The sequence below is a fragment of the Pteronotus mesoamericanus genome, unplaced genomic scaffold (assembly GCF_021234165.1).
Source record: "Pteronotus mesoamericanus isolate MK-2021 breed Mesoamerican mustached bat unplaced genomic scaffold, CSHL_Meso_final contig_309, whole genome shotgun sequence".
In the NCBI taxonomy this organism is placed as follows: Eukaryota; Metazoa; Chordata; class Mammalia; order Chiroptera; family Mormoopidae; genus Pteronotus; species Pteronotus mesoamericanus.
In genome coordinates this window covers 24,716-163,831 of record NW_026555131.1, presented here as the reverse complement: position 1 = coordinate 163,831, position 139,116 = coordinate 24,716, and the positions used below count along the sequence as shown (strand labels likewise).

General features: G+C 52.8%; 4 protein-coding genes, 1 non-coding gene and 1 pseudogene across 9 annotated transcripts; 1 reads left to right on the top strand and 5 right to left on the bottom strand.

Annotated features, from left to right (window-relative positions):
* Positions 1-9,387: 9,387 nt before the first annotated feature.
* Positions 9,388-10,488, bottom strand: LOC129072113 (heterogeneous nuclear ribonucleoprotein A1-like; annotated as a pseudogene).
* A 12,292-nt stretch (positions 10,489-22,780) lies between these two features.
* On the top strand, positions 22,781-32,526 carry GPAT2 (glycerol-3-phosphate acyltransferase 2, mitochondrial). 3 transcript variants are annotated; one of them, XM_054575519.1, is made up of 21 exons: positions 22,781-22,843; positions 22,975-23,088; positions 23,758-23,831; positions 24,224-24,328; positions 24,571-24,699; positions 26,870-26,969; positions 27,318-27,451; positions 27,768-27,867; positions 27,976-28,171; positions 28,505-28,641; positions 28,804-28,886; positions 29,190-29,308; positions 30,025-30,095; positions 30,176-30,434; positions 30,515-30,663; positions 30,795-30,872; positions 31,315-31,446; positions 31,525-31,645; positions 31,742-31,807; positions 32,039-32,094; positions 32,410-32,526. In XM_054575519.1, exons 1-21 carry the CDS (start codon positions 22,781-22,783, stop codon positions 32,524-32,526), a joined length of 2,403 nt encoding a protein of 800 aa, XP_054431494.1. The 3 variants fall into 3 exon arrangements, with proteins under 3 accessions (XP_054431494.1, XP_054431495.1, XP_054431496.1); XM_054575520.1 differs by lacking the exons at positions 31,315-31,446; positions 31,525-31,645; positions 32,410-32,526 and having other exon boundaries at positions 30,194-30,434; positions 32,039-32,199; XM_054575521.1 differs by lacking the exons at positions 30,795-30,872; positions 31,315-31,446; positions 31,525-31,645; positions 32,410-32,526 and having other exon boundaries at positions 32,039-32,199.
* A 316-nt stretch (positions 32,527-32,842) lies between these two features.
* LOC129072115 (fumarylacetoacetate hydrolase domain-containing protein 2A) lies at positions 32,843-41,745 on the bottom strand. 2 transcript variants are annotated; one of them, XM_054575522.1, is made up of 8 exons: positions 41,581-41,745; positions 38,647-38,897; positions 37,311-37,527; positions 34,708-34,767; positions 34,353-34,515; positions 33,406-33,514; positions 33,209-33,296; positions 32,843-33,068 (listed from the first exon to the last, which is right to left on the bottom strand). In XM_054575522.1, exons 2-8 carry the CDS (start codon positions 38,889-38,891, stop codon positions 33,006-33,008), a joined length of 945 nt encoding a protein of 314 aa, XP_054431497.1. In that variant the 5' UTR covers positions 38,892-38,897; positions 41,581-41,745; the 3' UTR covers positions 32,843-33,005. The 2 variants fall into 2 exon arrangements, with proteins under 2 accessions (XP_054431497.1, XP_054431498.1); XM_054575523.1 differs by lacking the exon at positions 41,581-41,745 and adding an exon at positions 41,202-41,332.
* A 300-nt stretch (positions 41,746-42,045) lies between these two features.
* Positions 42,046-42,151, bottom strand: LOC129072117 (U6 spliceosomal RNA). The gene has a single exon (XR_008529339.1). It is a non-coding gene; the product is annotated as a U6 spliceosomal RNA (small nuclear RNA).
* A 5,907-nt stretch (positions 42,152-48,058) lies between these two features.
* KCNIP3 (potassium voltage-gated channel interacting protein 3) lies at positions 48,059-110,744 on the bottom strand. 2 transcript variants are annotated; one of them, XM_054575517.1, is made up of 9 exons: positions 110,687-110,744; positions 96,380-96,545; positions 57,846-57,970; positions 57,336-57,405; positions 56,974-57,044; positions 51,983-52,090; positions 51,324-51,428; positions 50,647-50,709; positions 48,059-50,048 (listed from the first exon to the last, which is right to left on the bottom strand). In XM_054575517.1, exons 1-9 carry the CDS (start codon positions 110,699-110,701, stop codon positions 50,001-50,003), a joined length of 771 nt encoding a protein of 256 aa, XP_054431492.1. In that variant the 5' UTR covers positions 110,702-110,744; the 3' UTR covers positions 48,059-50,000. The 2 variants fall into 2 exon arrangements, with proteins under 2 accessions (XP_054431492.1, XP_054431493.1); XM_054575518.1 differs by lacking the exons at positions 96,380-96,545; positions 110,687-110,744 and adding an exon at positions 67,894-68,098.
* Positions 110,745-118,171: 7,427 nt separating this feature from the next.
* On the bottom strand, positions 118,172-130,936 carry PROM2 (prominin 2). Its single transcript, XM_054575512.1, has 23 exons — positions 130,687-130,936; positions 129,991-130,040; positions 129,383-129,588; positions 129,169-129,289; positions 128,877-128,940; positions 128,543-128,632; positions 128,051-128,250; positions 127,624-127,698; positions 126,742-126,805; positions 126,371-126,530; positions 125,909-126,061; positions 124,779-124,902; positions 124,208-124,299; positions 123,997-124,081; positions 121,822-121,968; positions 121,280-121,351; positions 120,452-120,544; positions 120,275-120,328; positions 119,893-119,973; positions 119,602-119,670; positions 118,900-118,989; positions 118,588-118,694; positions 118,172-118,235 (listed from the first exon to the last, which is right to left on the bottom strand). The coding sequence occupies exons 1-23, from the start codon at positions 130,934-130,936 to the stop codon at positions 118,172-118,174; spliced, it is 2,511 nt and encodes an 836-aa protein (XP_054431487.1).
* Between the last annotated feature and the right edge of the window lie 8,180 nt (positions 130,937-139,116).

Genomic DNA, 139,116 nt, shown 5'->3' with positions numbered 1-139,116 from the left:
TCTCATTCCTCCTGGAGTTTCTGATACTCAGTGTCCAAAGCCCGAGCAACAGTTTCTGTCCACTTTCCAAATGAGAAGCCCTGCCATGCTCTCTCTGTACTGGCTTCTGTTCCAAGCTCACCCAGTTTTTCAGAGGCAGGATGCTCCAGGCACAGGCTTTAACATTTCCTTCTTAGCCTGAGCACAGCCACTGGAACTCTTTTCCTCTCAACCCAAGAAGCCGCCGTGTCTTCCCAAAGCCGGCAGCCACAGACCCTCTTCTCTCGTGTCCTCCTGCCCACCACGACTGTGCCCACAGTTCTGGGCCCTGAGATGCAAACACAATCAGGTGACCCCATATCCATTGAGGATGCCCAGCTGGGGAGGAACTGGACTCTCACGTGTCCTTTACATAGCCACAGGCCTTCAGGGACTGGTGGGTCCCTTGTCTCTGTCACAAATGAATCCCTGTTGTGGCTAATGTCGGTTGCTACCACCCTGACAACCAGAGATACAGCCAGTAGGCCTGGGCTGTCCAACACAGTAGCTGTGGAGCCCTTGAAGTATGGGCAGGAAAATTGAGATGTACGGCAAGTGCAAAATATGCAAGGACCCTGAAGAGTCAGGATTGAAAAAGGAAGTAAAATATCTCACTAATATCTAACTACTACCATAAATTATCTCATTTATTAATATCATAAAAATCTCACTAATTTATATTGATTACATGTTAAATGATAATGTTTTGACTGGTTTGACTATCTTTGGGTTAAATTATATTATTGAAACTAATTCTACCTGTTCTTTGTACTTTTTTAACATGGCTGCTGGCAAATCTGAAATTACATATGGGGCACTGCGCTAAAATTCTAGAAGGGTCCCCTCGTCACAGAGGATGAGAGCCCAGGGTGGGTGGCCATCCTCGGAGGCATTCATTTCACTCCACTGACGAAGAAATTGGGTTCTGTGTCAGTTAGGGGATGTTTGGCTACAAGCAAAGGAAATACAACAAATGGGGTTTTAGTTGAACAGGAGTTTATCTTACTCACATATCAAATGTATGTGGTTCCAAGGTTGCCTCACAGCCCAATAGTCAAAGCATGAGCTTAGCACATCTGAGATTTTCCTGGTCTTTTCCCCATTGTTGCAAGATGGGTGCTCTAGCTACAAACATAACATCCTCACTTAATGGTCACCAAACTGGAAAGAAGGGAGAAGGACAGAGGGAACAGGCGGCTTTCATTACAGAAGGAAATCTTTCGTGGAAAGACCCCAGAAGGGTCCTCCTTCCTTCTCATTGCCTGGGAATAGGTCATATGGTTACCCCGAGTTGCAGTGGAGGCTGCCCAGGCAGCTGTTTAACAAAGGGTAGAGGTGCTGCCACAACTGCTTACACAGTCGTGATCCATCCCGTCTGGGCAGATTGCTACCAAGCCAAATCAGGGTGTGAAGAGAGAACGCCTGCCAGCTGGGCGACTAACAGGGGACCTGACGTGTCCAGGGTCAGGCAGTGACTGCTGGAGAAGGCAGGACTAGGGCCTCAAGTCCCCCTCCACCAATCTCTGAGTGGGAAGAACCTCTGCATCCTGGTGCAGCAGATGCTGCCAGACACATGCTAGAAGTATATGCCGGGCATGTGCTGTTGAGGTCGTGCATGGCCTTTAAGTCAGTCATGGTTTTCCTGCCCTTTGCTGGAGGCTGACCAAGAATGGGTATGGGGTGCAATTCTGGCCAGCACAATACAACAGGAGCTGCTAGGGGCATTCTGGGAAAAGTTCCATCACTCTTATAAAGTCATATCCAGGAAGAGGTAGTCCCCTCTGCTGGGTGTTGTCATGTCTGAATGTGAGGCCTGGAACAGTGGCAACCATCTTGTGTTCATGAGGGAGACCAGCCTGAGAACAGAGCTGGCTCACTGAGGAAGGCAGCATGGAAATGCAGATGAAACCTGGATCTCTGGTGATGTAACTACAACACTGAGCTAACTAGCCCTGGACTGCTGTATCTTGGTGCTTTTTTGTGCAGGAGGCATATCTCCTCTATTATTTAAGCTCCTTTCAGTTGAGCTTCCTACTCCTTGGAGCTGAAAGCACTCTAACTAATCCCCAGGTTTCCCTCCGCTCCAGAGGCCGGAGCAGACCAGAACCAAGCAGCTCCACTCTGGGAAAAGCAGCACTAGCCATTCGTTGCCCACATGTGGAGTAGAGCCTTGTGAGGTTGGCTGCTCAGTATGTAACCATACTGCCCATCACGGCCAGAAAGAGGACGAGAACTGTGTTCAAAACTCCAGGCAATGGGGAGGAGTGGCTTGGGTGGGAATGTAACAGACTGCTGAGCTAGAGATCCTGCAAAATCCCAAAGGCCCCACAGTTATTGCTTGGGGGATGCGGGAAGCAGAGAAAGGCCATTGAGAGCTACTTTGCCTATCTGAAGAACTGGGCCAGTGTTTTAGTAATGCTAAAAGTTGTGCCTGCTCAGAGCCAGGGAGATGGGCGACTCTAACCTGTGATGCGATGTAGCTGGAGGGGCTTCCCCTGCCTGTAAGAGCAGCTTGGAGGTGGCTTCCACATCTAGGGGCCATGCCTGCCCAGACTACCAATGGCAGCTAGGAAAGGCAGAAGAAACCAGACTACTGGCAGGTGTAACTCAGTGTGGGAGGAGTTGGAAATGGGGTAATGGAGGAAAATCCACACCAGAATTTAAACCCAGGTGCAGCAGCCACATGGGGCTGAATCATGTGGTTTGGGAGTGGAGAGAGGGCTCTTGCGCGCTCTCTCTCTTAACCACACTCTGTCTTAGCCATTCTTGAGTTTTGGACCTTGTGGAAAGGAGGGTAGGAGAGTCATGAGAGGCTCTCTCTTGTTCTTGACCATGCAGCTGGAGAAGGAGAAGCCTTTTGACTAAGTAGCAACAGTGCAGGGTCTTGGCCATGCAATTTGAAAGAATGCCGACAGACCCCCACCAGCCCGCCATGAGGAAGTGCCGACCTGGTTTTGGAATAAGAACAGGAGTCTAGCCAAGCTATGGATTTCTATTTTCTTTTCCTGAGATACTGTACCCCTGACCGTCCTGGTTTGGCAAGGGGAGTCAGGACTGTGTGGATGTGTTTGTGGGTGTTCTAAGGGGACTTTGGGATTTAACAGTGACATTCTGCCATTATTCTGAACCTATATAACCTTTGTACAAGGAGACAGATTTGTACAATCTGAAGAGAAACCACAGTATGAACCTGTATAACTTTTGAATTACTAGTTCCTTTCCTTTTTACCAAACTCTGGCATTGAGAGCCACAGTTCTTATCAGCAGCAGGCAAAAGAACCCAGAGCAAAAGACCCACAGTTGGGTTTCTCTTACAGGGAGGTGTTGTGGAGGCCACATAAAGAATGGCCATTCCTGACCCTGAGGAACCCTGTGTGGCCCCCAACTATGGCCCTGCCCAGCCCCGCATCACCCCCAGTGCCCCAGAGACAAAGCCAGCAGCCACCTACTAGCAGAAAGACTGGTGGTTAAGTGCTAGAGAAGCCAGATCCTGGGCCTGGTCCAAACGGGTTATTGTTGAGGGAGTACGACCATTCTTTCTCTGAGGCCACCTGGTGCAGGATGAATACAGGACAGTTAAGTACTTTTCTGGCAACTGATTATATAGATTTGCTTCCACATGAGCTCTCTCTTAATGACCCAGGACACCTGGAGGGCCCTCCCCCAGATGTTTGTGTTGAAAACATTCTGAACATACTAGTCTCTTTGCTCTCAGGGAAAGAGGCTCTTCTACAGGGAGCAGGACCTCGAGGGAGGCACTTCATGAGGCATTTTCTTTCTGGGAAGACATGCTAGAGGGCCTGAATGTCACCACTCCCATCAGGCCACCCACCGCTGGCAGCCAAGTGAAGCCTGCAAATTGCAGATCCCATCTTGCTGCCTGCTGCCCAGGGATTCTGATGGTGCCTGCGGCCCCTGAATTGCCATGCCTGGCCCGGGCAGCCAGCTGTTCTGCTGTTCCTGCGTCATGGTGCTAAGTGTTTGCTCGTGCCATTCCCTGTGCCAGAATTCCCTTATTGTCCCAAGTGGCCATCCCAGCCTGGTGTGACCATGGGTCACAGTGATTGGCTCAGGCAGGAGCCTGTGACTCCTTACAGGCCAAAGAGGGTCAACCCTGAGGCCCTGGGGGAACCTCTTGAAAGGTACTCCACATCTCTGGGTTTGTTAGCTGAAGAGCATACGGATAGCATTGCTGGGATGATGTCTGTCCCCCCGTGGGATCAGCTTAAGAATGAAACCAACCCAGGCCTGGCTGGTTGGGGTGTCATCCTGAACTGGAGTGTCAAATGTTTGATTTCCAGTCAGGGCACATACCGGGGTTACAGGATGGTCTCTGGTTGGGGATGCATACAAGAGGGAACTAATCGATGTTTCTTTCACATTGATGTCTCCCTCTCTGTCTCTGTCTCTGTCTCTGTCTCTGTCTCTGTCTCTGTCTTTCTCCCTCTTTTTACACACACATACCCCACCCTGGAATCAATAAATATATACTGGATGAAGATTTTTTAGAAATCACATATATATATATAAAGAATGAAACCAACCCAGAAAAAAAGCATATCAGAAAGGCATCAAGGGACATCCTGATGACATTATTTGACCACCTGAATCCACCTATACTTCTGTACTTTCCAGCCATTTGAGTAAGTTCCCTTAAAAAACAAACAAACAAAAAAACAAAACAAAACAGTTCAAGCTGGCCTGTCACTCATATTGAAAGTCATTAATAACACAAAGGCATGACTCCCTACCAGGCTGACTCAGCCTGTCCACTGTTGCTCTCACAGCACTTTCCCCCCTTAGCAGCTTTCGCCATTTCTTTTTTCCTTTGTATATTTTTTCCATTACCATTTATCCCTTTTTTCCCCTCTTACATCTCCACTCTCCCCCTCAGCAATCACCACATTGTTGTCTATGTCCATGAGTCCTTTTTCCTTTTCGCTCATTCCCTCCACCCCCTAAATGCTCCCCTACCACTAGAGCCGTCAGCCTGCTCTCTATCTATGGATCTGTCTTTAATTTTCCTGTTAGTTCAGTTTGTTCATCAGATTCCATATGAGTGAGATCATATGGTATTTGTCTTTTTCTGACTGGCTCATTTCACTTAGCGTAATGTTCTCCAGGATCCATCCAATACTGTTGCAAAGGGTAAAGTTTTCTTCTTTTTTACAGAGCACCATACTGCTTTCTGCAGTAGCTGTACCCATCTGCATTGCCACCAACAGTGCAAAAGTGTTCCACATCTTCACCAGCACTTGTTATTTGTGGATTTATTGATGATGGCCATTCTGACCGGTGTGAGGTAATACCTTGTTGTGGTTTTAATTTGTATTTCTCTGATGATTAGTAACATTGAGCATCTTTTCATATGTCTATTGAAAATAGACACATTTCCCACCTGTATGTCCTATTTGAAGAACTGTCTATTCAGGTCCTTTGCCCATTTTTTAATTGGACTGTTTGGTTTTTTGGTGTTGATTTTTATAAGTTCTTTATAAATTTCAGATATTAACCCCTTATCAGATGTATGGGCAAATATGTTCTCCCTCTGAGTGGGTTGTCTTTTTATTTTGTTGATAGTCTCCTTTGCTGTGCAAAAATATTTTTAGTTTGACTTAGTCCCATTTGTTTATTTTTTCTTTTTTTTTCCTTGCCTGAGGAATATATATATATATATATATATATATATATATATATGTAAAAAAATATTGCTACAAGCAATGTCTTAGTTTTTTCTGCCTATGTTTTCTTCTAATATTTTATAATATTTAAGTTTTTAATCCACTTTGAATTTATTCTTATACATGGCATAAGAAGGTGGTCTAGTTTCATTTTTCTACATGTATCTGTCCAATTTTTCCAACACCATTTACTGAACAGACTGTCTTTAGCCCATTGTATGTGTTTGCATCCTCTGTAATATATTAATTAACTATAAAGTCTTAGGTTTATTTCTGGGCTTTCTATTCTGTTCCACTGATCTATATGTCTGTTTTTATGCGAGTACCATGTGCTATTTTGATTGGTATGGCCTTATAGTATGGTTTGATTTACGTAGCATGATTCCTCCAACTTTGTTCTTCTTTCTCAAGATCACTATTGCTATTTGGGGTTTTTTTGTGGTTCCATGTAAATTTACAAAATATTTGTTCTAGTTCTGTGAAATACGTCACTGATATCTTGATAGGAATTGTGTTGAATCTATAGCTTGCTTTGCGCAGTATGGACATTTTAATGATGTTAATTCTTCCTATCTATGAATGGTATGTGCTTCCACTTATCTGTATCTTCTTCAGTTTCTTTGTTCGGTGTTTTATAATTTTCCAAGTACAGATCTTTTACATTCTTGGTTATATTTATTCCTAGATATTTTATTATTTTTGGAGGATCTGTGAATGGGATTGTTTTCTATTATTGGCATATAAAAATGCAACTGATTTCTGGATATTAATTTTGTATCCTGCTACTTAACTGAATTCATTGATCAGTTCTTGTAGTTTCTTGGTGGAGTCTTTAGGGTTCTCTATGTCCAGTATCATGTCATCTGCAAGTGACAGTTTTACTTCTTCCTTTCCAATCTGGGTGCCTTTTTCCCTTTTTCGTCTGATCGCTATGACTAGAACTTCCAGTACTATGTGGAATAAGAGGTGAAAGTGGACATCCCTGTCTTGTTCCTGATCTTAAAGGGAACACTTGTAGTTTATGCCATTGAGTATGATGCTGGCACTGGATTTGTCATATATGGCATTTATTATGTTTAGGTATGTTCCCTCTATACCCACTCTGCTAAGAGTATTTATTATAAGTGAGTGCTGGATTTAATCAAATGTTGTTTCTGCATCTATTGATATGATCATGTGGTTTTTATTTTTCATTTTGTTTATGTGGTGAATCACATTTACTGATTTGCAAGTGTTGTACCAACCTTTCATCCCCGGAATAATTCCACTTGATCATGGTTTATGATCTTTTTTGCTATATTGCTGTATTAGGTTTGCTAATATTTTTTTGAGGATTTAAGCATCTGTGTTCATCAGGGATATTGACTTATAATTTCTTTTTGTAGTGTCTTTATCCGGTTTTGGAATTAGGATAATGCTGGCCTCATAAAATGAGCTTGAGAGTCTTCTCTCCTCTTGAATTTTTGGGAATAGTTTGAGAAGGAGAGGTGTTAGTTCTTCTCAGAATGTTTGGTAAAGTCCAGGGCTTTTGTTTGTTGGGAGTTTTCTTTTAAAATATTTTATTGATTATGCTATCACCATTGTCCCATTTTTTCCCTTCCACCCTACACCCGCCCTCCCACCAGCATTCCCTCTCCCCAACCCTTAGTTCATATCCATGGGTCGTACATATAAGTTCTTTGGCTTCTCCATTTCCTATACTGTTCTTAATATCCCCTCTGTCTATTTTGTACCTACTATTTATGCTTCCTATTCCCTGTACCTTTTTCCCCATTCTCACTCTTCCCCTCTGATCTCCATTTTTGTGATTCTGTTCCTGTTCTAGTTGTTTGCTTAGTTTGTTTATGTTTTTGTTTTTTTTAAGGTTCAGTTGTTGATAGTCGTTTGTTGTCATTTTACTGTTCATAGTTTTTGATCTTCTTTTTCTTAGATAAGCCCCTTTACCATTTCATATAATAAGGGCCTGGTGATGATGAACTCCTTTAACTTTACCTTATCTGGGAAGCACTTTATCTGCCCTTCCATTCTAAGTGATAGTTTTGCTGCATAGAATAATTTTGTATGTATGTCTTTGCCTTTCATGGTTTGAATATTTCTTTCCAGCCCCTTCTTGTCTGCAAGGTTTCTTTTGAGAAATCAGCTGATACTCTTATGGGAACACCTTTGTAGGTCACTGTCTCCTTTTCTCTTGCTGCTTTTAAGATTCCCTCCTTATCTTTAATCTTGGGTAATGTAATTGTGATGTGCCTTGGTGTGTGCTTCCTTGGGTCTAACTTCTTTGGGACTCTCTGAGCTTCCTGGAACTCCTGGGAGTCTACTTCCTTCACCAGGTTGGGGAAATTCTCCTTCATTATTTTTTCAAGTAAGTTTTCAATTTCTTGCTCTTCCTCTTTTCTAGTACCCCTACGATTCAGGTGTTGGAACATTTAAAGTTGTCTCAGAGTTTCCTAAACCGCTTCTCATTTTTTTGAATTCTTGTTTCTTCATTTTGTTCTGGTTGAATGTTTCTCTTCCTTCTGCTTCAAATCATTGATTTGAGTCCCGGTTCCCTTTCCTTTAATGCTGGTTCCATGCATATTTTCTTTATTTCACTTTGCATAGCCTTCACTTTTTCCTCCATTTTGTGACCACACTCCACCATTTCTGTGAGCATCCTGATTACCAATGTTTTGAACTGTGCATCTGATAGATTGGCTATCTGCTCATCGCTTAGTTCTATTTTTCGGAGCTTTGATCTGTTCTTTCATTTGGGCCATATTTCTTTGTCTCGGCACTCCTGTTACGTTGGAAGGGGCAGAGCCTTAGGTATTTGCAGGGCAGGGGGAGGAGGGCAACCCAGGTCACTGTATTGTGACACTGTAGGTTGGGAAGGGGTCTGAGAGGGAACAATGTCTCTTGCTTGGCTCTCTGCTGGCTTTCAGTCACTTCCCTTGGTACCCACAAGCAAATTGGACCCTTCTAGAGCTGATTTTCAGGTGGGTGGGTTTGTGTATGTTTTAAGACCCAGCAAACTCTCCTGTGAGGTTGGAAGTTTTTCCAGCTGCTGCATCCCCCGCAGGTTTTACAGCCAGAGGTTTTGAGACTTTCTTTTCCTGCACTGGAACCATGGGTTGCACGATGTGTCTCGTTTCCCAGCTGTTCCTCAGGGTTTATCCTCATGCAAATGTGGGATGGCCTGGTCCGCTAGCTGCCGCCTTGCCTGCCCAGTCCTCCAGCCACTGCCTTGCCGTGCGTCCTCCCTGCCCAGGCTGCCCATCTCTGCCCCTCCTACCAGTCTGGATGAATGTTTCTTCTTTAACTCGTTGGTTGTCAGGCTTCCATACAGTTCAGTTTTCTGGTAGTTCTGATTATTTTTTGTTTTTAAATTTGTTGTTCTCCTTCTTTCGGTTGTGTGAGGAAGCAAAGTGTATCTACCTATACCTCCATCTTGGCCAGAAGTCTCTGGAGTTTTTTGGTTTTTTTTAAAGACACAGTTATTCAGTGTCATGATTAGACTATTACATTTAGCAATCAACAGCATGGGTGCAAAAAAAAAAAAAGAAGAAAAAATTAAAAAGAGAAACTACATTAAAAGCCCTTTGTTGGAATGCTTTACACTTTCCACAGAACAGAAACTAAAATAACCTGTTATACAATTAGTCACAAATACAGTTCTCGAGTTTTTTGTCCATTCACATGAGTATTGTCTAAAACATGTCTTCTTTGTGGCAGCTAGGCCCTGCCACCACTGTGCTTGGCTGAGTTCACAAATCTGTTGTAACCTGTAGCTTCCCTGTCACTTCTCTGGCTCTCCTCTCCTGCTAAGCTTTGTTTCCTGGCAGCAATTAAAACCTTCTGCCACTGCCATAGCTACTGCTACTGCTGGAACCGCCATAGCCATCTTGATTTTGTGGTTTGAAAAAGTATTGGCCTCCACCACCATAGGGGCCAGAGCTTCTGCCTCCAGAGTTTCCTCCTTTCATGGGTCCAAAATTTTAAGACTGATTATTGTAATTGCCAAAATCACTGTAGCTTCCACCACCTCCATAATTGCTTCCATTATTACCAAATCCATTATAGCCATCCCCACTGCCACCATACCTACCACCACCATGGCTACCACCAAAGCCACCTTGACTGCACAAGTTTCCTACATGACCAAAGTTGTCATTCCCACCAAAACCACCTCCATGACCACCTCCAAAGTTTCCAGAACCACTTAGACCTCTTTGGCTGGATGAAGCACTAGCCATCTCTTGCTTAGATAGGGCTTTCCTTACTTCACAGCTGTGGCCATTTACAGTATGGTATTTCTGAATGACAATCTCGCCTACAGATTCATGGTCATCAAAGGTTACAAAAACGAAGCCACTCTTTTTGTCACTGCCTCGATTGGTCGTGATTTCAATCACTTCAATTTTCCCATACTGTTCAAAATAATCTCTTATGTGATATTCTTCAGTGTCTTCTTTAATACCACTGACAAAAATCTATTTCACAGTTAAATAGACACCTGGTCTTTGGGAATCTTCTCTTGAGACATCCCTCTTTGGTTCCACAACTCTTCCATCCACTTTGTGTGGTCTTGCATTCATGGCTGCATGCACCTCCTCCACAGTGACATATGTAACAAACCCAAATCTTCTGGAGCACTTGGCATTTTGATCTCTCATCACCACACAGTCTGTGAGAATTCCCCATTGCTCAAAATGGCTCCTCAGACTCTCATCTGTTGTTTCAAAGCTCAAACCTCTGATAAAGAGCTTCCATAGCTGTTCCAGCTCTTTGGGGGATACTCTGACTTAGACATGACGACTACAGGAGAGGAGACTTCAATGATGCTTACTCAGAGGCATCCACCAGCAGAAAGCAGGAGTTTTTTGATTACTGCTTCAATGTCACCTGTTGCAATCCACATATTTAGAGTCCCTGATTCTTCCTAATTCATTTTTGGAAGGTTGCATGTTTCTAGGAATTTATCCATTTCATCCAGGTTATCCAATTTGTTGGTATATAGTTGTTTGTAATGTTTTCTTACAATACTTTTTATTTCTCTGGAGTTAGCTGTTACTTCTCTTTTATATCTGATTTTATTTACCTGAGTCCTTTATCTTTTTTTCTTGATAAGTCTGGTTAAAAGTTTGTCGATCTTGTTTATCTTTTCAAAGAACCAGCTCTTGGATTCATTGATCTTTTGTGGGTTTTTTTTTTTTTTTTACTTTATTTCATTCTTTCTATTCACTTTGAGCTTTGTTTGTTGTTCTTTTTCAAGTTCCTTTAAGTAAATTTAGACTGTTTATTTGAGCTTTGTCTTTTTTTTTTTTTTTTTGGAGATAGGCCTATAATGCCATGAATTTCCCTCTCAGGATTGCTTTCTCTGTGTCCCACAGGTTTTGGATTGTTTTGTTCTCATTTTCATTTGTTTCAAGGTATCTTTTGATTTTCCCCCTTGATCTCATTGTTGATCTATTCATTGTTTAATAACATTTTATTTAGTTTCTATGTCTTTGTGTATCTTTCAGTTTTCTCTTTGTGATAGGTATCTAGTTTCATAGCATTATGGTAAGAGAAGATGCCTTATATAATTTCAATCTCCTTAAATTTATTGAGACTTGTTTTGTTTCCTAACATGTGATTATCCTAGAAAACACTCCATGTGCACTTGAAAAGAATGTATATTCTGCTGCTTTGGGATGAAATTCTCTACAGATATCAATTAAATCAATTCGATCATTTAAGGCTGCTGTCTCCTTGTTTATTTTCTGTCTGGAAGATTATCTACTGAAGTCAATGGGGTGTTAAAATCCCCTACTATAACTATATTTCTGCCAATCTTTCCCTTTTTGTCCATCAAGATTTGCTTTACATATTTAGCTGCTCCTATACTTGGTGCATAAATGTGTACTAGGGTTAGGTCCTCTTGTTGGATTGTTCCCTTTATTATTATGTAGTGTCCTTCTCTGTCTCTTACTATAGTCTTGGTTTTAAAGTCTACTTTGTTGGATTTAAGTATTGCTATCCCAATTATTTTTCCTTTCCATTTGCATGAAATATCTTTTTCCATCCCTTTACTTTTTTGTCTGTGTGTATCTTTCATTCTGAGGTGGGTCTCCAGGAGACAGCATATAAAATATGGGTCATATTTTCTTATCCATTCTGCTACCCCATGTCTTTTGATTGGAGCATTTAAGCCATTTACATTTAAAGTGATTATTGATAGATATGTATTTATTGCCATTTTATTTTTTAACTATTTTCCTCTGTTTTTCTTTTCTTTTTTCCCTTCTAAAGCAAGCCCTTTAACATTTGTGACAATACTAGTTTGGTGGTAACAAATTCATTTAGCCTTTTCTTGTCTGGGAATCTCTTTATTTCTCCTTCAATTTTAAAAGATAGCTTTTGTTGGGTAAACTAGCCTTGGTTGTAAGTGCTTCCTTCTTACCACCTTGAATATTTCATACCAGTCCTTTCTGGCCTGAAATGTTTCTGTTGAGAAATCAGATGACAATTTAATGGTAGCGCCCTTGTAGGTAACTAACTGCTTTTCTCTTGTGGCTTTTAAGGTTCTCACCTTCTCTCTAAGCTTCACCATTTTTATTATGATATGTCTTGGTGTGGACCTCCTTAGATCTGTCTTCTTTGGGACTCTCTGTGTTTCCTGGAATTGTGTGTCTTTTTCCTTCACCAGGTTAGGGAAGTTTTTGGTCATTATTTCTTCAAATAGGTTCTTGATCCCTTGCTGTTTCTCTTCTCCTTCTGGTATCCCCATAGTACAGATATTGTTATGCTTCATGTTGTCCAAAAGTTTTCTTAAACTCTCCTCATTTTTTTAAATTATTTTTTCTTTTTGTTGCTCTGCTCGTGCATTTTCATTTCTCCTTGTCTTCCAAATTGTTGATTCAGTCATCTGCCTCATCTAATCAACTGTTTATTCCCTCCAGTGTATTATTTATTTCAGATATTGCATTCCTTATTTCTGATTGGTTCTTTTTATGATTTATATGTCTATCTTCATGCTGTTGAGCATCCTTATAACCATTACTCTAAACTCTAGATCTGATCAATTGCTTGCCTCCATTTCATTTAGTTCTTCCTTTGGAGAATTCTCCTGTTCTTTCATTTAGGGCCTATGTCTTTGTCTTCCCATTTTGGCCACCTCTTTTTGTTTGCTTCTACATATTAGGTAGATCTGCAGAGACTCTGGTTCAACCCCATATTCAACACTGCCTGTGACAGGCGCTGGGCAACCTTTTGGAGCTATCAGCCATCCACAGCTTGAGGCTCCCTCTGTTAGGCTTGAGTGTGTGAAGAAAGAGCCAAGCTGTCCACAAAGGCTGGCTTTTACCAGAACCCTCATCATTTCTTTCTCTACCCACCCAAATGAACTGTTTCCTTCAGGAGAAGTGGACAGTACTGCACTTCGGCTTCCCCTGGACCTCAGGTAGGTTTATTTTCTTCTTCACTCTGCACATGCCTTTGGTTCATATAACACTATTCCCTTGTTTTATTTATTCTTTTATCTATAGACCCACTCCCATGGAATGTGGGACTCCCTCTCCATAAGCAATGTGCTAACAAGTCTTTTTTTTTTTTTCTCTTACATGTGCTCTTGCAAAATGAATATTGTCTTTATGTATTTTTTTATTTCTGCAAATGGTAGTGTTTTGGTTCTCCTGTTGTTTCTTACTTAAAAAAAAAAAGCAAACAAAACTCGGCAGCATCTTAAGGCTCAACCCTATTTCTATGTGAGCATCCAATCTCTCCTAGCTGTTACATTATTCTCCATGCTGTACATCATTCTCATTTTTCTCCCCATTATCCCCGACTGGACCCTTAGGTTGTCTCCAACAACCCCTGCCCCCATATCACCACAAAAAATTCGGCAGTGACCATAGTGATATGCATGTTCTATGAATCTGTGTCAATATTGTTTGCATCTCTACCTGGAAATGGAATTGCAGGGGTGTAGGAGATGTGCACTATTGACTAACTCCCCCCACAGTGACTCACTGCTATACCCCCCCCATAAGCACTGCTGTCACCAAAATCTCCAAATCTTTACCCAACACCAACACTTGTCTTTATCCAGCTAAGTTTGGCTTGCCTAAAAGATTTCATTTGTTCTCTACTGCTGGGTACAGGTTACCACAAACCTAGTAGCTTAAAATAACACCCATTTATTTGGTCTCCTGTTTTTGGGGGGAGCCATGAAACTCGGCACAGTGTAGCTGGGTCCTCTGCTCAAGCTGCAATCAAGGTATTGGCCAGGCTGCTTGTCATCAGAGACTCAATTAGAGAAAGAGCTGCTTCCAGGCTGCCTCAGGTTGTGGCAGAATTTGTCTCCCTGTGGTTGTAAAACTCAAGGTTACTTGCTTCTTCAAGGTCAGCAGGAGAGACCTCTACCTCCTTTTTAAAAATTTTTTTTAAGGGCTCACCTGATTAGGTGAGACCCTATTAGGTTAATCTCCATTTTGATTAATTTCAAGTCAACCATTAGGGCCTTTAATTATATCAGCAAATTCCTTTGTCTCCTTTTCCATATAGTGTAACATAATCAGGGGTGATACCCCATAGTCTTTGTTATATTCTATTGGTTGGAAGTGAGTTACCAGCCCTGCCCATACTCAAGGGAGATAAGGGCTTGGGCACTTGGGCTCTTCTTAGAATTCTGCCTATTACATGGGTATAATGCAATATTTTATTATTGTTTTTAATATTTTAGTAAAACATATATAACATAAAACTTTCCATCTTACCAATTTTCAAGTGCACAGTTCAGTGATATTAAGTACTTTCACACTGTTGTGCAGCTATAACCACCATTCATCTCCAGAACTTTTTTCCTCTTGGGAAACTAAAACTTTGTACCCATTAAACACTAATTTTTCATTTCTCTGACTCTCTCAGCCCCTGGTAACCACCATTCAACTTTCTTTTATTTTATGGATTGAAATACCCTAGGTATCTCATGTAAGTAGAAACATACTACTGTGACTGGATTACTTCACTTAGAGCAATGTCCTCAAGGCTCATCCTTGTTGTAGTTTGTGTCAGAATTTCCTTCCTTCTTAAGGCTGAATAATATTCCATTGTATGTATCTACCACATTTTGTTTACCCATTCATCATCCAGTGGACACGTGTTGCTTCCATTTTTTGGCTATTGTGAATAGTGCTGCTATGAACACGGGAATAAAAATATTTCTTTGAGATCTGGCTTCCCATCCTTTTTGGGTGTATACTCAGAAAAGGAATTTCTGAATCATGTGGTAATTCTATTCTTAAATTTTTGAGGAACTGTCATATAGTTTTTCTAGCAGCTGCACTATTTTACATTCCTACCAGCAGTGCACAAGGGTTCAAATTTCTCCATATCCTCATCAATACTTGTTATTTTCTGTTTTCTTGATAGTAGACATCCCAATGGGTATGAGTTGGTATCTCACTGTGGTTTTTAATTTTCATTTCCTTAATGACTAGTGATGTTGAGCACTTTTTCATGAGTTTATTGGCCATTTGTATGTCTTCTTTGGAAAAAATTCTGTTCATATTTCTTCCTATTACAATCTGCATTTCTCTACTAATGATTTTAGCCATCTCCTTATATATTTCTAAGCTTTTGTGGTTTCCCTTTCCAAAACTTGCCTACTCATAATCTTTGTTCATTTATTTCTCTTGTTTATTTGTAGGAGGTCCTTGCATATTGAGGCTGTACTAATTTTGTAAATTTTAGACTATGCATGTATCTTCTCTCATTTTGTCACATGTCATTTGGAACAAATAACTTTAATTTTGACATAACGAAGTCCCTTTTCTTTGCTTTATGAATCATGCTTTGCTATTTCATCTAAGAACTCCTTTCTTCCCTCTAGGTCTCAAAGATGTTCCCCTTCATGCTTTTTTTTTTTTTTTTTCTAGCAATGTTGCAATTTGGCTGTTTACATTGCCTTTTTTTGACTCTTTTTTTAAAATCCTCACCCAAGGATATATTTTCATTGATTTCAGTGAGAGGAAGGGGGAAAGACTGAGGGCGAGGGAGAGGGAAAGAAAGAGAGAAGTCAATGTAAGAGAGAAACATCAGTCAGTTGCCTCCCATATGCACCCGATCAGGGATCAAACCTGAAACCTAGGACTGGGGATTGAACACACAACTTTTTGGTGTATGAGATGATGCTCCAACCAACTGAACCACCCAGCTAGAGCCACATTAACTTTTTAAATATACGTACACTTTTTAAAGATTTCATTTATTTATTTTTAGAGGGAGAAGGGAGGGGGAGAGAAAAAGAAACATCAACATATGGTTGCCTCTCATGTGCCCCCTACTGGGGACCTGGCCTGCAACCCAGGCGTGTTCCCTGACTGGGAATTGAACTGGCGACCCTTTGCTTCTCAGTTCAGCGCTCAATCCACTGAGCCACACCAGCCAGGGCATCAACTTTTATTGTACCTTAAGCTCCTCTATAACCAGGATCCATCTCTGAACTCTCCATACTGTCCCAATGGGTTGTCCAATTTTCCACTAACACCATACTGGTTTAAAAAAATATCATTGTATGTCTGAATCTCTGTGGGAGCAAGTTTCCTGCACCCCTTCTTTTACTTAGGCATCTGTAGATGTTTCTCCCTTCTCACACATCTCAGAGTAAGTTCATATAGCTGGAATTTTTATTAGGATTACAGTGAAATAAATAAATTTAGGGATAAATAAGGGAGATAAATTTATATTTATAAATATATATTTATATATATATTTATATAGATAAATTTAGGGAGAACTGACATCATCATATATTAAGCTACCCCTCCCAAGAGAATAAGACTACTCTACTTGGGGAATACAATTCCACTTTGCAATTAGCAGGGAATAGATGGAGTTTGTTAAATTAATGCTGAAGGAGACATCTCCAAGAGGAAGAAAGAGTGGGCCTGGAACATTCCCCAGCACAACTCCATTCCCAGCAAGTTGGGCAATGGGGAGGAAACACACTGTTAAAGAACTTACATGTTCTGAATAGAAAAAACCCAAGTAATACAGAGGAAATTCACATACTTGCAAGGCCCCCTCTCCACCCCCGACCCAGGTAGGGGCAAGATCACAGAGCAACAGAAAAACTTCTGATTTTCTCTAGGGTGGCCCAACCCTCTTGGTCAGTATCACTTTGTGGCACTGGCTGGCTCACCATCATCCCTGATCAGTGTACAAGATCAGTCATGCTTGTTAAGCCCATGCACTCCATAATCTTACTGAGCCACACCCCAACAGGCCAAGTAAGTAGACAGATTATCATTCCCATTCAATAGAAGAACTAAGATCCATTCATGACTCAACAAATATTTATCAAGTCCACAGTGCTGGGTCCTGGGACATAGCAGAGGCCACACAAATGTCCCAGCCTAGTGTTGGAAAGTCAGCAGTAGACACCATGGTGGACATGCTGCTTTTGTCAGTCACATCCTTTCCCTGAGGGAACCAATCCCTCCACACTCCATTCCTGCTTGAGTGGTCAATCACAGTATCCCCCTCACTGTGTACAATTATGGAACGGGTGGAACCAATACAGCACCACACCTCCTAGACTCACTGGCTGAAAGAGTGGCAGGTGATCCTAGCAAGACAGAGTCTCCCTTGGGGTTTTCATATGTATGTTGAGAGAGAGACATTTTTTTTTCTACTAAGGTTGCTAAGGAAGGTGGGTGAGTCTTGGGTAATCATTTGGTACAGGAGAGAACCTTCAGAAAGAACAAAATCTAAGCAGAGACAAGTAGCACAGACATATGACAGAGAATCAGAGGCCTGAGAATATTGTTTTGATCACTGGATCTGGCCATGCCTAAAGCTAACATGACTATACTTTCTAGTTATGTGAATCAACCCATTATCTTTTGGCTTAAGTATGTTTGAGTTGGAATCGGTGGAAAGGAAGAGTCCCATTGGACCAAAAGCCCAACAATGAGTCCAGCTTTCTGCCCACTCTACTGAGCTGTCATCCCTTAAGTATCACCAGGCTCTTTTAGGTTGGGGCTCATTTGGTCATAATTTCCCTCTCCTCAAAATCTCTTTGAATCCTAAATCTTTTGGCAAATACCCATTATTCCTTTTTATTTTATGGCAACTGCTAGAAGGCTAAGCTAAACCTGCCTTCTGGGACATCATCCAAGTGGTTGTGGTGGAGGACAGAGCCCTGTAGCATGAAACACCCTTTCCCTCAGGCCATCAGCCCGTTAACTTTTCATATCATCTCTGGCCTTCATAGAATCCCAGATTCCAATTATTACAAAGAACTTTACACCCCTCTCACCCCCAAGCCTCTTGGCTCAAGTTTTTGTCCATAGAGCAGTTCACCTTGGCCCTGGAGAAAGTGGTCTGTGGGGTTAGCATCTGTTGGTAGCTGTCTAGCATCTATTTTCCCACTGTTCTGCCACCAGCTCCCAGACTCCACTTATCCATTCTCAGCTGTCTGGTTTGCTGCCATGTTTAACAAGACTTTATGGAAGGTTCTGGAATAATTATGGGAACTACAACACAGAGCACAACCAGTTACCTCTAAAGGTGACTGTGCTGAGCTCATGGACCTGGGGGGATATCCCAGAAAGGGGCCTTTTCTCCAATCCCCTGGTGAGCCCAGAGGCAGGGGCTAGGCAACCTGTGCCCAATGATGTACGACAGAAATACTCATCGCATTCAGGGGGCACACGCCCCCAACCACAGGCAGGGCCTTTATCCCTCTGGGTCCAAGGTGTCAGTTGCATGTGCCAGGACATTCTGGGTGACGTGGTCTGGCCTGAGCCAGGTTGTCCCGAAGTCCACTCCAGGTTGAGTGGGACCAGGCCCAAATGAGTTTCTGTTTCTCCCAGGGTCAGTCAGCCACAGTCAATCGTGTAGATTTTGCTACATTGAAGTTCAAATTTTTTGCAAATGACTTGAAGAGGAGCACACTGACTCCTTGGTACCTCCGTCAAAATCCAGGTCTGAGAGGTGATGCTTTTTTTTGAAATATCTGAATTGCAGCAAAACAAAATAAAACATATTTCGTCCAAAGAAACAACATAACAGAAGACAGAACTCTACTAGATGAAAGATGGGTCTCTGCCATCACAATATGTCCAACTTCCAAGTTTGAAGCCTCTGTCTTCAGATGACCTCTCAGCATCAAATCTCCCTACTGACAACTGCCTACATAGATGGAGTTCCCAGAACAAAGAGGCATAGGGTAAATTCAAATCTGTGCTCTTAGGAGGCAACTTACAACTTCAAAATAAAGGTGTTTTTGTTTTATTTTGTTTTTCAGCTTCAGAATCTCAGGGTCAAGCTGTGGCTAATGCACTCTGATATCAAAGGAGAGAGGGGACATAATGGATACTGCAAGTGCTAAAAGGACATTGCAAATCTGGGTTAAAGTGGGTGGGCACAGACATCCAGCCTGGGTTGATAAGACACAAAGTGGCACCAAAAAAAGGGAGATATGGCTACACCCTGAAGGGGAAGGGTGGAGGCAGTCACATCAGAGGTGTAACTGCCTACCGCAGATGCCAGGTCTCAGGGTTTTTTCCCTTCAACCGCAGAGGTGCAGACAAGAGGGAGTAATGTGAACCAGCCTTGCGCTCTCGGGCCCAGCCAGGCTCCAATGTGGTTTTGCTCATGCAGTGTCATAGTGTTCAAAACTGTGGAATTTTCTGTCATTTCAAGTGGGCTCCTTACATAGGTGGCTGTGTGGGAACAAACCAGTCATTCCCTCTTTCTTGTAGTCTACGTAGCTTGCTTACTACTTGCTGGTCCCCTGCTGGGTGCTGCACGAGCCCATTCACTAGGAGCTTAGGGCCAAGAAAGGAGTCAGGTATTAACCAGATAACAACATAAATAAACACTGGTCAGAGCACAAGCTGAAGCCTCAGGCACCTCCTGACTGTAGCACGTCCCTAACTAATCTGGAGTCCTAATCAACAAAGAAAATGACACTGGGGAGTCTTTGTTTTTCATGACCCAAAACTGGCTTCAGGTGATCCTCTGCCATTTCTAAGTGTCCCCAGCTCAGAATTTTGCTAGAGCCTAAACTCTGGTGGCGTGTGTAGCCTGGGAACTTTTTTCATTAGAACCTGGCTGTTCTCGAGTCCTTGTCTAACCTTCAAGCACCCGGGGTCTCGCGGACATCTCCAAGGATCCCCAGACACCAGGGGAAGCCTGCTTGGGAAACACAGCAGGGCCCAGCACTCACTAACGCCTCAAACCCACCAACAGCAGTCTGCACCACTGGGCCACACTGCCAGCCCCACGAACCTTCCCAGGGCACTGGGTCACATCCGAGGGAGCGAGGGAGCGAGCAGCACGCCGCCGAGTGCGTGGATTGGGGCTATGGGGCGGGGCTTCAGGCCCAGCGTGCATTTCCATTGGTTCTCAGGGCTGCCTTCATGACGGGCACGCAGAGCCTCCCATCCGGGCAGTTGGCCTACTGCTAGGCTGCAGCTTTGACGGGAGTTCGTAGTGGGTGTGAGGTGAGACCCACAGAGTCGCTGCGGGGCCGGGCAGGACTGGACTGGTCCCAGGATCGTCCAGAGCTCTTCCCGCTTCAGGAGCCACTTGGGTGACCTTCCTGGGGATGGACAGGTGTGGAGACGCGGTGGCCCCGAGGGCCTGCTGCGCAGTGATTCCTTGCCAGCAGTGGTGTGAGGGCCTCAGTGGCAACACCGCTGCGCTGGGGCCTCACCTGGGGTCACCCTAGATGTGCGTGTGCGTGTGTGCCTGCGACCAAGTCAGGCACTTGACCCTGCTCCTGGGGCGGGTGCCCTTTCCTCATTCTCGGGCAGTGCAGGGAGCACGCGCCATGGGCCTGGTGTCGGGCGAAGTTCTGAGGACCGCTGGGCTGGGGCCTCGGGGGAGAGAGCTCACGTTCAAGCTGTGCTTCTCTGGAGGGAACAGATTGGGATGTCATCCTTTGATGGAGGGCTTCAAACTTACATTTGAACGGGGTCTAGGCAAAAGGTAGACTGATGAGGTGGCCAGTGTGGAGGTGCCTGCTGCCGGGCTAAAGGGACAGTGGTTCCCGGGCCCCGTCAGCCGAAGTTCTGTGGACTGCCTACCGCAGATGCCAGGTCTCAGGGTTTTTGCCTTTTAACCGCAGCAGCTGAAAACCATGATTTTTAACCTAACAAGCGCTCTGGTTTTAAACGTTGATGCTAATTTATCAAGTTTCAGAATATTGTGTGTCAGAAAGCAAGTATGTGAACAGCATTTGGCTCTCAGGATGCCAGCTTGCCACCTGGGTGGGGGGTGCTCAGGTGGGAGCTACAGACTGACACATATCCCCATTTGGGGGACCCGGGTGCTGAAAGATATATCTCAGAACTGACCTCTGAATTGTGTGAGGCAAGTAGTTGACATAATTGGCAAATGGAAGTTACCCCTAGCCCTGTCTTTTACTGTTTCTGGGCCCTTTAGGGTTAGTGCAAATCTAGTGCGGTTAGATTTTGAGAGTGGGGTGGTCTGAGGCTGACCATTCATGCTCCTTGCAAGGCAAGCAGGACTCCCCAGATGGCGGGAGAGCTCCCTGCGCCAAGTGTTTGTGAATGGGACTGTAAGAACATCTTCAAGGTAGGAAGTGCATTTGGGATGAATCTACCAGAGCTCAGGCACTGCAGGGATTGTGATCCTGGTACCACTTGGCTTTATGGTTTTAAATAGTGCTAATTAGGGAGAGGAGGAGAGATGCAGAGGAATTCTGGGAGGGGAAATTATAGTCAGTCATCTAGCACGTCCTGGGTCCCTCATCTGTGCAGGGCAGACTGGTGGTCAGAGACGAGTGACTTGCAGCCCTGGCCCTCAGGACACTTTCAGATGACGTGAGGAAGTAAAACCTCAGCTCTGGGGGAGGCTCCTAGCCCAGCAAGCTTGGGCTGGGGCAACCAAGGAGGAGGGGAAAACCCTAGAGGATGATCCAGAGGCATCATGGACTTAGAGCCATGGGCAGAATTTGGTAGGAAGGGAGAAGGCATGCCCACATGGGCACGTGCAATGTGTGGTGGGGACAGGGATAATGTAAATAACTAGACCAGCCTACCTGTCAGGGGCATAGTGAGAGATCAGGGTAGAGGGGTTTTTAGGACCTAATTTCTGGGCCAGGAGGCCTGGCTGGTGTGGCTGAGTGGATTGAGCACCGGCCTGCAAACCAGAAGGTCGCCAGTTCGATTCCCAGTCAGAGCACAGGCCTGGGTTGCTCGCCAGGTCCCCAGCAGGGGGTACATGGGAGGCAACCACACATGGATGTCTCTCTCCCTCTCTTTCTCCCTCCCTCCCCCTCTCTGAAAATAAATAAATATTTTCAAAATAATTTCTGGGCCAGGAGGAGTTCAGTGCTGCTAAATGGGATAGACGTTTGTTAGTTCAGAGGAATATTATGAGAAAGAGGGGCTGAGGAGATACCCAGTGAGATCTTCTGCTGAGAGTGCTGTGTGAGGGGGGATGTATTGTGGAAAAGTTTGTCTTGTCTCCAACCATAAGAGCATTCCTTGGGGACAAATCGATGTGGTATATCTTTGTGTCCTGACTCCGCAGCTGTTCCCCACCTAGTACCTGGCCCACATTCCTGTAATGGTTGAGTAGGTGAAGAGCCGTCCTCTGGTGTGGAGAAGAGCAGCTGAACAGGACTTGATGGCCTTGTGGAAATAGTCCTGTTCCTCTTTGGCAGTCACATGCCTCTTTCCTGCCAACCCAGCCTTGTTCTTTCCCTCTGCGCAGAAGGGGTCTGAATCTCCAGCATAGCCTTTGTCTGTGCTGGGACATGGCAGGGTTGGTATTGATGGTAAGACAACTGATTTCGTTTATGTTGGCCCTCAGGTTGCCCCTGATCTGGACACTGAGACTTTCTGAGGACAGTTGGCTCCTTGGTGTGACCAGTTGAGTAGGGGGCATGGCTTTGATCTAAGCCAGCTTCCAGCCCAGTTTCTCAACCACTGCTGGCCTGGATGTTGTCTATCTGTCTCACAGGAACTCCAGGTTGTGGCTCAGATTTCAATACCCCCTCCATCCTTCCATCTCTACCCAGGTCAGGTTCTTGTGGTGAGAGGAAGAGAGGCAGAGGTGGCCATTCTCGGATCCTACAGGCCCCCATGGGCGCCATGTTGGGAGCTAGACTCCAAACTCAGCAGAGGAGCAGCCAGAATGGCCAGGAGGTAGTATGGCCCCATCCATTCCCAGACATCCTGCCCTCCCACCTCCCCTCCTGAGCACCTCACTCTTGGAGCCCCCCTCCCTCTACCAAGGACCTTGAGTCTTCCCATCTCTCCCTGTGGCCACTTTCCAGACCAGCCTGTGGTCCTCAGGCTTGGGGATGAAGCTAGAGGCTATCACCCCATTCCTCGGGAAATATCGCCCCTTTGTGGGTCGCTGCTGCCAGACCTGCACCCCCAAGAGCTGGGTGAGTAATGTAGGGCTGGGCCCCACCCCGGGGAGCTTGGGGGAGCTTGGTTGTGGGAGCCACAGCTTCCCTTTTGTCCTTCCAGTCTTGGCCCTCCATGTCCACACCTTTGCTTTTGTCTTTCAGGGGAATGGAGGCACTGGTACTAGTGCAGTTGGCCTGGGGCTGGCTCACAGCCCTAGGAGAGATGGGTGGGGAAGTGCAGAAGCATCTGAGAAGACAGGGTGTGGCCAGAGAGCTGGGATCTGGGCCTGCTTGCACAGTCCTTTTGTTCATTTTGGGGGACCCTGAGTCACCCAACACTCAGCACAGGCTTGAGATCTTTCTGTGTGTCCATGCCTCATGTGCTGGTACCAATGAGACCCACAGTTCTGGTGGACACCAGGCTACGTGTATGTTCTCTGTGGTAGACAAGAGACCTCAGAGACTCTAACATGCCACTCTCCAAGAGGATGGTGCTGTAGAGAAGGCAGCCCTTCCGTTTTGACCACAGAACACTGTTTCCTGAGTAAGCCTCAGGATCTTTTGGGAAATGCTGTGCTACAGTCCTGTTTCCTGGTAGGCACAATAGTCCATCAGGCAGAGACCGTGAAGACAGAGCAGGGGCTTTCCTTTGCTGGAGTGCAAAGGCCCCCCAAAGTCATGCTGCCCCTGCCCCTTCTTGGGCAGGAGTCCCTTTTCCACAGAAGCATAATGGATCTGGGCTTCTGCAATGTGATCCTGGTAAAGGAGGAGAACACCAGGTAGTCAAAGGCAGGGGTGAGCAGGGCCCTGAGGTATGGGGCTGCTAGGACCCTGCTTTGCGGTGTCAATTTCTTCCTCCAATGGGAAAGAAGTCCCCTGCCCTTTGCTGCATGCCCACAGGCAGGAGAGGCAGGGAAGTGCTGAAACTTTCCTGTAGTTCCTTCTGTTAGCATTTATAGGCTGCCCATTGTGTGTCAGTAGCCCACTCAGCAGGGAGGGGGTGGGAATGGGGCAGGTGCTTCCTCATCCCGCTCTGTGATAAGCTAAGCTCATGTTTTCCCGGGTTATGGGACTGGGGTGTGGCCCCTTCCTCATGAACTACCCTCTGTGGGTCCTAGTGGGAGGTGGACCCTCTAAAAGATCTTCCCCCTACTTATGGGGCTATGCTCAGGTTTCGGGGCTGGCTGGTTCGGAGGCTCTGCTATTTCTTGTGGTCCCTGGAGCAGCATATACCCCCCTGCGGGGATGAGCTACAGAAGGTCATGGAAAGCGCTGGGTGAGGAGGCAGAGACTGGGTTTGGGCTGGCACTTCTGGGATCCCTGAAGGGATGACAGAGGCTCTTGGCAGGGGTGGTTGAGGGGGCTGGCTTCTAGAATGTTCGCTTTGCCTAGGTCCCCACCTTAGAAAAGGAGGGTAAAGACTGGAAGCTGTGCCCTGGGAAGGCTGTGGTGCTGAGGGAAGTGACCTGAGGAAACTGAGGCATGCCCCGGCCTGACACCACTTCCCCTACACCGTAGCATACAGAATGTCATCTCAAGAGGGGCCCCAGGAGGGGCTGGGGAAAGCCAGGTGCCCGGCCTTGTGAAGAAAGAGGTGCAGCGCATCCTGAGTCACATCCAGGCCCCACCCCGTCCCTTCCTGATCAGGTAACTTTGTGTTAAGGGACACCTGTCCCTAGAGCCTTTGCCTTTCTAAGTATTGTCTGGGCTTGGGAGAGGACTAGACTCCCCCCACTGGAGAGCCAGGTGTGTTTACCAGAGGGCCTGCGGGAGCGCCCCTGATCTGGACACTGAGACCTTTTGAGAACAACTGGCTCCTCGGTGGGACCAGTTGGATATGGTCCCACCACCGCTGGCCTGGGTGTTGACTGTCCTGGGGCTGGGAACTTCGGGGTTGTGGCCCAGACTCCAGTACCACCCTCCGTCTTTTCATCTCTCCTCAAGCCAGGTTCCTGTGGAGAGACTGGGTCCCTGATCACATAGGCCCCCCACGGTCCCTCCCGCATCCATCCTGGGGTCATCACCCGTTCCCTCTCGCAGTCATCTGTACAGTCGGAGCTCTTTTTAGATTCAGGAATGAATGGGTACACAGGTCAGAGCAAACATATGCCAATGGCTGCAAGAACAGAATAGGGCTGGGACTGTGAATACCTGGAGGGGAGGAAGAGACTTGGAAAACAGGGATGAAAGGCAGGAAAGGAGCCAGCCTTGGGGGAAGGGGTGCGCGGACAGACAGAGCAGTCGCACTAGAGTGAAGAGCATGAGCTATGGCCGCAGGAAAGGGCCGGCTTGCTCGTGGGGCTGAGGTGGCTGGAAGCTGGCCAGTGGGCTGTTGGAGAAGAAATGAGAGGCAGAAGGGACCAGGTACACAGGGCCACACAGGAAGTCTGGATTTTGATTTCTAAGTGTGGTAACAACTAATGGAAAAGTTTTAACTAGGGAATGACAACAAATTAATTAGGATCAAGAGCAGAGAACAGAAGACCATCTGGAAAGCTGTTTTGTTAGTCCAGGAGAGACATGGTGATGGCCTGGATGGGAGGCGACAGTACAGGTGGGAAAAATGGATTGAGAGACCAATGTGAAATTAACAGGGGTCACCGATGGAATGGAGGTCAGGGCAGGGCAGTGGGGGAAAAGGGAGAACTCACAGGAGAGCTGGTTTCTGGCCAAGCACCTGGTGGTGTGGATGAGAAGTGCTGGTTTGGGAGGAGTGAGTTTGTCCCAGAGAGGATGTTTCGGATATAGTTTCAGATACCTGATGTGCTGCTTGAGGCATTTGTTTATGTGAGTCTGGAACTCAGAAGAGAGGCTGGGGCAAGGGATGCACACTTGCAAAACTTTAGCGCAGGGATGATGGTTAAAGTCAAGGTACAGGTGAGTTATGGAGGGGAAAAGGCACAGGGCAGCACATGTCGGGCTCAGCTGTCCTGACGGAGCTGAGAATTTACCAAGGAAGGGTGGAGAGTAGAGGAGGCTGGTAACTTTGACCATCTCTCCACACAAAAATTCTTTTGACTTTTTTGAGACTTCCAATCCCCTGACCTGGTGACCTTTATACTGGGCATCAGTCCCTCCAGGTGCAGCTTCAATTCCGGGGCTCATCATGATAATAATGCCTCTTTGAAGGAGTCACAATCCGTTCTTTTTGGACCCAGCAACCTGCCTTCCCTGTATGTGAGCAGCCAAACATTGCTAGAGAAGAAAACACCATATGGACCTGCTTCCTTCTGAGTGCAGTTCTCCAAAGGGGAACAGGCTCCTGTCCAGACTGCCCCTTCTCAGCCTTACCCACTGTCAGCTGATGCCCTGTCTCTTGCCATCAGATGAGGGCCTGCTGCTTGTCCACCACATCATTATGCTACCTACATTTATGCTTCTGCTCTCATTTAAAGCCAGTCTCTTTCGATTATTCTCTTCCCTTCTTGTATCACAAAATTCTCCCTTTTTATTTCACCTTTCCCAGCAGTTTGCAAGAGCAGGCCAGGTTATGCCTGGAGAGTCTTAGTCCTCTAATCTCCTTTGGGGCAAACTGGGGCAGGGAGATGTTCTGAAGCTAATGGGAAGCAGCTGTACCAGCAGGTCTTCCTGGGGGTGTACCAGCATCGCACAGGCATGAGCTCTGGTGTCAGGCCTGCCTGCCAGTCCTAGTACTTCTTAGCTTTCTCTACCAGTCAGCAGTTTCTATAAACTCTCTGAGCCTCACTTTCCTCTTCTGTAAAGTAGGGACAATATTGGAGGCCGTCTGAGATGCTGGGGGGCCTTGCCTTGTGGGCAGTGCCCGCCACACCTCAGACTGGTTCTTGCTGCTCTCCAGGCTGTTCAGCTGGGTGGTCCTACGGTTCCTGAACTGCTTCTTCCTGAATGTCCAGCTCCACAAGGGCCACATGAAGATGGTCCGCCAGGCTGCCCAGGCGGTAAGCCTGCCGTCCAGGGGGATGGGATAGCAGGAGCAGCCCCATCCCCTGGTGGGAAAACTCCACTGCTCTTTGACGACCTTCTCTTTGTCTCTCACCGCTCCATTCCAACGGGGCTTCCTCTAATGTCTTTTCCTCGTGGTCTTAACAACCCTTATATCAGTGCATTATCTTAAAAGCTGTCAACAGAGCTCCTCTCCTTTTGGGAAATGTGCTCCAAGGAAGACCTGCATGGCTAAACCTGTCGTCCCTTGGCGGCTGCCCTGGGTCTGGAAGCACAGGGTTTCAGCTCACTGCACCTTCAGGGTGGAGACAGGCTGGCACTTCCCTCTGGCTTTCCCCAAGCAGGGCTCGCCGCTCATCCTCCTCTCTACCCACAAGTCACTCCTGGATGGGATCCTGCTGCCCTTTGTGCTGCTCTCCCAGGGCTTGGGTGTGCTCCGTGTGGCTTGGGACCCCTGTACCTGCTCCTCCATTCTCAGGTAAAAGCCATGTGACGCTAGACAAACATGGCAGTCCTCGGGCTGGGGGAGGGGTATGTGGGGATGTGGGTGGGGTGTGCTGGCAGGAGCTCCCCAAAGGCCTTCTTCCTGGCCTCTTAGCGCCCACCCTTCTACCAGTCCATCCTGTGGTCTCTCAGATGGTCAACTATGGTTTCTGGGGCCATGCCTGGCCTCAGCCTGTTCAGGCAGGTCCCAGGCTGGCCCTGGGTGGGCCGAGGCTCTCACTAACCTCCTGCTTGATCCCATCTCCTGAGCCCCTTCCCTCATCAGGCTTTGTCTGCCCTGTGCCCCACAGAACTTTGCTGAGGAAGCTTGGGGGGCTTTTCCTGCCCCCAGAGGCCAACCTCTCCCTGGACAGCTCTGAGGGGATTCTTGCAAGGGCTGTGGTCCATGCGGTGAGTGCCCCCAGTGATGTTTGTATGGGGCCAAGCCAGGGTATAGGTGCCTATTGCTGCTCCGACCTTGATACCTGCCTCTGCCACTATCTCCCCACCCCCGTCCAGGTCGTGGAACAGCTGCTGGTCAGCAGGCAGCCCCTGCTTATCTTCCTGGAAGAGCCCCCTGGAACCAAGGGCCCTTGGCTGTCAGCCCTGGGCCAGGCCTGGCTGGGATTGGTGGTCCAGGCGGTCCAGGTGGGCACTGTCCCAGATGCTATGCTGGTGCCAGTGGCCGTCACCTATGACCTGGTTCCAGATGCACGTGATGCATACCATGTGAGACCCTGCTGCCCCTTGGGACCCCAAGTGGACACCATCTCCAGAGAAGCGACACAATATATCGTGTCCTGTGGCTGAGGGCCCCTCAGGGCTAGGGTCAGGGTGGTGCAAAGGAATTCTACCCCTATTGTCATCCTGTGGTGCCTGCCCACGCTGATGCTGTCATCTTCCGTTTCATCCTTAAAAGACCCCACTAGGGAGGGATTTCTCCTGTTTCACGGACGAGAAAATGAGGTTGGAGAGGTCATGGTCATGTACCAGTTTGCAAGATAAAGTTGAGCAGAGGGCAGTGCTCCAGGCGAGCCAGCTCCCTCAGCCCCTTCCTCCCTGCAGGCCACAGCCCCAGTGGGGCTGGGGACAGTGGCTCTGGCTGTCCTGCGGAGCCTGCGAGGCTGGTGCTGCAGCCCCCGAACCTGCGTCCGTGTGCACCTGTCCCAGCCCTTCTCCCTGCAGGTATGGAGTCTGTTGGGGAAAGCTGGCAGGACCTGAGGTCTGTTCTGGGGCTTCTGGCAGCCTGGCCCTCACAGCCACTGCAGGGATAGCGCACCTACCTCTGAGCTGTGGGCACGTTTCCTGGTGGGCAAGCTGGCTACCTGAGAGTTTTGTCCTGGGCAGGAATACACTCTCAATGCCAGAAGCTGTTGGGGCAGCAGGCAGACCCTGGAGCGGCTGCTGCAGCCCATTGTGCTGGGCCAAAGGTAGGGGAGGACGTGGGCCTCCAGGGCACAGCGAGCAGTCGTCTTTCATTCAGCGCATACCCACAGACATCACAAGCTCCAGCCTCCCCTCTACTCTGGGTCAGCTAGAACAGTGCCTGGGACCCCCTCCTTGCCTCTGAGTGTGGGAAATGGCAGAGACTGAAAGGAGCTGGGGTTACAGGGCCAACCCTGCGCTGGGGCTAGGCTGGCCCGGGGAAACAGCCTTTTCTGAGAAAGCTCTAAGCTGCCCCAAGACTGCGTTTAGGTTGGCTCCTCCCATCCTGCGATCTGTCTCTATCCCAGCACTGTCATCCCAGACACTGAGAAGGAGCAGGAGTGGACCCCAGTAACTGGGCCCCTTCTGGCCCTCAAGGAAGAGGACCAGCTCCTGGTCAGGAGGCTCAGCTGTCACATCCGGAATGGTGAGGGAAACTAGGTCTGGGCATTTGGGGACAGTCCTGAGCTGTTTCTTCTCTCTGGGTCAGCGGGTTGTCAGAGCCCTCCGTTCCCAGCGGGTCTCTGCACCTGACCCTCCCTCCTGTGTGACCATTTGCGATGTGTGGCAACCAGGGAGAACTATAGGGGGCTTCTAATGTGCACACAAATGGCTGCCTGAGCCACACAGGATGGGGTGTACAAAGGACAGATGCCTGGACCTAGGCCACCTACCCAAGTGCCCCCGCCCTTGCCTTGGCTCCCCACTTCACCTCTCTGAGCCCAGTCTCCTGAGCTGTAAATGGGGTGCCACTGACTGAATGGAATAAGGCATGTGAGGGACTTAACACCGTACCTATCACAGAGGGGACTCGTAACAGAATGAACATTGCAACTGTCTTCTCAGGCCCCCTTCTGTGGCAGAGACTGTGGGTTGGTGGGTAGGCCTATGAGGCAGGGAAGGTCCCTGAACTCCCTGCCTGTCTCCACACTCACCTGATAAATGCCCGTTCTCCACTGGGAGGGGCAGCCCCCAAGGACCAGGCAGGCCTGCTCTCCCCTTCCCTGGGGTGGAGTTGCTGGGGGAAGTGGGAGGGTTGCTGCCAGGGAGGCAGAGGAGGACTGTCCTTGGCCCAAACTCTGGGTGATGGAACCAGCTGCTGGGCCCAGGCTCCTGACCAGCATGCCCCTACCCCGGCTGTAGCCAGCGTGGCAAGCTCTGCGGTCATGAGCACAGCCATTATGGCGACGCTCCTGCTGTTTAAGCACCGGAAGGTAGGCACAGTGTGGCAGGGGAAGGAGGGGTTGGGGGAGTGGTATGGCCCTGCTGCTCAGCCCTGGCACTACCCACCCAGGGTGTGTTCCTGTCCAAGCTCCTGGGAGAGTTTGCCTGGCTGACAGAGGAAATACTGCTGCGTGGCTTTGACGTGGGCTTCTCAGGTCAGCTGCGCTGCCTGGTACAGCACACACTGAAACTGCTGCGGGCACATGTGACTCTGCTGCGCATTCGCCAGGGGGACCTGCTGGTGGTGCCTCAGTCCAGCCCGGGCCTCGTGCACTTGGCACGCCTGAGCTCTGAGCTGCTGCCTGCCTTCTTGAGTGAGGCCATGGGCGGTGAGTCCTGAGGGCTCAGCGGCGGGTAGGGTGTCGGGTTAGGGAATGGCTTTCTTCCTCACACCTGGCCCCCTCCCCAGCCTGTGCAGTTCGGGCGCTGCTGGCAGGCAGAGTGCCGCCAGAGGGGCCCTGGGAGCTGCAGGGCATCGAGCTGCTGAGCCAGAAGGAGCTGTACCACCAGGTCCTGCTGCTGCTGCATTTGCTGCCACAGGACCTGCTCCTGCTGCAGGTCAGGCCTCCCATCAGCCCCTTCCGACCTGGGCGCCCCTGGGTTGTAGGAGGGGCTGTGCCTGCCCTGCCCCTAAGAGCCCTGCCCAGGGCCTGGCTCTTCTGAGGCCACAGAGATGCCTTTCTCCCCAGCCCTGCCAGTCTTCCTACTGCTACTGTCAGGAGGTGCTGGACCGTCTCATCCAGTGTGGGCTCCTGGTTGCTGAGGAGGTAGGCAGAGCCACTGGAGACAAAGCCCCTGCCTGGTTCTGGCCTCCCTCAGCCTCACACCAAGTGACAGCTGCCCCATGTGTGCTGTGGGGGTGAGCAGCCCCTGGCCAAGCAAACAGGGGAGCCTGGGTCCTGCCTCTGCAACTCTGTGCCTTAGGACTTATGTGTCTACCAGCCCAGGGCCCATGTGTGTCTATCATGGCAGGACTGTACAATTATACCTCTGAGGTTCTCTGCACACCTCCTGCCCCATTTCTTGTCCATAGGGCCGTGGCCCTTGAGGGTGGGTGCCTACTTCTTCTCACCCTACAGGTGGGCTCCCTAGGTCTGCTTTTACTGGTTGTATCTCTATACGCCTGGCCTGCCATGTACCTGATCTGGGGGGACTCAGGACTGAACCTTGGCCGGCCTGGCAGGGACCAATGGCTCCTCTGGCCCCCAGACCCCAGGCTCCCAGAAGGCCTGCGACACAGGGAGACAGCATTTGAGCACCAAGCTGATGTGGAAACCGAGTGGGGACTTTACTGATAGTGACAGTGATGACTTCGAGGAGGCTGAGGGCCGGTACTTCAGGGTGCGTTGGGAGAAGCCACCAGGGAAGGAAGCAGTAGGGAGACTGGGAGCTGCCCTGACCTGGCCTGTCCCCATCCAGCTCAGTCAGCAGTCTCGCTGCCCCGACTTTTTCCTCTTCCTGTGCCGCCTGCTCAGCCCGCTGCTCAAGGCCTTCGCACAGGCTGCTGCCTTCCTCCAGCAGGGCCAGCTGCCTGACGCTGGTGAGGCCCGCATTCCCCTGGCTGTCCTCAGAGGCGGGCTGGGAGCTCAGGGCAGGGCTCTGCCTGTGCTCGGCCTAAGTCTCCTCTGCTCCACAGAGTCAGGCTACGTGGAGCAGCTGTTGCAGTTCTTGCAGGCCACTGCCCAGGAGGATGGCTTCTTCGGTGAGTCCCAAGCAGCCGGGCGGCACCCAGGAGGCAGGGGCTTGCTGGTGGTTGCTGCCCTCTGCTGGGCAGTGCCAGCCCCACTCCAGGACAGGGCTGCAGAGTAGAGAGGGCCACTGGGTGTAGTCTGAGCCCTGCCTTGGGTGGTTCCTTCTTTTAGAGAGATGGAGAGAGGCCTGTGCCAGCGGCTGTCTGCACCCACTAGAGCTTCATTCTCTCTCTCTCATTCAGAGTGTGCGGACCCAAGTCTTGCCACCAGGGCTGTCTGGACCTTCAGGGACTTGGGGGTGAGAGGCCAGTCTCACCCTCCTCCTGTCCCCCCCGCTTCCTCCCTGATAGAGCTGCTCAGAGAAGCCCACCTGTGCCCGCCCCGGGTTTTCTCCAGTGTCTCCCAAGAACAGATGTGGTAACAGGAGTTGGAGAAGATGGGATGGTTTCCCTGCCCCTCTTGGTCTCCCAAACCACTGCCTCATTCTACTCCCAGGTGGGGTACTGGGGATGGTTTGAGGCAGCCCTGTCCAAACCCTGAGGCCTAAGGGGCCAGAGGTCTCACTGCAGGTATGCCCCATGGGGAGTGCTCGCAGCCCTTCTCCATGGCACAGGTGCTGCAACAGACACCCGGCCCAGCAGGCCCCATGCTCCACCTGTCCCCTGCCTTCGCCAGCCGAGACAATCAGGAAAAGCTGGAACAGTTCATCCGGCAATTCATTTGTGGCTAGAACTCTGTGAGGAGGAGCCTGTGCCGAGACTTCTCAGTCCCAGGATATAGCTGAGCCCTGAAGCCAGAAGCCAGAGGCTGCTGCAAACCCTTAGTTGGCCTATAAAATTGTTGAGGTTTGATTGTCTTTTACCGTCTCTTGCTTTCTCCATCCTTTGGTGTGATAAATGAGGGGACTAACCTGGACAAGTCCTCTCTCCCAGCTCAGCAGCGTATTTGGTGTAGGTACACAGTGTCTGCTCTCCTTCCCCAACCTGTGACAATGCCCTATCTTGCTCCCTGAAACAAACTTAAGACAGGCAGAAGCCAAGCTGCTGCTTTAGCCTGAGAAGTTTATTGAAGAAGAGAGTCCCACTTATTCCTCCTCTACCTAGATGACGAGCCTTGAGGGGGCTGGGACTGGGCCTCACCCTGCACAGGGCTGAGCGGGAACCGGTGCCCCTCCTCTTGTCTTAAGTCCAGGGCCTGCGGCAGGAGCCATCACACCACCTTGTTGATAATGACACCCAATTCTTCAATCTCACAGTGCACTTCATCGCCCTTCTGCAATGGAGTGGCCACAGGTGGTCAGTCCTCAGCCTGACACACACATCTGTACATACACAGGCCTGGATTTCTCAGGTCTGAGCCAAGCCTGCCAGGCCTCTGGGTCCCTCTCCCTTTCCTCATTTTTGCCAACCTACCTTGAGAAAGACTGGAGGTTTCCTGAATACACCAACACCTGGGGGGGTCCCCGTCAGGATGATGTCCCCGGGGTAAAGAGTGACAAACCTGGGGCAAAAGGGCCAGGTGAGACCAGGGGCCGAGGTGCCACAGCCAGGGATGGAGGGCTCAGCTGAGCTGCAGGTGGCCGTGTAGGTCAGAGCTTCACTCCACTTACTGAGAGACCCAGGCTATCAGCTCCTCTGTCTTAAACACCATCTGACTGGTGTTGCTGCTCTGGACCACTTCCCCATTCACCCGGCAGCAGATCTTTAAGTTGTGTGGATCTGAAATGCAGAAATACCACTTCGGCACTCCCCTCCAGGGAGAGGAAACATGGCAGTTTTTTGCCTTAAAAAAGGACGTCTATCCACAGCAAAGGCCGACAATTGCAGATATAAAGAGTCGGCGTGTGTAATGCAGCAGGGGAAGAGCATAAGCAGGGCAGCGAACCTCCTGCGCCTGACTCTGGCAGGGGGCGGCTCACCAGTAACCACGCTTTCATCTTAACTTTTGTTTTACACACTCACAAACACACCCTCTTAGAGCAGCTGAAACACAATCTAACTTTGCTGTTGACTGACTGAACACGGTGGTGCAAGAATAACCCCCCCAACACACCCCCGACCTAAATGGCCCTGCCCTGCCTGTGCACCACCCTCTTCCCTCCTGGCTCCTGGTGCCCTTGCTGGCAGCCTGTGCTGCCCTAGTCACAGTGGCTGGCAAGATCCTGTTGGTCCTCGCCATCTCCCTGACTGAAGAAGATGCATGGGCTTTGTGACAGTCTCGGTGATGCCCAAGGGCCAGCTTTGCTTCCTTCCGACCTAAAGACTCTCCCAGATGGTGGCAGCTAGAGGAAGCCTGGCCACCCATTGGGGGAGTACTGTTCTTGTAATTCACTCGATGAATACAGAGCCACCACCTCTGCAGCTGTGGTTTCTAGCTGGTGAGGGGATGTGCTCGTGGCCCGGTTGAGACTTGCTCTCTAAGGAATCAGTGAAAGGCAGCTGGGGAGGGAGCTCCACATTGAGCCATCCCCACACTCCCACTCCCTGAGTGCTGCTATTTCTTTGACATCCTGGAGCAGAGCACGAAGAGTCATTGTGGGCGCTGTCAGAGACCTACCTGCTACACTGTCCTTAGTCACCAAGGCAGGGCCCAGGGGGCAGAAGGTGTCAAAGGTTTTTCCCAGCAGCCACTGCTTTCCATTGCGTTTCATTTGCCAGTCACGAGCACTTACGTCATGTGCCACAGTGAAGCCAGCCACATAAGCCATGGCATCTGTGGCCTGGGGGGGGGAGGGGGCGGGATTTGGCCAGATTGGAGGTTAGATCATAGTGACACCAATCCCTGTAACAAAGCCTTTATCCCACACTAGTAGCCAGAGCTCACCAAGGGTGCTAGGCGAGTGACAGGGCAGGTGCTACGGCTGACCACTTCCCAAGGCCAGGGACAGTGGGTACCACCCCTTCAACCTCACCTTGATGTGCTTGCCTTTCTTTCCAATGACCACGGCTAGCTCCACTTCCCAGTCCACCTCCTATAAGGCAGGAAAGGAGCAGTGAATCGCCTGGCCCTGGGGCCTGCTCAGTGCTGAGGGGATGCACACCACGTCTTCGGGCCTGGGCCGCTAACAGCGGGGTCAGCTGCTGGCCCAGAGTCATAATCAAAACGGCCCAGAGTGGAGGGGGAGGTGTGACTTGTAGACCCATAAACCCCGGGCAATGGCAGGCAGCACCACGGGATGCAGGCACGGTTCCCATGGTGACTAGAGGATCAACACTGGTCTGGGGACTGAACTTTAAAGTCACTCTTGATACTTCCAAAAAATGATGGATACCAAATGATAGTAGCTAACCCTACTGTGTGCCAGGCACCATTCTAGTGCTTTAATGCATTAACTCACTTAAGTGATAAAAAGACCAACATGCCAAAATAAATTTGGGCAAAAGGCATGATAAGCAATTCACAAAAAATATACAGGGCTGCAGAAAATGAAAATATACTCAGCCTTTCCCATATCAGCCAAGTGCTACAAAATAGACACAACCTAACCCTTCAAACTGGCTGCTCTTTTGAAGGATCCAGGGCTGCTATGAACACACCTGACGCCAACCATGGTCTCTAGTATTGCTCCCCACTAGAAAGAATCAGGTTCACTCAGGTAGACAACTAATTCCAGATCCAACACAGTGCAAGATAAGCCTGTGCTACCTTGGACAGAAAGCAAGAAAGTGCTCAAAAAGTGATGGGGTCATCTTGAAGCCCCTACTGGCCAACAGATCATTTGCATATCAGAAAGACTACAAATGATGGATTACAACATGTTGGATAAAAATAAAAATCAAGTCCTGGCTGGTGTGGCTCAGTGGACTGAGTGCCGGCCTGCAAACCAAAAGGTTGCTGGTTCAGTTGCCAGTCAGGGCACATGCCTGGATTGCGGGCCAGGTCCCTGGTAGGGGGAGCATGAGAGGCAACCGCACGTTGAAGTTTCTCTCTCTCTTTATCTCCCTCCTTTCCTTTCTCTCTAAAAATAAATAAAAAAAATTTTTTTAAAAATCAAGAATTCACAGCGATAATAAAGGAATGGAGAAAAGAAAAACCAAAAAGGCAGCCTTTGTTCACAAAATGTCAGCTAATAAAGAGTAGGAGGCATGATAGAAAAATCACATTTTCCTAACCCCCAGTGCAATAATGGGGTCAGGTAAGGATGACCAGGGAATCCCTGGGTGAAGACTGTGGGGCAGTAAGACAGTACCATGGTCTCGAACAACCGCAGATTGGTTACTACCAGAGAACTGCCCTTTCACAATGGAGAGGTCTAGAGAATGGCAAGTAAACCAAATGATCGGACTTTGGGCACCTGACAGGAGCCTCCCAATAGGATGCAGTGTGAAGATAAAATATCTATGTTATATAGACTGAATGTCTGTGTCCCTCCAAATTCCTATGTTGAAACCTACCCCCTCAATGGGATAGTATTAGGAGGTGAGACCTTTAGGAGGTGATTGTCATGAGGGCAGAAACCCCATGAATAGGGTGATAAGAGACCCCAGGGAGCTCCATGGACCCTTCCACCACATGAGAACAGGGAAAGACCTCATTTAGGAACCCAGAAGTGGCCTTCCCAGGCACCAAATTTATCACCACCTTGATCTCGCACTTTCAGCCTCCAGAACTGTGGAAAATAAATGTCTGTTGTTTATAAGTCACCCAGTCTACTTTGTTATAGCAGCCCAAAGGGACTGAGACACCTGTGTAGAAAACTTGATAAAATGTTTAACCTGAATCTAATCATAAGGACACAATCAGACAAATCCAGACCATGGGACATGCTATGAGACAACTTGCCTGGACTCTCCAAATAGTGCCATGATGGACAGAAAAGGGCAGCCGGCCACTGGTCAGAGACCAGAAGTCGGCAAAGTATAGCCTGTGGGTGAATCCAGCTTGCTGCCTGTTTCTATAGATAAAGCTTTCCTGGAACACAGCCAAGTTCATTCATTTATATGTCAGCCATGGCTGCTTTCACACTACGGTGGCAAAGTTGAACTGTTGCAACACACATCATCTGGCATTGCAAGTTTAATGTTTACTAGCTGCCCCTTTTTGAGAAAAAGTCCATGGATGCCTATGGACCTGTAGATTACAGGCCCTAAAGAGACATAACCAAATACAATGTGTGTCCTTGTTTGATCCTGTGTCAACAAAGAAGCAGCAGAACCCAGATTGAAAGTCATCTACCAGTTGGACTATATATTAGAGATTATTCATGTTAATTGGCTTGGTTGTGAATAATGGCACTACGGTCACGTAGGACATTGTCCTTATTCTTAGAAGGTGCATGCTAAATTTTATAATTGTCTACAGTGAAGGTATATTACTTTTGTAATCCAAATGGGCATAATTGGAAAGGTCCCTCTTCTGTTAATATTTTTTTCCTGGGGCCAGTCTTATTACTGTATAACTTCCCATGGTTTCTGTTTAATGCACTTCTAAGCAACAAGTGGCTCCTGTAAGCTCGATGCTGCGCACCCTTGTGATGGCCCCAGTGACGCAAGAGGGCAGTGGGAAGGCACCGACCTGGCTCTCAGGTGGGAGGATGATCTCATCATAGGGCCCCACAATGGAGCTGGCAAACTTGCTGAAGATGATGGGCTCCTTTGGCACAGGCACGTTCTGTTCCTTGCAGTGGTCCACGTAATTCATGCCCACACACACCACCTTGTCTGGCCGTGTGACTGGAGCCAGGAAGGTTACCTCTGACCGCGGAAGGACTGGCAGCTGGGCAGCCAAGGCTCTGCAGAGACCAGAGCAGGAGAGGGGGGCTGGCTGGGAGCAGGCCAGCAGTTCTGGGGCACACTGGGGAGATCCTACAGCGGCCGCAAATTTTGCTGTTTAAAATACATTTGTTAATCAGAATTAGTGTGAAAATCAAAGCCAGCTATTGTCATTTGACATCAGAGCACTGTTTAATATTTATCCCCAGTATGGATCTCCTTTCCCCCACTGGGTAACACACATCCATGTAAGGGAATTCGGAAGGTGCAGGTGGAAGTAATTGGGAAGGTCCTTCTTCTACCCTTTCTCCCAGTCACCCTGCTCCGGCCTTGGAGACACACTGTGTCTTGTGCAGCTCTTTACAGCTACTCTATTCTTTTCCTCTCCTTACTTCATATGCATGATAGCACACTACATACACCTTATTGAAAATGTACTGTGTGTGTGTGTGTGTGTGTGTGTATTTCAAAGATCTCACCTTAACAATATGTGATGGCTGCATATTACTGCACTGTAGAGATATGAAAGCAGGCTCCAATCTTGGGAGAATATGAAGTTTAGGAAACATACTCTTACCCACACTGTGTGCTGTCCAACATTTGTGATTTTGCCAGTTGAAAAGGTACAGACAATATCTCAAAGTGGTCTTTACTGTTCATCAGTGCCTGTAGAACAGATGCCATAGGGCTCCTGGCTTCAAAGAAGTCCCTATCTAATCTAGCCCAAACCCAAGAATCATCTTTAAGAAAACCTCTTTGCAGTCCTCTCCCCCCTAAGAAGCCAAGCGTTCAATCAGTACCCTAGCTTCCCAAGATGCCACCTGGGGACTGCAGGTACCAGACCCCTCCAGCAAGCAGCAGCTTCACCCCTTGGAAAGGCAGTATGATGAAATGGAGTTTTGTGGCTTTGGAATATCACTCTCTCTGGGCCTCAGTTTCCCCCTCTATAAACCGAGGCTGCTGTCATATAAGATTTCTAAGGCTCTTCACTAAGAGAAAAGGTGAGAAAGGAAAGCTGAGGCTCCCCTGCGCCCTTGCAAAAGAGCTACCTACTGGATGTGTCTCCTGGGGCAAGGAGGGGGTGGGAGGAAGTGGGGGGGAAACAGAGCACCACAGGTTGATGCTCCCTGCTGATTTACCTTCTCGCCACTGAGAGGGTAGACTCTCCCTGCTCCAGGAACTCCACCATCGTCTTGGGCAGTGTGGGGTCAAAAGCGTTGAGGTTGATGACCCCCCCATTATTCCCTGACTCCAGGCCCAGGTGAGATCCCATCAGGTGGGGTGCCTGGAACTGCACCAGTCTCATGTCTCTGGAGGGTTGGAAGGGCCACCGCTGAGCCTGCAGCAGAGCTGTGAGCAACCTTTTTCTAACAGGGAACAGCATCAGAGTCTATGGAGAAAAAAAGCGGGTCACAGAGTACAGAGGAAGCTGGCAACCATCATCAGGATCCCCAAGCTCCTTGAGCTGCAGCCCCAGTCCCTTCGAGTTCCAGCCCAAGTTCCTAGCACACCACGTGGAAGTGGCCTGGATTTATAAGTTATTTTGCCCTCTTGCATTTCATAAGGTGGTTTTTTGCTCAGTTCAATGCACATAATGAAACCTTTCTAGAGAAGCAACTATTTCATGTCAGGCCCTACGCTAGGTGCTAGTGGCAATGGTGCCACTGCCTGGCACCATTGTGGCACTCGGGTAAACAGTGTAGCTCAGACATACTCAGCCCAGCCATCCTGCTCACAAGGAAGACTGATGTTAACAACTGATGCCGTAAGATTCAGCAATGGGACTTCTGCTGGGACAATCAAGGGTCCTCAAGTGTGATCAAGGCAGTGTGATGAAATGGAGTTTTGTGGCCTTGGGATAATCACCCTCCCTGAGCCTCAGTTTCCCCCTCTATAAACGGAGGCTGCTGTCATATAAGATTTCTAAGGCTCTTCACTATGAGAATAGGTGAGAAAGGAGAGCTGAGGCTCCCCTGCTCCCTGGCAGAAGAGCTACCTGCTGGTTTGATTTCCCAGGATGAAGACTTGCCTAGTTTCTTAAGGTAGTGCTGCTAAGTTGGACTGGGCTAAGATAAGCAGGACTAGGAATTAGATAAGGTGGGGCACATCATAGGCAAATAACCACTGGGAAACTGGCTTCACACCTGCCACAAACACGTCTTTAAATGCCAATTTGATCCTGTTACCCTCCTACTTAAAATGCTTTCCAGTGCTCACATAATCAAACTGTAATCCTACTGTTCCACCTTCTAGGAGAAGCCCCCACCTACTGCTCTGGAGAGTAAATATTTAGTTTTTCGAGGAGCACAGGCTGCCTGGGGGAGGCTGCAGACAAAGGGCAGGGCCTCGGTCTGACAGGCATCAACGGGCTGTCTCCTCTCTGGGTTCTGGGGCCTCGTCTGTCTCTTTCACTGCGGAGTTCACTGTGCCTGGCTCTTAGTAGAGGCTCTTAGCCACTACTCCCTGTGGAAGCAGGGGCTTGGGAAAGCTTGGTGACTGCCAAGCTCAGGAAGTGTGGCTGTGCCCTCCCTCTTCAAATCACCTAGAAAGTAACAGCAGGGCTCAGACCTTGTTTCAAGTTCCAAGCTCCACTCAAGGACAAATCCGTTTCTCTTGTTTTGCAGTCCCTCCTGTACCTGGTTCCTTGCTTTAAAAAACAAACCTTTCAGCTCAGGCATGTGGAGGTAGTCCCAGACCACTGGTCCTCACACCAATGATTCAATGTGCCTTGTTCAACTAGAGATGCATTAGACCCAGGTAACCAATCTAACCACTGTGCTGGCTGATGAATTTGACCAGAAAATGAGGACTTGAAGCCTCTTGCCCTCCTGTCTTACACAGGTCCAACCATGCCACTGATAAAGTCTGTTGTAGCCAAAGTGCATACGCTCAGACACTGCCCACTAAAATAAACGATCCGGCACAAGTAACGCCCCTTTTCCATTACAAAATCTTTTACTACAAAATCATAAGCATGTAATTCTGTAACATAACAATATCCCAAGCACAGCACATGACATTTTAGATGAGATGTTCAAGGTGCTGTCCATCTTGTGCGAGACAGTCTCGGACCCTACCATCCACACTCAAGCACGCGTTACTTCTGCCGGACCCTGTATATACAACAGCAACTGCTCCCACTGAATGCCAGGTCTCATTGAAGTGCTATATCGACAACATCTGATTTATTTTGATAACAGTGGAAGGTAGGCATTGTTAGTCTCATTTTACAGATGAAAAAACCAAAGTTTAGAGAAGTTAAGGGATTCTCCCATGTTTCCAAGGATGGGAAAAAGCTGGGGTTTGAATTCAAGCCCAGGTGGTGTGCAAGTAAGACAATCCAGCTTTAGCGTCTCCCCTCCTCTCCCTCCCCCCGCCCCCGCCCCTCACTCCCTAGGGCACTTCAGCCCAGAAGACTGTGGTGAGAGGCAGGGATCTCCAAGAGGAGATCCTCGAGAGGCCCAGACACCCTGCCTGCTCTCAGCCACACTCAGGGAAACTTGGTTAACTGCTGGCTGCTGCCTCAGGGACAAGACTGGTCACCTGCTCTCCAAGACAGCCGGAGGCCACACTGACTGTGCCCTTCCCATGTGAATGGCATATGCAGCTTCTCACTAGGCCCTACCACAATCCCCTCGGGCAGTGCGCCCCATTTTACAGGAAGCGGCACTGAGACCTGAAAAGGAGCCGTCACCTGCCAAAGCACCAGTTCAGAAAGTGGCGCCAGCGCTTCCGCGGTTACCACTCTGCAGCAGAGCCCGAGCTCGATCCCACTCTGCCAAAGGGCCCTTAGGCAAAGACGCAGTGACGTGAGGCGGAAACAGCACACAAGCGTCGCAGATTGGCGACGTGTGTCTATCTGGGACTGCGCGTCCCACCGTCCGTCCACACGCAAGGGACCCTGGTCCAGCCCTTCGGTTTCCCTACATGCTTAGCTTGGTCCCCTGCATTCAGTGGGCGCTCACGAAGGCCCGTCCGTGTGGGCCGAGCGGCCGGGGTCCGAGGTCCAGTCCTGCCCTTGGCGAGGCGCGTCTCGCGGGGGTTGTCCCCAGGCCGGCCGGAACCCGACCTACCTGGGCCGCGGCAGCCGGTCTGTAGAGCGCCCCACGCTACCGGCTATCTGACCACGCTCGCGGGGCCAGGGTCTGGGGTTGGCTGGCGCCGAGACTGGTGTCCAGTCGCGATTCCGCGACCTGTCCCGGGAACCCCCGCTGCGGCGAAGGGGGCGGCTTCTCCAATAAGATGTTGGCAGAGGCGGCGCTCCTTGGTGACACCCAGTACGACGGCCAATAACAGGGCGCTTCGTCCTGTCCCGGAAGTCACGTAGCGGCGGGGGGAGGGAGCCCAGCGCTGGAAGGCAAGCGGTCTCTCCCGGTGACGTTCCCGTCTCAGGGCTGGACACCCTTCTGCTTGTCCACACTTCACCCACAGCTGCCAGACAAGGAGCACTTTTTGTCGCTTTGCGCCCTGGGGGCCGCGCTCCACTTCCCCGTGTCGGATCCCTGCCTCTGAGCAGGACACCGTTTTTGTTTTTGTTTTTTAATATGAAACGCCTCACGACTTTGCGTGTCATCTTTCTGCAGGGGCCATGCTAATCTTCTCTGTAGGGATCCAGTTTTAGTATATATGCTGCCAAGCAAGCACACAGGCACCGTTTTGATGTTGGGCAAACGCAGTAGAAGAAACCAAATTGTATAGCGCGCTGGTTAACAAAGACAAATCTCTGGCATATTACAGAGGAAAGGGGGGATGATTGCACCCACTTTACACGTGGGGCGCCTGGGGCTGGAAGTGCTTTGAGCAAGATGACGCAGGCAGTGAGGAGGGGAACCACCGTTTTTGACCCCAGGTACAGCATTTTACACCCATCTGCACCAGCCCTATCTTCACGTGCACCGTGTTGGGGGCTCAGGGCAGGATAGTGGGAGGCATAACCTCCAGCGAAAGAGGCCAGGCATTTTCCTGGAGAGGTGGTTTAATTAATCAGGTAGTTACAACCCAAGCTTTCCAGGCCTCTGGCAGATGACGACCTATAAGGGGGCTGTGGGCAAGAGGCCCAAGATTTAAATCAAGGACTAGATGATCAAAGGCTCTACTTGTCCCAGAAAGGAGTCTGAGCCTTACCTAGCACACAGGAGCCACGGGAAGGTCCTCACAGGGAATGCCATGGTTAGACTTGCATTTGAGTAGTTTCACTCTGGTCATGCTTCTAAGAAAAGGTGTCGGTGAGAGTGGGGCAGGCGAGAGCAAAGGTGGCTTGGTGTGCATTGGAGATGGAGGTAGAAATGACAGTCCCAGATGAGGACATGAGGTGGGAGAGGGGGAAGGAGGGGCAAGGCTGCCTCCTGGCTTCTAGCCTGGTAGATGGTAGTACCATTCATGGAAACAGGTTCTTGAGGGACAGCAGTTCTGGGGAGAGGGTGGTGACCTCAGTTTTGGATGGGGTGTGTTTAATGAGCACGTGGGACATTCAAGGAGCCACTGCAGAGTGGGCAGTTGGAGTGTGGGGCTCTAGTCTGTCTTCAAGATAGAGGTCAGTACAGAGGTAGAAATGAAGCCTGTGGAGGGTGAGTGTTAACAGGGGAAATGTACTAGAGAACCTGGCATAAACCCCAGTCGGGAGACCCACCCCGTAAAGGTGGACAGCACCAGAGGAGCCGTCAGAAAAACAGGGAGACGGGGGAACACGTAACCTGGGCAGAGATCAGAGGGCCATGCCTTCCAAAAGCCAAGGAGAGGACTTCTGTTTCTAAACAAGATGGAGTAAAGGACAGGATTTATCCTTGTAGGAAGCAACCAAAAACACTCAAAATACCAAAAGCTATGGTTTTCAAGAAATTGGACCTTACGTAATGAAGAACAGTGATGACAGATGGACAGGAAACAAATGAGGCCCCTGTTTAATGCTTTGAGAGTTTCCAGGCTGTGGCAAAAGAAAGGGGGATGGAGGTGGAGCCAGCATCTCCCATGAGTTGCAGACGGGGATCTGAGGGCCCAGTAAGACATAGGTAGCTAGAGTTTGCAGGACAGTACTGGAGAGAAGACACTTGGGAAGAAAGAGAACCTGGCGTTCTGTGGAGGTTCATCCTCAAGTGTTCAGCAGAGTCCTGAGCAGTGCATGCCTGTGAAGCAGCTACCTGAGACTAGGGAGCGCGTCTTCAAGAAGAATCAGAGGGAACAGTGCCAAGAGATTGCACAAGGCCTGGAACAGTGCCTCTTCCCACTAATCAGATTGGAACAACGGAAATCATGGGACACTGGGGAGGGTGCTTATGAAGGTCTTGCCTCCATAGGGAATAATAAGTTCTAGACCTGACTGACAGATTATAAAATCAAGACCCCAAAGGATCAAACTGTTTCCAGGTACCTTAACTGCATCACAGGCCAAGCTCAATGGTGTTTATAGAAATTACAAAATATCCAGTAGCCAACAAGGTGAAGTTCACAGAATCTGATATCTAATCAAAGATAACCCAGATTTGGAAAGAAGCAGGAAAATATGATCCATGGTGAGAAGAATCAAGCATTTTAATGCAACTCAGAACTGACAGATGTTAGAATTAACAGACAAGAACATAACAGTTACTATAACTATATTCCGTCTGTTCAAAGTTAGAGACATGAAAGATACGTTTTAAAAGGACCCAAATCAAACTTCCATTGATGTAAACTGCAATGTCTGAGATGAAAAATGCACTAGGTGGATTAATGGCAGATTCAACATTGCAGAAGAAAACGTTAGTGACTTTGAAAACATAACACTAACCTGTTGGAGCCGAAATGACGAACACAAAGGGAAAGAGAGGCACCCATTCTATGCTCACTAGGTCTTTGAGAGACACGGAGTTTGTTCTTTGGCCACGAATATGTGTGCCTACAAGAAAGGTGGTACTGTAGATATCAGGGAATGGGGACTGTTCAAAAAGGAGTGTCCACAGGTGTTCCCATGGCAAAACTGGAAGAGTCTGCAGTGTCACCCAGCCTGCTGTTGGCATTGTTGCAAACAAATAAGTTAAGGGCAAGATTCTTGCCAAGGCAATTAATGTACATATTGAGCATATAAGCCCTCTAAGAGCTGAAATAACTTCCTGAAACTTGTGGAGGAAATCACCAGGAAAAGAAGGAGGCCAAAGAGAACAGTGTTAGGTTTCACTGAAGCACTAGCCTATCCACCAAGAAAAACAAAATGGACAAATGGTTCTTCACTCGTGAGAACTGATGCCAAGGGGCCTTGAGGATGTCACAGTCTTAGTTGGCTGGCACTTGGCAGTCCAGGGCTGACTGACAACCTGCTCTGAGAGGCCTTGCTTTTAGTTTCTGATGTTTTACTGTATTTGGTTTTTCAAACGAGTGGACAAGCAGCCCCTGGCTTCATTAGCTAAGCTCCAGGGAACAGGATACAGCCAGGATTGCTCAGCAAAGGAAAGTGGGTGGAAGAGGACTATGCTGGGGTGAGGCGGGGGTGGGTGTTGAGAAGGGTGTGCTCTACAGTGCAGGCCACATGTTTCCAACAGACTTTGCCTCTGGTGCCTCCCGAGCTGGCCTGGGGCCCAGCGGGCTCACTCCGGGCTGTCTGCTCCACAGCAGTGGCTCCTTCCCTACAACCTTCGGTTCAGCAGCATCACTGACCACTCCCTCCCTGACGTGCCAGCTGTAGGGCCGTCCTGGGGCTGCAGGGGTGAACACCGTCGCTCCTGCTGCTGGCAAGAGGCCCACAGTGTGGCGGGGGAGACAGCGCTGGGCATCTTGGCCATGGCTCCCGCTTCCCTCGAGTGTCACTTCTGGGAAGCATGTTCCACCTCATAGCTGATCTTGACATTAAGGGCTGTAGCAGCTGAGCGTTTTTCAGCTGAAAGTTCCAGACAGCCCGTTCCAACTAGCTTCACATAGACTGTTAGGGGTGGGAAATCCTATGAGCGGCTCATATAAGTGAAGAATCTATTGACTGGGAGGGGCCCTGTTTAAAAGGTACAGTTTAATTTTGAGCTCAAGGGCTAGACTCTCTGCACCGCCCCCCTCCCCCGCCCCCCAGCTACCCCCGCTTTCTCAGTCTCCCTCCCTCAGCCAGCCCTTCTGCTCTGGTTTCACTCCCATAGCTCCCCCAGTGACAAAATGGCAGCCTGAGCCCCGGGACTCGCGTCCCTGCAGCTTCAGATGTGAGGGAGCAGAGCCTTTGCCAGCATTCTGGGCTTGGGACTCCCTGGGCCTCCTTGGCTCCAGGTGCCCACCCTCAGCCATCCACTCTGACCAGGAAAGCCATGTGCTGACAGGCTTAGGGCTGGCCTTGGAGACAGGGTCCCAGACTTCCTGGATAGAGAGGGGGGATGATCCCAAGAGACTGAGAGGTACAGCCAGAAGAGGGGGAATGCTAAGAGGGAGAAGCCTGGAGGCCCACCCACTGACCTTCTTCAGCGCCCCCATGGTGCCCTGGGATGTCGTGAGAGAGGAGCCTTTATTGCTGGGGGGAAAGGAAGGGCCTTCTCAGGCAGAGAAGCAGGGTAGACGTAGATCCTGCATCCACATGACAGTCTGATCATTTTCAAAGCCAGCCAAGGGAGCTGAGCAGAGGGGGCCCTGTGCCGGAGTCCAGGGCCAGGGCAGGTGAGTTAGATACTACCTGAGGTTTCCTGGTCAAGAAACAGACAGAAAAAGGTACCCAGCAGATGGCAGAGAGCCCAGTTCGAGCACTGATGGCCCGCAGCGGTCAGGAGCTGTCGGGGTATTTGTGCGCTGGACGGTCTCCTGACTGCGAGCTATACCACCCAAGAGAGGGCTGCGCTTAGATGCCTGCTCAGGAGCCTGAATACATTCCGGGGCCACAGCAGGCCTCCTGCACAGCCATTCGCATTGTACTGGCCCTTCTCCGGGATCTCTCAACTCTGGACAAGAGCTAACTAGACCTGTATCCTCCCTTTGAGATATATGCAATTTCCCTATGGAAGTGGGCAGGGTATGGGAGAGGTGAGGGGAGGGTTTCTTCAGGAGCCCCTCCTCTTGGCCCTACATAGGCACAGGGTAACTCCTGGCCACGCTGTCTCTGGCACTGGCCCAGGCTCCCTCCCTGTGCAGATTTGGCCCCACCTGTCTCCCACTTTCCGCTCCAATCCTGGAACCCGGCTGAGCTCACTCTGCAGGCAGCTGGAGCCTGCACATTCCTTGTATGACCAGCTGGTTCAGACAGTCCATGCAAGATTGTCGCTGACCCATGCGAAACCAGGTTTTGTGTTGTTTTCAGGGGAAGGAGTAATAGAGTCCTGCATACTCCGTATCATTGGACACTAAAGCGCTTATATATTTTTTAATGTTAAACCGTGTATTTCTAGGATAAACCCAAATGTGTCATGAAATGTTAACATATATCATGTATATATAACTTTTATTGTTGAAATGAGATTACTAATATTATGATTTTTACATCTTTTTGTTAATAGTTGAGAATGTTCTATAATTCTTCTTTCTTACCCTACGACTTTTAAAAAAAAACCTTGATAACACCAGCCTTTAAAGTGAGTTGGGGAGTGTTCCCTCCTTTTTCCCTACACCAAGACCCAGAGGAAGAGAGAGACTGAGACTTGTCCAAGACCACGTGAGTTTTGTGGTCCAGATCAGGACTGAGGTCTCTTGACCGTGGGCCCAGGGACCCTCTAGAGCCCTCACTGCCATTCAGCCGCAGATCACATAACCCAGCTGCCCCCTCTGCACTGAGTGTCTGGATCAGGAAAGTCCTGAGTAGATGAGTGGGAAACAGATGTACAAATGGATGGACAGACAGGGGGATGGCGGGTGGATGGACGGAGGGTGGGTAGGTGGTCCAGTGGCAAATGCAGGCCATCCCATCCAGACAGCAGTCAGGCGGCTCCCTTGCTGGGATTGTGCCAAGGTCCTCAAGCTTGGGTGGGATGGAACTTTTGCTGTGTGTGGTGGCAGAAAAGGGTCCTGTCACCTGCCCTCCTGGCTACTGTTGAGATGCCCATCAGTCAAAGCTGGTGACCCAGGGAGACTTGGGCCTGTGTCACTGTGGAGATGATGTCACATGGCCTGGGGTCTGGCCCTCGAAGGCTCCCCAGAACCTGCCTCTTCTCTATCCCCAAGTTGGGGACACCCCTTCTGCTCCTTCCCTCGGGTTTTCATTTCTTGCTTCTCCCCTGGCATAACCCTTACTGAGCTTACTCACACTTTGGAAAAGAAAAAGCAAGAAAGACATCGTCAGGCAAATTCCATTTCTGCCCTGTGACCTGTGCCCTCCATCCAAGGGGACATACTGAAATTACTTCCTGGAACTGGTAAAAAGAAGTGATCTGGTAATAAAATATGAATGGCACCTCAAGAAGGTACCCTGCCTGCTGGCTGGCTTTTCTAATAAAGGCTTCCACTGTGGCCATCACATCAGGAGTTTGAAGTCCAGCATGGAAATCGACAAATGCTGCTATTGGAGGTATGTTAAATACTTACCAGCATAGCACTGGGCAGGAGCCGTAGATAACAGCAGAGATGGGAGGAGCCGGACCGAAATTCAGTCAGGATAAAGCCAAAGAGAGTCCCTCTCCTTTGTCAAGTTTATTTTATTAAAATATACAGAACTGAATATTGGTGGGCGCTGAGAACAGGAACCGCCCTCCCGGGCTGTGCCCGAGGGAGACACTTCTGCCATGCAGACCTGCGGCCAGCCCGCACACCAGCGTGGGAGACACCCCTCTCCTGGCTGGAATGAGCCACGCTGGCCGAGGCCAAGGGGCACAGGGGGACGGTGGTGACCCTCTCTTATGGCCTGGGCCTGAGAAGCAGAGCTACACCAGCTGGGGGGACTGGGCTGAAAGAAGTGGGGAGAAGATCCCTGAGCCCGGGAAAGCTGATGCCCTCCTGAAGGAGGAGAGAGGGAACCGCCCAGTCAGACTGGAAATGGGGCGTCAGTGCAACTCCAAGGGGAGGAACACGTGTGGGTGCCAAGGAGTCCCCATGGCCAAGCCAGACCAGTCTCCACGGCCTCCGCCATCCCACCCTTCCTCGCAGGGTCCTGCTCACCCTGGGGCCAGGCTGAGTGAGATGGGGTGGCAGCCGATGGAATGTACGTTTGAGAATGTTCCTTGGAAGGGCCTGTGCTGCCTGAGCAGGCGGGAGCAGTCATCTCTGTCTCCTGGAAGCCCCTGGGCGCTCAGGACTCACCGAACTCAGGCCCCTCAGCCCTCACTGCTGCTGTCTCTGGCCTCAGGTGGACATTGGCCACATCCCCAGAGCAGAACCCAGCCAAAGCGGAGTCCTGGGGTTTGTGCTTTTGAACATGGATGGGCCGGGCTCGGGGTAGGCTTTGAGCCTCTACTGCTCTGAGGCATAGAACTGACCCCAGGCTCCTTTCCCGGGCCACCTTTATCAGGGATACTGGGACCCAGCCTACCAGGAGGGCCTTGTCTGGGAAAAGAAGTGTCTAAAGCTTCCCTCATGGGCTCAACCTGAGCTGCTGGGGCCGCTTGTGCTTTTTGCATGGGGTTGGGGTGAGCCTGTGCGGAGGGGTGGCAACACTGCTTCAGGACCCTAACTGGAAGGGAGGATCAACCAGACTGCTGGGCAGACAGAGGCTGACAGACGGGGACAGAGAAGCCCTCCCTCGGCTCGCTTGCCACCCAGGCTCCTGGGCTGCCACTCACTGAGCCACACGATATCTTCTCGGGCCCTATAATGACCTTGGGGTGAACAGTTTAGAGCCTGAAGGGTGGGGGCAGCCCCATTACTGCCTCCCCACTGAGCCAGGCCTGGGCGAGTGGGGCAGGGCTTCTCCCAACTAGCTGAGTCAATAGACAGCCCCCCTCACATTCGCTACCAGGAAACCCAACCCTGAGCTTAAAGGGCCCCCTTCCTGGGACGGAGGGACAGCAGGGCCCTGTGGTGCCTCATCACTGGAGCAGAGCTCGCCCAGGAATCCTTTCCAGGAAGCAGCAGGCTCTGCCTCCACCACCACTTCTTTCCTCAACCACCAGCTGCCCCTCCAGGGACCTGTGGTAAGGGGCATTCTGGGAGAGTGGTCAGTGGGCTGGGAATGGCTGGGGGAACAAGGAGACCAGAGCCTGGGTGATGGGTGGTGGAAAAGAAGGGTGGCAGGAGGGAGAGGTGACCGGGCTCACACAGGAGAGGTTTTTGCTCTGGAACCCGGACCCTCCTCTGCAGGAGTTGAGCACTTTCCTGCTCACATCCGGCAGCCAATAGCCATGTACACTGCTCTCCCATCAGCCCACCCTTGAGGCAGCCTCACCCCACTGGCCTGGGACAGGACTGGCTGGGGGAGTGTGGCTCATGTCACCTGGACCCAGCTCCCAACCAGATGCAGTCCCTCCCTGACCTCGGTCCCCCTCTGACAGCCCAGAGGCATGGTGTGTGTTTGTGTGTGTCTGGAGCAAACTGTTCACTTTTTGCAAATATATTAGAAAAATGTTTCTCATGGAGGCTGTTCCTGGCAGGATTGAGGTGGTGGCAGTGGCCACTTGGCAATACCCCATGTGTCCTAGATGACGTTCTCAAACAGCTGCATGGAGCTCATGATGTTCTCGTCCTGTGTGGGGAGGGGATGAGAGGCCGGGTCGGGGCAGTGCCCATCTCTGGCCATCTTGAGCAGATTCTCCGCAGGGACCCGGAGTTTATTCCGCAGGGCCTGCTGTCTGTGTCCCTGGGCTACGGGGTGCTGAGCAGGCACAGGCTGTCTTTGGCCCTATGGCCTAAGTGCACACCGTCTGAGTTCGGCCAACTCACGGAAGGACACACCTCCCTGCCTGCTCACCCGGACGGAGGCCAAGGTCGCTCTGGGAGCGAGGCGAGTGGCAGAGGTCCAGTGCTCTGCCTCCCCGGCCCCAAGGGTGCTCTTCAGAGGAGGGTCAGCAAAGCTGGGGAGGCTCCAGGTGCCTGTTCCCCAGAGTGGCCCTGCCCAAGGGCCACAGTGCCTCATCACCCCCCTGTGGGCCCCACGTCTGCCCCCGCTAATGCAAAGCACACAAGGGAGGTACAGTGTGCCCAAGGAGGCTGTGGTTGGCGGGAGCGGGGATGGAGGAGATGGGTTCAGATGAAAGAGTAGCAGTGGGGCCTGGAGGTGGGGAGTGGCCTGAGGGCTGGCAGGGGAAGGACACTGAGTAGTCTCAACTCCCGAGGACACCTACCTTCTGACAGGTCTCCAGAAACTCATCAATGGTCACTACCCCGTCCTGATTCCGGTCCATTTTCTGCAACCCAAGCCAAGCCCTTGGTGAGTCTGTGCCTCACCAGGGACTGTCTCTGTCCCAGGCCTGAGGACATGGACCCTTGGGCCTCCTCTACCCCAACTTGTCCCCTCTGTCCCCTACACAGGATCCTGGCCACATACATTGCCCTTCTTGGCCCCTCCCACTCCAGCTGCTTCTGAAGCCTCTGGGATGACACTTCCCAGAATGCATCCTGATAGGCAACCAGGACAGACGGAGTGACTGAGGCGCAAGAGGGCCATGTGTCCCATGGACACAGAGGGAAGTCACCCTAACCCCACTCCTCTTCCAGACAGTTTCCCTGGAGGAGATGGGGGAGCTCTCAGAAGGTACCAGAACACTGGCCAAGATGTCAACTGCCTTGCAATCATGAGCCTCAGCTTGCCCTGAGTCAAGGTTCAGCCAATCCGGGAGTGGGGATGGTGTTTAAACATGCTCCCCTGATCCTGACAACCAGCAGAGTCAGGGATGTCCATTTAACCTCCTCGTGGGAGGGGGTGGCTCAGAGAGGGGAGTGGCTCGCCCAGGGTGCCCTGAGCAGGGGCCTCCGCCTCTTCCAGCTGCATTTCCCCACACATCCAGGCTGGAACACTCACCTGGAAGAACCTCTCCACATGCTCCAGAGGTGCGTCCTCCCGCAGGAGGGGATAGGTGTGCCGGCCCATCATGTCATAGATGGATTTCACGATGGCCAGCATTTCCTGGAGGGGGCAGAGGGGCTGGCATGAGTCCAGCTTCAAGAATGGGGAGGGGTGGGTGCAAGGGCCCGAGGGGAGGGGGCTGCATGCAAGAGCGGAGAGCCTTTCCAGGGCAGGTAGGAGTGAGACCTATCAGCTCTGCCCAGTGACAGCTTCTGACTTTCCAAAAGAAGTTGGAGATAGATCTTTGTCTCTAAAATTTGAAACTGTAGCAACTATTTCATATACAAAAAAATGTTTGGGCCAAAAGAACCCAACTGTGGCCCCATGTGGTGAGGGCCCCCCACATCTTAAGGGACGACACTGCCCCTTGATTGGTGGGAGCCAAAGCCAGCCCGATCCTAGGCTTCTCCACCTGTGCCCCCCGAGGCCCTCCTGTGGAAGGGATGGTCCTAGGACACGTGTTGAACCGAATCGAGCTGTGTGGTGAGGGGCACACAGCCTCACGCTCCCTGCACTCAGGGGTCCAGGACCGAGAGCTCCCTCGTGGCTGCCCCCAACCTGGGTTCTGGGTGAGGAGGGGAGGGCAGATGGGCCATGCCCCAGTCACCCCATACCTCTTTGGTGATATAGCCGTCCTTGTTAATGTCGTAGAGGTTGAAGGCCCACTTGAGCTTCTCCTGGACTGTTCCTCGCAGGAGGATGGAAAGGCCAACCACGAAGTCCTGGGAGCAAAGAAGGGTGAGGAGTGACAGTCGGATTTCAGATTCTATTTCCAGTTCACTGGGTGGCTTCCACTGAATTCACAGCTTAGAGATAAGGAGCTTCCATTACAGAGCACGCAGGTAGTGTCCATCAGGTTGACAATGATGCACACATGTGTGTATACATGAATCATGTGTGCATGTATGAGTCCATGTATGTGTGTGAATGAATGCATGTGTGCAAGCATGTGTGTGGCAAGAATGACACAGAGGCTGTTACTGATCCTCTCAAGTAAAGACATTCAAATGCATGGTGTCTCGGACCATAACGCACTGCTCTGATGGAGGAGCCCTGGGGGCGCTCTTTCATAAAGTGGCTACGCTACTTGTAGTTTACCGGTATCTGCATGTCAGCGTGCTCAAAAACTTCCAGCTTCAAAAGCTAAGCTACCAGAGCTCAATTCTGGGTCAGGACAAACCTCTGAGTGTGACGGATGATTGATTACTAATGTGACAAGACAGGAATGTTCCAACAGCTTCCACATGGAAATGCCAACTGTTTGTTATGTTGTAACAGCTGGTGGGACGCAAGTCTTTCCCTCCACTCCTGGAAGCTCGCAGGTCGAGCCTCCATGCCCCGTGGGTTCTGCAAGAAGGGGAGCAAAGGAGGCCTGTCCCAGAAAGGCAGAGGGTGGCAGGCTGCGAAGGGACAGGGCCATATATGATGGGGCTTAGTCCCCACTCAAATTTTATACTTTCTGGATCTGAGGAAGCCTGTATCACAAAAGAGAAAGCCCAAGGGAAACAGTGAAAAGCAATTTGGAAAAAACAAAAATTATTACAGGAGAAAAAAAAACTTAACAAAAACTATTAGATTTGGAGGCTGAAAATCTGGCATCCCTAAAATAAGAATAGGATGCTATAAAAAAGGAGTCATTGAGAACAAGAAGGAGCTCTTGGGAATTAAAAATAAGAACACAAAATGACAGACTTAGAAGAAGGGTTGGAGAAGCAAGTGGAATCTTCCATGACGTAGGGGGAAGGCAGAGCTGGAAATAGGAGAGGAATGACGAGAAAGAGAGGCCCACTCCACAGGCACCAGAGGAACGGAGTGCATGGGAAAGGCAGGTCAAGAAGTGAGGGGAGATTTCCCACACCTGCAAACAGCTCACCGTGTCACCTGTAGGCATATAGCCTGATGCCATTTCAGAAAACTAGCCGCAAAGAGAGGATCCTACAGGCTTCCAGGGAGAAAAACAAAACTAAAGAGGAAAACAGAATCAAGTCCCGTGCACAGGGTCAGGGATCAGCAGGCTTTGCCTTCTGATGGCAACACTGGGGCAGGAAGCCAGTGGCATGATGGCCACCATTCCAGAGGAGCACAGCTTCCCGCTGCGGTTCTGGCCCCACGCGACATGTCAAGCAGAGTGAGAACAGAATGGAGACTCTCCCAGACATTTTCCTAGGAAGCCACTGAAGATGTGCCCCTGAAAAAAGAGAGTAAAGCCAGAAAGAGGAAGGTGGCGGGATCTAGGAACCAGGAGACCCAATGCCGGAGAGAGGGGAAGAGATCCCCAGGTGGTGCTCAGTCCCAACGGAAGAGGGAGCCTGGAGGCTGGGGAGGGGTCCTCAGGGAGGTGCCCATTCAGATGACTGGAGAAGGGCCTGGGTTTGCATTAATGCTGAGGTCACAGACACCAGGCAAGTGACAACTCGGGACAGTTGTCAACAGCAGGCAAAGTAAGAATGTGTGCAGGAGAGGAGAGCACTGCCACAATTTACCGCAAGGCTTCCTGGGCTCAAACTCCTACAATCAGGGTAAACTGTGAGTCCTTGTCCAATCTGAATCCTGTACTTCTGTTGGAAGCTGGGCTTGAGAAAGTGTGTGCATGGGAGGCCCAAGTCCTCCCCGCCATGGCAGACGCCCACGGGCTGTGGCTAAGACCGGACAGTCAGGGAGGAGTAGAGGTGTGCCACTGGGAGACATGGAGACAAAGAGGGACAATCGGCGAAAACAGGAGATGGCTCCTCCCTAGGCGTGCGGGGTGTTAACTGCTGTTTCCCAAGGCACACCCTGTAACCTATGGGACGCCCGAAGTCCTGTGTGTGTTGAAGTGAAGAAAATAAAAGAATGCTCATATCAAAGAGAAACCACATTACGGTTCTTTGAGGCCCGAGTTGGGCATGAGGTCATCACTGAAGCCTGTTTGTGATTTACTTACTGGCAAAGACTCACAGCATCTCTGAATTCATGTCACTCCCTCTTCTCTGGGGTCTGACAGGCTTTCGCAGCAGGAGGCAAAGGTACAGAGTCCCACAAAGGACCCCCGTCTCATGTGGGCCATGGGAGGGCACTACTGTCCTCCCCTCTTGTCTTCACAGACCTGGGCCTGAAGTGTGGAAGCCCTCGTGGTCAACCACGACCAAGAAATGTCCCCATACGGTGTCCCTAAGAGTGTATGTAGTATCGTAGAGACAGTACCAGGACAGGGGAGGGTGGGAATGTGCCCTGTGAGGCCACTGGCCCAACCTCAATAACGCACAGATGGCCCCAAGTCCAGCAGCTTGCTGGTTCTAGACTGCCAGCCCCACACAGCACAGCTGCACGTGGGACTGTCGCTAGTTGTATGTGACTGCTTGCTCTTAAATCCGAGGTGTATGAAACCTATCGCATCCACAGTCCTGCTCTGTGTCTGTCCCTGAGGCACAGTCCAGGGAGGGTGAGGGGTTCCTACAAGTGACACCGTGATACAGAGAGGCCTCAGTTTCCTAACACCCCAGAGTGCCCACGAGGGGTGTCGGGCAGAGCACAGAGCAGGAGCTCAGCCAGGGGTGGGAGCAGAGGGTGTGACTGCAGGTTGCAGGCCTTCTCTCTGGTTGCTAAGGCACACCCTGTGTGTGCGGTCACGGGCGCCGGAAGCAGGTTACCGCATTGGGAGGTAAGGCAGAGGCAGCCACAGCCTCCTTGAGACACACACCGGTCATAACTCTTCAAAGGAGCAGCAGCCCTGGCATGATGAATGAGGCAAATTAGCAAGGCCCTGGGCTTCATCCGTGTGCAGCACTGTCTGTGCCCAGGCCGCGGAGGCCGGCCCCAGGCTTCCTCCTGTGGCACATGAGGACCCGGGGGGCGCAGAGCAGGCGGCAGGCTGAGGGAGAACGTGGGGCCATGGCTCCACGGGGCAATGCTAAGGTTTGCTGGTTTTGCCCGTCTATTTTCTGATAGTCTTTTCGGTGAGGGCAGGGAAGTTACAATATTTTCCCCTATCAGTCAATTTTAATGAATAGGGGTCTTGTCTCTTGAAAATATACAGAAGAACTGGGGTCACGACAAAAACCCGTAAACTGACCTGAATTTCCATTTTCAGAGCATGTGGAGTCTGAGGCCATGAGGGGGCCGAGTGTCACCCCAGCCTGTCAGGACCCTTCCCAGCCTGGGAGCAGCCAGGACGGTGCTCCGCTGGCTGGAAGGTCCCTGGAGAGATACATGCCTCCTACCCCTCATGAAAAAGCCTTCCTAGAGCAGACATCAAAATGAAGAGCAAGGTGCTCATGGTGAACAAACACCATGTGAAAACACGGGATTAACTCCCGTGCAGAGAAGCATGTGGGAGGCCCAGGATGAAACCAGAGGGAATAACCTTCTGAGAAGGTGCCGGACAGATGGGATTCAGCCCCAGAGCTCCCCACTCAGCCGCTGACAGCAGCCCCCCAAAGACCCACCACCTACCACCTTAAAGGGACTGCAAGACCCCCTGCTTGGGGGACTGAGAGTGATGACCACAGGAGGGCACCCTAGACCTTCCTAACGCCCCCTCGGACACACTGGGGCCCCTGCTGAGCAGCTTGATCCTCTGATTTCAGAACAGGAGTAACTCCCCACAGTGCCCTGGCGGACTGTCAGACTGGAGACCTTCCCACACTTCACTCCCAGACGTCTCAGGTACCTCCTGAAGGATCCGAAGACACTGGTTGGGGGCAGGGGATGGGGTGCCAGGGGAACAATGAGTTTCCTCTGTACTGATTGGATTTCTACTGTGTGCAGGTATCACTGAGAATAAAGGAGATGAAAACACTGCGTTCACACACATACACAAGTCCTTAGGGTGCGGCCGGAGAAGCTGGGGCAGTGGTCGCCCGGGCGGTGCGTCTGCACCGCTGGGAGGGCTGGCACGTGAAGAGGAATGCAGCAGTGTTAGGACAAGTTATGAGAGTTGGTATCATCCCCCTGGCTGGCCCTGTGGCTTTCCTGTCACCGCCCTTGGGCTGAGTGGTTATCGATCACGCCTGGTTCTCAGCATGGTTTTCTTCCCCAAAGAGGTTTCAGTTTTTCACCTGCAGCTATTTTTAGGGGCCTGGGCTCCACGGAGATGCCTCCTTCAAATGATCCTGTGGGCTGGCCTGTGTGGGGCCTATGGCTGCCCACACAGAGCCAGACGAGGCCCTAGTGGGGGACACCAGACTCTGTCTGGCTGGGATGGCAGGAGTCTGCTCAGGCCAGGCACTCTGTCTGTTTTCTGGCAAAGAGAGTGAATTCTTTGGCTGGGGGCCTGGAACCCCACTGTTAGCACACCTCTCTGAGTGCAGCCTTGCCCCCTTTTCAGATGCAAATTCACCCTGGGTCACTACCACCTCAGGCTGCCTCAGTAGCTCTCTGGGTTCAGTGGGGCTGGATTGGAAGGCAAGTCTGGGTCTAGGGTGGCCAGACAGTAAAACAAATTCCACTGACTTCACAGTGAGGCCTGGGGCTAGTCAGATACAGTCTACCCGTTCCCTGGGGGACACACTGGAGCATGTACAACAGGATCATGCCTGCCCCTCTCGACAGCCCGAGGGTGTGGCACCAGAGCAGAGGGACACCCTGCAAGCTGCGGGGGATGTGGGAGGGTACAACAGAGACCTACCTCAAAGCAGATGGCCCCATTCCCGTCAGCATCGAAGGCATTGAAGAGGAAGTGCGCGTAGGTGGAGGCATCTGGGGGAGCAAGGGCACTGGCTGGGGTGTGTTGGGGCCTCCTGGCAGCCAAGCCCCCACCCCAGGTAGCCCCACTGGGGGCCCACCTGTGTCCTGAGCTGGGGTTCCCCTTCCAATGGGATAGAGGCAGCACCAGGCCTCCAGAAAGCAAGTGGCGGAGGGAGCAAGAGGTGGAGGTGAGGGTCCCCTTCCCATAAAGGGACACCCACCCTCTGCAGAACTGCCACAGGGACAAAGTGGGGGCTTCAGGAGGAGAGGGGAGGAGGGCACGGGGGCTGGCCTCAGACTCACCTCCCTGAGGGAAGAACTGTGCGTAAATGAGTTTGAAGGTGTCTTCATCCACCAGGCCCGAGGGACACTCCTGCAGCAGGAAGTCACCCCCTCAGCCGCCTTAGCCACCCCAGCCCTGCGCCGACTCTGCCCTCTGAGGGACGCCTGCCGTCCCGGGCACTGCTAGGCTCCATCGAGCCCCCAGGAAAGCCTGGTGGTTGGGTGGAGCAAGGCAGGAGGGCTGGGTGGGGGCCCCCAGGCCAATCTGGTCCCTCCGTACACCCCTCCCCTGTGCCAGCACAGAGACACACAGATAGGGCACGGGGCCTTCGGAACACTGCTTCTGGGCTTGGCCCGCACACTCCCCAGACAGGTCTCCCACAAAATATGAGCCTCATCAAGGCGCCGGGATATCTGCTATGCCACAAAAGTTACTAGAAAGTCTGCCTGGGCCAGAATCTTCCATTCTGGAGCCAGTGACAAAAGGGCTGGGTGTGTCAAGGCCTCTCCTGAGGGATGGGTATCACTCACGTTCTTGAAGCCCCTATAGAGGGACTGCAGCTCCTTCTTGGTGAACTTGGTCTGTGCCTGCAGCTGCTCCAGCCCCTCTGGCTGGTGGCGCACCATGGACAGCTCCAGCTCACTGTCGCTGCTATCTGGAGGGGGACACAGACCCAGGAGGGTGGAACATATAGCCCCCCTTCTCCATCTCACCGCAGGGTGGGTGACAGGCCATGGGCTGATGTCAGGGGCAGAGGGACTCTCCTTGCATGACTACTGTGTATGGCCACACAGGCTGCACACCGCACACATGGAGGGGCTCTGGTGGAGCAGCACGCTCGGGCCACTCTGCCTCCCTTCTCCTCAAACAGAGGGCCCTCCCCACTCATCTCACCTGCAGCATGCCCACCTTGTCAGCCACACAGTGGGACAGAGGCTGGGAGCTGGCCCTGTCCTTGAGAAACACTGAACAAGTGGAAATGGAAGGGATAAAGTCAGCAAGACAGGCTCAAAGGACCCTCAACCTTCAAGACCCAGTTCATGGCCACCCTCCGTGCAGTCCTCCCTGACTTCCGCCAGGAATGGGGAGGTGAGCCTCTGGGCCCATTCAGCCTAACACACTCCTGCTTGGCTGCATTTGGTGGGGTGTGTTACTCACATTTGGATAGGCGGTCAGAGCTCAAAGGCCCACTGGGCAGGGACCAGCCCTTTTCTTTAATAATAAGATATCCAAATGTTAACAAACTGCAGCTGCCTCTGGGGTGAGGCGAGTTGCATTTCAGGTGATCTTAAATTTTATTTATCTTTTTTTTTTTTTTACCTTTTCCTAAATTTTTTTTGGTGTGTCATGCATCACTTTTTAAAACAAAATAGAGCTATAGACCGAGAAGTGCTGAAACCCACACTTGCCGAGCAGCCTGATCACATAATTATAGACCTTCCCACTCTACTGCCACCACCCCACCTCCCTAGGCACCTCACAAAACAATGAGTCCATGGTGATCTGTAGCCCCTCTGTACTGCCCACCCTGTGCCTGTGACGACGGCGGGCACGGGCACTGCTAGCCTGAGCCTGCAGAGCCCTTTGCTGGGCCTGCTCCATGCCCGGCCTCTCCCAGAACTCTCACTAAACCAAGAGCAGCCTGCAAACTGCACAGCAAGTGGGCTCTACTGCCTTGGGCATGCATGCTCCCAATCGCCAAGATAGCTATTTCATACCTTCCTCTTTTGAAACTGCCAGTACCTCGTCCCCCATCCTGTCCCTCAGGCTGCTTCCTACATCACCAAGAATATAGAAGCCACAGAAAATTTCCCCAAGTTCCTGCTGCCACACCTACCCATCTACTGCACCTGTCCCAGACCTCTGCTTTTCCTCCTTCTTCGAAGATGAACTGTTCCTGGTCCTGGCTAACTCTTGCACTTGCTCAGTGGGTACTGGCCCCTCTCACCTACTCAAGCATGAGGATCCAGAAATTCTCCCTACTCTTTCCTCTCTCCTCATTATCTTTCTTTCCTCCCTTTAGGATTATCCCATCACCATATGGACACCTGGCAATTTTCAGTCAGTTTGGTATAGGTAAACCTTGCAAGGCAGCATTTCCACTCTGCACTCTAAGGTCCCAAATAAAATCTTACCCAGCTGAGGGGACCTGTAGGTGGATGCTCTTGGCAACAGTATTTTTTATGGGGATCTGGAAGCATCCCGGGGGCCCATCAAAGGCAAGACAGAGAAGCACAATATGGGAGTTGCTCACCAGGGAGAACTGTGCAGTGAATTCGAGGTACACATCAATACACAGACCCAAGAAACTCAGTAAACCCCAAGAAAGAAAAATAAAAAGACAAACACATGCAGGAAGAGCATGGTCAAACTGATGAAAACCAATGATAAGGAGGCAATCTTAAAAAGAGCTAGTGTGGAGGGGGAGGCCCTACAAGAGAAGAGCAGTAAGAAAAAAGGCTAACTTCTCACATGACATTTTGTAGACCAGGAGACAATGGAACAACACTTTAAATTGGTGAAGGAAAAAGTCTGTTAACCTAGAGTTTTATATCCAGTGTTATTATCCTTCAAAAAAAGAGGGTGAAATAAAGGCATTTTCAGATTAATGAATGCTAGGGAATTTGTTGCCAGCTGAATCACACTACAAGAAATGCTACAGGATGTACTTCAGGATGAAGAGAAATGATATCTATCAAATAGAAATCAAGAAGGAAAATAAGAGGTTTTTAAAAAGATTTTATTTATTTATTTTTAAACAGAGGGAAGACAGAGAAAGAATGGGAGAGAAATATCAATGTGGGAGATATACATTGATCGATTGCCTCTTGCACGCCCCCAACTGGGGACCTGGCCCACAAACTAGGCGTATGCCCTGACCCGGAACTGAACCAGTGGCCCTTTGGTTCACAGGCCAGCACTCAATCACTGAGCCACACCAGCCAGGGCAGGAATGAAAATGATGCTGACACCGGAAATCAGTGTGGCAGTTTCTCATACACATACACTTGTCATATGACCCAGAAATCCCACTCCTAGTTATTTACCCAAATGAAATGAAACTTATTATATTAACACAAAAACTTATGCAAATATTTAGAGCAACTTAATTCACAATCGCCAAAAGCTGGAGATAACCTAAACATCTTTTGACTGATGAATGGATTACCAAACTGTGCCAAATCCACACAGTGGAATATTAACTTGGCAATGAACATGAACAACCTACTGAGAGCCACAGCAAGAGGGATGAATCTCAAATGCACTGGTTAGGTAAAGAATCAGACTCAAGAGGCTATGTAATGTAAGATGACAATTATACAACATTTTGGAAAATATGAAATTAAGGAAATCATAGGGAAAGAAAATATATCAGGGGCTGGGACGAGGGATGGGCATACTACAAGATGAGGGAAATTTCTGTGGTGATGGAGTTGTTCTCTATCTTGATGATGGTGATGGTTACATGATGACTATGTATCTCTCAAAATTCACAGAACTGGGAGATACTAGACACATGCATGCACAGAGGAAAACCACATGAGGACACAGGGAGAAGGCACCATCTGCAAGCCAGGGGAAGAGGTCTCAGGAGGAACCAAACCTGCTGACAACTCGACCTCAGATCTCTGGCCTCCAGATTTATGAGAAAATGAACTTGTGTTGTTTAAAAAACAAACAAACATAGGACTTGGCACCAAAAAAGGCAAATGGCACTATGTGTAAATTATAAAAAATCAAAATTAAATTAAAATTAGAATAACAGCTATAGGGGAGGAGGAAATAGAGGAATACAAGGGAAAAGGAAAAATAAAACAAGAGAGGGGTTGTAATGAATCAAGACTGATACTGTCCCAGGAACTAAAGAGTATGAGTAACCTAATCCTCTGCCTCAAAGGCCAAAAATAAAAATAAAACAAAAACTTCAAATACACACACACACACACACACACACACACACACAGTGCTATTTCTTCCATTACAAAAGTAAAAGTGGGAAAACAAAACTCCCTTGGTCCTACTTTCCCCTCAAGCTACTGTCTTCCTCTCTCCTTTACCTCACTGTCTTCACTTCCTCTCCTATCATCTCTTGAATGCGCTCCTTGGGGCATTTGCCCACTGCTCCATACAAACTGCTATTCCAAGTGTCACCAGTGATCTCCATATTGCTAATCCAGTGATGGACACAGTCATCTTGATTCATAAGTCATATATGAGCAGTATAAGAATAAAAATTATAGTGTTGACATGGATGAACCTTAAGGACTTTATGGTACATGAAATAAATCAGACAGGGAAAAACACATAGTGTATGATCTCACGTATATGTGGAATCAAAAAAAAGCCAAACGCATAGAAACCGAGTACAAAGGTAGCTGCCAGGGGTTGGAGGTGGGGGAAATGGGGAGATGTTGGTCAAAGGTACAACATTTCAGTTATAAGATGAGTGAGGTCTGGTGATCTAATGTACAGCACGGTGAGTGTGGCTAACAATGCTGTATTACATACTTGCAGTTCGTTAAGAGTGTAGATCTTAAATGTTCTTACCACCAGCACAACAAAAAACAGTATTGATGTGAGATGATGAAAATGTTAACTAATTTTGTTGTGGTCATCATTTCACAATATCAAATCATCATGTTGTACACTTTAAATTTACACAATGTTATATGTCAATTATATCTCAATAAAGCTGGAAAAAACAAAAATGATATGCTCATTTCGCTTTTGAGCACAGATGAAACCAAATGTTAGCTAACTGAATCCAACTATATTTTTTTAAAGACTGAATTTACTTATTTTTAAAGAGAGGAGAAGGGAGGGGGGGAAAAAGGGAGAGAAACATCGATGTGACTGAAAAACATCCATCAGTCAGCTGCCTCTCCTAAGCACCCCTACCAAGGGCTGAACCCACAACCTGGGCTTGTGCCCTTACTGGGAACTGAGCCTGTGACCTTTTGCTTTGTGGGCCGATGCCCAACCAACTTAGCCATACCCGGCTGGGGCTCCAACAGTATTTTTCAAAAGTAAAAGTACACCATGATCAAGAAGACTTTATCTGTAAGAGAATAAGGAGGGAAAACCATTGGAAATCCTAATGCAAAAGGCATTGATAAACACCCACATCTATTTATAATTAAAACAAACAACAACTCTTAGCAAACTAGAAATTCAAGGGGACTGTCTTACCTAAATGCAGCTTACATTTGCAAATCACATATTTATAGAAAATTTTAGATTTAATGGCAAAGACACACTCTCTTTAAGATTTGGGCCACAATGACAAGGTTGACCTCAGTTACCACTAACTGATGTCCTGCCAATGCTCTATAAAAATTCCAAAAAGGAAATAAATGATGTGATAGTTGGGAAATAAAGTATAAAACTAACTATTTATAGATAACAAGGTCTCCAGGGACCAAAAGAATACATGAGAGTTTGGTAAGGTTGTCAGATACAAGATTAATTTATGAAAACCAATAGTAATTTTCTACACTAGTAATAACAACCTAGAAAATATAATAAAAAGATACCATTCATAATAGCAATAAAAACTAAAAAGTATCTAAGCATTAACCAAAACTGAAAGGACCTCTATATAGACAGGTAATCTGAATAAATGAGACATTCCAATTTAGACAGGACCATATAATATTATAAAAAGGTCATTTCTCCCCAAAATAATCTGTAAATTCAGCACACCCTCAATCAGAAATCCAGATGGCCTTTTTGAGGACCTTGATAAACTTACTCTGAAATGTAGAATGAGGAATAAAAAGTCCATTCAAATCTAGAAAAGGGGAATGAAGAGGGAGATTTCCCTATTAAATACTAATACATAGTGCACAGTCACTGCAATAAAAATTGTGTGGCTGGTACAAGAACAAACAAACCAGGCAGACCACGGAGCTCCAAAGAAGAAGGAGGTATAGAGGGGCCTCAAAGAAGACTGAAGAAAGGCCAGATTGTTTAATTGATGGAGTTAAAGAAGCTGGCTCACCACATGTGGAAAATGAACCTGGAGCCCTTTATACCAGATGCAGAAGTGGGTTTGAGATGAACTAAGACCCAAATATGAAAGGTGAGCTGCAGAGTCAAAATACAAAGTATCTTGTCAACTAATGGGTAGGGACAGACTTCTGAAAACTTCAAAAGTTCAAACCATAAAGGGAAAAAAATCGATGAATTCAATCCCATTAATATTAAGGATTTCTGTTCAACAAAGGGCACTGTGGCGTGTTAAAAGACATTCAGCAGAATGGGAGAAGACAATGCCCAGTGTTCACAGCTGACAACAGAAGAATGTCTGAAACAGATAATCGTCAGAAAAGGAGACCAACTGAACTGAGACCCAAAGCTCAGAGACCAGTGCCGGGCACAGAGGGAGCACGTGGTAAGGCTTAGCTCCCATCACTTCTGGCAGAAATGACCTAGCCCTAAGGATCCCCAGGGTCCCATATCACTGACTGTGCGCTAGCAGTTGGTGGGCAAGGAGTACGCACTTGACAGGCTGTTTATAGCGGTAGGCATCCTTCACTATGTCCTCTGCAAAGACCCCTGGTCCCCACTGGACGAAGCTGCTGCCTGCTGGCCTGGCGCAGGGAAGGGAAGAGAGAGGCGGGCTCCTGAGGGGTGGGTTCTGCTGGATAGGGAGGTGGGCTGGAGCTGTAGGCTGGGGGGCTTGGACAAGGCCCTCCCTCCCCAAGTCTGCCTTAACCATTGCTTATCTGGACACAGTTGGTGGTTTCCAAGAAACTTAGGAATCTCACATGAAGTCTTACTTGGCAGACTGTCAAGTGGATCCTCCTTGCCCACTAACTGCTAGCACACAGTCAGTGATGTGGGATGCTGGAGGTCATTGGGCTAGGTCATTTCTGCCAGATGTGATGGGAGCTAACCCTTACTACATGTTCCCTCTGGGCTGCGCAATGCCTTCTGAGATTTGCGCACGTTCACACATTTAGTCCTCACAATCTTGTGAGGGGGACTCTTCCCACTTTAGATTTGGACATGGCAGCTGCCTCCACTTTGGGCTCTCAACACCTGAGCTGTAAGAAGCTGGCTTGCAAGGCCCCCATGGCCTTGAAGAGCTAGAGACACACCCAGAACAGTGTGCCAAAGCTCAGAAAGGTCCTGGTTCTGCCACTCTCTGGCTGGGTAACCTCAGGCAAGTCAGCTATTCTCCCAGAGCCTCAGTCTCATCTATAAAATGAGCCTAAAATGAGGACAAAATTCTGATATGCACAAAGTACCTGGCCTTGAAGAGCACTCGCTGGAGGCTGGCTACTGTCATTGCCATTGGCGCCCCAGATTGGGAAACTCAGACCAGGGGCCAAAGGAGTGCTGGTAGACGTGTAGCGTACTTGCTAGGCATAAGAGCACCCAGGATTCTCAGAGAATCGCCAGTCCCAGCAAAGGTAGGAGAGGGGGCTGGGTGGGGAGGAGAGCAAGGGAAGGGGGTAGGAGGAGTTAACAGCGGCCCCTTGGGCCTGCTCCAAGCTAAGAGTCAGCTGTGGACCCTTCAAGCTCCCAGGTCACCTTTGCAAGGCCAGCCCCTAAGGGCTGCTGTGTGAAGAAGGCAGCTAGGGAGTGTTAGGGCTGCTGCTGGAAGAACAGGGGTGGCGGGCCAGGTCGTGCACATCTCTCTTATGGGCATGTCCATTCTCCCCTTCACTCCTCTGTTCTCACCCGCCTACACTCAGGCCTCACAAATGAACCTCCAGACACTCCCAAATGTCCACTGAGGAGCCAACTATTTTCAGCCAAGAGCTATTAGTCCAGAACTTCAGAAACCTGGACTGAGATAGGAAGCAGCCAGGGTCAAGCCCTGGGCCACAGGTGTAGACACAAAGGTCTGGTGTTAGGGCTGTATCATTCTCCATAACACGTCTAGTCAGCCCAGGTGTGCGCCACCCCTAGGAGTTTCTTAAAACTGCGTTTCACTTTAACTTTTGCAAAGTACCATAGTTCACCTCACCCCTCTGAAGTGGATAGGGGGAACCAGTTTATTGTTATCTTCATTCTACAGATGAGAAAATTAAGACATACCAAAGTCACCCAGTAAGCTGGTGGCCACACCAGGCTGGAACACCCCCTGATAGAGTCGCCAGAGACAAGAGACTGACAGGGGACCGGGGCAGAGAGGAGGGCCTTTCGACTTCTGCATCTATTTCTAGAAACTGCATCCCTACAACCCGGATCCATTACTGCCTAACAATCCCCAGAGGCCTCATAACTCTGGTTTCTTTCAGATGAGAACTACGGAAGCTCAAAGAGGACAAGAGACATAGCCCACTGCGCGCGTGTACACACACACACACACACACACACACACACACACACACAGAGGCTTGGAGGGGACCTGGACACCAGCTTCCTTCCCTCCATGCCAGCTAACATCCAGGCTGGGGTCCAAGGGCTGGAGCTCCTGACAGCCCATCTGACAGTCCCTTTGGCAGTCCCTGGCCAATGGGCCCTTCTAGGCACTTACCAGGTCCCACTCTGCATCAACAGAGAATACCTGGAACTTATAACCCTTCCCCTGTGGTGCAGAGAGGCCTAAGTGAGGGATGTGTTCAGCAGTGAGTCATTTCTGTTAGTACAATTCATCACTGTATTACTAGTTATTGGTGATTACAATGGTTCACAAAGCTTGTGCAGTTATCAGATGCCAAGAACAGTTCGGGGGTTCTGAAAGCCACACCGGCCAGTTACAATTCTGCCACGGCCCCACAGGCAAGAATGCCTACTAGCCCTACTTCACAGAGGGTCAAACTGAGGCTTAGAAAGGTTCAGGGAGTCTTACAGCCAGTATGTGTGGGTGACAGGCCCCCAGCTGTCACCCCAGATCTGGCTGACTCTAGGATGCTGTGCTCTTCTCACAACACCAAGACCCCAGACCTTCGGGGGGACAAGTGGGCAAATATACCAGAAAAGAGAAACTCATTTGAGTCTGAGGTGCGTGTTTTAGTGCGGTTGAATAGAGCGTCTGTAGTCCTGTGCATACTCTCCACCTTGGGAAAAAATCCATTCTCCTTAAGAATCGCAAAGACCAACTTTATTTAGACTGGCCCAGACCTGTGTGCGTGATGCCTAGTGGCACATCCCTGACCACCCTAGGGCCGCGCACCTGTCAGAGCAACCCCTGGTGAGCACAGCTGGCTTGGCGGGCCCAGTGGAGAGAGGTGGGATCTGCCCCACCCCTACACACATACCTATCCTAGGTAGAGAATAGGGGATATGCTAGTGCCCAGCAAGAAGCAGTGTTCCACAGGAGCTCAGACTGCTCAGCCCCCAGCCTCGCCCCAACTGCCTGCATTTTCCACTAAGTTCCCTGTCACAGGTTACCCCTGCCAGGGTCAGCATCCAGCCAAGTGCAGACCTGGCTTGGACAAGCTTCCTCTCCAGGTGCAAAGTTTAAGGTGACACCTCCCAGAACCACTTTGAGCAAGTTCCTTCTATCTGGACCTCCTGAACTCACCTAGAAAAGGTGTGATGGAGCAGGATGGCTTCTGAGGGCCACAAGGCCATCAACTTCGGGTGAAGAGTGGGCCCTGGGCTCTGAAGGCAGAATGGAGGTCAAGTATGGCTTCCTAGCCCTGTGCCCCTTCCTACCCTCCGCAGCCCTTCACAGGGGTTGGAGTGCATACCCATGCCCAAAGAGATGCGGGCAGTTCAGAGGCAGGGCCAGGTTCTTCCTCACCTCCCCAGGTCTCTGGGTTTCAGCCCCAGAAGCCGGGCCCTGGCAAGTTCAGCAGAGTGCTGAGGCAGGCCGATGCCCATCCTCCTCTCAGAGGACAGCGGAGGAGCACAAGTGACATGAACAGGGCCAGCTGGCCCCTTCCCTGCAGTCCAGGGGCACAGGCCTGCAACTACCTCTTTGGAACTGCCGGAGCAGAGGTTACGACTGCGGTGAGTCAAGGTCCCCTTCAGAATGGGTGTGGCCTGCAGGGGCTCCTCCTCCCAGGCGGCCCAGAGTTCCGGCAAGCACCAAGGGTTGGGAAGCAGCTCCAAGGGCGCCTGCCAGGGGTCTCGGGGAGGTGGCAGTGTCTGATTTAAGAGTAGGTCTGTGTCCTCAGTTAGTATTTTATTGGGACGGAAATGTGGCGCCTGAAGATTTGATTACGTATCCCGTGGGCCTGAGCCTTGCCTGGGGAGGGGGAAATGGATGTTGGATGGGGGCGAAAGAGACGGCTCCAAACACACTGCAGAGGCCTTCTATTAACTCGCCGCCCTGCGCCCTGAGGGGAGGGGTCTTCCAGTCGTCTTCACCCTGCAGCACCTCCGCCGCCCGGCGGCCTAAACCGGCTCTGTTCACAGCGGGCTGCTCGGGGCCGGCGGGCCTGAGACGGCCAGGGATGTGGCTCAAGGTGTCATCTGGCATCTCGCTCACACCCATTTTAAGCACAGCGGCTCCGACCCCTCGGCGGCGAGTTGGGCCCGAGCCCTCTCTGACCCCTTAGTTTCAGGCCCAGCCCTCCGGAGCCGGGAGACGACCCGGGTCAGAGCGCGTGCGGCTCCCTCCCCACAAAACGCCGGCCCAGGCGGAGGGCAGCGGGGGCGGGGACCACAAGTTACCTTCCATGGATATCGGTTCCAGGATGCCGAACTGCTTGAGGACAGCGATGAACAGCAGCACCACCACAGCCATGGCGCATAGTTCCATGCCCTGGATGCCCATGGCGGCCCGCGCGCTGCTTCCGAGGAGCCGGGCCGGTGGTGCCCGCCTGCGGCTCACATGCCCCCGGCAGGCGGGGCTGCCGATGTCTGCGGGGCCAGGGCCCCGCGCAGGGCGGCGGCGGCTAGCTGGGCCCGGCCGGGAGGTGGGACGCGGCGCGGCGCGGCGGCCGATCCCGAGCGCAACTTTCCGAGTCTGTTGGCAAACTTTGAGGCACGGCGGCGGCGCGGACCAGAGGCGCCTCCATGCCCCGCACGGGTGCCGCGCCTCTCGCGCCCCCTCCAGCCCCGCGGGCGCAGGTGCGCGGGGGTCCCGAGTACTCCTAGCTGCCCAGCCTCCATCGCGGCTCCCCTAGCGCTCATTGGCCTAGGCGTGGCGACCACCCGGGAGGCGTCCCTTAAGGCACCCCCGCCGCGCCCGCGGCCCGGGAAGGGCGGGGGGAGGCGGCCCCGCCCCACGCGGTTTTTCCCGGTTCGGAACCTGGCTCACGGCCACTGCTTCCCCGCCAGCCCCGGGAGGCCGCGGGGTGGGTGGTTTCACCGAATCCGTGCTGGGAGGGGACGTGAAGAGAGCACGGCATCGCTCCCTGCGGAATCGGGGCTTCCCTCTTCTGGCTGACGGTGCGGAACTGGGCCTCCGCCGCTCCCACCCGGCCGCCTGCGCAGAGTTGGCCTTCAAAGGATCCTGGAAGCCCTCTGGCCCCGGGTGTTTTCCATAATCCAGCCCCCGGCCGGGATTAAATTTGGCCCCAAACCGTTCAGTCCTAGAAACCCGCGTGCGCTCAAGACTTTAATTGGGCGTGCGAACTCTGGCACTCGAGTCCGCGAAGCTGAGTTCAAGTCCTGCGTGACCTTAGGGAGTCACGGACTTGCAGCCTCCACCTCCAAGAGGTCCTGGTGCCTGCCTTTCCTGCTGTGAGAAAGAGCTAAGTGGGTGCCAAGCGCTCAGCGCGAGCAGGGCAAAGGAGTGCCTTTTTCCTGCCCAGGCATTGAGTAGGGGGAGGAAAAAAAGCCTCGGAAAGGAAGGAGAAAAGAAGGGGAGAGGAGGGGCTTGGCAGGGCGGAGAGCCGGATCCTCTGAGTGCCCAAACTCCGGGACTGCAGGGTTGGGGCGGAGTGGGCGCGCGGGAGCCGCTACTCTCTGCTTCCTCCAGTGGGCGCTGCACACCATCTTGGACTTAGCGGGGCGGGACGCGCGCGCTCTGCTGCGGACAAGTTGTGTCCTCCTCGAGCTTTAGTGGACGGAAACCCAACCCAGTTCCACGTCCTTGAGCGGGAGCCCTGTTTGCATCTGGGGTCTGAACAATAACAACTCTCATTTACGGAACGTCTGCTACGCATGCATGCATGCATGCATTCATTCAGTCATTCACTCATTCAACATATCCTGAGCCTGTATTTGTGACCCCCACACAGAGTTCGGGCGCCAAGTGGGGTGGAAAACAGCAACGGCTCACTCAGGACCCTCCTGGAGCTGGCGGACCGGAGCCAAGTCTTAAGGGTTACTTGTCATCCTCGAGGGCTCCCCTAGTGGGCATTTCTCTTCCCCTATTGTACAGGTGGGTAAAGCGGGACTTGGAGGGCACAGGTGCAACCAGGCCTGCTGGATTCCAGAGCTGGTGCTGCCTCAGGGTACCACACTGCTTCCGTGGAAACTGAAGGGGAGGAAGCTACGAGAGCCCTTTCTTTGGGCTTGCACAGCTCAACCTCACTGTTTAACACTAGTTAAAAGTCTTGAGTTGTTGGAGATATTTGAAACACACAGCTTTCAATTCCATTTCAGTGGGATGCGCTGAAGTCTCCACTGACCAAATGCAGAGTTCTGAGCAGAGAGGCTGAGACGGCAGAGATCACGACTCCGCTGAACTAGGCAAGTTGCTAAAGTGTGTGAAAATCTATAGAAGTTAAAGAGCCCCCATCGGGTTGATCAGGGGCTTTCATGGCCTTTTAGGGTGTGTTCTGGAGCTGGGTGTGTCTAGGGTGCCAGATGTGAGAGAGATGGGAAGACAGAGAACCAAGCAAACAAAGGAAGCCATTTTGGGGTCTTCCTGAGGCCTTCCCACCCCTGCTCTCCTGCCTCAGTTTCCCCTGGTGCTCCTGCACATCTTCCTCATGAAAGCTTCGGTGACTGCCCATACACTGAGCTATAAACAAGACATTGATCCCCTGGCTCTGCAGCGTAAAATATTAACGATGCCTAAGTAGATAGCAGGGCTTAGAGCAGGACGCTCAGCATCAGCAGCCGGGCCACGGGCCTAATGGATGGAAAGCTGACTCCCTGCTCACTCACTAGCTTGGGGTCTGCCAGTTCTGGGGCCAGCCCAGGTCCACTGAGGCTGGGCTGACGGTCTCGCCACACCTGCTCTTCCCTGGACCTGGAAAAGGAAGCAGGCAGACGAGCCCCCAAGCTTCATACATGCACCCCCCCTGCACTCATGAAGCGCCCCGCCAGGACTACCCCAGCCACCACTAGCTCCCCTGCCAGGGGCCGTTTGCCCTGACATGCATTCACCAGTCCCCCCCCCCCCCCCACCACCAATATCCCCCAGGGCCTTCTGTGGCAGAGAGTATGCTGCTGTTGACAGTGCTTGCCAGCTCCCAGCCTTGGAGAGGGGGTGGACTAAGGGGAGGGGCACAGTGAGATCTGCAGGTCAGGGTGCTGAGAGCTGCCACAAATGTAGGGAAAGACTAGGGGCCCTGTGGAGGGCACAGCTCACTGATTCTCAGAAGATTGGAAAGGCTAGGGGCAAGCCCTCCCTTGAAGGTCTAAGGACTTCTGGGAGGTCCAGGGAGGCCCTGGTGTCCAGTTTAGAAAGCCCTTCGAGACCCAGCTGCTTTGGGGCAGGGTGGGACATACTCTACACCTAGGCTTGCACCCCACACCTGGGCTTGCACCCTACACCTGAGGTCATGGTCTTCCTTTTGTCTGCCACATTGATGATACCACTCCACTTCTGTCTCTGGGAAGCCACACCAGATTACGCCAGGCCTGCATTACCCCCCTTCTCCCCTGAGCCCTCACGGCCTCTGCTGCCTGGCCACACCGTGCTGCACTGAGCTGTCTGCCCACACATCTGTCACTCGTGCTCCTCATGTCTAACCACAGCTGCACTGTAAGCCCCTGGAGGCTGGAACCCCATCAGTCTGACTAACACTCATTGCATGCCCCCAGTCCACCGGTCCTGTCCAATTAGCTGCCTAAGGATTTTTTGCCCCTTAAGGGAGGAATTGGACCAGGCACATACTTTTCCAGGGACATTCCCTGCAAACAGCTCAGTAAGTTGTTCCTGGAGTCAAGGCCTCCCTTGGTTCTCGTGCATTCTGCTGGGCAGAGAAGGCATTATTCAATTTATTTTATCCTCATATTCCACAAGAACCAGACAAGAATGCCCCAAAGACGGGCCTCCTGAATTCCTACCAATGGACATCCCAAGGTTGCTCAAATGCAGGGCATCCAAAGCTGAATTCTGACTCCCTTACAGATCAAAGGTCCCTCAGTCTGCCTCTCCCTGGAGCTCCCTGTCTCAGATGTTCAGGCCAAACCCGGGCTCTTGGCCCAGGGCATGCCCGACCCCACTCCAGCCCAGTGTGTCACCACGCCCTAGCTTTGTGCCTCTTTTTTATGCATTTCTGCCCCACTGCCACCGCCTAGCCATGCCATCACCCCTCCTTCCCTGACTGCTGACCTTGAGCCCCAGTGCCTCTCCCACCTCCGCTTTGTCCTCCCATCTTGTCCGTTCAGCAGCCACAGTGGTCGTCTCCAGGGGAATGGTAGGCCCTGTCCTTCCCTGTGTAGAACCTCCATTGTCTCTCTGACAACACTGCCTGTGTCTGCCTGCTCAGCATGCCTCTCATCAGTTTGGTAAAAGCACCTCAATTTTTTTCCAGAGCCCCCGTCGGCCTCAGGCCAGTGATTTTCAACGTTTGGGAATATAACTGCCCACTTAACATCAATTCCTCTTTTCCCTCTCCACCCCTCTTCTCCACTGCCATGGTGACTGGTTCGGAGCTGGGCACCAGATGGAACCAGGACAACAAGAGACATCCATGAGACTGGCCCTGGGACAAGCAGGAGAGATGGAATCTCTTTCACTATGGTAGGTGAGTGGCCTCCCTGCCACCTTGTGGGGACACAGATCCTGAGAATGTAGTCACCTCCCTGGAAAGCAGTGCAAACAGTAGAGAGAAAGTGCTATGTGCCTGGATCCAGCTGTGCCTGATGACACATCCAAATCTATATTTTTCAGTTATATGAGCCAATAAATCCCCCCTATTTTTGCCCAAGCCCCTGTGAGTTGGGTTGCTGTTCCTTGCATTCTCCATTACTCAGAGAACAAGGAGTCACGTCCTTACCATGCCCATGTGAGCAGCTGATATCTACCAAGTACTTTCTAAGCATGAGGCACTTCAACACAACTCATCTGCTTTATTTCTCACAGCTCCACATAAGGTGGAGACTTGATAAGAGGAAGAAATTGAAGCACAGAGTGGTTAATGGTTTGTTTAAGGGCACACAGCTGTTAAACCACAGTGTCAGGATTTGAATCCAAAAAGTCCAGCTCCAGAGCCTATGATTTTAATTCAACAGCACCCCACCCTTCTAAAGCCATGTGGCTGGGCCCCTCCTACTCTCCCTTGTTCCCAAGAACCCAATCACATTTGCAGCTACCCATGTGAGCCCAGGACTCTCGCTCCCAGATCTCTGGGCACACTCTTCCCGGAACCTGTATGCTCTTCCTCCTCCTCCTACTCCATTTCTTCACCCAGCTAATTAATGCCTCCTTGTCCTTTGGGTCTCAGCTACTGTTACTTCTGCAGAGGTGTCGCCCCTGACCTCGTCCCTCTTGTTGGTCTCTACCATGGCCCCCACCCTTTCCCTCTGGGCAGTTTTCATAATGTGTACTTAGATGTTTGTGTGTTAATTTACTTATTTCTGTTCTTCCACTAGACTATAAGCTTCCCAAAGGTATGCATATTACCTGCCTTGGATACATATTTACAAAATAATTAATGGGGATGTCTGATGATTTCTTTTCCTCAATTATTCCAGCAGAGGCTGCCCTGGGATCACCAGCAAGGCCACTGGACTGCTGTCCAGGAGGACCAGGGCCAAGTCCCTAGTTACAACCCTAATCTCTCCAAGCTTTCCTTTCTTTCTTATAAAATGGAGTCACTTGGTGACATTTACCTGCATGTCACACAGTGAGCTATGGGAATCTGAGAAGCTGATGAAAGAGAGCATCCCAAGGCATACACGAGGGGCCTTTTTCTTTCCTAGGACATTGTCATGTTGGGATGTTATGTCTGGAGCTGGGCACCTATCTTGTGATCACGAGGGGAGCAGGCTGTCAATAAGGTCGATGCCGGAAGTGTAGATACAAGAACCTAGGTCCTTAATGATACTGCTGGGTCTGGGATGACTGCCCCGGAGCCGCCCTCCTGCTGGACTTCCTGTACGTGACATGGTACATTTCCTGCTGTTGAAGCTAAAGGAATGGAGCTTTTCTGTTACTTGGGCCATAAACCAACCACATTTCATTTGAAAGTTGGGCCAGAGCAGACAACGTGTGGATGGGTTCTGTGTGGTCCCCAGGAGTCTGTTGAATTGGAGGGCTTGGGCAATACAATGAGATAAAGAAAACTAGACTCCCTTGGTGTCACTTTCGAGGTGGCCCTGGTTCTGGAAGGTAAATGAGGACATTCCAAGTTAAGCAAAAACTAAAAGTATATCTCATCAGTAGACACAATCCTCAACAAATACTAAAGAGATACATCTCCTGTGTCAGAACCAGCTTCTGGAAATAAGTCTTCCACCATCACAGAAATCATGAGCCAGAATCAAGGTCAGTGATCTCTGGAAGATAAGCAACTTCATGCTCCTTAATTAAACTTCTGGTTCACGTGGTTCTCATGGTCTGGGAAGACTTGGAAGCCATGAAAGAACTGAGCTACTGGCCATGTGGACACGTGTCCAGGTGTCACTGTGATTAGTAGTGGTCCCCTCACTGTTTACTTATGGGAACGCTCTCTAAGGCTTTCCCAGCCACCTGTTGGATTCCCCCTAGGTCGGGAGGAAAGGATTGCTTTCATGCCTCCATCCCCACGCAAGGCAGGCGTAAATCCCCATCTGTTGTCCCAGGGGTTTACAAGAGTCTAGTAACATAGAACAGAAAATGCAAGGAGGGACACTTAAGGGCCCCTTGTCCTCGCAGCACCTCATTCTGCTCCCTGCTCTCCTGTGATGACAGATTCCCAGCCCCTCTCTCATGCGGAACACTCTTCATCTCTTCCTAGGCCTCTTCTTACATTCGCTCGGCTCCAGTCCAGGGGAACCACCCAGCTCCAGAATGACAGGACCAGATAAGGTCAGCTGTGGCTCTTCTCAGCAATTTTACTTCAGGCCCTTTGAGTTTACACAGTGACCACCATGTGGGTTCCTGAGTTTCTTTTGGTAAGTTTATGTTTCTTGGGAGAACTTGGCTCTCCCACCTCTCTGTGTTTACAGGAGGACTGGGTCATGATGAGTCAGAACAGCTGGGGCTGCGTGACCTAAGCTTCTTAGGCCAGGTGCTTCTCACCTCCTTCAGCCTCAGTGTCCTCATCTCAAAAGTGGGGGAAACATTCCTTCACCCTGGCCTGCCCCCTCATGGTGGTGTTGTGAGAACCAGGGGCTCCCATTCATGTGGGAGTCCTCTGCACAGGGGGGGGCTCCCAGCACGTGTGAACTGCTGTCATGCTATTTGAATGCCCGACTGAATCCAAGCTGGGGCCCTGTGCACAGACACATGGGAAATATTGCTGGCAACTTAGAGTTTGCTAGTTCCCCTGGCAGTCGCCCCGGGCACACAGGGCCATCAATCCTCATGTTTTATGACCCTGACGCTAAGTGCTCACAAGTCCCTCTCTTGTTGCTGATCTGTGAAGTTGTCTTTGTTTGAACTGGAGCTGAGAGCCCCAGGGTGTCTCGGGGAATTTCCATCCTGGATGGTTGGTGCCAGTATCTCAGCCTCTGTGGTGGCCTCTGGCGGCCCATGGGGGTGTGTTTATTACAGATGCCCTGCGTCAGCTGGATGCAGACGAGTGCCTTGGGAATCAAGGCCTTGGGACCTGAAATGGAAAACAGGCGGAGAAGCAGAGTCCTGGCTTGGGAGCTGAAAGTCCTGGATCTGAGTCCCATCTTTGTTGCCCATAGGCTGGCGGGCGGGGGGGGGGGGGGGGGGGCGGGGGGAGCTCAGCCAGTCCACACTTCCCCCTGAGCTCAGTGAAACAAGGGAAATGGTTAATAATAGTAATAATAGCAGCTTCATTTACTGAGTGTTTACTTCATGCCAGCCGCTCTCCCAGGCACTCACATGCATAATATCATTTAATCCTCACAACACTCCTGTTAATATTCCCATTCACAACTGCAAAGAACAGAGGCTACAGGACTGGCCTCACCTACTACTTTTCAGAAGAACTGGGACTCTAGCCTGAGCTCCTGGAAACACCCAGCACCCCCATTCTCAAAGAGCTAGATCTGCCTCAGGCAGGTACTTGTGAGGCCTTCACAGAGGAGGGGTGGGGCCCAGAGGAGGAAACATGGTTTTTGAATCTTCCTTCAATGCAGAGAGATATAAGATTCAAAGTTAGAAGAAGCCTAGGGTCATTCATGCATTTGCTCAGTTGACACATATTCTACTGAGTGTCTGCTCAGTGCCTGGCCGGCATGGCACTAATATGGCAGACATGGTAGTGGCCTTATGGAGCTTGCCTTCTGGAGAGGGAGGCAGACGGTGGAAAAGTTGTGATAGGGCCTAGTGAGGTATGATAGGAGAGACACAGCAGAGGAGCTCCCCCTCGAGACTTAAGGCCCAGAGGGAGCCTGGGCGCTTCCAAGCCCTGTGAGAAGTTGTGAGGAGGATTTGGAGCAGAAGGACCAGGCTATGCAGCTCCAAGACAGCGAAGAGTGACATGGTGTGAGCTGATTGGGGGGGGGGGGGGGGTTGCAGGCAGGGGGCAATGTGGCCCGGAAAATGGACTATAGAGAGCTGTGGGCGGGGGTAGGGGATAGGGCCAGGCAGGGCCAGGAAGTCAAGCTGAGAGTTCAGACTTTATTTTGAGGGCAGTGGAGCTTTTGTTTTGTTTTGTTTTCTCTTCTTTTCTTGAGGAAAGTGTTGCTCTAGCTGCAGCATATCCACATTGGGGTAGGAGAGGCTGCAGTGATTTCCTGCCACCTACCATTTCACAGATGATGCAAGTGAGACCCAGCAAGGGGTCGCCGTAAAGTCACACAGTGGCACAGTGGGGACAAGAGCCCAACCTCTAGATTCCTTGGCCAAGACTTGTTCTTCTGCCCACCCCTTACCTGAAACCCCTAAAGCTTGGCAATGGCTTGAAGGGGCAGGAGGAGACCCACAGACCCACTTCCCAGCCCAGCAGCAGGAGGGTCAGGCCTCTGTCTGCCCCATGCTGTCCCCAAGATCCAAGGACACAAGGACAGGTATGTGGCACTGCCCAGGAGTTCCCTGAAGTGAGTGTTCTTGTCTCTTCTCATTACTCGCATATTTGCCACAAGAACGGAGTCTGTAGTCCCCATTTCTAAGCCATGTATCAAAAGTTGAGTCTGTACAGCTACCTGTCAGAGCCCGAAGCAGCATGTACAGGGACCTAGTGACAGAACCCACACAAGAAAGATGTTCATGTTTGTATACTCTTACATGCTATGGAGCAGTTTCACGTCTATCATTTCCCTGGGTCCTTGAACCTTGGAAGACAACCAGGGATGTAATTATGATTCCTGTTGAACAAGTGAGAACAGCAAGACCCAGAGGGACAAAAAATCTTCCCAAACGTCACAAAAAGCAAAAAAGGCAGAGATGGATTGAGGACCCAGATCTGACTGATTCCAAAGCCCGTGGGCTCTTACCTACCACCTTGTCTTCAAAATGAGCAGAGTGCACAAATTCACTGAACCTGACCATCACTTGTCAGAGGTATTTGACCGCAGAATCCCTTTTCACACAATACATATCACCATCCCTTGGCTCATTCTTGGTGAAACATTGTTCTGCCATGTGAGCTTTTAGGGACTATCCAGTTGTCTTAGTTACTATGACCCCAGCTTGGAGTCAGGCAGACTGGGGAGCAGATCTTCCTTCAGCCATGGGGCCCTGGAAAAGTCCCATTCACTTCTTCCTGGTTTCTCATGTATCAAGTGTGGTTTCCTTACTGCATTGCTGGAAAGGTTAAATGAAATGACACAATTTTCCTATTAATGACTGTTTCCTATGCTCTGTTCTCTCAATACCTGCTTTCTGGAACTGCTTTTAGATCAGAGTTGAAGCTCTCCTCCAGGACTCTTAATTGATTTTAATATTTTCACCTCTTTTTCATTTCATTTAGGTAACTTGATGGAAATTCTAGGCTAGAGTCAAGTTCATTAATTTGCCTTTTAGGATGATTGTTCTGCTCTTCAAACCATCATTGAAATTTTCTACATTTCAGCAATTATGCCCTCACCTCCAAAGTTGTTGATTCTTCGTATGTATATAATAGCCTCTTGGATCTCTGAAAACATTAGTTATATGTATTCTAGTATATCCTTTTTCTTTTGTCTTAGTAACTCTGTTGATTTGCGGCTACTCCTTCATTTCCTCGAGCTTAATGTCACTCTTCGGTGTTGCCTCCTCAAATGTTGGGTGGCTCTTGAGCATGTGTTCATATCTGCATGTAAAGTGTGTGGGGATCTCCCCTCCTGGAGAGGGCGAGGCAGATGTGATGGGCAGTGTGTGGGGTGTGCCCATGGCTCTCCTTCTGAGAGGACAAGGTGCCCTGTGCCTCTTGGGCATAGCCAGCAGCCCAGGGCACTGCTGTGCCTCTCAGCCCCACATGCCCATATTAGCTCTGGTCTGCGGCGGGCACCTTCATGCCTAGACGGGCAGTGGGGCAGCCCATCTCTCACCTGGGGCTCCTACTTGTGCATCCCTCCTGTCCCGACCCCGCTCACTCCCTAGTCTGAAATCTTTAGACTCGTGCACCTCTGCAATGCAGCTTCCTCTTTCTTGTGAGACTTTGCCTGCTGTCTTTTGGGGGTTCTTCATGATTCTGGCCCGCTTGGGACACCCCTTCTTCATTCTTTTCTGGTTGTTATTTTTTCCTATCCTCCATAGGAGAGCTGAAAGTGAATGTGCACCGTGTGGCCTTGGCCCAATCTCCTAACACACTCAGTTTCCTAACACGTGTAGTCTCCTAATACATGCAGTCTCCTCACATATGCAGCCTCCTAACACATGCCATCTCCTCACACATGTAATCTCCTCACATGTCTAATCTCCTCACACATTCAGTCTCTTAACACGTGCAATCTCCTAACACACGTAATCTCCTACACATGTTGAGTACCAGCCAGAGCTCCATCTCACTAACCCCTTCCTCTCTCAGAAAGTGTGCAGTAAATGCTTGTGCAGGTGACGCTTGCCAAGGCTGGGTGAGCGCTGGACCTCCCTCGTATCCTTCCTGTCCACGCTCCCACTCTCTCCACCAGACTGCTGAGGTGCTGTTTTAAGGCCCCTGGATTGAACTTGCTCAGGCAGAGAGATTTATTGTACCTTCAACAAACCACAGGAAGAGAAGGGGACAGAAATAACAAGAAACATGAGCTCAAACCGTATCTCTCTTCTCACACTGCCACTTTGCATATCAGCCTTACTCTCCCCAAATGGCTTCTTTCATGTGGCTTGACACTTGGCTACTACAAGCCACCAACCAGGCCTCAGCCTCTCTGCTCCAGACATGTGGCCACTCCCTGTCAAAAGAGCTGGGAAGGGTCTCACTGGCAGGGCTGAGCCAGGGACCCACCTCTAGGTCAACACAGATATGAAATCCTGGGAGCCCTTATCCAACCGACAGTTAGAAATAGGATGAAGGTCACTTTCTGGAACATGGATAAGTGCCTTTCTGATTATAGTAAACAATGGAAACCTGCAGATGTCAGGAGCCAAGCTCAAGGCATGGGTGCAAGAGCCAGAGACCTTTAAACACTGGTGTGCATGCCTGGCTCAGCCCTGGACCTCCTCTATCCAGTCTTTTGGCTTTAAATCCTATGTGCTAATAACTCCTCCAATTTTCTCTCTCCAGTCCTGCCTCTCTCACGTCCCAACTGCTAACTGCCTGCTTAATGCTCCACTGGGTTGTCATCAGATGTCTCCACCCTAACCTGCCACAGCCGAGCTCCCTGCCCCCACCCCTCCTGGCCAGGACTGCTCCTCCGTGTTCGCTGCCACAGTAAAGAACCGCTCAGATCCCTAGGTGCCCAGGACAAAAACTTGACCTGTCGTTATCCTCAGTTTCTCCCTTTCTCTACACCCTATATTCCATCCACTAGCAAACCCTTTCAGCCCCACTTTCAAAATGCCCCCAGGGCCCTCCTGCTTCTTACTCGCTGCTCCAGCCTGTGGTCACCTCAAGAGCCCACCACCTTCCTGACCCCTGAGGCTTACTCTCCACTTGCAGCCACAGGAGGGTAAGCTCAGGCATCAGGCAGCCCCTGGCCCTGCCCCCTTCAAACTCCTGGGTTCTGCCCTTCACTGCCCTGAGCTGCTGAGCCCCCATATTGGCCCCCAGCCCCTTCTCCATCTTTGCCATGAACGACCTCTCTGAGCATCTCCCCATGGGCCACCTCCCTGTCCCCTAGACACGCCTACTCACCCACCTCTGCCTGGAAAGCATTCCCTTTGGCTCTTCCCTACCCGCTTCAGGTCTGTATTCAAATGTCACGATCCCTCCAAACCCTTCCTTGAGTGTCCCTCTCAGTTCCCTCCCTATGTAATTTCTGCAGCCCTTTCTAATATATAACTTATTTACCCATGCTGTTTTATAGCCGGTATACTCTACAGGGGTTTTCATCTGTCCAGGGCCCAGGGCAGCACCTGGCAGTCAAATTCCACTACTTGTTGAATAAATGTACCACTGGATGCTCTCGGCCTGGCCTGGGGCTGAAGAGCAGAGGAGTTCCAGAAATTTCCATGGGACCAGCATCAACCTGGCATCTCACAAAGATTGGGGGCCACAGCCCCAAGGTTCTGGCCCAGTAGCCCCTTTACAGAGATGGGCCATCGCACACTGGTTCCCTCCTTGCTGCCTTGGTGCCCACCTCCGTCAGCCTGGCCTGCGTGGCCGTAAGGATTTCACTGAGCATGCTCCACCTGGGGGCTACACCCCAGTCACCCCGAGTGGGCCTTGAGGAAGGAGGGGAAGTAGGGCTCACGGTAGTGCTATTAGTAGCCTCTGCCTGGGCAGTCCTCCCAGACCACCCCCATATGGAGATGGTCCCCAGAAGGTGCCAGGGAACAATAACAGCCAAGAGACCCAGGGCAGAAGACCTCAAGCTGCCTGCATGTCCTCACCTTTCCCTCCCCATTCTTCAGCGCTGCAGGGCTCTCTGGGGAACAGCGGCCAGGACTTCCTGCCTTCTCTCCCCTCAGCCCTGCAATTCAATCACTCCAGGCCTTCCTCCTCCTCCTCCTTCTGGTGCTGTGGGAAATACCAGAACCCCCGATGCGAGCCCCTCCCAGAAATGGTCCCAGGTGGTCAGGGAGGCCTCAGTCCGAAGCAGAAGGGGGTGCGGACCGCTGGCAGGGAGGACAAGAGGAGGAGCAGAGCAGGATGAAGGCCCTGAGCTGGCATTTTCAGGTTGGCTTTGGAGACAATTAGGAGCTGAATTATTAAAGCCGTGTGAGAGCAGAAGCTGTTTTTAAGAAAGCATGAGTAAGCAGGGCTTGCCCAGCAGAGCACAGGATCAAACCAATCAATTGCCATAATGGCCACAAATATTTACTCGGCTTGTGTGAATGTGTGCACCAACGTGTACTTAACAGGGGCCTGTACCCAAGGGTCTGTGCCCAACAGACCCCTGTCAAGCTGCGCAGAAGGGTGCACCTTCAGCCCCCTGCACATCCCCTGCCACTGGCTGCCAGGCTGTGCTGTATACGACCAGAGACGAGGGCCCCTAAGGCATGAGATCTCCGAGGGAATGGGCTCTGCAGTCAGACACCACGGGGCCCTCCTGGCTTGGTCATCTGGGGTGGCTGCTCGACCTCCCTGGACCCCAGGACTCACCTATGAAATGCGCTAGTGACACCCACCTCAGCGCACAGAGCATGCCCAGGTGGCACTCAGCAAATTCAGGTCCTGTTGGCCAGGGCCCAGGGGGTGGGAAGGGAGGCCCACATAGAGCAGGTACCTGGGGCTCCAGTGTTAACCCAGCTTGCTTAGGTGGAATACAGAACCAGCTTAAGCCTCAGGTATGGGTGCTCTCAATAGTAGCCCCATCAGTATGAGATGGCTGGTGTGAAGCTCAGCCTTGAGCCAGGAGCCAGAGCATTTACTGTGCTGACTGGGTGCTGGACTCTCCTGGGCTGAGTGCTGCATCTTATTTCACCCTCACAGCAGCCCGAGAGGGGAGTTCTTCTATCATCACTCCCCATTTCATAGACAAGGGAAACAGCTCAGAGAGGGGAACTTGCCCAAGGTCACAGGGCTGGTAAGCGGCAGAGCCAGGATGACAGGCCAGGCCCCTTCCACACTTTCTGAGAACCCCTGGGTTACATTTAGAACCCCTCGCCCTATCTCTGCCTTCTCCTCCTCCTCCATGGCACCTCTTCTACTAAGAGGTGCTCAGCGCCGCCCCCTCCCCACCCCAGCAGCCGACATGCCTAAGGACATGTCTAAGAGTTGGCAAAGGCCACAGCCAAAAGAGTACCCAGCTCGTTTAGTTGTCTGCCAGGGCATGTTCCACCCAGCAGCCCATCTACCCTGTGTTCCTAGTTCTCAGGGGTCTGCAGAGGCCAGGCTGTCCCGGGGTCAATTGGCTGATCTTTAAGGGCACTCTAATCGCAGATGAGGCTGTTGCTGCAAGAATAGCACCTGGTCTTGCCCCCACCCCTACCCAACAGGTGGCCTCAGAAGCCATACCTACCACAGAGAATGAGCAGATGGCAGGCGTGTGCACACACACCCGCACGCACATACAGGGGCACGCAGACAGCCAAGCCAGCACATGGCAGCTTCTGGCCTCCCCACAGACTCCTCTTGACCACTTTCTTCATGGGATCCATGCTTGGAAATAGCTCAGCTGCCCACACCCCCCTCCTTGAAGTGTGAGGGAAAAGCCCTCAGCCTCTTGGTAGGGACACTGAGTCTGAGACAGCTGCGGGGAGCAAAGGAAAGAACACTGTCCTAGGAGTCCCCAGATCTGTGCCTTACACAGTTCCCATTCTCTTTCCAGACCTCAGTTTCTCCATTTGTGCCATGAGAATTTAGCAGGTCCAAAGGGGAGGTCACAGGGCTGAGGGAGGGGTCGAGTCTGCCATTGTATGTGATCCCAGCTCGGGGAAGATGAAGGGATTGAGGGGTTTAGGGGTGGGCGAGGATAAACTGCGCTCAGACCCTTGCCTCTGCTCCTAACCCACCAGAGGGTGCAAAGCACAGGGAGCCCCAGGTTTGTCCAGCACAGGCCAGCAGCACATCCCAAATATCCCCAGCTCAGTCCTGGCCCCAGGGGCCCAACCGCAGCAGGTCCCCAGCTGTGTTGGGGGAAGAGGTCAGCAAGGGCCGCGCAAGATGGGAAGGGTGGAGTGGAAGACCCCCCTGGCTCCCCTTCCCTCCCAGCTGGGCTTGTGCCCTGGTTTGTGCCAGGCTCAAGAGGCGCTTCATAGATGTGTGTTGGGTAGATAGATGGACAATTTGCTCCCTAAGTCTCAGGTGCTGCTAGAACGATCCACTGTGCAGGATCTAGGCAAGGACTGGCTGAGGGCAGAGTTGTGGTCCCAGCACCACTGGACACACAGAACTCACTCTGCCCACTCCTGTCCCTCTCCTGGGACAGCCCTTCACTCTGGCCCAGGAGGTGCTCCTAAGAAACCGGCTGTAGGTGAAATAACAACCCTGCTTCCAGGCGAACCTGGATATGTGTGAGCGCATTTCCTTGAAGAGCAGTCAGAGGGCCTGCCGGTTACCTCGGAGCCATTGAACTGGGATCCCTAAATGCAATGGGGGTGAGGAGGCCCTGGGTGAGGGGCTGAGTGCTGGCACTTAATGGCCAAAGCTCAGGTGGGTATGGTTAGTGTGAAGCGCAGGCAGCAGAGGATCTGACTCTTGGAGTCCCCAGAGCTGGACTGACCGGGTAGCCTCCTGAAGTGCTGCTTGTTCTACATGGGAAAAAACCCCAAGGCTAGTGAGCAGAGTTGGTTTGGGTCCCTAGCAGAGAGGGCAGTCTTTGTCAGATGCCATTTGATGGGCTCCCTATACAAGCGGGGCTTGTGGTGATACCTCAGGGCAAGTGCTCTGAGGAGGTGACATTTGAACTTGGCCCAAAGTGGGAAAGAGAGTAGCCCAAAGAGCAGCTCTGCAGAGGCTCTGAGCAGAGAGGACCTTGCCCTGACCTCCTGCTGAGGAGGAGCAGGCAGGGACACCACCCAAGGGGCTCTGGATTTATTCAAATTTCAGGGAACAGCACCCAGGATTTTGGCAGGTGAGTGACTTCTGTTTGTGAAGCTCCTCTGGCTGCTTGCTGGGAGGAGCGTGCGCTGGAGGAGTCACCTCCAGGGAGAGACCTGGGTAGGACAGGTGAGAATGAGGGCAGGAGCAAGGAGTGATGGATAAAGAGCAGCTCCCCTCTGGTGCTTTCCACCACCTGACATGTGCTCCCAAGGCTCACAGAGGTAGGGGGGACCTGTGGGGTCACAATCGATGGGGCTGAGCTGGCAGTGGGGGGACAACCTCACCATCTACCCCAAGGCTCCTGGCCCTCTTCATCAGCCCCACCCACCTGCCCCGCCCCAGGCTCTTCACTCCCCTTTGGGGCAGCCTCTCTGTTTTGGACGAGGCAGCCTCCCGCCTGGCTTGGGGACACCCTCCACAAGCCCTCCTCTCCTGCTCTCTGTCCCTTTTCTTGTTGAAAACTTAGGTGGTGCGGAGACTCCCTGGCTTCTCCTCCTGCAAGACTGGGCTGGGTCAATACAACTGCTTCCGTGGTTGCCCCTCTCAGCCTTCCACTCCACTCCTCCCTCCCTCCTTTATTCACCCACTTACTCTTGGTTGCACTCTGTTCTGGGGCCTCTTCACTCAGACACCCCCACCCCAGTCCCCAGATTCTGGTCATTGCTCTGGCCCAGGCCTCAGCTTGTCTTTCTTTTGGGAAGGACAGCTCTTGGCCACCAGAGTGGGGAGGACCAGGCCAGTGGACCGCGGCCCCCCACCCCCCGCCCCCGCCGCCAACAGCATGGCCACGCCTAGCTCTGAAGGGGGGGGTATCATCCCTGAGGCCTAGCCGGGACGCCTTCCCTCCCCATCTGTCCCTGGCCTCTGCCTCTCACTCCTGTCACTGCTCCTTCCTAACCGCCCAGCTCCTCAGCTGGGTCCCCAGGCTTCTATACACCCTCTTATTTTCCCCAAATTTGGCAAAGGCCATAGAAGTGCCATTTCATTTTGTGATGCAAGGACACTAAACAACAACAACAACAACAAAACCTCTAACTACTCTCTGTAGGATCATTTCAAAGAGAAGAAAGATGTGAACCACTGAAGGGAATTTACTGACAGTCCACTGCCGTCCTTCCCACTTCACCTCAGAGACTCTGCCAGCCCGTGAGCTGGTGGTCAGCAGCCTGGTCTGCCTGTCTTGGGGAGCACTGGGTCATTACAGGCCCTCCCCAGGCCAGGCACAGCCAGGGTGTGGACATGGCCGGGTCAGGGCCTGTCCCCTCATTCACACCGGAGGAAGATGAAGATGGCTAAAGAAAGCCTTCCTGTGTAACACGTTAAGACTCACACCACCCTCTTGAGACCTCCGGGGGTGACCTGAGAAGGAACCGCTGCCATCCTAGGGCACACGGAGCCCATAACTGGGCAAGTACTTCAGAGGCAGCAAAGGGGAAGGGATGCCTGCTGGGGAGAGGGTCCCACACTGTCCTGGGCGTAGCTCAGGGCATCAGGAGCCAGGATGAAAAGAGCCCTGGACGAGAGATGGCAGCCAGAAATGCCGGATGCCTGCCTCCTTAAGCCCCAAACATGTAAAGAGGCAGGGGTGAGGGGAGAGGTGGTATCAGAAAATGGAGAGCTGATGACCTAAGATGAAAATGTTCCAGGGTGGCGGATGTGTTGGTTCCCTGCTGCCCCCTGGTGGATAGATAGGGGAATGCCTATAAGAGAGACCTGTAGAGACAGGTGAGGTGGAAGGAGGCCACAGGACTGGGGTGGCTAGGCCAACGGACACCAGGCTCGCCAGCCTGTGAATGTCTGCCCAGAGCCCCAATATCAGTCACCAAGGTTCTGCCTCTTCCCTGAGCAGCCCCAAGAATAGCGCAAAGACATTTCTTTCCATCTGGAGTATATGGAAACAGTTTCTCTTCCCCTCCACACACACACCAAAAAAGCCCCAATCCCCTGCCACCCCAAAGGTCGGGGACTGGGCCTCACAGCAGCAGGAATACCATGCACATGAGCGCGCACACATACATACACACACGCTCACTGGGAAGCAGGTCTGGCACAAGAAGGTGGCAATGGAGCCCAAGAGGCCCCGGTGTCTGGGCACAGGCACCTTACTGTGGGCTCCCACTGCCCACCTTTCCAGTCAGTGCCCAGCGAGCCTTCCTGCTGACCCTCCCTCTGCATCTGCATCCATACCTCTCCTCCCCGTTCTCATCCAGCCATTTGGAGGCAAGCAATGGCGGAGGCTGTGTGGGCAGAGGCCACTGAAGGGCTGGGCGTTGCAGCAGCCCATTATATCTGTCTGGAGAAGCCCAGCTTTCCCTCTAAAGCTAAGGCAGGAAGTCAAGCTGCTGAGAGTTGGCTGTTAATGAACTTTACCTCATTAGCAAGGCCCTGGGAGCAGTTTGGGAGACGCTCTGAGCAGTGGAAGGGCACAGTGTCTCTGGATTTGGAAAGAATATCTAAGGAGAAGCCCGGGAGAGACAGGAATGGGTAGAGGCTCAAAAGGCAGGCCCCACTCCAGGGTCTAGGAACCACAAATACCCCGTGCTCCCAGGCTCCTGTGACCAGTAAAGGGTGGAGAGGGAAGGAATCACAGAATTCAGAGCTGATACTGGACCTTGAAAACTGCCCTCTCTAGCTCTAATTTCACAGATAAGGAAAGGAAAGGAGGAAGCCCTCACTCAGTGTCACACAATAGCTCCCCATTATCACCAGCTCTGCCACTGAAACTTCAAGGGGAAACACTGCCCTAGTTTTCTAGGACTCTGGTAGAATCCTCAGAACCACCCTCCATTATATCCATTTAATGAGTGAGGAAACCGGTTCAGAGAGACCAAGTAACTTGCCCAAAGTCACACACCAATATAAAGTAAGCTGGTGCAGGAGCTCGTGAAGGTGGGAAGGTGGAGAAGGTAAAAGGTGGAGATCTTCACATGCCTCTGGCAAACACCTTCTTGATGACCTCATCATTCTTATGACCACTTTACAGAGGAGAAAACTGAAGCTCAGAGAGGTCACAAGAAATTTGTCTCATGCAGAGCTATGTTAAACTATTTAAACAAGGAGCCCATGGACGGAGGTGGTTCTAATACCATGGTAGCCTACGCAAGCAAACCAAAACCCAAGCCAGAGTCGATGCACCCAAATATGAGAAAATGAAACTTATGAACAGCCAGTCACGAACAGCCAGTCACAAACTGCCAACAGCCTGTCCCAAATGACACAACTGTTCAAGCTACAGCAAATCAAACAGTTTCCTTGCTTTGCTTCCACATCTTCTCAACTAAAGCTCTTCCCTGGCTCCTGGCCCTGGGGTGCTTCTAACAATAACCTTCAATTTGGCGCTGCCCGATTCGAACTGATGTTTGTTCACATAAACCCTTGACAATTTTAGTGTGCCTCAGTCTATCTTATAACAGCTATGAGTAGCAAAGATGAGGTTCTTTAAAATTGTTTTTAGCCTTGGTTGGTGTGGCTCAGTGGATGGAGTGCCGGCCTGTGGACTGAAATGTTGCTGGTTCGACCACCGGTCAGGGTGTGTCAGAGGCAACCTGATCAATGTTTCTCTCCCTCTCTTTCTCCCTTCCTTCTTCTCTCTCTAAAAATAAATAGATAAAATCTTTTAAAAAATAAATAAAATTGTTTTCAATTTATGGAAACAGTCTTGGCCAGTGTGGCTCAGTTGCTTGGAACATCATCCTGTAACAGAAAGGTTGTGGGTTCAATTTCCAGTCAGGGCACATGCCTAGGCTGCAGATTCGCCCTCCGGTCCGGTTACATATGGGAGGCAACCAATCGAATTTTCTCTTTCCCTTCCTTTCTCCCTAAAAAGCAATTAAAAAAAAAAAAAAAAGTCCTCCAGTGAGGATAAAGTATGTATATGAATTATGGAAACAAAGTCCAAAGAACATTGTGTGACCTTTCAGATCCTGCTGGGGCGTTTACTAACACCTGCCTGGGGCGTCTGGCTCTCCAGGGGAGCCCAGCTCGGCTGTACCACCGATGGGGGCCCGGGCGTTTTACAGGCCTGTAAAACTGATAAGATGCAGTGATTTTCCCCTTCTGTCTGTCAGAGGGGATAACCCCACAGGTGGTGGTTTCTCTGCTCTGGATCTTTCTGTTCCATTTCTACCTGAATACGCATATCTTGGTGTTCCTTTTAATTTCACCCTCTTTACGACACCCCTTGTGTCTTTTTTGAATCAGCATTGTCATTCCATTGTTTCCCTTGTTAAGGACTTCAACGGAACCTTGACATACACTCACTGTCTATTTGTAGGACAGCGATCTTTTCAACATCGAGAATGAGGCCCTGACAATCCAAGCCAGCTGTGCCCAGCTTTGTCTGCAACCTTGGGTCTCTGCCACTTCATTCTAAAGCCTGAGCCCCATTTCCTTGCTCCTGGACCCTCCCTGCCTCTGCCCTGTGCCTGCCTCATCCTCGGGAGCCCTGGGCCTGGGCACCCGGCCTGGGCAGAGTAGGGTGCCTGGCCCAGGAGACAGGCTGGGGAGACAGGCTCTTCCCTGTCTTGATGTGGACTCCAAGCATTAAATGTGACTTTTCGTATTGAGTTTGGCAGAGATCCCAATGGCAAAGATCAGCTGGGAAACAGGCTTTGTGACTCACCCTTCCTCAACCCCCCAGGGGCAGGGAAGAGGAAGGCTGGTGAGGTAGAGGAAGGGTATGTCTTTGAAAAGGCTGGTTTGTGTGCTGGGGAGCTTCACCCAGGGCAGGGGGTGCTTCTGGGAAGCATGTGGGGATCTGGGCCCGGGTCCCTGGAGTTTGGGAGATGCAGGGCCAGGTGGGTCTGACCCACACTGGGAGGAGGTCAGGGTAATGCTATTGGCTACACTGTCCAGACACCACAGGGTTGAGGGGAGGGACCTGGATACCCCCCACAGTTTCGGTCATCGAGGCAGAAGTGCATGTCTGCAGAGCTTCCCCAAATCCTGTGGGAGAAAGCTGGGGAGTCCATCTTCAAACTTCCATCCTCCTCCAAGACACACAGCCTGCAGAGGGGCGTCTTCACACTGGGGGACGGGGCCGAGGGCACCATGTGCACTGACAGGAGGCGGCCCTGGCTTGGTCCTGGAACTGAGCAGGGAGCTGAGTGAACAGGAGTGGAGGCACCCAGGACTCGCCCACATCCTGCCTTCCGTCTCCAACCCTAAGCCTGGACAGTCACAGGGACGGGGATCCCCAAGGGAATGAGGGTCTGGAGCACTGATGTTGACTGGAAAGGAGTCCTTGAGTTCTCGCTGACCTGAGAGGTGACCACAGGACCCGCGCAAACTTCATCCCCAGCGTAGCAGCAGCAGTTCCACAGGGACCGACAGGGTCACAGGTGACAAAGAACAAAGCTTCCTCCGGCAGGTTCCCACCTCAATGCCAAACAGCTCTATTTTTAGCAGCCGCCCCCTTCGTTCTCAGCAGAGTGTCCTGTTCACACCCAGCCGGCTCCTGCCCCACTGGCTGCCTGCTCCCAGGGGCTCCCCCCACTGCTCCGGCCGGCCGGCACTGCGACTCCGGGGCGGGGCGGCGCCCCACAGAGCTGGAGAGAACTCAGAGGTGGGCCAGCAAGGCCAGGCCTATGTGTTCTTGTTGGGTGAGGGACCTGCAGTATCACCCATCCCTTTCAAGGCAGACTGAGACAGAGTGACACACACGGGGTGCGAGAGAAAGCACCCCGAACCGAAAAAAACTGTTCAAGACCTGAGTGTGAAACTACCAGAGGGAAAGACCCCCAGTTACAGAGACTGCAATGAGCATGCTGTGGCCGCCCCCTCCCCCCGACTGCCTCCCCAGCGACCCTGGGCACAGCCCGAAGTCCCCTCACAGAAGCCCCTGCGGCCACACCCCTGCTTCAGACTCACACCTCCGTCCGATCTCCCTTGGCCAACCTTCCTTCTGCCAGAACCCCGTCTTCTATTCCTCGAGATCTGTTATCATTTTTGAGTATTTTAAACCATTATTACGCCATGATTTTGAGATGATCGACTATATGCTTAATTTTGTGTTTTTATTCTTCTTAGAATGTTATTCACTAGTATTGAACTACTGACAAGTACTCAGAGCACCAGGCTCTGGGCTAGGCTCTCAGGGCAGAGAACAGGAAGGGGGACAAGGCCCCACCGCCGGAGCGGGGGACAGAGGCCAGGCTTTCCCAGCCCAGCCGTGCTCAGCATTGGCACCCGGTCCCTCGGCAGCTATTAACATCTTTGGGCTGCACAAGCGGCTTTTAGCTTTGACTAAAAAGCCAACACATCGCATGTCTGCACTGACTCATCTGCCTGTGTTAGGGATTTATTTTGATACCTCTTCAGGAAATCACGTGATTTCTTTAGGCTCCTTCCCTTTGAATCCCTCCAATAACAGGAAAATAAAAGGGTCTGGAAGCTGCTGAGGGTACAACTCTCCTGACACCACCCCTCCAGGCATCTGGCCAAGGAAACAAGGGATCCCCATGTGCAGGAGTCCCTGTCCCCATGCCTGCCTCCCGGGTGCCATGGCCTCGCCGCAGTCTGGTCCTGCTCAGCCCTTGGGCACCTACAAGGCGAGGGGCAGAGGAGGCCTGGCGGAGTGGGGCCTGGCCTGCTGTGGAGTCGTGCCCACACTGGGCTTCGCCGAGGCCCGAGCCTGAGACCGCAGTGTCCACTGGAGCCCCAGGCATCCCTGCCAGCAATCCCAGGATGGCTAGCTTTTGCAGATTTGGAAGATAGCTATCAGTGACTGAACAACACTTTTTATTGGACCTTTCAACATATTTGCTCATCTGTCACATCTGTCTTTGGAGGACATGGGGAGAGTGGCTCCCAGGGAGGGAGGGAGGAGGGGAGAGGAGGAGGCAGTGGGGTCTGTGCTAGAAGTTGCCACTGGCTCCCTGCCTGCCTGAATGTGGGGCCTGAGTCTGTGGAGAAGGAACGCCCCCGCCCCCATCTCCTTTTCCTCCCCAGCCCACGAGTCGGGGAGCCCTGGCTTGGCACTGGGAACCCGCAGGGCCCTGGGCAGGGCTCCGAGGCTGCAGTCAGGGCCCCTGTCCCCAGTCACCCTGCCCTGTTCAGGGGGTGCTGGTGGTCGGAGCCCCAGTCTGCCCCTTCCTGCACCCTCATCCCTGCCCCACGGAGCAGTCCTCACCTCGAGCCAGGTTCCCAGAGATGAAGCGGAAGAAGAAGCTGAGGATGTCACCCAGGAGTTTCTTGCAGCCACGCTGGCATTCCCGCAGCCTTGGTGCAGCCCCCCAGGCCGGGCCAGGGGCCTCTCTGCATCCTGCCATCCCTGGGCCTGTCCCTGCCCCAGGCCCCTCTCCTGCCCTTGCTCTCGCTCGGCCACCCCACCTGCTCGTCCCTCCTCGGCCTGCCTCTCCCTACCTGGACACTCAGAGCCTTCTTTCCTAGAACTCTCCCTCTCTCTCCTTCTGGTCTGGCCCTCTGTCTCTCAGCCTCAGACTCTCTCCTGCAGGTCTCAGCCTGTCCCTCGGCAGCTCTGGCATGTCCGCCCTTCCTGCTCTCTTGGCCTTTCTCAGACGCTCATCCAGGGGTCAGCTTCCTCCTGCAGCCCCGGCTCCCACCCAGGGCTGGCCAGGCCCCTTCACCCAATGCCTGGCTCCGGCTCCTCAGGACCCCAAGCTCACTCTCCTGGAGGCGGAAGAGCTCCGGCAGCTTCCTGGGCTGAGAGCGGGGTGGGCCTTGAGTTCCTGAGCTCCCAACACCAATGAGGAGGGACCACTGGTGTGATTTTTGGCTGAGGGTGTGATCTCACCGCAAAGGAGCCTCATCCAGGTCCTAGGGTTTCTCTGCAGCCAGAAAGGGAGAAGCCCTTCCAGCACAGTCCCTGCTTAGCAGGCTCAGCGGTCAGGGACCCTAGGCAGGGCTGGGGGATGGGTGGGACCCTTTCCTCACTGATCCCCCAGCCTTGCTGGTGTCTCTACAGAATGGAAAATGGGGAGGCAGGAAGGAGCCCTTCTGATGAGGAGGGTACAGGAAAATCAAGTGTGTGACTGGAGAAGGAACTGCCCCCACATTTATTGAGCACCTAGTGTGTGCAGGCAGCTTGCTAAGGTCCTTCTGGGCACCCGTGCTTTCAGTCATGATAACCCTACGAGGCACATCTGGCAGAGAACGCCAGAAGTATTCATTCTCCTCTAAACAGCTTTTTCCACTAAACAACTCAGATTTTGTGGGAGGTGGAAATGTGCCCAGCTAAAAAAACCACCATACCCCTCCTTCCTTGCAGTCAGGGTGGCTCAGTTCTGGCCAATGAAACACAGAATGAATCCTCCAGAGACGCCTGTAAGTGTTGCTTTCCTGCTGAAGGCACCACCACTTCCTCCTTTCACCGGATTTCTCATTCCTCTTGCCTGGAACACAGCCATGTGGCCGGAGCCAAAGCAACGACCTTGCAGCTATGAGGGAAAGGGCAAACCCCCCCAAAGACCTTGACTCTGCTGTCCTGAAGCTGCTAAACTGCTGCCAGCCACTGCCTAGCCCAGATTTCTCAAATAGGAGCTACGAGCCTCTGCCTAAATTAAATCACTGCTATTTGGGTTTCTTTTATAGGCAAGTAAGTACAATGTTTGATGGACCTTCTTATGCACCACAGTTAAGCAGGCATTCCAGGCTGTTTCCTGAGCGCCAGCAAAGGCTCGCAGCAGGTAAGGCCCTGTACTAGCTGCTCTGCCCCGGGGCCTAATGACCAAGCACATTTCAGTGGCACACCACGTGCCTAAGGCAGGATCGGATGCCCTGTAGGAACCCCGGCAGGCCCCAATACATCATTCTATGACCTCCCTAGGTTTTAAGCAAAGCCGGGTTTTCTTTGGCAAAGATCTATTCTTATTTTGACATACAATTAGTGGCTCCTTCCTGAGTTCTCATGAGACCAGGGATGCCTGACTGGGACACCGAGTGGCCCTGAGCCTGGGCGTGCTCTCCAGAAACGTGTATCGACCTCTCCCTCGGCACTGAATGCCCTCTGTACCACGCACAGAGTGGGCTTAGGGTCGGGGCACCTAGAAGGCTCAGCTGTATCTGTAAAGGCTCAGTCCCCTACTCCATCCTATGGTGACAGCCGCATGCCATCTTCTCCTTAACACACACCTGAGGCCCCCTCGGGAGCCCCTAAGGCCATTTGAGGAGAAGTATGTGTATGTCATTTACAGAGCTGCTAGAAATGATGGCACCAATTCTAAGTTGACAGGGAAGCCCATTCAGGCAGGGACATGAAGAGACATCGTCCTGGTGGGCAGAACATTGAGCATGTCTGCTGGCCTTTGTGGCCTGGCAGGAGAGATGGCTTGGCATACAGATTACATTGTCCTGGGCAGTTGCCAACCACTTGTTCAAGGGTCAGGGGAGTGGAGAAAACAAGGTGGAGGAGTGGCGACCAGACGGTGTGAGGACATCAGAGGCTTTTGTGATGCTCTTCAAAGGTCCCCGAGGCCTGGGGAGGCTGCATGTAGGGTGGACAGGACGGCCTGTTCTGCACCTCAGTCAGCCTGTACTCCTGGCTGCGGTGGACTGAGGCTCCCCAGGTCCCATCAAAGAACTTCTCCACGCTGGGCTATCTGCCTGCAGCTGTTGTCGAGTGCCCAGCTGGCCAGCAGGTGGCAGGTCAGCTACGCTGTATCCCTTCCCTCTCTGGATTAGATACTCATTCTGCATGTGGACCTTCCCTCCTGCCCACCCTGCCTCTGCCAATACCATCAGCCATCACAGTGTCCCACACATCACTGTTACTCACCAAGGGTCTCATTTTACAACAGGGAAGTGTGGTCAAAGGCCCATGCTTCTAAGCCCCCTGACCTCACCTGTCCCAGTGCCCAGAAGCCTTGCAGAGCAGTGGGAGAGCCTCCGGCCGGCTGGCTCCCTCTCCAGCGCAAGATTCAGGTGCTGGTGCTGCTCTTCCTCCAGCCAGAAGCACAGGGCCAGGGACCACGGGAAGTGGGGGGTCCTCACACCATCCCCTGGCCACCCACTCACAGTACTTGTGCTTTTTATTTCCAAAGCTGTTGACTCCAGACTAGAGGTTTTAGATCCCAAAGAAGAATGTTTCCCCAGAGCATAAAAGCCTCTGGGTCACTGAGATGCCCCTCTCCCCCAGTGTTGTGGAGGGTTGCACTTCTTGGCCAAAGATGGGCACTCCTCCTGGGCAGGGTGGGGACACTCTGCCTGCCCTGTGTCCCCCCTTCCTGGGCATAATCATGCTAGAGGCCGCTGCTGCTGACCAGCTCCCAACACTTTGTTGGGGCCTTCGCAGTTCAAGAGTGATACCAGGACACAGTGGCCGCTGGTGGGCCCTGCCCACGCGATTCTGGCCCTTGAGTCCCACCTACTCTTGGCCGAGGTGGCCCGAGTTCAGCGACATAGTGCGGTTTCCTGGGCCCGAGCTTCTGTTCTGGTTGTCCCAGAAACCTGCCTTTCCGGCTTGCCTCTGTGAATGGAAAAACCCCTGACAACAAGGACACAGTGTCTCAGCATCGTGCCACTTTCCGCGGCCGACTGTTGCCTGGGCCACCAGGCTGGGTATGATGTAGCTGCACTGAATGGCACCCATTGTTACCTGTGCCCAGAGCCCCAGGAAGCTCCTGGAGGAGCAGGGGAGCCCCATCTGCTCACAGTCTAGCATTTCAGGTGCACACACAACCGTCTGTGTGACCAGCAGTCCTGTCCTTGTGGGACACACAGAGGACATGTTGGATGGAGGAGACAAGTGGAGTCTCAGTTGCTCAGTCCATGAACATGGCTGCTGCCCTCACAGACCCTCTAAGCTCCCACTTTCCTCAGCTCTTGAGTGAAGAGACATGGGAGACACAGATCGCGTGGGCCCCTTGCCTGGAACACATGGCAGAAGCTCCTGGTCAGAACTCCCGTTCTGCCTCTAACTCCATGCAACCTGCTAAGTCATGTGATCTCCCTGAGCTCCAATCAAATTTTTAGTAAGACAATGATCTTCACTGCCTGCCTCACACAGCTAAATAAGATATGATTTTCCTGTGCTTCACATATCCTCTGGGTGCCCAGCCCACTGCCTGGTAAACACATCCACCCAGGAGCTGGGCCAGAGCCACCGATGGTTCTTGGGCCCTCCCCCCACTCTCCGATCCCCTCACCTGCGTGGCTGTGACAAGGTGCTGAGCAGACACATCCGATAGGTCAGTAGAAGCTGAATGTGAAAGGTCTGGCCCCTAGGAGCCCACCCTGAGATGAAGGTGGGACATGTGGGTATGGTCCCCTTGGCCCACTCTCATTGCGACCTTGAATACAGCAAGCCTGCCCCCAGCTTCCGTGTCTACTGACACTCAGGTTGTGCTAGAAGCTCCAGTGAAGGGGTGGCGCACCATACCCAGCCCCAGCCTGAAAGCTGGAAACGGGACAACTGCCATGGGAGAAAGGCCTGGGGCCGGGCGTGGTGCTGGATGGAGAGAATCAGGGAGACAGAGAGACACCGAAGCCAAGCCCAGGGCCCCCAAGACCTCGGAAAAGGAGGATCTTGCGCTGCCACCAAGGGAATCCTCGGCAGCTGGTGGGGACATGAAGCTGTGTCAGCCAGAGATCCAGGCTGGCCGTGCCAGTGTGCCATGGCTCCCCTCTGCTCTCCATGCGGACTGAACTGTGTCAATCCTTCTACAGAGTGATCAACATCATGTGGGAACTTCCCAGTTAAGCTGTTTCCATAACCTTGTAATGACTGCATCTTCCTGCCACAAGCAAATCTATTCCCCTTCCCTGAGAAGCTGAGGAGTGCATGTGGACCCCATCTGTGTTCATGTGCATTAGAGCCCCTGTGGGAGGCCACTGTGGGGAAGGCCAAGAACAAATGTCATGCGAGGATGACAGAGCGGCGCGGACAGGCAGGGTGTCCGGAGGGAGCAGAGGTGGGGCTGGAGTTGTGCTGGGAGCTCCCTGGAGTGGGTCCTCAGATAAAGGACAGGCACCTGGCTGGAAGCCCTGCACACACAGACTGGAGTCAGCTGCCAGCCTCTGTGCTGCTCCCCCTCTTCACTCCTACCCCATCATGCCTGGGGCACTGGGGACACGATTGTGCCCACCTTCAGCCATGAGGACTGAGACCCCCTGGAAATCACACAGAGAGTGCCTGAGACAACAACCAAGACAGCTGTCAGAGCCAGGTCTGCAGCTTTTCTTTACAGTCAGAGAGGCAGTCTCATGCGTGCCTGTTGGTGTGTGTGCCTGCGTGTGGCAGGGACACCTGTGTATAATATGTGTATGTGCCTGCGCATTCATGTATGCATGGTGAACAGCTGTGCGCACCTGTGGTAGATGCATGGTGGGTGTGCACAGGTGTCAGTGCATGGTGTGTACATGTGTGAGAATACAGGGGCTGCACAAGGTCTCTTCTGCACCTTCTGCTGTGTCACAAGCAGCAAACACCTAATATTGCCCACAGCCGGGGCAGGACAGCCACTTCCATCTGTGCCTCACAAACACCCAGAAAACAGGCCTAGTAAAGAGCCAGCACCAGCCCTACATGCACAGGGCAGGGCCTCCCCCTCCCCAGGCCCTGGCACACATTTTTGCCCCTCTTCACATGTGCCCTGCAGGTGGGCATCAGCCCTTTTTACAGAGGACTTAGGAAGGATGAGTTCCAGCACCGAGTTACCAAGCAGGCGAGGTGGATGCCTGTCAGCCTCTGAAGCTGGGCTCCACACTCCCCGCCACAGCTGCTCAAGTGCACCTCCAGTCTGGTCCCTCCCAACCCTGTCTCTACCCTTTATGGGCCCTGCTTTGAGCTCAGTCCCTGCATAGATGAATGAAAACAGGCATGGGGGAATAAAAACACATCTCTCGATGGAGGCAGAGGTGGTGCAGCCTGGGTTGGGGCTCCAGGATGGTTTCTGGGCCCCCAGATAGGACAGAGTTCAGAACAGATCCCCCAGCCCTGCCCCGGTCCCTACCTGAGCCCTGTGGAGCAGCGCTGGACAGGATCCACTTGACTAGGCAGCACCGCATCAGGGCCTGGCGGGTGAGCCTTGGCCTCTGCCACTTGACACCCTGTTTCTTGCTTAGTGGCGTGTGCCCGGGGTCCCCCAGGAGGCTGCCATCCGACACCTTCATCACCTCCTGCAGCAGGAACAGGCAGAGAGGCCCTGAGCCCTTGCTCAAAAAGGGGACCTTCAGATTGCCACCAGGCTCCCCGGCCTCCTGTTAAGGGCGAGACTGTCCTTAACTTCACCCAGGGTTTTGTCTTCCCAGGGTGCATGCTGGAAGCCCTAGTCCCAGCTGGAGAGTTCCAGGGCTCTCTTCTCCCCTGCACTGGCCATCTCCTCACAAGCCTGATTCTCTCTGCAAGAGCCCTTGGTCTGCATAGCTAGGATGCCTTACAGGTGCAGACTGAGTCCACGAGAAAGGCAGCCCAGTTGTCAGAGACAGAGGAGTGGATGGAGAGTGACGATCAAGGCCACCCCACACCGCCCACACATACTCTCCTCCAGCCACATGAACTGGCCTGTGGACACACCACTCTCCCACACATCCGTGCCCTTCACCCGGTTATGGAAAGCCTTCCTGTCATGGCCCAGTGAGCCACAAGTCGCCTCTCCCATGAAGTTTCCATGGGACTTGGCAGGGACTAGGCAGTGGAACTCCTGGTTGAGGGCTCTCCATTCTGCGCTCTGGTCTGGCACATGATGGGACCCCTGCAAGGAGGGAGGCAAGGCCCAGACTTGCTCATCAAACTCTTGCCCTGGCACAGCCTGGTTGTCAGAACTGGGTGGTCCCTTAGAGATCACAACCCCTTCTTAGACTGAAGCCCAGAGAGGGCAGTGGGTCCACACAGGGTCACACAGCAACGCGCGGCTTCCTCACTTCACTCCCGCGCCCTCCATCTTCCACCTGAGGTAAGGAAGGTTGCCTGAGAGACTCCTGCCTCGCCAGAGGGGCACGCTGATGGAACCCACTGCCCTGCTTTGTGCAATGATCCGAATTAACAGCTCAAACAACCAACTGGAGGAATTTGGAAGGAGAGGTCATGGGGGTGAGTCACAGATACTGGCCATGAGCTCCAGTGGTGTGGACGGGAAAGGGCAACCTGGGCAGAGGTCCCAGCACAGCGAGGTTTATTTTTCTGCAACAATATTTTGAGCCCCACCCACCATCCTGGTTTCCAAAGCACCCATCATCCTTAAAGTCCACACTGGCAGCAGGGTGGGCCCTTGAGGGCAAGGCTCAGGGAGAGTCATGTGTGGCCAGCAGACATGGTGGCCCCTTGGGGCATCTGCCCAGTCTTGTTTGTGGCCCAGTGCCCTGCTCTCCAGGCTATGCCATAGGTGTGGTCTGGCCAACTAGGTCACTGCCACAGGCAGTCCCCAAGCTCACTCTATTGATGACATGGCCTAACTGCCAGTTGTGAGAGGCAGCAGCATCCCCGTGGGGGGTGGATTGGTGGCCAGGATGATGGCCAGCGGGCTGGCTGGGGATGTCCTTCTAGGGTCAGTGCGCTATGTTTGCATAGCTCTGAGAGACTTTGGTGTCCAAAGCAAATAGCAGATAGCCATGCAATTAGGTGGCTTCTGCAGATGCAGAACCCCAAACATAACCCCTGCCTCAGTGTCTCAGGTGCAAGGAGCAGACACTGAGCCAGGCTGATTTTAACCAGAAAGAAATGAGAAACAGGCAGCGGGGCCAGTCCAGCCTCTCCAGGGAGGACAGAGAGCCAGGCAGCCAGACCAGAGCAAGGAGCAGGCAGCTGGACGGCCAGACCTCAGCCACGTTTGCTCCATGGAAGGGCCTGTGAACCTCTGCTGCTGCTGGGGAACAAGGGCCCCGCTCCTGGGGTTGCCACCCAGGGGCCCTGGGCCTGGGACCCCACTGGCCTCCTGGCCCTGCTGTGCTGGACACATGGAGGCTGCAGCTGGGGGGTCCTCTGGGCTGAGTCACTAGCTTCAGGTTCAAGGTCAAGAGTAGAGGAGTCCAGTCCTGACCAGTGTGGCTCATTCTGCAAACCAGAAGATCCCTGGTTTGATTCCCAGTTAGGGCACATGCCTGGGTTGTGGGCCGGGTCCCTGGCTGGGGGTGTGCGAGAGGCAATCCATCAATGTTTCCCTCACAAATTGATGTTTCCCTCCATCTCTTTCTCCTTCCCTTCCTCTCTCTCTAAATATAAATGAATAATATCTTAAAAAAAAAAAAACAGCACTAGAGGAGTCCATTGTCCCAACCCAGTCCCTGCTTGCAAGGGGAACAGGGAAAGCAAGGGTCTGGCCTGTTGGACTCTCTCATCATGCCTTCAGTGGGGGCTTTCCTAAACGTGGGGAATAAGAACCCCTCCCAAACATCTAACCTGTGATTTGTGAATGCCCAAAAGGGTGAGGAGAAGCTTGTCTGTTCGCCTTGCAGGAACAGGTTAGGTGGGAGAAACCCCATGAAGCACAAACACATTTGTGAGCAGGAATTGGGCCTCCTGGTCAGTTTTTAGTTAAGTGCCACCTACACAGGGCAATTTCTAAACCCCTAATCCGGACTCGTGGAGCATCCCCAAGGTTGGTGCCAGCTGCCGGGTCCCCTTCTCATAGTCACCACTGCTGCCACCCCCACCCCCGCACCTCCCAACACACACTTCCCCTGGTAATACCCTCACATTCCTCCCCTCCTCCAAGGCTCGCCCTGGCAGTGAGGCAGGGGGACGTGGTGCCCAGAGCCGCAGGAATCTTACCATTCGATGGCACAGAAGGAGGAGCAGGCAGGGGTCAGCTGGGTCCCAGGATGCCCAGGATGCTAAGGGAGGACCCTACATACACCTACACACAAACACCCACTCTCATATACACAGATGCACACACATGCATACACACACACATACACATCAGTTCTGCCTGGTTGTCAGAGAGGCACCTTCCCCATTATTAATGATCTTATTCAGGAGAGAAATGGCTTCGATGAATAAAGTCTTTATTTTGGTCCCAGAGTGGGGGTGGGAGGAAACAGGCAGCTGGTGCTCCGTTATTGCAGGAGTCTTTGCTGTGGGCTCTGCACCTAGGTTACGGAGAATGTCAGAAGGGGCCTCAGAAGCCAGGCAGGACCCGTCTATCTCAGAACAGTGCGGGCGCTGGCTGGCAGGCGTGCCCTGCTGGGGCCTGCAGCTGGTCATGGGATCCCACTCTCTGCAGCCCAGGCCTGAGCTAATGGAAGAGACCCAGCTGGTGGTCCTGGGTTCTATTCTCCTGGAAAGGCTGGAGCCCTTCCTGCATTTTATTCTGGGTCTCAGTGTCATCTCATTGTCATGACAACCTTAGAGGTTGACAACACCAGCCCTCTTTAAAAATGAGGGATAGTCCCAGTGAAGACTTTCAGTTCAGGGCCACACTGTGCTCAGGGCCTCCCACCTCCACAGGCCAGGTGAGGTGGGCCATGGGCTGTGCCGCTTGGCTCTCCCGGGGCCAGGCCCTGGAGAAGCCTGGGAAGTTGAGGAGGGATTTCCTAGCCCCCAATCATGACAGGGTGCCTGTGTGTTCTCCCTGGCGCAGGCAGTCCAGGGACGGGGGGTGACAGGAGTCCTGGGCCGCTTATTCCACCTGGCCGAGGGCCAGGACCCCCATGAACCACCCTCTGTGAAGTGGGCAGGTGGTCCTTACAGTGAGGAATGAGCTAGGGCAGGGCCACACCATCGCCAGAGGGGGCTGAGTCCTGTGGACAGGGCCCATCAGACCTCGAGGAGGACAGAGCGGGGACGAGTGAGGGCTTCTCATCCTCATGAATATTTGACAGGTGTCTGTCTGGGAGAGGGTCTGACTGGGCTGTCAGGGACTGTAAATAGCCACTCCAGCTCCCTCCCCCAACCTGTGAGGCTCTGGGGCGCCAGAGGGAGGGGGCCCTGAGAGATGACACATCACCCCCTCACCCCTTGGGGCCTCAGTGCTGAGAGATAACAGAATCTAGGACAGTTGGGTCAGCGAGGACACCCCAACACAAATCAAATCCCTTCTCACCCCCTCTTAGAACCCCCGCGCCCTGGTTCAGCCTGCAAAACCCACTCCAATCAAGCCCTGCCTGACCCTGCTCAGCCTCATCTCATCTGCCTGCCACCACCTTACTCCTCGCTTCACAGGCCCAGCATAGTCTGCTGTGGCCCACCTGCACACCCCCCTGCCCCCACCTGCACACTTCACCCCCTGGACTATCAAGGCGGACCCCTTCTCCCTTTCAGGCCTCCTTTAGCTCAGGAACTGGGACCCCCAGCTCCAGGTTGCCATCCTTCATGCAGGCTCTATATCAGCACTTGATGTGCCTCACAGCATGTATGGCTTTTGAATTTGTATTAGTTTTTCTGGTGAATTTTCTGCCTGTTTTCCTCTTCCCCCTGCTCACGTCAGCCCTGAGGGCTGACCCTAGCCTGCTGAGTAAATCCCTCTTCCCCACCAAGGACCCAGCACCCAGGAGGTCCTCACTTCCAAGACCCAACAGTGAAAGAACAGAGTATGAGCTAGACGATGGCAGAGACGCGCACAGAGGCTTCCCTGAGGAGGACGTACAGGCGGCCGAGAAGCACACGAAAATGTGTTCAACATCATCAGCCATCAGGGGGACATACAAATGAAAACTATGATGAGATGTCACTCAGGTCTCTTAGAATGGCTAAAATGAAAAATAGTGACAGTCCCCAATGCTAGCAATGATGCCGAGAAACTGCCTTTCTCCGGCATCACTGATCAGATGTAAAGTGCTTTGGCCATTCTAGAATACGGTAGTGGCTTCTTAAAAAAACAAAAATGTTTCTGCCATTTAACCCAGCAATTGTCCCCTTCAGCATTTATCCCAACAAACAAAAGCCTGTACACGAATGTTCACAGCAGCTTTACTTATAATAGCCCCAAACCGGAAATGCCTGAACTGTCCTTCTAGGGGTGACTGGTCAAACGAACTGGTACATCCACACCACGGAATACTGTGCAGTGGTCAACAGGAACACACTATTGATACACAGAATAAACTGGATGAATCTCCAAGAAATTATCCTGAAAGAAGCCAAATTCAAAAGGTCATATACTGTACAACTCTATTTATACATTATAATGTTTTGTAATGACAAAATTTTAGAAATGAAACAGATTAGTGGGCCAGTGGTTAATAATGGGGGTAGAGGAGAGGGAGGGAGGTGTGGCTATACAAGGGCAGCACATGAGATTTCTGAGCTGGACTTGTGTTGTGCCGTGACTGCGGTGGTAGAAACACAAAGCTACACATATCCGAGGGGGACATGTTTAAACTTCAGTCACCTTCAAAGTACTCCCCATTTGATGCAATACACCTATCATGACATTTTTTCTGCTGCTCAGGACAGTTTTGAACTCGTTGATTTTGAGGTCTTTTAAAGCTTCTGCTGTTTTTTGTTTCACCTCTTCCACATCAGCAAAATGTTTCCCTCTGAGGACGTTTTTCATCCATGGAAACAAAATAGTCACTCAGGGTGAGATTGGGTGAATAGGGAGGGTGTGTCATAGGGATCATGCCATTTTTGGTCAAAAACTGATGAACACTCAGCACAGCGTGGGCAGGTGCGCTCATAAATCACCCATCTCAAAATGGGCAAACACATTGAAAGAGTCTTCAAAGAACATTCACTGGAGCCAAATGCAGCCTCTCACAACAATACCAGCCGGTACACGGATCCAGATGGGTTTCTAGAACACTCACCTAAAGTGGAAAGCCTGTACTATAAGAGGCCCACCCTCAAGAAGATAATTGAAGATTTTTGGGGGTCCTCCTTCATACATAAAACTGCACAGCACTAAGCGCTCACATATGAACGAACACATGTAAAACTAGGGAGGTCAGAATGAGATTAGTGACCTACATCACTGTCAATATCTCACTGTGATCTTGTACTACAGTTGCAAGATGCTACCACCAGAGCAGCTGGGGATAGAGAATGCAGAATCTGCATTATTTCTTACAACTGCATGTAGATCTACAATTATCTCAATAAAGTTTCAATTCAGAAGTACTCTCTTATACACAAAAAAGGGTATTAAAAATACAAACACGCACAAAGCCCTCAATAAGCATTCATTAATGACTGGGTTCAAGTCCCATGATACTCTCTGTGATTCACCTCTTCTCACTCTTGCATTGTAACAGGGGACAGAGATATCCATCTTCCATGGCCCTCACGGGATGGCCAGGGTTGGGTGACAGAGGCCAATGAAGCCAGAAGAGCTGGGCCCTCAAGTCATGCTGAGTCCCCAGTGGCACATCTGGCAGTGGGGGCATTCTGGTAGCAGTCCCAGAAATGGCCCTAGGCTGGCCCTGGGGACCTGGAGGCTCCTCTGAAACCTACAGGGTTCCCTCAGGGCAGAAGCTGCAGGTGGGCAAGGCCATTCCCTGACACTTCAGAGCCCAGAGATTTGCAGCTTCTGCCTGGCCAAGCAGGCCAGGGGCAGGTCTCAGTGTCCTTCCAAGACCCTGCCTGTGAGGACCGGGGGAGGAACAGAAAAGATGCCACACAGCAATGCACCTAGTATGTGCCAGTCACTGAGTTAGGTGTTGGGAGCGGCTGCCTTACTTAATGCTCACACCAGCCTTTTGAGGTCACTTAAACCCTCTTCCAAATCACCCAACTGAAGCCCAAACTCTGTTCAAGGTTCTTTCTCACACTCTCTTATGAAGCTCCCCCAGCTCCTGTGCTGTGTGTTCTCTCACTCAAGGTCAATGAGAAGTCAGCCCAACGTGCTCCATTTCAGGTATGCCCTGGCGGGCTGGGCTGGGGGTCACTCGCTCCAGGAAGTAGGGTTGTGCCATTGGGCACCTGGGAGCTGCCTCTGCCTGGTACAGGAGATGACAGCACGTCTCTAACTCCCGATGACCCACTCTCTTTTACAAAGGCAGGGTGGCCTTAGCAGGCAACATACATGGTTGTTTTGTTTTGGTGGCATTGCTATGGTTACCTTTGAGGAAAGAGCGAAGGAATTAAATGGAGTCACTATAGTGAAGCAGCTAAATTACTAAAATCAAGCAGACTAGGGCATGAGGAAATGATTCTACTCTTGCTCTAAGTAGCCTGGGAACTTGAATTTTTGAACTCTCCAGCTATGCCTATATATATATAGTTATCTGTAGGATTTATAATTATATACACACAGATAGCCTTCTGATCACCTACTGAAAAGACTTAGAAAAGAATGTTCAGATATCCAGACAGCCTGGCATCATCCTGACCACCAACCATCTAACGGATTATCTCCCGGACCAATCCAGAAACTAAAAATGCAGGACTAATTCTTCTGAAGAATGCTGTTTGTTTGTTTGGGTTTTTTTTCTGTAAGAGTTCTTAGCTTTTCTTTCTTCCTCAGAACACTCTGAGCATTGTCTAATTTTTTTCTGGTTTGGAAACCAGAAGACCCTTGAAAAAATTGTCATCATTTATTTCTAACCTAAGGCTCCTTCTTCATTTACTTGGTAACACCTACTTCAGCAACTGCTACCAGCACTCCATTTATAGTAATGACTTAAATATTCCCTTTTGGATACATTTGTTAAAGTTTAAAATGTGAGTTAACAGCACATATAAGGCAGACAAGGCAAAACTGGAGAAGGCAGACTACAGGCAGCTAGGAAACATGGGGGCTGAGCAGCCCACTCAACTTGGCCGGGCTCTGTCCCGTTCAGGGGCCATTTGCCACTCGTGGTGGTGACTGAGCGCTTGAGATGTAGCTAGGGCAGCTTGAGGGGTGCCGTCCGTGTGTGTACACTGGGTGTCAAATCCGCACTTACTGGAATGTAAAATGGCTCATGAGTAATTTTTTTATATGGATTGTGCATTGAAATGATAATATTAATATTACATTGGGCTAATTGAAATATATCATTAAAAATAACTTCACTTAAAAAAATTGTTTTATGTACCTACCTGAACACTTTAAATGGCACCTGTGGCTCGCACCACGTTTCCATTGGCCGGCACAGTCCCAGACGGCTCTCAGAGCTGCCAGTCGGGTGGTCTGAGAAAGCGCCTCCTGCCAGGGCTCACCCTGCCCCCGGCTGCTCTCTCCCACCCAAGTCCCCGCTCGGGTCAGGCAGAGTTGTCTCAGAAAGGTAGCCTGCTGGAGCATGAAGCACTGTTGGGGGACAGTGAGGCAAGGAGCCAGCTTGCGGGCTGCTCAAGTCCAGGGAGAAAGGAGGACTGAGCCCAGCCCAGGCAGTGGGATGGGTGTTGGGGATTCTCACATGAGGGGTATTTAGGACCTACTGTAGATGTGAGTAGTGATGGAGGGGTTGAGGCGACTCCTCAGTAAATGAAACTTGTCACCCCAGAGATGTACGAGGCAAAACTCCTCAGGCCAGTTCCCCTGGAACGTGTTAAACACTCCCCACCAGGAGCGCCATCATCTGAGAGTCTTCACTGCGCCACAGGGAAAGGACAGACCATCTTAAACAAAGTGCGAACTCGGATCCAGACATGTCACCTCATGGCTCCCTGATCCACATAGGCCCCCGGAAAGGCCAGTTGCCCACAGTTCACAGCATCATACTGTGGGTCCCATCTGGACTGGCTGTTATGGACAAACTGAGGCAAGGCCTTTGAGCAACTACTTAGCCAATGGTTCTTGTCAGCTGTGCTCTGACGAGATGCCCAGAGAGCAGCCCAGAGCAGGCTTGGCAGAGGCCGCCTGTGGGCACACGGCTGCTGTTGGGATGGGGTGCACAGCTGGAGGCCACGGAGTGTCCTGGTCCCCCTGAGTTGGGATATCCAGGCTCCTTTCCCAGAGGTAATGTCATGTGAGTGAACAAACACATATGTGAAAGGCATGGCTAACTTCTCCCAAATGTCTACAGACACGTATGGATGCCAAGCAGCAAGAACAGTTTCAGAAGGGTCACCAGGACCCACCAGGTACTGGTTCAGAAGACTTAGCAGGGAACGGAGGGTAGGTTTCAGGCAGGTTAATGTTGCCTCAGGCAGCTGAGTGCAGTAGAAAGAGGTCTTGGTCAGCCAGACAGGGACTTGAACTCGAGGCCCTTACGTCCCTAATGGGTGACCCTAGACAAAGTGCCTGACCACTCTGAGCCTTAATTTCCTCATCTGCAAATGAGGATGATAACAGGCCCTCACGGGACTGTGGGAAAGGTGAACTCAGGTGACATACACAAAGTCCCCAGCAGGAGTGATTATCACTATTCTTCATCCTTCTAATGCCCACTGTGGGCTTGGCCACCCAGTTCCAGGGCATGGCCACGCCCATGGCCCATGATGTCCAGCAGGGAATCCAGCCTGCTCTGCTCAACTGGCTGCACATTAGAATCTCCTGGGGTTTCCCACGCCCTGCCTGAGGGCTGCATTGTTCGACTGTGTGGGGCCTGCACTCCTCTATTGGTAATATTGTCTAAAGCCCCTCAGTCCATTTGAAAGTGCAACTCAGGTTTAGAGAGCTTACCCCTCAGCCAGGAAATGCTGGGCCTGGTCTCTGAGAGGGAGAGGGCTCCAGGTCCCCAGGCTCAACCTCACTCCTCCCAAGAGAACCGCTTTGAGGCCAGAGCCTGGGGCAGCTGGGGACAGGCAGGCCTGCTCAGATGGAGGGCAGCCCGGCCCCCATCCATGGGGCTGCTGCAGCACAGACTGGCTCACTGAGCACCCACTTGTCGCCTGCTCTATTTCCATTACTTGGGACAGATGGCAGGAAGTGGCAGTGGGCGTTGTGTCGTGCAGCGCTGAGCATTTGGAATAGGGCAGCACCTGGGATCCTCAATTCTCCATCCACCCCTGGATGGAGACAGATGTGGGCCAGCAGCTTGCCAAGTGGGAGGGGAGCTAGGTTTGTCACGAGTTCCAGCAGATGCTTGCATGTGCACGTGCGTGAGTGCGCACACACGCTTGCACCCACACCTGGGCGCTACCCCTCTCAGAGCACTGGAGCAGGACAGGGGGGAACTGGCTTCTGATGACTCCACCTCAGCCAGGACATACTTCCTTCTGCCCTCTGCCGTCTTGCTGCCTAGACCATAAGGGTGTCTCAGTGACCCAGGGGTCCTCTCGAGCTGCTCACTGACAAAAACTGTTGTCAGAGCCTTTTCCAGGCTCAACTAAGTCATCAGAAAGCAGTGGCATTGATGCTTCCCCCCAATATGGAGCTCTCGCCATGTTCCCAGGGCCATGCTGAGAGGATTGGTATAAGATCTGATTTGTCCAGGAGATCAATGATATTTCCCCAGGAAAGTGAGGAGAACTTGACCAAGAGGAGCTGCATACCTTGTTCGAGGACACATAGCCAGCGCGTGTAGGGCTTGGGACTGAGGCCAGACCCACTGGTGCAAAGTCAGGTTAAGAGCCCACAAGGTGCAGCCACATTACCTCTCTAGGCCCCAGCTCTTCTGGCTGGGGCCCTAGCGAAGGGCCTGCAATGGTGGGGATGGAGGGCTGTGACAGACCAGGGTACATATGTTCTGCATGTGGGACAAGGATCTACGTCATGGCACTGTTAGTGGTCATCATAACCTCGACACCAAGTCCCACCCTGGTCAGCATGTGGCCCAACCTCATGCAAGGGCTGAGCAAAGGCTATGAATGTATCTGGTGCCAGATGGGGAGCCTGAGGCCCAAGGAGGGGATGGGCCCTGTCCAAGCTCACAGACTCAACAGGGAAGAGTTGGGGCTAGAGTTGGCTCTCTGGGATCACTGCCCAGATTGCCCATCTTGAGAGAGAATCTTAAAACAGGGCCAGGACAGACTGGGCGTGGGCACAGCACCGGCAGCAGGGGAACTCAGGTTTGCCTCGTGCACACCCTGGAGGTGCCCATGTGCAGGAGGTAAGGAAGGGCGGGGGCAGCAGGCAGCACTGGAGCGGAGGCTGGTGAGAATCAGCAGCTGCTGTGCCCAGCTGAGCCAGTGGGCACAGGCCAGCCTCATGGAGGAGAGTTGGGTAGAGACCTGAGACAGCAGGTCTGGGGGGGTGGTGCTGGGCCAGCTGGGAGGTGGGACAGGTCCGCTCTTGGCTGTACTGCCTCAGCTCAACTCAGCACCCACCCATCCCACTCTGATGTCTGCAGAAGCCCTGGGTTCTCTCCCTGTCACACGGTTGCTCTGTGGTTCTAGGACGTGGGCTGATCACAGCTGACAGATGCGTCTGTTAAAAGGGAACATCAGTCAACTGGGGATGGGGCACTGGTAGGCGGATCTGGGGGGTATAGCACAATGACTCACTTCACTCTGCACCCTCCTTCTTATTCTGTCTCCTTCCTGCCTCTGGTCTGGGACCAGTGAAAGAAGACCTGCCAAATTTCCTCCACTCTTCTTTCTTTGCCTTGGAAATCAAGGCTGCCCTTGTCCCTCACAGAGACCACATTCAGTGCTCTGCAGCTGCTCCTGGGCCTCACCAGGGCTGCCTTGGGGTGGGGTGGGGTGGGAAGGGCAGATGGCCCCAAGCCAGACCGAGTCTGCAAAGCAGCTCCCACTCTTTCAGAAGGTTCTAATAAGAAAAGAGATCTTGAATTCAAAACCCTGTGGTCCTTTCCTTTGCAGCTCTGGGCCGGCAGCCCAGAAAGCGGCCCTGGAGGCCCAAAGTTGAATGGCTGATCGAGGGGACATGGCTGGTTGTGGTGACTGCTGCTGTGCAGTCACTGAAGAGTCCAGAGGACTTGAAGGCCACAAGCCCACAGAGCCAGCCCACGGCTGGGACAGGGTCCCTCCTCAGCCACCTGGTTCCAGGCACGCACCTCTCCCCTGCAGTCTTCTCCCTGGACACCCTCCACCCCAAGCCCTAGGGAAGTGAGCTTTGCAGTAAGACAGAGCAGGTTTCAAATCCCAGCTACAACACGGTGACATCTGCAATCCAAGGCAAGTCTCAGGTTCCTCATCTGTGAAGTGGGTGCCATGCCAAGAGCTACCCCATGGGCCACATGTGGGTCCAGGGAGACGATGCAGGTACAGGGTCCCCAGACTCCATTTGGAGGACAGTCAGAGCCATTTCAGGCATCTGACTCATGCCGCATCTCTAGCTGGGCTGATTGAGGCAGCAAATTAGGGCCCATCTCCTGAAAGTTCCTTGCAGGAAGGCTGGCAGCTTGTCAAACAAAGGTCCCCCGGCCATATGCTGGGCCATGAGGACATCACTCCCTGGAACCCCGGAAAGCAGGCATGCCCACTCCAGCAGAGCCCGCAGCTCTGTTCTATTCATGGAGTTCAAGTCTGGGTGTGTGGGCGGGCTGCTCCCTCCTCTGAGCCTTGGTGTCTGCAGAGGACAGTGACTGTGCTCACCCTCTTGGGCTGCTGTAAAGACTCGCGAATGACTGCAGGGTGCCTGCAGGAGGCTGTGGCCTGGGCATGTTATCAGAGGCAGCACTGAACTTGACAGTGACAGGCAGCTGAAGACAGGCGAGTCCAGCCAACTCCCAGCCTGTGCTCTGGCTTGCAGTCCCTGCTGCTACTAGTGAGGAAGGTGATTTTCACAACCAGCCCCCCTACTGACCTTGGTGAGCAGCTGAGGGGCAGCTTCCCTGGGGACCACTGTCCCTCCCTGGCCCAGCACAAGCAGCTGTGCCACCTGCTCCAGTCACAGGAAGGCTACTTGCAGGTGCAAGGCCCAGCAAGATCCAGTAGGCTCAGGAGCCAGCTCAGGCTGGTGGTGCAGGGCGGACAGCAATGTGGAGTCACAATGGCCAAGGGAAGGGCCAGGTACAGCTGCAGGACTTGAGCTACTCACTCCACCCATCTGGCAGGGACAGAGATGGCCAAACTCCCAGGATGAGCTCTTGGCTCTTAGGGCCAGCAAAGGAAAGGCAAGGGGAGAAGGGCTGTCCTCTGCCTGGTGGACAGACAGGGCTGCATGCAGCCTGACAGTTCAGAAACCCACCTCTGGGTGCAGGCAAGTTGTGCCGCCCAGGGCGCTGGAGCAGCTGCTGAGTATGGCCATGCGGTGCGTGCTCACACTGACGCCTGTGGCTACACAGGGACTGTGCTGGCAGAAGCCTGCGTGTGCAGTGAACATGCAGTGTGTGAGCCTGAGACAAGGTGCTGAGTTCCTCTCCTTCTGCCCTGTCCTCCTGGAGGTGCTGAAAGCAAGAGCCCCTTTTCAACCTACCCCATAGCCATGCTCGAAGAGTTTCTTGTTGTCACCTCTGCTAACTCTCCTGGCACTCCTGGGAGGTGGTCTAGGTGGGACAGGGGTGCCCCGAGCTCTGGGCAGTGTAGCCTGAAGCCAGCCAGAAGCCCACTGCTGGCCACTTGTTCTTATGGGTGAAAGAGAGACAGGGATCTCTCCTTTGCATGGGGCAGACTCTGAGATGCCAGCCCAGCATCCATTCTCTCTTACTCACGAGACCCTCATTGTACGTGAGATTTCTTGCCTTTCCTTCTTCCTCCTGTCTGCACGTGGTGGCTGGAGCTCCAGCAGCCATGTTGGACCTTAGGGTAACATCCAGGACAGCAGCCAGGGAGAGAGATGGAGCCTGAGCCCCTGCTGACCACGGGGCCTCCGTGCCAGCCCCTTGCTGCCTCCCTCTGGACTCCTGCGTGAGAAGGAACTGCAACCAGCCTTGTTCAAACTACTGCTACTTGGGGTGTTCTGCTGCAAACAGTGAGACCTAATCCCAGAGCCTCTTCCTTCCAAAGACTGTCCCAAACATACAAATAGCTTACAAGACCTCAGGACACATTTCTGAGTGTCAACCCTATTCTGGGAGTCAGTTTATTTTCCTTGCCCTCATTCTTCTTCATTTAATTATTCTTCATCCTTCCCACTACCCTGTCAACATTTCTTGAACTCTACCCCAGGCATTTCCTTGTGTTTTCTCTCTCCAAACTCCTATCCGCCTCAGAGTGAGAATGTTAGCATGTATCTTTATCCGGGGGCCTCGTGGCCCTTTAGAAAATAGGCATTCATTAATTTCTTGAATAATTAGAAGGTACATTCATTGGCCAGCCCTCAGGTGTAAAACACACCCTCCCCGCACTCAGCTGTCCCTGGCTCTAAGGGCTGTGGACCCCAGGCTTAGGGTCAGCCACCCTAGCATCTGCCCCAGGGACCTCACGGGGCAGGACCAGCCACGTGGTTGACCTGAGCTCCTCCTCTGTCCAACTTCTGTCCCACAAATGCCTAGAGCCTCTCCCATCCAAAGGGAGCCCCAGGAGTCTAGCCTCCCAGCCAGGACACCTCAACGCTTACTTCCCCCAAAGTGGTAGTACAGGGGACATCAAAGGATGAATTCAAAAGAAGAGGAACAACAAGGCTCCCCCAGAACCCCCGCCCCCGCCCCACTGGCCCCCAACGTTCACATACCTTGGCCCGCTGCATCTTGGGTGCTGAAGGAAACTGCTGCCGGCCTCTCCTCCTTGCAGCCCAGGAGATCAGGACTGCCGGGCAGGGCTGGCAGCTGCCTCATTTTTGCCTGGACTGGCGGATCCTCGCCCACCCCTCCCTGCCTGCCTGCTTCTACCAGCTCCACCCCTTGTGCTCACTCCAGGCTGGTAGCAGTCTCTCTCTCTCTCTCTATTTCTCTCTCTCTTTCTCTCTCTCTCTCTCCCCCCCACCCCCGTCTCTCTCTCCTCTCTCCCTCCCCGCTCCCCTTTGCCCCCAGACATAACTGTCCCACTCTCTGTATAAATGGATAAGCTGGTTTTCCAGGTCTCCCCTCAGCCCCTGTCACCAGGTGTTCCCTCTGTGTCTCCAGCATTCTGTCCCTTTCTCTAACACACATTCTCTGCTCCCCCACCTTGGTTATGGGGAGGGTGGGATATGGTGGGGAGTGCAGAGCCTGGGCTGGGGGGAAAGGAACTCTGGCTTGAGCTCCTGCACCAAGCAAGGGGGCAGCCCTCCTTTCCCTGCCGCCCCCTCCTCACCCACACCGTGTGGAGGGGCCTGAAGAGGACCTCAGGCCATGCATTGCATTCATGGCCCTGGTGCTCTTCAGCTGGCCCTCTTTCCCATTTGGACATCATTCTGGAGTGTTGGGTCCAAAACGACCTCAGAGATGGTGACAGCTACCAGGGCCGCATCATGTGGGTCACACTCAGGGGTCCTTCCACTTCCTTCACCTGTCACCCCTTAATTACCATTTTTTACCCGTGGGGCCTTGCCATGTAAGAGCCCTCCCAGGTGGTCTATCTCTCCAAGGCCTGTCATCTCTCCCCCTCTGGGTCCCAGGTTGGAACCCCATCGGGGTGGCTGAGGGACTTCACCAGCTCCCCTGGGTTGGGGGGGTAGAAGAAAGGGGTGAGGGTCCCTGGCATCCTTGGGAGGGGGGCAGACTGCGGTGCCTTCACTCAGGTACCTGAAACCTCCGCCAGGTTTCCCCTTTCTGCACCCAAATGCCTGCCTGAAACAGTGGTTCCCATGGAAACGGAGTCCTGTGACACCCTCCTCTGCAGTGGGCACAGGGCTCTCACATGCTCTCCTCTCTTTTAGCCAGCCAGTGTGCTCCAACCCTCAGACCCACAGGGAAGAAGAGTGGCCTGGGGCTGAGGACCCCCTGAGTCGGGAGGCCCTTTTCCAGAGTGGGAGGCAGCCCAGGCATGTGGCCGGGCTGGACTTCCAGGACCGCTGGGCCCTGTGGGGAGGTTCAGGGAGCTCTGCCTGCAGCTGTCAGTGGAGGCTGAGCTCCCTGGGAGCCCTGGGGCTTTTCGCTGCCCAGTGGCCTCTGGCTCCGAGCAAGGTTGCACAGGGGGCACACTGAGCACTTTGAGTCTTCACAGGGGCCTTGGGAGGAAAGTGTCATCATCTCATGGGGTGAAGTGAGACCCAGGAAAGCTAAAGGACTTGCCCAGGGTCAACTAGAGAGTGACAAAGCCAGTACCAAAAGCCTGTTTCTTCCATCCTAAATAGGGCACATGGCTGAGACCCAGGTTCCACACACACCAACTTGGAAATTTGCCATCATGCCGTCCAGGACAGGCTGACCCTGCTTCTGGCCTGGCCTGAAAAGGTCAGACCAAAAACCATTCAGAATGGCTTTCTTTGAGTTAAAGAGCCTTGAGTTGTGACAAGACAGGCCAAGGACAAATAAATGACTCCCTGGCCAGACCCTCATGTCTTTGGGCTTTGGTAACCACCTAAGGGGTATCCCTCATAAAACACAGATTTGGGAGGTGCCTGCCAAGGCCCTTGTTCACCGCACCCTCCCATGTCCCCTTCCTCCCCAGCACGCCTGGCAATGCTGGGGGTGCCCCTGCACGGGGCCAAGGGAATGGAGGTGGAGGCCACCCCCAGGAGGCCCCGACGGTGGTGTGGGCACATGGGATGGGCAGACTTTCCCCAGGAATTGCCGAAGAAGCTTTGGCAGCGTATCAAACCCAAAAAAGGTTAAGGAAGGAAGGCTGGAGGAGGACCTCCTGGTCAGCATGAAAACTTCGGCCTGATGGGTTTCAGCGGTGGCTTTCTCACATTGGAGGTGAGAAGCAAGGATGGGGGAATTGGAAACAGAAAAAGTTAGGGATTTTTCAGAAGGTTGGGCCTCCTTATGTTACACTTGAGTACACTGCCTTTAAGAGGAGGCAGTGGAGCGCCATCTCAGCTGGCTGGGCCCCTCACTTTCATCCCACTTTAGTGAGGGGCCCACAGCACCCCCACCCACAGGTATTGGGTCTTCTGGGCCTTCCTCTATTGCTGGCCACAGTCCCCTCCATCTAGGCCCAAGGTCAACCCCTCCTCAGTAGGCACCCGAGCCTGGCTCCATGGAACTCCCAGGCTGTTATTTTTTCCCTGGGCCCTTTTCCTGGGCTCTGGCTCTGCCTACCCCTGGCCAAGGGAATGGAGAGTGAGAGGAGGAGAAGGAGGAGGAGGGAGGGAGTGGGGAGGGAAGTGGGGAGGGAGGCAGGGAGGAAGGGAGGGAAGCGGGAGGAGTTGAGAGAGAGAGGCACTCTGTATTTTCAGGGTTTGGGCCTTTGCTCACCAAGAGCCACTGCCTGTAGGAAAGACCCTCAGTGTAGAGGCGGGTCTCACCCTGCACATGGACTTTCAAGAAATGTCTGTTGCCTCAAATCAGCCCTCCCCCGACTCCTCCGCCCTCTGTGTCACTGGGAACCAGCACAGCTGTGGAATTGGAAAGCCACCTGGTTTAGTCTTATCTGTCTCCCGCTAGCCCTTGAGATCTCCTGCTGCCTCCCTCTCCTGCACCTGGATGAGAGCCCAGCAGAGCCTGGATGCTGCCCAGTAGGGAGACCCAGTGGTTCTCTGTCAGTCACTTCACGTCACACAGGACAGTCTCTGCTCCGGCCCAGTCCCTGTCCTGGTCGGCACTCCCACTGGGCAGCCTGCTGCTGGATGAGGCAGCTCCACCTGCTATCTCTTGCTGAGGTTGTTCAGCTTCGGAGCTGGGCCTGAGGACCGTGCTGGAAGTCCCTTTCCTGAGGCCCTCACCTGGAGCTGCGAAGAAGCCAGCCTGTCTCTTGCCCTGTGGGCTTTATAGGTGGGAGTGAAACATTAGTCCACTGGGTTTCTCAAACTGCAGGGACACCATGAGCTTTAAGGGACTCTCTTTAAGGCCCCCTCCCTTCTGGCTTGAAGCGAAGAGAGGATATCCCATCCCTTCCTTTGGGTTCAGTTCACCTACCCCAAATCCCCTCCTCTAACCTCCACACCTGACTCCTGGGTCCCCTCAATGTGGTGGGGGTTTCGATCTAACTTCTGCATCCCTTGTGGATGCAGAGTGACATCATCTTTGCACACACCCACCTTCCCCTCACCAGGCGCTGTGCTGCCCAGCCTGTGTCTGTGAGGTGGGCGAGTGCTGACTGCTCCGGGAGGGGCAGGTCCAGGCCGTGCGAGAAAGCCCAGGGAAGGGGCTTTGTTCAGCAGCACACGGTGTGTGGGCCAGGCTGGCCAAGTCTCCGGACTCAGTCCCTGGCATCAGGCCTAGAGGAGGGGCACTGGGAGCTAAGCATAGGGAAGGCCTGGCTCTGGGACGGTGGAGAAGGACACTGTCCATGACCACCCAGAGCAGGGCCTCAGGCTGACCCCGGAGAATTCATACATCCCCTGACATGCTCCAATTATAAATTGATTCCTTTGGGGAAGTGGCGCCCTTACTGCTCAGCCTGCAATCACTCTCGGTGCCTCAGTGTTCTCAACCGTAAATAGGTCAATAGCAATGTCGGCCCCTTAGTTAATTCATGTAAAGTGCTTTGCACACTTCCTAATGTATACTTGTAGCTCCATAAATGTCTATCCACGTGGCTCTTCCTTTGCACACCTGAGGCAGCCATAACTGGCCTGGCCAGCCTCCTGCGACCTGAGACCCATGTGGAACCTCAGTTGCCCTGGCCCACATGGCATTTCTTTGGCAGAGTCTGCCACTCGTGGGATGGCCAGGCTGGAGGGTCTGGCAGAACTCCCAGGACCTCCAATATGCCGTCCCTCCTGCCACAGGGACAGCAAAGAGACTTGTAATAAATCTCCTTGGAGACAGGCTCACAGGGAGTGGAGGCTGACAGCTTGCCCAGGAAGGAAACTCCAGGGCCACTGGGAACAGGGGCCCAAATCCAAAACAGGACTGGACTTCTACCTGTGAGACCTTGAGCCAGCCACCCAGCTGCTCAGAGCTTCTTTTGCTCAATGTGAGACAAGGACAGTCCCACCCCTTTCGGGAAATGTCACGCTAGCAGATGAGCCTGTGACCACCAAGGGCTTTGTTTCACACATAAAGTTGGGTTTGCACTTTAGTATCCCTGCATTTTAAAATCAGGGAAATGTGTAATATATTTTTCTCTGTGGTTAGTTCTGTCTCTCTGTCATCTGCCAAGTGCCACCCCTATCCCCAAGTAACCAGAGCTTACAGTGACACTCTCCAAACTAAGCCCCATGAAAAGCCAGTGTTCAGCTGGCTGGGCTGAGGTGTCTGGATCCTAAGTTCAAAGAGCAATGGCCTTTTCTCAATTCACAGGTAAACTGAGTTAATTTTTTAGGATTACTACTTCTAATCATGGTGGATGAATTCATGTGGACTAAATCCCCAACTGAGTACAACTTAAAAGCTGCTCCAATATATTTTTTAAAGTCTAATTGGGAGTATTGAGGAGCAAACAAGGCAGTGAGGAATCATGGGGCCAAATCAGGGAAAGTAAGGAACCCAGAGACACATGCCTGGCACGTGAGGCTACTTTCTCCACCGCTGGTCCTAAAAGATACATCATGCCGCTGAGCAGAGCTGGGGCTAAGGAGGTAAAGATGAGGCCCACCGCAAGAAGGATGCTGGGCAAACCTTTCATTTTGGAGGTTGGGACTCCAGAGGGCTTTGTTCCCAGAATATGAACAAGAACAGAATAGCCCTCCAAAAGACTACAACTCTCAGCCTTAGAAAGTTGAAAGCCATCCTGGTTTGCTCAATCCCAAGCCAGAGGTAAACATAATCCTTGTGGGGGAAGAAAAATTTATCCTACACCTCAAATTATGTCTGCAAGTTTCAGATATAATATATGGTACTCAATCAAAAATCACCAAGTATGTGAGGAGGTAAGACAAACCTAATAAAAACCAAGAGGAACAACAGACACTAGAAAGAGACTCATGGAGGTTCCGTGTTAGGGAGTTGCTTGAACTTTAAATAACTATGCTTACTATGCTCAGATATATCAAAGAAAAGATATGCAATTTTTATAGAAAGCTGAAAGCTATTTTTAATCATTTGTTCCTTTATTTTTTATTCCATCAATTTTATTCTTAGAACACAGGGGCTACAGGTTTCCTGCACAGAGCAACAGGCAAGAAACAAGAAAAAAAGTCTGTGGGAAAAGCCAAAAAGAGACAATTGTGCTACATGCTGGGATGCTTGTGTGAGAGTGTGCTCGTAACGGTGACAATATTGCGTATGCACCATCCTGCTTCCCAATAGCGAATTTGTTGTCGGTTTGTAGGAGGCAATTTGCTGTTGGTTTGTAGGAGACAATTAAACAGACACTCCCAAAACTCAGCAGACCACAGGCTTAAAGCGCCTTTGCACCAGGGCCCCTCTCCCTCTTACTCGCTCTGGCCTAGACCCACCTCTGCCACTGGCCCAGAGCAGTCGTGGCAAAATGTAGCAGCATTTGAGCATGTGTTCAGGCCCCTGCCAAGGGCTTTCCACACGTTGTCCCATTTTCCACAACCCTATGAGGAGGCTATGACTCTTCTCCCCATTTTATAAATAGTGAAACTGAGGCCCAGGAAGCCCATGTAACACGTTCAAGGTGTCCCCACTAACAAACGTTAGAGTGAGCACGTGGACCCAGGTCTGCCTGCTCCTGGAGTGGGCCCTCCACATCTGCTGATTGCTAGGGCCGTCCCTGGATGCCTGTGACCAGAGGAAGCCTGGGGTTGTGTTCTCTCTCCACAAGCACTCATTAAACACCGACTGCATATAGAGGCCCTGACCCAGGAGACCTAGTGGTAAGGACCCAAAGCCAAAGCTTAGAAAGTGAGGGCCCTTTAATGGATCAGAGAACCTCCTCTCTCTCCTCTTCCTCTTCCCTTTTTCTGGAACTCAGGATTCAGCATGCAGAGTACAGGGATGAACCAGGGGTAACCCCAGGCCACATGTACAGGGGAGAAGGAGTGAGGGTCATAGTGCAAAATCCTGTTGTGGCCACGAGATCCCTCCTGGGGAAGCTGGGTGGGGCCTGTCTAAGAGGCAACCTTCTTGGGAGCCAAGGGGAGGCCCTGCTCTGGCCCAGGTCCCAGTTTCTTCCCAGCGACCCAGCACTCAGAGAGCTGCAGAGGAACAACTGTACTGTTTCCAGTCAAGGGTGTAGGAAAGGGACTCAGCTTTCCTACAGGGATGGGGGCAGCAAATTCAGGCCAGGGCTTGTGGAGAGCACAAGCCCCCAGGCAGTAGTGGGCTCCGAGGCCCTCGGCAGCCAGCCCAGGCCTGGACCATGGCGGCCCCTTGTCTGGTGGGTGGCTGTACCTGATTAATTTGGTCAGGCAGGACGGGTCCCTGGGGACCAGCAAGTTAGTGGGATAAGGTAAAGAAAGGACAAAGGGGAAAGAGCTTCGCCTGAGGAAGGGACAGAGTGAAGCTGGGGAAAGTGGGGAGGGGCGATGAAGAAAAGGGGCAAGGAGCCTGGAGAGGAGCGGGAGGGGGGGCTTGTGCAGAGGGAGGGGTGCGTGATGATGGGGGCGCAGGGCCTCTGTCCCACCCAAGGGGCTCAGAAAGGGGTTCCACTAGGTGGAGAACAGGGTCTCCTGGGTGCTGACATATTACAGTGGGGAGGAGAAGGGATAGACACCTGGAAGAACCCATTGGCTCTGTAGCTCAGCAGCAACTGAGTCTGCTTCTGAGAATGAATAAAGGAAAGGGGGTCATGAAGAGACAGGGGTAGAAAGGGGACATGCAAGATGAGGTCAGGAAGCTGGAAGTGGAGGACAATCCAGGCCTGGACGCCAGCCTGAGCTCTGGGGGCAAGAGTGAAAGAAGTCCTCTGGTCCAGGCCAAGTCAAACGGGGAAGGTGGCAGCCCCGGGCATCTCTTTGCAGCTAGCAAACCCCTGTTTTGGATTCAGAATGAAAGAGCTGAGTGAGAGGGATGGGGGTACAGGCCTGGGCTTGTTAGTCTTCCTGCAGGATGGGCCAGACGCCACACTCAGGCCCCACCAAGTCCCAGAACCTTCCTCCCTCCTGGGTCCTGGAGACCCCAGATTGTAGAGCGGGCCTGCCTCTGGGACAGTGGAGAAGGATGGTGGCCTGTGACAACCCAGAGCAGGGCTTAAGGGCCCCTTCCCTTCCCTTCTCTCCCCTCTTTCCATTCCCTTGCCCCTGGCACTAGGGAATTAAGGGGAGAACTCACCCAAGGGGGTCCTACAGCTTCAGGGAGGTCACTCGGGGGATGTGGAAGAGCTGAGTCTCCTCAGAGCTGCTGGAGCTGCGGCAGCATGGGAAGAGAGTGGGTGAGCCTGGCACAGACCCTCAGCCCGACGCAGGGATAAACCCAGAGCCCTGATTTTCCTCCTCAGAAGCTCTCCAGGGGAGGCCGAGCTCCAGGAAGCTGTGCCTGATGGAGGTGCTGCAGCAAGGTTATGGGAATAACTTTGTGACCCTGGAGCCCCCTGAGTGTGTGGCTTCTCAGGGCCGGCATGTGCCCGCCCCCCCCCCCCCCGCTAGTGCCGGGTGCGGCGAGGGTTCAAGAGGGTGTATGGCAGGGGGCTGGGGCCCAGTGGCTGGAAGGACTCCTTTCTGGGCCCCTGTTGCCCCCACAGTCCTGGTAGCCCCCTCACCTAAGGCGTTTCCAAACAGGATGGAAGTATTTGGAAGTCTTGATGGCAAAGATGATGCTGGGGACCAAAAAGAAAGTGCACCATGCAAGGCAGAACCAGGAGGCATTCTGGAACAAAGGGTGGGGGGTTAGCTCAGTGGAGCTGCGTAGCGACTTCTTCCCATGCTGCTCAGTACCCCAGGCCCCAACTGACTCTGTCCTCAGAGCTGAGGGGGAGGGCTGAGGTGCAGGTCCTCACCTCAGCTCCTGCTCATGTGCCCCTCCCACAACGGTCTTAATGTCCACGAGCCCAGATGAGCTCCCCCGCACTCACCCATGGGTCAGCCACCATGTCACATAGGATCACACGGCCATTGTCCAGGGCTCCAGAGAGGGGCTGGCAGGTGGCAATGCGCTGAGTCACCTGTGGCATCAACATGAGGCAGGTGCACCAGGGCCCCAGGTGCACACTCCATAGTCAGAGAGAAAGGTCGACTGGGACACAGATAGGCCCAGGGACACAGTTGTATAGACACACGGATGCAGGAACGCAGAGATGTAAGGACGCTGACAGAGGCTCAGCTCCCGCCCTTTCCATGCCATGCACCAGCCTGTATTAAGCCCCTACTGTGTGCCCAGCACAGTGCTTTCAGTCACACTCTCACTGGAGAGGCTGCACAGATTGCAGAGGCTGGGATCAGCCAGCACCTGCAGGAGGAGGAAGCTGGAGGGCTTTTTGGCCTCAGGCAGGGTGGGCAGGGGACCGGCACAAAGAAGGGTATGGGGCCAGGTGTGAACAGCATGTTCTGGACCCGTGGCCAGCCCCCCTCACACTCAGGCCTCAGAGAAGGGCTGCCCAGAAGGTGGGTGTGCAGAGCCCAGCCAGCAAGCAAGGGCATGGATGCCAGGTTTGGAAGTTTGGATTCCAGGGCACCCCTAAGGGGCTGTAGGGATGAGACAGGGATAGAGCAAGGTGAATGGCTGGTACTGCCGGGAGCGGGTGACTAAGGCCAGGAGGGGTCTGCGCCCCACTCACCTCCTCTCTCACCCAGGCTACGTACTGGGAAAAGTAACCCATCTCCCGCGTCAGGTAGCACTCGCTTTCCTGCAAGAAAGAAGGGAGCCCTGGGCTGGCAGGAACCTCAGGAACCAGCACCCCAACCCCATGCCTGGCACCATCAGGAAAGGCCGAGCTGGCCTTCCTGGGAGTCGCCATGAGGGAGCAGGGCTGGAGGAGAGGCCTGAGGTGGGAGCCCTGTGTGCGTCAGCCCCTCGACCCACCTCTGACTCTGAGGTGGCCCCCACCCTCTGATGTTCCCCCACTCACGTTCCTCAGGATACGGGTGGCCCAGGCTGGCAGCTCTCTTTTTAGGTAAGTGACCCTGTCCAAGACAACTGAGGTCTCCACCTGGGCAGAGGAGAGGGACTCAACTCAGCGTCCTGCTCAGTCAAGGAGTAGCCACTCCTTCATTAATGCAACAGGTAACACACAACAAACTCAGCTTGGGGCAGGGGCACTAAGCCCTGAGGATGCAGAGGCCAAAGACTTGTCCTTAAGGATCTGCTCACCCACCCCCAATTCTTCCCACCCCAACCCTCAAACCCCTGTGGGGCTGGGCAGAGCAGGCGAGGTCCCATGTCAACCGGGCCTTTCCCTCCCTCTCTCTGCTTCCCTCCTGCCCCACCCCGCCCCCATCTCTAGAAGCCACCTGGAGGCGTGGTGCTGAGAATGCCAGAGCCCTGACACTGACGTTGAGCTTGGCCTGTGGAGGAGAGATTGGGGCTGGTTAGGGGGAGAGCAGGATCCGGCACCTGCCTCCTCTTTTGTGCGCCCTCCGAGCCTCCCCTTTCCCCCAGGCCCAAGCTCACTGGGCCTCCAGACTCACCACAAGACGCTGCTGGGGGAGGACCTTCCCCTGGTAGAAGTGTCTGAGCCCTTGTGCCTCCTGCTGTAGTTGCTTCCCCAGCACAGAATTGCCCTGAGGGGAGACAGAGATAAAATGGCTCCCTTCCCAGGATAGGACAGCTTTTGCCAGCATGTCCTTTACCAGACTGTTCAACCAACATGCTGAGGGCTGTGAATGCTGGGCTCAGACAAAGGCAACAGAGACCCCCTTGAGCTTCTGGGCCTGATCCGGGTGTGGGGGGCCTAAGCCCACATTCTAGGTCTGCCGCGAGCTCGCTGGACATCCCTAAGTCCGCCGCAGAACGTGTCTCAGTGGCAGTGGCAACCCCTGAAATGTGTGGGGTCTGTAAGATATCTAGAAAATCACTTTTTAAACTTTAAATATGTGTGAATACAAAATGCTATTTTTCCCATTAGAGTTGTCTGGGGCAACTGTCATGATATCTGATCCACCACACTGTCCTCATGCTACCTGTCCCAGTGGATCCCATGAGCCGTGAGCACTTAGAAACACTTGCCCCATGAGTGATCAGACCAGTTACTTCATCTGATCTTTGCAGATGAAAGAAATGAGCTCAGGGATGCAGAATGACTTGCCCAAAGCCACACAGCCAATTGGGGCCACACTTGAGTCAGAACTGATACTGCAAAACCCTTCAGCCCTGCTGGGGGTCTAGAGCCTCACTGGTGGGAGCCCCCATTCCCCACCTCTGCCTTCACCCCCCAATCTGACCGCTCTCCCCTCCCCCACCTCTCAGCCTTCTCCCTGACGCCTGCCTTCCTGGAGGGGTCTCTGCTCCCTTCTCACCTGAGAGTGGGCCAGTCCTTCCAGTTCATGGGCCAGCTGCTCCACACTGGTGCTCACCACGGGCTTCTGGATCTGGAGACAGAGGGAGAGGCTGATAGGGGAGGAACCCCGTCTCCACTCATCCCGAACTCCCAGTCTTTTCAAAAGTCTACACACCAGCTAAGTCTATTTGGACACATCAGCCACGGTGGGTTTCACCTGAAGCTGTGACTGATGTACGCCAGGCATTTTCCATTCAGAGAAGAAAAAACTGAGGCGCCCTCTGGTGTAACCCAAGGAAGAGGCGGCTTGCCGCCATCATTTGACACAGCAGAGGGTTCAGGACCACGGACAGGGGCTGGTATTGTGGGCACCTTCGCTCCAGCCCAGCAGGATGGGGAACACCAGGACAGGCCTGGGGCACATAGTCTGGGGATATCCCTCCTGGGGACATGGAGAGCTGAGGGAAGATGGAGGGCTGGGACAAAGCGAGACGCACCCCCCAGGTCCTCTGTGGGCTCCTCTGTCCTGCAGCAGTTTGGCCTGAGGGGCCCAGTGCTGACCTGGGTGAGGAAGCCAGGGTAGTGGATGTCACCAAGCCCGCTGCTCTGCAGGGCCTTCAGGTCCCGGTGGCCAGCGGGGCTCAGCAGGTCCAGGGTCTTTATGTCCACTGTGAGGTTCTGCAACTCTTTCTCCAGGTTGGCCATATACTGAGAGGGAGGGAACAGGGTAGGGGCGTGCCCAGGCACTGAGCCAGGACCCCAGAGCTGCTGTCCTAGGTGAGAGGCCACCAGGGTCCCCACTCTGGATACTCCCAGCCCCAGACATGCCCCCTGCATTGCCCTGCTTCCCTCCCACCAGCCCTCCAACATATCCCCACCAAGACCCAGCCCTCCTCAAGTACCTATGTGGCTACCAGACAGAAACACAGACCTTCCCTGGCCACCCAGTATCAAATAGTTTCCCAAGCCCATCTTCTTCACATCATTGTATGACAGGGTCATTAGAGCACCTGTTGCTGTGACTTCATTTATGTGTGTACTTGCTTATTGCCATCAGCTCTGTCTGAGCAGCACCTTGTCCACCCATTCTGAACCAAACCCTCAGTGTCTAGAGAAGTGGCTCATGCATGGTAGGTGCAGGAGAGGTGCGTTGAATGTGTAAAAATGAGCAGATGGATGGATGATTGAATGATTGAATGAATGAATGAATGAATGAACACAATCACACTTCCAAGACAGATCACAGTTTAAAAAAGGACACTCAGTATTTTTCAACCATTGCTGGGGGAGATTTATAGAGCATGGCATTCAGCCCCAATGTTTAACAGATGAGAAACTGAGCCCAGAGAGGAACATTCACCTGCCTGCAGTTTCACAGTAGCTTAGAGAATGGAGCCCAGCTCTGGTCCTCTCTCTCCCACCCATGCTGCCTTCCCAGGGGGAGAAAGGCCTGATTCTTTCTCAGAGGCATCAGTAGCAGGCAAGTGCAAGAGATATGGAAAGCATGCCATGTCACATTTATCTGCCTCATCAGCTCCTTATCTCCTTTGAGGGCAAGCACTCTTTAGGTCTCTTTTGATGTTGCCACATGGCCCCCGAGGACTGCCCAGTCCCTCTGAACATGAGGCCCTCCCAGTCCAGGCTCTTCTGTGAGCTGGACCCCTCCCCTCCAGGACTGGGGCTGAGAACCCTCCTCGTAAGAGCCATGACTCCCAGCCAGCAAAGCACAGGGCCCCTCTGCCCAGGCCCCCTGCTGAAGCCCTCCCTGGCCACCAGCCTTGTTCCACGGGAAGTGTCTGTGCCTGAGAACCTGGCATCACCTGCTCTGTGGGCATCTCATCTGATTAGAGACACTAGGGGAGGAGAATTCTAAGGCACTACAAAAACTGCCCCCGTTTACACAGTTTAAGGTACAGAGTTGGGTCTGTCATCTGGACCCCTTGGCTCTGCTGCTCTGTGGGCTGAGAATAAATGGCGGGTTCAAGAGTAGTTGGAAGGGTTTCTGGGTGGAAGACCAGGAGTCAGCATGCTTGGGGAGGTCCCAGGATATGCTTGGGAATGGCTCTCTGAGGGCCCTGGAAGTCAAGCACCTCTCCTCCCACCTCTCTTAGGCATGGAGAGTGGAAAGGAGGTGTACATTCTCCAAAGAGATCCCCTCTCGTGAAGTAGCTCTTCCTTCTCTGTCCCAGAATGGTCCCTCATTAGCATGGACCCTTTCCTCCAGTTCTATACACCAAGTTCTGGCCAAGTCCAGAGGCTGAGGAATTGAATCCTGCCACCTCCCACTGACTGTGTAAGCTCAGCCAGGGGCCTGTGGGAGCCCTCCCCCAGTGGTATCCAACTTGGTCACCATCATTTTCACTGCCACTCCATCCCAACTGCAGCACATGAACCATGCCTGCCCCGGTCAGGACACACCACCCCCCCAGCCTCTCACTCACTGTCTTCGGCCTTTCCTGCTACGGCCTCAGCTGTGCCTAGTTTTCCCAGGGCACAGTCCTCAGAGCTGGTCATAGCCTCCAGACCCTCTCCCACCTACCTGCGCATCCCAGAAGCTTCCTCGGCTCAAGCCCTGGGCCAGGCCCTGAGCTGGCACCTGGGGCCTCTGCCCCTGAGGCACCTCAGTTGCTCTTGCAGACTTCTCAGGTTCAAGGGGATGGTTCCACTATAGAGGTAAGGCCAGAGGAGGGGGATGTGCAGGAGAAGTCTGCACAGCCTTCTGGAAGATTCTCTTACCTGGCTCATATCCAGGTACATCTCCAGGTCATAGGAGTCATTGAGCTGCAGGACCTTCCAGAGTGGGGCCCCTTTCCTGCACTGCCTGGGGAGGAACAATGGGCATCAAAGAGGAGAGAAGGGCTGGCCAGTAGGGGCTGAAGTCACCTTAATGGGACACCCATCTCAGCTCCTTCTCACACCCTGTCTCCAGCCCAGGCTTCGTACTCACTGATACGCCAGGAGGATACTGATATTCTTCTTCAGGCCAAGAAGGTGGGACAAGTTCATGGACGAGGGCAAGCTCCCCGGAGTGTCAACAAACTGGACATGGGTCAGGGAGAACAAGCCTGGAGTGAGGAGGGGCAAGGCCGTCCCAGCCAAGGGGCGAGTCCCACGACACCCCTAGCTCAGCAGAGACCATACCCAAACCTGCCTCAGACTCAGATCACCCAGGGCCCTAACTCACTGTGCGGACCCTCCTGAACCAGATGACCAGATGATTGGGGATTACATGCTAGAAGCACCGGGGAACCAGCACCCCCAGTTTGCAGACTCAGAGTTAGGAGAACAGACTGGCTCAGGTCTGGGTTCAACCCCTGGAACTTGCCGCCTTGGGCTGGGCATCACCCCAAGGACTGACGGGCTCTCTCTCACTGCTCACCTGCTGGTGGTTTTCTGCCTTTGTCGGGCCATCTCCATCATTCTCCCCCCCCTCACCCCTGTCCTGCTCTCCCTCTTGCCTTTTCTGGCTCCCGCTTCCTTCCAACCCTCTTTCTCTGCTCACATCTCCATCCACCCACCTGATAGAGTTCCCCGCTCTCCCAGCTCCGGCACACCAGCGTCTGCACGTTGCCGCCCACCAGGAAGGTGGAGAAGACGAGGAGGATAAGGGGTCCAGCGAAGAGGAAGCTGAGGCCCACCCCCCTGGGGAAGGCAGAGGGTGATGGGTAAGGCGGGAAAGAACTTCTGTCCCCACCCACATCCCAGGCCAGCCCCGGGGTAGAGCCCTTTGGGGAGAAAAACTCAGAGGCTCTGCCACCTGGGTCAGGAGTTAGAACTGCTGACTGTCCCCACCATGTCCACCCCATCCTCACCCTATTGCTGGTACCCTGGCTGGCCCTGGCAGTCTAGGGGCCAGGGTAACAGTTTTGCCCAAATAGGCTGCCAGCCTCTGGGCCCAGAGCACATAGAGGTGACCGGCTCCAGAGCTCAGCCCTCAACAGGGCCACCTGTGCAGCCAGCCATGACGCGCCAGCAGGACCAGCAACTTAGAAAGTCTGAGGAAAGCCAGTGCAGCTGACCTGCAGGTCTCGTTTGGGACATAGGCACAGCCCCATGCCAAGACCTAAGGCTTAGAGAGTAAAACATGGGCTGGACTCACCCCTTTGGCCAAGAACCCTTATGCAGTGACCAGCTTACATAAGTAAATGTGCCAGCTCTGCCCTTTGAGACCAGGCCCAGACAAGAGAACAGCCTTCAGCCTCCCCCCACTGCCCTGCTCCTCTCTCAACAAGCCTGTTGTTAGGGGTGGGGTGGACTGGCATGCTAGACAGCCAGTTAGTCCAGGGATGGCGAACAGATTCTATCTCTGGTGTTCCCTCCTCGTGGTGATGCTGCCGGCATGGTAGGTTAAGAAAGATTCTGAGGCTCTGCCTGGGCTCAGTGGGAAAGAAGGCCCATTGGCTACTATAATTACCACTGATGTGGAGGCAGAAGTGCTGCTTTGTTGTCACCCCTGCTCTAGTCAAACCTTTTGTACAGATGAAGACACTGGAGCTCAGATGGGTTACTAATTTGTCCACGGCCACCCAATGAGTTAGTACCAGAGCTCAGTCTCCGATGCCCAGGACAGAAGAAGCTGTCTGTGGGCGTGGAGAAACCTGGCCAGCCCAGTGGGAGAGACCCTCCCCCTTCCCACAGCCCTTCTTACACCATGAGGATGCGGGCTCCAGCCCTGCCCTTGGCTTCCAAGTGGCTGGGGTGTTCCCGGGCAGACAGCCCCCAGATTCCCAGGTTGAGGCCCACCAGGTTACAGACCACCACCAGCAGGACCACAGAGCACAGCACGCAGCCCACAATCCACCTGCCACAGAGAAGGTGCAGGTGTCACTGGGAAGGGATAGGCCAGCACAGGACCTACTCGGGGCCACTCACCCCAAGGCTGGGGCTTTAGAACCATAGGTATAACCACTTCCTGAGGCCTCCCTGCTCCTATGGGGTCCTCAGGCTCAGATCTCAAGGGCACACAGCCAAGGTGGGGACATATAAAGGATCTTGGCTGGAAGGAGGCAGAGGGTTAGTACAACAAGGAGCTGGTGGGGGCTGGAATCAGGCCCTGGTGGCCTAGAGACGGGGCTGCCTGCTCCACTCCACCCCCACGGGTCTCAAGCACCTGTATTTCTCGTATCTCTGCACCTCCTTCAGGTAGGGGCGACTACTGTTTTCCATCTTCTCCAGTGCCTGGCTCCAGCGAGAGGCCCCCTCCCAGTTTGGGAACGCGTTGGCCATTGTCTTCAACCCTCTGGGCTGCTGGGCCACCACCTTCTTCAGCTCTGCCCAAAGCAGCAGGGGCTTAAGGGTCGGGGAAGGCACCTGGGGCCCACAGAGGGCCCACTCTCTGCCCAGTCCCAGCCAAGAGCGCAGCATTCGGCCTCTGGTCTCCCCCACACTGCCCCGCACCTCTCTCCACAAGCCTGCTGTTAGGGGAGGGACGGGGTGGAGTGGTGTGCTAGGCAGCCAGCCTGGTCCCTGGGCAGGCCTTACCTGTGACCACGTCGGCCATCTGCAAGGAAGCCAGGAGTGGGAGGGCATTAAAGGTGCTGTTCTCCTGCCAGAACAAAAGGTATCTGTGCCTCCTGCTCTGTACCTGGGTGTCCCGGCTTGGGGACCCTGGCATCACCAGGCCCAGAGGGAGGGGATCTTACTTTGTGCTCCCAACTCAGGATATCAGGAAATAGCCTCCCCTTTCTTCTCTTGGTCAAAGGCATCTTCTCCGCTTCCAGGGCCCATCTGACTCAACGCCCCAAACAATGCTCCTCAAAGACCCTTCCTTTTCATCCCCATCCTCTCTTGCTTAGACGGTTGCAGTAGACTCCCAACTATCCTCTCACCTCCCCCATCCAACCTGCGCATGGCTGCCAGGGCTATCTCCCTACGATCCAGCTCTAACCCGCTCTTCCAGGCTCACCTCCCACTTCTTCCTTCTGAAACCTTCTGCTCCTGTCACTCAGCACAGATGACTCACCGTTTCCTCAGCTCAGACATTCTGTCCCCTGGGTCACAGGTGTCGGTTCATGCTGCACAGCCCCCCTACCCACCCCCAGCCCATCATCACCCAGGAGATCCTCCCTGTCCCCCAGGGCTCAGCTGCATGCCCTTGCCACCCTGACCCCCTACCCCCTACCCCCTTAGGGTCCTGGCTCTTGCTTCTGAGTTCCAGGCCCACCTCTCCCACCAGACTGTGAACGCTCAAGTACTGGCATTGTGAGATTCCAGCCCAGGTGCCATGTGACAGGTGAGGCCCTGATTTGACCCAAATGTTAGATTCAACTGAGTACCCACCCAAAAGAGAGACATTGAGGCCTCTAATTTGTGAGTTCCCAGGCAGGCGGGGGAGAAACCAGGTAGACCAGGGTAGGCACTCACCTCCTGGACCATGCTGGAGAAGTTAGCCTCTGGGACACCCTTCAGGCGATGAAGGACATCGTCCACATGGGGCACCTGAAATTGAAGGGAAAGTGGGTGATGACAAAAGCCTAAGAAGGATCCCGGAAGGAGGATGGGAGGTGGGGGGCCAGAGGCCTCTGAACCCTCAGTGCCCTCTTGTGTAAAACATGGGGACCAGCACAGTCCTCCTGTCCTGGGTGGTAGCGAGAACTCAAGAAGCTAATACACAGGACACTCACAGCACAGTGCGTGCCCCAGGGAGGCTGTTGCCCCTCTACCAGGATGATGATCACTAGCCCTCATCCTGGCTCAGGAGAGGGAGGGAGTCTACCTCAGGAACAGGGGCCCCAGGCTGCCTGGGGATTCCTGTGGCAGGAGGTGGGGAAGCCCCCTTGCCCTAAGGCACCTGGCCGAAGTCAGCTCCCAACTCCAGGCCGCCGACCCGGCTCAGGGTCTCTGCACAGCCCTGGCAGCCAGGCTCCTGCAGCAGGTCGCGGAGGCGCTCCCGGTGCACCCGAACAGCGGGATCCAGCTCCTGCTGCCCCTCCCGCAGCTCCACTAGGGTGGCATTCAGGGCTTGGAGGTGGTCCATGGAGACCTGTAGGGCTGAGACCCACCCAGATCTTGCCTGAGCAGTCTCCACTGCTGCCAGCGTCCAACTTCCCTCCCCACAAGCCAAAGGGACCTGCCAGCATTCACCTCTAACCCCACCAGTTATAATGGAAATGGCCTCAGGACACGTTGAGGCAGGATGTGGGCAAGGGTGCCCAAGGGGACCCTAGGATAAAGCCAGGGGTGGGGCTTGCTAAGGCAGTGAAAGAAATCTAGGCTGAGTGGGGAGAGTGGGGGCTGGGGCGCTGCCCTCAGGAGACACCGCCTGGGCACTGGTCCCACTCACCCTGGCCCAGGCTGAGCAGTGAGGCCAGCACCTCATATACTGTACTGCTGAGCTGGGTGTGGATTGTGCTCCCGATGCTCATGGCAACACCTGAGGAACACAGGCAGTCTGAGGGCTGGTCCCCAGGAGCCAAGAGCCCTTCCTACCTGTCCATCCAGCCTCCCCAGGTTCTGCAGCAGACTGGCTGCTGTGCTGCCCAGCTGGCCCAATCCCCACCCTGCGAGGGTGTTCCCAGGTAGAGCCCAGAATAAGGGAGGGAGAGGGCCCTTCAAGACAGGCCTGGGCAGGTGGCCCCTGGGGCTGGCCTGCCTGCCAGCCAGCTCCTAATCCTCACCATCCAGGTCCTTCAAGACACGCTTCTGGGGAAGGGAGAACTGCTGTGCCACGGCCTGCAGCTCCTAGGCAAACACAGGGCCATCACTTGACAGCCCTCCCTCTGGTTCTTTCCCAGCCCTTCCTGAGACTCTCCAGCATTTATGTATTACAGTGACTCTCCAGCAGGGGGCAGTCAGGTGCACGTTGGAAGGGGGACTTTTGGGCTACTTTGTAAGACCCACTCTTCTCTGACCTGCCTAGGCCTGGTGCTTTTGTGGGTAAATTAAGGTGAGGGGTTAACTGGTGCTCACCTGGGGGACATCAGAGACCAGGCCCCGGAGGCTCAGCAGTGTCTCAGTCACGGCCTTGGCACTCGGGCCCATCTGTTCATGCACACGCTGGTTGGTGACAAAGGCACAGACAGCGCCGATCCTGCAGGACGGAGGCGGGGGAAGGGACTCGATGGATGTCCTTCGGCACCTGGGCCTGGGCCCATCCCTCCCGCCTGAGCCAGGCACCCCTCACAGCAGCACGAGGGTGGTCAGCAGCAGGAAGGTCATGAGGGTGCCGCGCTCACAGGCCATCTCCTTGGGCTCCGTCTTCACTCGGCCCCCACAGCGCCGCTGGCGGCCACGGCAGCAACAGAAGCAGAGCCCTGCAGTGGGCACCACCAGGAGGTAGAGGCCGGCGATGACAGCGCACACCACATAGCCAGTCTCATACCGCACCACCTGGCAGGGCGGCAAGGCAGAGGGGCTGTTCTGACTTCACCAGCCAGCCTAACCCACAGGACACCAGAGGGTAACCTGGAGGGGGCGATGTACACAGCGGGGACTTTCACGAATGTCCTTGAACCCATGCAAGGTGCATGTGTCCTTACTGTTTACCACCTTACATCTGGAGAAAGTGCCCTCCAGGGATGTCGGGGCTCACTGCAAACCCCAGTTAATGGCAGAGCCATTGTTTGAAATCTGGTCTGCCAACTGCAGTGCTCATGAACGAGAGGAAGGCGTGCCCAAGACCCCACCCTGGGGCACAGCCAGCAAGGTGAGCTGAGCTGAGGGAGCCTTCCTATTCTCGCCCCCAGGCTCAGCCTGAACTCCCTCTCCGTCCCGCCCCCGCCCCAGCCTCACCTCGTCCACCTTCACGGAGGCTGGCTCATTCAGCAGGGCCCTCACCAGCTCTATGGAAAGAGTCAAGCTGGGGGCTTGGGGATAGCACTGCCCTGCCCCTGTTCCCGCCCCAAGTGCCAGGAAAAGGTGGGCTCTCCTGAGGGGCTCCTCCCACCACCTCAGTCCCCTGGGAGAAGGCAGTGTCCCTATAGCCCCTTGTCATCACGCCCAAGCCTCAGAGTGGAATGGCTGAGGGGAGGACTGACCAGCCCCTCCTCCTGAATCCTACAGGTTGGCCCTGCCGCAGGGAGCCAAGCCGCCAGGCTGGTCAAAAGCAGAGAAGAGCCTGGTCTAGCAGCTCTTCCCCTCAAAAGGCAGGAGAGCAGGCTGAGAGAGCCCTGCAGCCCCTGCTCCTCCTCCCCACCCCTGGTACCACCAGACCCAGAGAAAATTTTAGCCAGGTCTTTGGGGATTTCTAATGTAACCTTCTCTATACTAAAACAGAGAAACTGATATTCAGAGAGGAAAAAGGGCTCACCTAAGGTCACACAGGAAGGTCCTGGAGGGGTCTCCAGGTGATGCCCCTGGGCAGGAAGATGGGGGTGGGGAATGCTGGGGACCCTGCCCGCCAAGTACCCCATTCCATGGTGGAGGGGGATAAGGGTTCTGGCCAGGACCCAGTCCCACCCAAGGCCCACTTGGGGAAAGCACACTCACCGGCGGGGAAGGGGTTGAGCTGCACAGCAGAGAGGAAGCGGCGCACGGTGCCGTAGAGGTGGTCCAGGGGCCCTGGGGTGCGTACTCGAGGAGCCAGCCACGGGTCCCTGGCTGTGGGCGTGAAAGTCAGGTGTGCGGCTGGGCCGAGGGACCCACAGTCCATGGCCCGCGCCCCCTGCAAGCTCTGGGACAGCATCAGGCCCAGGCCCAGCCCCAGCAGAGGCACCAAGAGGCCTGGCACATGTGCCATGAGGTCGCCAGGGGCTGCGGGGCAGGCGAATGCAGGGCTCAGGCAGCAGAGAGTGCGGGAGGAACGCAGGGCCAGCCGTGCATCCTTCGCCAGCCTCTGTGCTTCGGCTCTCAAAACTGGCCTGACGGGTTTGGGCTCCCCAGCTACCTGGGCACCGGCCCAAAGCGCTGGAAGGGCAGGGCGGAGGCCTGGAGTTGGGGGCAGGGCCTAGTCAGATGCCCTCCGAAGCCTGGGGTGGGGGTCTGGTGCTCACCCCTGGGAAGGCTGCCTGTGAGTTGGGTATGGGAGCCACTCAGTAGCTCTGGATTATCCAGGGTGGCCCAATTCTAAATATTATATTCTGTGTTCAGACCCAGCAGCCTGACCTGGGGGGCTGGGAAAACAGTCACCCAGGGAAGCCTTGGCAAGAGGGTGACAAGAGCAGCCTTACAGGCCCAGGAACTAGGCACCTCTCCCAGCTCCTTCTGGGGCCTGCTCTGTCCTCTCCCATCATGCCTGAGCCTGCTGCCAGCCCAGCCCGGAGCAGAGAAGCTACCAGGCTTTGTCCTGAGTGGCTCTCAGAAGTGCCATTCAGACAGGGACAGTCCTTTAGGAGGGCAAATCCCCACAAAGGCAGGCCCTTTGGCCTACCAGCGCACTATCTAGTCACAGTTGAGAGGACTGATCAAGGTTATATCCAGAGAAGTGTCTACACAGCCCTCTGTTTTCTAAGTGGCTGTGTGCCCGATACCAAGAGGCTGCCTGTGGCTGAGCAGGTCCTGGGGAAATAATGCTACGTGGATGGGGGTGATCCTGGCAGCGTTACTCATCATACCAAAAAGAGCCCTGATGGCCACCCAGACCAAAGAATCAGTAAAATGAGCACCTCACATTATACACCAGGCTGTCATTACAGAAAATGCTGTGGAAATGGCTCCTTTGACTTGAGAGATACCCACAATGCACTAATGAGTGCAAACGGCTGATCACGCAGCAGTACGTGGAGGGAAAATGCAAAACACGGATCACCTCTGGGTAAATCCGGCTAAAATCATGGGCCATTTTTATTCTCTTCTGTTCATCTCTACTGCTTCTTTGCCTTAAACATGTGTTGCTTGTGTCCAAAGAAAGAATGGAGTTTGTGAGTTCCCATGGCAGCACCCCCTCCATGGGAGCCCTGGAGGGAGGGGCTGCAGCCCTGGCTTTTGGGGTGGGTGAGTTTGCACAGGAATTTTTAGCTGCTCGCGGTGGGGGTCACTTAAGTCCGAGTCAGGGCTGAACCCACAGCAGTATCCTGACCCTTCCCACACTACCCCGACAGTGTTCTTAGAGGCGGGGGACAAAAGACACAGTTGTAGAAGAAACAGTCCTGTTAATAATGGGGTGCACGCAGGCAACGGACCTCATCAAAGCGTTACTCAGAGATGAGGATGAGGGCTGCACTGAGGAACTGGCTGAGGGTGTCCTGGCTCCTCAGGTCAGGGAAGCGGGGTGGTCCAGGGCCAGCACTGCCCCTAGAGGCCCAATGCCAGTGCGTGGCCCCAGGCCCCTAACCACTCTGCCCTGTGACTATGCTGCATAAATGCAGGCTGTGTCCCACTCTACCCTTCCAGCCTGACTCTCCTGACCTGTGCTGGGGACCCCTGTGCCCTGGAGGCTGCCATCTGGAGGGGCTGGTCTCCCCAGAACCTACCTGTCCCTCCACTTTCTCTCCTCCTCCAATGTGAGCTGTTAAAAAAATTACTCCCCTGGACATTGTGACTTGGTTGGGTGCCGTCCTGCAAACTAAAGGGTCACCAGTTCGTTTCCCAGTCAGGGCACATGTCTGGGTCATGGGTTCAGCTGTGCAAGAAGCTGTTTGATGTTTCTCTCTCACATCAATGTTTCTTTCCCTGTCCTTCTCTCTCCCCTCCCCTCTCATTAGAATCAAATTTTTTTAACCAAAAAAAAAAAAAAAGAGTTACTCCCCTGGCAATCACTTTCTTGCTTCAGTTCTGCCACCAGCAGGATGGAAATAACCCTTTCCCAGCTGGATCTAATCTGCCTATGGTGCAATTGGTAGCTACCATTTAGGCATTTTTGTATTTTCTGAGTTGGATGCAGTGGGAGCAGTGGGGTTGAGCTCCCAGCTTCCTGGGCAGCACTAGAAACCCTTGGGGTGCCCAGGGTGGTGTGACTCAGTGACTGAATGCAGGCCTGCGAACCAAAGGGTCACTGGTTCAATTCCCTGTCAGGGCACATGGGTTGCAGGCATAAGAGGCGACCGATAGGCATTTCTCACATATCCGTGTTTCTCTCCTTCTCTTTCTCCTCCCCTTCTCCTCTCTCTAAAACTAAAAATAAATAACATAAAAAAGAAAAAGAAGAAGAAAGAAAGAAACCTTTGGGGTTCGGAGCCACAAGCAGCCCAGGCCTCCAGGATATGTCTCCTACTCTCTCTCTCTTCTTAACTCTGAGGCAGGATTTCTCCGAGGAAAAAACAAAACAAAACAAAACATACCAAGCCTCTTTCCTAGCCTGAGGGGCAGAAAGGTTGATGAAGACCCTGAATCTGCCTACTTGACAGGTGGACAAAATGAAGCAGAAAGAAGAGAACTTTAGGCGTCATTGGCCATGACAGGACTCTCTTTCCCAAGCAAGATCTTGATGGAAAAATCTATCAGCAGATTGGCCGGCCAGCCCCAGCCTCCTCCCCTCCCACAACCTCACCAGGAGAGCAGGTTGGGCTGAGGGGCCAGCCCTAGGTGCTGAACAGAGGGGGAAATGAAACTGCTGGTTTAACTGAATTCCTTGGAGGGCTGAGCAAGTAGACTGTGTGGGGGCTGGGCCCACTCGCAGCAGCCATGCCCCTGCTGCAGGGCTGGGGGGCTTTTAGAAGTGGGAAGGGGCTCCAAGATTGGTCCTGTTCTGCTGCTTATTCATACCTACTCTGGGCCCATACCTGCAGGTCCCTTCCTCCTGCTACCCCCTGGGGCCCTCTGCCCTGGAAATTCTTTGGTTGACCCGAGATCAGCTAAGCCTGGTTACCTTGGGAACACTTCCCGGGGCCACTTTCCCAACCCTGACTCACACATTCTCAGAAGTTTGATAGTCCCCGAACCCTATATCCCTGAGGTGGGAGAGGGGAGTGTGGAAGGAAAGACCTGGCCAAGGGGAGGGACTCTGCCCTTCAGAAAGCAGTTGGGAGGGTGCCAATTGTGGCCACCCACTGGGAACAGAGAGGAGGAAATGTCCAGCTATCCTCAGAATCAGCAGGCCAGAGGGCTGGTTCCCCTTTTTGCTGGCCTCACGTGTCCACCCTGTGCTCTGGGAACAGGTCGTAAACCAACCCAAGGGGACAGAGACCCATTCGTCAGACCATCGAGGCTAGAGCATGGCATTACCACAGTGACCTTTCTTTCAACAGCAAGAAACACACACCTGCTGAGGCTGCTGAAAGATCTGAAAAGTGAGGATCTATAGTAGGGATCGGAGGCATTTGAGGAGTCCAAGCGTGGGAACTGGAACTGATGAGCCTCAGGAGACTCAGAGCCCAGATCATGTGCCCCCTGCTCTTTCTCAAATGGTCTCTTTGGGCCCCGGCTCTCCCCACACCACACTGTCGGGGATCCTCCACATCCAACAAAGCAGAGCGGGCCATCCTGCCAATCAGAGGCAGCCTATTCTCCCAGATGGACTGTCAACACAGCCCAGAGCCCCCAGGCCACATTCGGAATCTTGCTGCCCCCAACTGGAGGCAGCATCCCCCGAGGTCTCCAGAGTCCAGCCTTCTGTGACAGCCTTATATGGTGCAGTCACAGCTTCTGGGCCAGACTGTGGGCAGTGGGTGTGTGGGGACAGTCCTCTGAGAAGGAGGTAACACTCAAAAGATGTTGGTCACAGTTGTGTGAGCACAAATCTTGTTCTAAAAAGCCACCAAATGCTCAGGCCACCCAATGAGTATCATTCTGAAAAGCTTCGGGTGAGAATTCATGAAAGGGAATGAAGGGCTGCCTTGTGAGAATATTTTGGAGAATTTCCACCACTATGAGCCTCTGACTTCTTGTCCCTCACTCCTGCATCCAGCCAATCATCAGTGTCCTTCCAGTGCCACTTCCTAAGCCTGGCTTCAGAACGGATCACAGAAAATGCAGGTCAGACAGCGTGACTCTTTGGTGTCAGCAGCCCCTGCACCAGCCTCGGGATGAGAGCAAAAGCCATCGTCTGTCCCACCAGGGCCTTCACACCAGGGCCCTCTCAGTTCCCTGGCAACTTCTTGTTAGTGCTCACTGTCACTGCCAAACTCCCTCCTGTCCTTCGCTGCCCACATGACGCCCCCGTCCTCCACACCTCTCTTTTACCCCGTCTCTGCCCATCCTTTGAGACTTGGCTCTGTGGCCATCTGTGGGAGGCGCTGGCCCTCCCCAGCGGAGCGAGAGATCTCTTCTGCCTGTGTCCACATTGCCGGTGCACACGTCTGTTTCCCCACATATACGGACTTACAGTCCCCCTCCTCAGCCCCAGCACAGACCCCAGCACACAGCTATTCTCCATAAATGTCTGCCGGGACTTGCGGAAAGTGAATTTCAAAACATTAAAAGATAAAACATTTTCTTGTGGCCAGAGTTTGAAAGTGAATGTGATTCCAGGGTAGACAGGAGTGTCTCTACACTGAAATCTGAGGGTGCGGTGGTGAGTGAGCCTGGGAGGGCAGGGTGGGGCGGGGCAGGGAGGCGGCTCCTTGGCCCTGGGAAGAACAAGACTTGCCAAGCAATGAGGATGTGCGTGGGGGTTCACCAATGTGCTGGAGAGTTCCTGTGACAACTGCTGAAGGCAGGTGTGGCTCTCGCAGGGACACCTGGGCATGGCCCAGGAGGCCATACGCGGGTGGGGACCTCGGGTAGGCCCCTTAATCAGAAGTGGTCAGAGTCAGAAGGGCAGGGGCCCAGGCACACAGGGTGGCTATGGCACGGTGAGCTTCTAGAAGAAGCAGCCAGTACTGAAGCGGTCCTGTAGAAAGACGCTCCGGGCTCCGGGTCAGCCGAGGCCCCCAGTCCCGGCAACCCAGGCCCCAGGACAGGTTCTGCACCCTCTGCATGACCATGGGAGTCCCCTTGGGGCCAGAGGGTTACCACGTCTTCAAGACGTGGTGCCTGTGTCAGTCAAGAAGACAGCATCTTCCTCATTACCACCCGCTTCTCAGCCATCCTCTCTCTCCAGGGTCAGGGCCCAGGCCACTTTTGACTCTGGCATCAGCTCCCTCCTCACCGGTGGCACTTGCTGCCATGGTCCCTAGAGGAACAGCCAGGCAGAAGTCTGGTTTCAGAGCCCCGGGGCAGTGGGCGCCTCACTTTCATCCATGAGTATCCTGGAGTAGGCCCTGCCCCGCCAAGAGCCTGACTTCGAAAGGAAAGAGTCACAGTTGTCAGAAGGACAAAAAAGCCCCCTTCAGTGCTACCAGTGCTACCCAGTGTTACCAGTGCTACCCATCTCCCTTAAGTCTGTCAGGCATAATGAACTGTTGTGTCTCTGGGCCCCTCTTCTCAGGACTGGGAAGATTACCAAAAGCATCCCCCCACACAGGTGTTTTAAAACATAAACAAACAGGACATACGAGACCAGACCACCCGGACCCTGAACCCAAAGATAACGGTGAAACAACCTGAAGCCTGGGCTCTCAGCCAGAAACCCCTTATTTACAACTAATTACCAATACAACCCAACTACAACCCTCTCCCCCTTTCTGATCCAATAAAAACTCACAACCCCTCCCACTCAGGGCTGGTGCATTTCTCAGCACCTAGCCCTTCCCCTCTCTTGGGAGAGTAAAAATAAAACTCTCCTCTCTGCATTTTCTTCTCTTTGTGAATTCTTTCACAGCCCACATCATCGGCCACGCTAACAGTTGGAGATGGGCCTCTTACCCATGGGAATGCTTTCTCAGTCCAGCCTTCCCATCACAACAGGTGCAAGGGGAGGTTGTTGATGTTCCCTCCCTGGAAGTGCCACGTGTCACCGCTTCCCCTTGAGGACTCCTGGCAGGACCATTGATGAGACTCTCCAGGGCTCAGTCTGACCCCTGAGTCTCCTTCTGGGCATGTCTCATATTGCAGCTAGAAAAATGTCCCCACCCCAAACCCCTTGAGACAGTGCAGGGAAGACACAGAGTGTAGGTGCGTAGACCCCTTCTAGTGAAGGCTGGGAAAGGGGGTTAGGCCTGAAAGAGGAGCCCACCCAGCCATAACCTAGAGACCAAGGTGGGCAGCACCCAGGGGGCTGCTGGTGCCTGAAGTCTACAGGGAAGTTTCAGGTGGCGTGTCGCCTGCTCTGGGTCAGAGCCCATCTCCCGCTCAACACCACCACACAAAACCCAGAAGAGAGGCGCATGGTCCTGACGACAGAACGAGGATTCGGAAGAATCTCCATCCACTGGGAGGGTGGGTTCAAACCCACAGCAGGAAAGGGAGCCGTGAGAAGTGTGATGGCCAAGTTGCAGACAGATTCCTAGATGCGTAACTGTGGGAACAAAAAGATAATGGATTAGCTGGCAGTAAGTTGGCGTGAGGCAGTAATGAGACACCTAAGATGCCTTGGTAGTGCCAGCGGCCCAAGAGGTCAACGGTCCCCCCTGTAGAAGCCCAGTGTCATTGTCCTGTGCTGCTCAGCCCTGCTCTGAAGCTTTTACTCCCTCTAGAGACAGCCACGAGCAGAGGAGGCAGGGCCAGAGCACCTGTGTCCAGGCCAGAAGCCACCCAATGGTCAGGACAAGGGTGCAGGAAGTTCAGGGAAAGGCCCCACTGCCTTCTGTTCTTTGTGCCTGAAGCAGCCAAGAGGCCTGCCCTGCCCCGGCCTGTCAGCCCACACCACTCCTCGCCTCCAGCCTCTGTACCTCTGCAGACCTGGCCACCCAAGCCCCATCACAGGGTCTGAGGGAGGATGGCACAGGCCAGCCCTCTCCTGGCTCCACTACCAGCAGCATTTCCCTTTTTTGTGTGCCTTTCCCAGGCTGAGGCTGGGGCCGAAGTCATCACAGCCTCCCGAAACCAGGGGAGAGGACAGAGGGACCACCCTGACACCCAACAGGCACTACTGCACCCTGCAGCAGCCCCTCAGGAAGGAATTGGGGGGTGGCTTTTCTGGGCCTCTTTGCAAAAAAAAGTCTTTCCTCTCTGGGTGACCTACAGCAAGAACTCTGCCCTCACCAACCCCCCTCCATTAGAGAAGACTGGTTCCAAAGTGAGGCTCCCACTGTGACAGGTGAATGCAATGCACGTTTACTAATTGAAACTTAGGTGTCACAAAACATAAAATGTGGACACGTTCCCCGAGGACAGTGTGGGGGTATGAATTACACACAAGCCTGTGTCCCCAAAATATCAGAGCAACATAAGTGGGAGGGGCTTCTGAATCACCCTTACCCATGAAATGAATGGGGACAATGAGAAAACTGTTCATTCCCATGGAGGCCATCTCTTCCTGACAAGATGAAGTCCCCAAACCTTCCATGTGAAGAACTCGTTCCTTCGGGGCCATGGGGAGATGTCACATGAGCAGGAGCTCTGCTGCTGGGACAGCAAGAACAGGCAAGAGCAGAACGAAGGCCTCCACGCAGCTGAGGGGACACCGGGCTGCCCACCAGGATCGCCTGCCGATGCCCAGGCTGCACCTCACTAAATAAGAATCTTCAGAGGTGAGGTCAGGTGGAGGGAGCCCAGGGGTCCTGACGGGCCAGGCAGACGGGGGACCACTGACATGGGCAGTCCCAGCTCTCTCTCAGGTCTCATCCTGGAGGGCAGAGGCACCCCCTCCTCAGACACTCCTGAAGTTTCCTGTAGGGGCTTGGGGAAGGGCTGCCAGGATCCCACTCCTTTCTGTAGCCAACTCCATCCCCACCTTCTCCGTCTACATGCTGTGCCATGAAGCTTTGGGGACGAGGTCAATACAGTTGTGGGGAGTGTATGTGGGAAGGGGGTATAGGCAGAGCACTGGGTCCCTCGGCTCTTCCAGGGTGAGGGGCAGGGAGAAGCCTGGGCTGCAGATGAGCTCCAGAAGCACCTTTGGGGAACCTCCAGTTGGTTGCAGTCCAGCTGGTATTTGGGGAGTAACACCCATCCCTGAAACGTTTGGCGATGCAGAGAACTCCCTGCCAAGGTCTGGGCAGCCGGTGTGGTTCTGTGGGGGGCCGTTGGGGCCAGGAAGGCCACAGGAGAGCTCTTGGGGAT

Excerpts from the sequence above, each read along its gene's own strand:
- GPAT2 (XM_054575519.1), top strand. The coding sequence starts at position 22,781 with ATGGGCGCCATGTTGGGAGCTAGACTCCAAACTCAGCAGAGGAGCAGC. Across the intron at positions 24,329-24,570 it reads AAGGTCATGGAAAGCGCTGG|CATACAGAATGTCATCTCAA; the intron begins GTGAGGAGGCAG and ends CCTACACCGTAG. Across the intron at positions 30,664-30,794 it reads AGGACCTGCTCCTGCTGCAG|CCCTGCCAGTCTTCCTACTG; the intron begins GTCAGGCCTCCC and ends CTTTCTCCCCAG.
- LOC129072115 (XM_054575522.1), bottom strand. The coding sequence starts at position 38,891 with ATGCTGTTCCCTGTTAGAAAAAGGTTGCTCACAGCTCTGCTGCAGGCT. Across the intron at positions 33,515-34,352 it reads GACTAAGGACAGTGTAGCAG|ATCCACACAACTTAAAGATC; the intron begins GTAGGTCTCTGA and ends TCTGCATTTCAG. Across the intron at positions 33,297-33,405 it reads CTGATAGCCTGGGTCTCTCA|GTTTGTCACTCTTTACCCCG; the intron begins GTAAGTGGAGTG and ends CTTTTGCCCCAG.
- KCNIP3 (XM_054575517.1), bottom strand. Across the intron at positions 57,971-96,379 it reads CGCTGCTCCACAGGGCTCAG|ATAGCAGCGACAGTGAGCTG; the intron begins GTAGGGACCGGG and ends GTCCCCCTCCAG. Across the intron at positions 57,406-57,845 it reads TCTATAGGGGCTTCAAGAAC|GAGTGTCCCTCGGGCCTGGT; the intron begins GTGAGTGATACC and ends TTCCTGCTGCAG.
- PROM2 (XM_054575512.1), bottom strand. The coding sequence starts at position 130,936 with ATGGCACATGTGCCAGGCCTCTTGGTGCCTCTGCTGGGGCTGGGCCTG. Across the intron at positions 130,041-130,686 it reads GCTCAACCCCTTCCCCGCCG|AGCTGGTGAGGGCCCTGCTG; the intron begins GTGAGTGTGCTT and ends CTCTTTCCATAG. Across the intron at positions 129,290-129,382 it reads CTGACCACCCTCGTGCTGCT|GATCGGCGCTGTCTGTGCCT; the intron begins GTGAGGGGTGCC and ends TCCGTCCTGCAG.